General features: G+C 42.6%; 2 protein-coding genes across 3 annotated transcripts; one reads left to right on the forward strand and one right to left on the reverse strand.

Moving 5' to 3' along the window:
• Positions 1-33,616: 33,616 nt before the first annotated feature.
• Positions 33,617-77,219, reverse strand: LOC121575270 (myomesin-2). The gene is made up of 36 exons (XM_041888247.1): positions 77,116-77,219; positions 75,434-75,545; positions 74,276-74,333; positions 73,813-73,967; positions 72,995-73,081; positions 71,649-71,737; positions 69,808-69,858; positions 69,132-69,296; positions 68,847-69,008; positions 68,477-68,618; positions 67,968-68,167; positions 67,813-67,866; positions 67,092-67,219; positions 65,696-65,879; positions 65,166-65,340; positions 64,951-65,072; positions 63,940-64,127; positions 63,686-63,812; positions 63,181-63,362; positions 62,986-63,100; positions 62,233-62,395; positions 61,978-62,084; positions 61,535-61,579; positions 57,469-57,605; positions 56,885-57,029; positions 56,719-56,781; positions 56,311-56,378; positions 55,954-56,067; positions 40,693-40,780; positions 40,555-40,593; positions 39,955-40,060; positions 38,826-38,989; positions 37,437-37,473; positions 37,176-37,198; positions 37,024-37,079; positions 33,617-34,655 (listed from the first exon to the last, which is right to left on the reverse strand). The coding sequence occupies exons 2-36, from the start codon at positions 75,523-75,525 to the stop codon at positions 34,194-34,196; spliced, it is 4,293 nt and encodes a 1,430-aa protein (XP_041744181.1). The 5' UTR covers positions 75,526-75,545; positions 77,116-77,219; the 3' UTR covers positions 33,617-34,193.
• Positions 77,220-78,042: 823 nt separating this feature from the next.
• Positions 78,043-84,732, forward strand: LOC121575278 (ribonuclease T2). Of its 2 annotated transcripts, XM_041888261.2 has the most exons (10): positions 78,043-78,290; positions 78,786-78,869; positions 79,624-79,678; positions 79,844-79,893; positions 80,011-80,068; positions 80,227-80,291; positions 80,403-80,516; positions 80,642-80,687; positions 83,588-83,659; positions 83,896-84,732. In XM_041888261.2, exons 2-10 carry the CDS (start codon positions 78,793-78,795, stop codon positions 84,076-84,078), a joined length of 720 nt encoding a protein of 239 aa, XP_041744195.1. In that variant the 5' UTR covers positions 78,043-78,290; positions 78,786-78,792; the 3' UTR covers positions 84,079-84,732. The 2 variants fall into 2 exon arrangements, with proteins under 2 accessions (XP_041744195.1, XP_041744203.1); XM_041888269.1 differs by lacking the exons at positions 78,043-78,290; positions 78,786-78,869 and having other exon boundaries at positions 79,630-79,678; positions 79,844-79,927.
• Positions 84,733-101,419: the final 16,687 nt, after the last annotated feature.

A 101,419-nucleotide genomic window follows, 5' to 3' on the forward strand; every position in this document is an offset into this window, starting at 1 on the left:
ATCTGATAAATGAATAGCACAGCTGCTTTCTTAGACATTACAATGCCGCAGATATTTATTTCCATGAAAGAAAATCATACAAATGCAACAAAATCATTTCTTAATACAAGATCATCATATTATCATATAATTCAATGGGCTTGTAACCTACAGTGTTCCTCAAGCTTTGCTACCAACCAACCAGGGACTAATCACATGATGAAAAATCTGTCAATGTGCCCTTGAGCAAGGCAATTAACCCTAACTTTCTCCATGGGCACCGTACTACCATAGCGGACCCTTTGAAACACACTTCACTGCACATATCCGGTGTATGTGACAATAAAAACATACATTTTGTTTTTTTGTTAGTACACATTACTGTTTCTGCTGTATTTCTAATAGAACTTCAAAGAATACATTCACTAATGGGTGGCAAACCTGCATCTTAAATTGTATCGATATAATAAGCAAATAAGCAAATCAACCGTAAACCTATTGGATGACTGCAGATATATCGCATTGCTTTAACAGGCCACGGAAATAAATTACAGATTTATTATTTCATATTTTGGGGGTTAAGATCTGCAAATACTACAATTTGTGAGCACAATGCTTCAGTGGTAAATCCCTTGATTCAGCAGCAAATTGTCAGTCAGTCTCTGAACCCGCATTCGATTTCTGGGGTCCCTGGCATTGTGATTATAATACTGTCCTATAAATTCCAAGGTGTGAAATCATATCCTTAATCTACACGCCAATGACCGAATTAACGTAAGCCGTACTACAACCCCCACATCCCACCCGAGTTACCGCAATGAATGTGTTATGTTGCTCTGTTGGTTCAATCATAATCAGATGGGTGGAAAAAGGGAGACATATTGGAGACCACCTATTGATGTCATCAATCGTCATTTGGCTGCAGTACAAATGTGTCACGCCCTGGCTCTGGGGACTCTAATATGTTGAGCCAGGGTGTGTAAAGTCTATGTGTTTTGTTCTAGGTTTCACTTTCTAGTATTGGTGTTCTATGTTGGCCAGTGTGGTTCTCAATCAGAGGCAACGTGATTCAGCTGTTGCTTGTTGTCTCTGATTGAGAACCATACTTTAGCAGCCTGTTTCCCCACAGAGTTTGTGGGATCTTGTTTCTAGTCGGTTGTGTTAGACCGTGAACTGTCACGTTTTCGTTTTGTTGGTTTTTGATCGTGTCTCTAATAAAGAGTATGTTTGCCTGCAACGCTGCGCCTTGGTCCTCATCTCTGTTCGACGATCGTGACAGAAGATCCCACCAAGACTGGACCAAGCAGCAAGTCCAGGAGCCAGCGCCTGAGAGATCTCTAGCGGATCTCCTTCGCCTCCTCGACTGGGTCAAGCCATGTGAGGAAGAGAGGGGCTTGACGTGGAGGCAGAAGGGCGAAAGGCTGGCGAGAAGCATGGAGACCTGGTCCACGGGTAGGAGTGAAGCCCATAAATTTTTTAGGGTGGGGCTAACGCCGTGGACGACGGGGCAGCAGGAGGCCGCCAGGTTACGGGAGTCACTGGTCACCAGGGGGAAGGAGGATGTAGAGGCACGGCGAGAGGTACTGGCGTGTGTTGCCAGTCCGGTCCGGCCTGTTCCTGATCCCCACGTAGGGCCAGTGGTGTGTGTTCCCAGTACGGTCCGGCCTGTTCCTGCCACTCGCACCAAGTCTACGGTGCGCGTCGCCAGCTCGGCCCGGCCTGTTCCTGCTCCCCGCACCAAGTCTGTGGTGCGCGTCGCCAGCCCAGTCCGGCCCATTCCTGCTCCCCGCACCAAGTCAGTGGTGCGTTTCGTCAGCCCTGTCCGGCCCATTCCTGCTCCCGCACCAAGTCAGTGGTGCGTTTCGTCAGCCCTGTCCGGCCCATTCCTGCTCCCCGCACCAAGTCAGTGGTGCGTTTGCGTCAGCCCTGTCCGGCCCGTTCCTGCTCCCCGCACCAAGTCAGTGGTGCGCTCGTCAACCGGCACGGCCCGTTCCTGCTCCCGCACCAAGTCAGTGGTGCGCCTCGTCAGCCCGGTCCGGCCCGCTCCTGCTCTCCACACCAAGTCAGTGGTGCGTTTCGTCAGCCCGGCTCGGCCCGCTCCTGCTCCCCACACCAAGCCAGTGGTGTGCGTCGTCAGTCCGGCACGGCCCGTGCCTGTTCCACCGGTGGCTGGTCCGGCACCGGTCAGATGCTTCACGCCGGAGCTAGAGCAATCCGCTCCACCAGTGTGCAGTCCAGCTCCGGCCAGCGGGGCCAGACCGGACCAGGGGTACTTTGGGGGGTTGGAGAGGGAGCGGGGTTCAGGCCCGGAGCCGGATCCGCCGCCTAAGCGGAGTGCCCACCCGGTCCCTCCCCTGTGGTATTTGGTGGGCGCGGTCGGAGTCTGCGCCTTTAGGGGGGGGTACTGTCACGCCCTGGCTCTGGGGACTCTAATATGTTGAGCCAGGGTGTGTAAAGTCTATGTGTTTTGTTCTAGGTTTCACTTTCTAGTATTGGTGTTCTATGTTGGCCAGTGTGGTTCTCAATCAGAGGCAACGTGATTCAGCTGTTGCTTGTTGTCTCTGATTGAGAACCATACTTTAGCAGCCTGTTTCCCCACAGAGTTTGTGGGATCTTGTTTCTAGTCGGTTGTGTTAGACCGTGAACTGTCACGTTTTCGTTTTGTTGGTTTTTGATCGTGTCTCTAATAAAGAGTATGTTTGCCTGCAACGCTGCGCCTTGGTCCTCATCTCTGTTCGACGATCGTGACAAAATGTTAAAACATAACCTGGGTCCATCCCAATACATTTTTTTTCTGGTAAATAAAGATACAAGGTTAACTCAGATAGTCCGTGTAGCTATTTTGTTAGCTATTGATATTTTATGCATGTTCTTGGGGACCTTCAATGCTGCAGAAATGTGTTGGTACCCTTCCCCAGATCTATGCCTCGACACAATCCTGTCTCTGAGCTCTACAGACAATTCCTTTGACCTCATGGCTTGGTTTTTTGCTCAATACTAAATCCATGTGTATGTGTGTGTATAGTGCCTTTCTTATCATGTGTCTGTGGCTGTGTGTGTCTCTTCACAATCCCCGCTGTTCCATAAGGTGTATTTTTATCAGTTTTTTTTATCTGATTCTACTGCTTGCATCAGTTACCTGATGTGGAATAGAGTTCCATGTAGCCATGGCTCTATGTAGTACTGTGCGCCTCCCATAGTCTGTTCTTGACTTGGGGATTGTGAAGAGACCTTTGGTGCCATGTCTTGTGGGGTAAGCATGGGTGTCCGAGCTGTGTGCTAGTAGTTTAAACAGACACCTCGGTGCATTCAGCATGTCAACCTTTTTATAAAAACAAGTAGTGATGAAGTCAATCTCTCCTCCACTTTGAGCCATAAGAGATGTTTTAATATTAGCTCTCCGTGTACATATAAGCGCCAGCCGTGCTGCCCTGCTCTGAGCAAATTGTAATTTTCTGAGGTCTCTTTTTGTGGCACCTGACAACATGACTGAACAGTAGTCCAGTTGACAAAACTAGAGCCTGTAGGACCTGCCTTGTTAATAGTGTTAAAAAGGCAGAGCAGCGCTTTGTTATGGACAGACTTCTCCCTATCTTAGCTACTGTTGTATCAACATGTTTTGACCATTACAGTTTACAATCCAGGGTTACTCCAAGCAGTTTAGTCACCTCAACTTGCTCACTTTCCACATTATTTATTACAAGATTTAGTTGAGGTTTAGGGTTTAGTGATTGATTTGTCCTAAATACAATGCTTTTAGTTTTTGAAATATTTAGGACTAACTTATTCCTTGCCACCCATTCTGAAACTAACTGCAGCTCTTTGTTAAGTGTTGCAGTGATTTCACTCGCTGTAGTAGCTGACGTGTACAGTGTTGAGTCATCCGCATACATAGACACAATGGCTTTACCCAAGGCCAGTGGCATGTCATTAGTAAAGATTGAAAAAAGTAAGAAGCCTAGACAGCTGCCCTGTGGAATTCTTGATTCTACCTGGATTATGTTGGAGAAGCTTCCATTAACGAACACACTCTGTGTTCTGTTAGACAGGTAACTCTTTCTCCACAATATAGCAGGGGGTGTAAAGCCATAACACATAGGTTTTCCATCAGCAGACTATGATCGATAACATCAAAAGCCGCACTGAAGTCAATATTTTTATCATAATTTTCTCTCAGCCAATCATCAGTCATTTGTGTAAGTGCTTGTTGAATTTCCTTCCTATAAGTGTGCTGAAAGTCTGTTATCAATTTGTTTACAGTAAAATAGCATTGTATCTGGTCAAACACCATTTTTTCAAAAAGTTTACTGAGGGTTGGTAACAGGCTGATTGGTCTGCAATTTAGCCAGTAAAGGGGGCTTTACTATTCTTGGGTAGCTGAATTACATTTGCTTCCCTCCAGGCCTGAGGGCACACACTTTCTAGTAGGCTTAGATTTAAGGTATGGCAAATATGAATGGCAATAATCGTCCGCTATTATCCTCAGTCATTTTCCATTCAAGTTGTCAGACCCCGTGGCTTGTCATTGTTGATAGACAACAACAATTTTTTCACCTCTTCCACACTGACTTTACGGAATTCAAAATGACAATGCTTGTCTTTCATAATTTGATCAGTTATACTTGCATGTGTAGTGTCAGCGTTTGTTGCTGACATGTCATGCCTAAATTTGCTAATCTTGCCAATGAAAAAATCTAAGTAAAGTAATTGACAATATTTGTGGGTTTTGTGATGAATGAGCCATCTGATTCAATTAATGATGGAGCTCAGTTTGCCTTTTTGCCCAAAATTTAATTTTAAGGCGCTCCAAAGGTTTTTACTATCATTCTTTATATAATTTATCATTGTTTCATTGTGTAGTTTCTTCTTTTTTTTATTCAGTTTAGTCAAATGATTTGCAGTATGTTTGCCAATCAGTTGTGCAGCCAGACTTATTTGCCATTCCTTTTGCCTCATCCCACTCAACCATGCAATTTTTCAATTCCTCATCAATCCATGGGGATTTAACCGTTTTTACAGTCATTTTCTTAATGGGTGCATGCTCATTAGTAACTGGAATATTATTGTTATTTATGTTAGCGCAGGGTGAGCTGCACACAGTGGACCTCCTACTAGGACACAACGCCTCAGTGCTAACAGTATAACTCTGGTTCGTAGGCACATGATTACTGCATGCAATAGCTGTAGGATCAGGTTACTTACATTGTGTCTTCCAATGCCCCTGGGATAATGTACATTTGCTGAAGCATTATGACAACTCAGTGACACAATGGTAGGGATTAACTGAGCTGGGCTTGGGTCATTGATAAGTCATTGTCTCAATGCAGCCTTATAATGCTGTGAAAGGATCCAGGAACCCAAATGATTTGGGTGGATCCCATCCTCCTTATAAAACTTGCTTTGTTTCTAGAAGGTATCAAAATTGTCAATAAATGTTACACCCACAGAGCTGCAATAGTCACTTAGCAAGTTATGGAGGGCTAAAGGTCTGCTGAAACGTTCAATGCCACGATTTAGGGAGGGCACAGGGCCAGACATTATGGGGCATTTGTTGGTGTCAAGCAGATACCCAATCAGTTCTTTAAAATCCATCTTCAGCGGTTCTGAGCTGCCCTTCATAATGTCATTGAATCCCACATAGACTCAATTTCCTGATGCAGGTTTAAAATGTTTGGGAGCAGCTTATTGATGTCCTGTACTCATGCTCCTGGATAGCACAACGTTTTTGCTTAGGGACTGAGACATTTCTCACCATTGAACTGCCCAAGACAACGGCAGGAGATCCGCCCATTCCTACACCTCACACAATTCGTGGAACCTTCCACGGACCCACGAGAAGCAAGATAGCATCTGCCCGCAGCTCCCGGCGATAGGTCCAGACCTCCCACAGCAGGCAGTGCCCCGTCAGATCCAGAGAGAGGGAAAGGAGCCAAACTCGACAACGAAGCCGCTGCTGGAGTTAGCATAGATGGAGTCAGCCCAGCCGTTATAGACACAGGCATTCCCAGCGATGAAGGCGCAGGTAGATCAGGCACCAGGGCGACGAAGCTATTCCTCATGTCAATCTGCTACGGACATCTCGCTTAGCACCATGCCACTGCCTTCGGTTTCCACGACTTGTGACATGGGACCAGCGCTGATTGGAACAATCCTCTTGCTGTTCTCTATCTATTCCACTACAAGACAGAGGAGGAGAAGCAGATGGAGACGACTTCCTTGGCAGGCAAGTTCCAGGTAGCACAGGCCATTCAGATAGGGACAGATGACAAGGCAGGGATACATCCATCAAGCCCGAGCGGCGTCCAGCCACAGGAGTTGAGAACGAGAAAGTTCCAATTTGCGTTTTCCCCATAAATTCGCGCAGATATGAAATTTGCTTTCTAAGGATAGCCACCTCATTCCTGCAATTCTCCGCAAGCAATCAATTGCAGCATTAAAACACGGGATTGTCAAAATTGTACCGGGCAAGAGCGTAATAAATACATCTTCTACAGCGCTGGAAACGTTTGTTAGCTATTCCAGGCAATGCGGGCTCCATTGCAACCTAGCTAGCTGGCTAGTTGGTAGCTGGTGTTGACATAAACTCTTATGAACAAAATACAAATAAAACAAAATACAACTTCGGAAACAACAGGCCAAAACAACAGGTCAAGGCACAGGAGGTATCCGAGTTCGTGACAGGAGTTCGTGACAGGATGTAAAGAAAACGGTTTGGCCTATAAACTAATATGACCACTCTATGGAAAGATGAGATTCAACTCCCAGATTGCTCTACAACCCCCACAAGTGTCACGGGACTCGTCTGAAGGTAACCCGTACCGGTTTAAAAAATGAATGGAAGTATGGATGTAGTTTTGTGCCAACAAAAGAAAAGTATCCAAAAATAGCCATAAAGGCCAAATTCAACATTTGATATCTAGAGTGGTCCTACAATTCAAAATCAAATAGCTAGATGATTCTTGGTATGACCATCTTAAAACAATTCCATATGTTAGCTTAGTAGAATTTCAATGGGTCTTCTGGGCAATTCTGGGACATGGAGTGCACTCCTTCAAGGAGTGAATGGGAGTGAATTGGGTGCTAGCTCAAAAACCCAACATTCGCATGAATTAGCCTACGTGAACAAGAAGCACAACATCACAAATAATTTCCAAGATGTGAAATAATTAACTTGTTCTCTGTAATATTGTATAGCTTTGAAATTATGACTTTAAGTACTTTGGGGGGGGTTCAGGTTTCTCGGCTCATATCTTGACTTTTAGACTTTTACTTTCTGTCCCTAACACTAAAACTGAGACTAATATAACAATTTAATTTAAATGTTTTTATAAAACTTAAACTAAATAAAAACTAGTAAACCAGGTCTGAAAACTAAACTGAATTTCAAGTAAAATTGAAAAACGAATATAAATAAAAACGAATATAAAAACACAAAACTATAAGAACCTTGCTGTTAAGTGCATGGCGTCAAATAGACCAGACTTCAAGACCTTTCATCAAACATCAGCCATGATTGCATTTAGAGTGATTAAGACCACCTAATTACCCTAATCGAATTCATGAAAGATGTCATTAGAATAGCTAATTGACATGGCCAGCACAATGGAAGATTTGTGAACCTTATTGTAACTTGGCTTTCCCACCTCTTTTCCATTGCCCACCTCAAAGACAGGCCGAAATATCGGTGCTAGCATTGTGAAGTGGATTGAAAGTGCAGAATGTTTTATTTAGACCTTTACAGTTCTGTATGCTATTGTGTAATGGAAGTGATAAAAACCTAATAGAACCAATTGACATCTTACATTTTGATAAAGGTAATTTATTGAATGACTTAACAAATAACACTATTAACAGCAAATATCATATTATATTAATACACATTTTCTACTTATTCTTTCTTAACTAGAATGCAGCACTTGTAAGTCACCTTGAGAGAGGGTGAGAGATATAAAACTCTATATTTCATACGGTAAAACTCTGTTTCCACATCACACTGACAGCTATTTTAAGGTAGTGCCCGTTGTTTATGTTTTTTCTGCCAACAGCTCCAGGCTCCAGTTTTTGAACTGTCTGTTGGTTGTGTTTTGGAGATGGGAAACAGGCCCATGGGCATGAGTGACTCTGGTAGTCTTCTTGGTCCCCCTTGTCCTAGACAGGGCCAAGCTGCTGCTCCAGCTAGCAATTACGCATAAACCTCAACATAGCCCAGAGATGTTTGCATGCTTGAAAAGGAGAGGCTTTAACAAAATCAAATGGATTCTACTCTGTGTGTCCTACCTTTCAAAGCCAAGTTGAACTACCAGTAATTTTAAGTGATCATAAATTGGAGGGTTTGTCTAAACAACTGTTTAACTGTCTGCAGTTTTGAAAATGAGCCAAGACAAGTGTTCAACAGTTGCATTGTTACGCCACCAGGATGAGCATAAATGTACCTCCAGAAGATGAGAAACTAGAGGGATTGGGAATGTGACTCTCAGTAGTGATATTTGTAGTGACGTTTTAGTGAAGGTGATGATGGTGGCCATCACCACCTATATATTGAAATATTTAAGGGATTCAAGGGGCATGTATGTTTATTGCCCTCGGAAAAGCACAGCTCCCAGTGAAGAATATTCCTGGAAATGTCAATGTTTAGTCCAAGGCCCTGAATGCTTTTCAGGAATTTAGAGACAAAGCACTCAACCATTAGATGGAGGTTAATGAGCATGTTGATGAGGAAGCCTGTACATTATAAAATGTCTGTAAAAGTGGATGATGCTGCTTTTAACCTGTCGACATGAGGCAAAATTATCAACACATAATGGCAGACATTTTTTTTCACCTCCTTGTTGAGGCACAAGACGGACACTGTCAATGAAAGCGGGAATGATGATGTGTACTCTACAGTACAAACAGCATGAGACCCGACACTGAAACAGTTACACTTTGACATGAATGGGAGCAGAAGGTAAATAATGTACTTACATTCAGTAATCTTGCTCTAATTTGTCATCCTAAGGGTCCCAGAGATAAAATGTAGCATAGTTTTGTTTGATAAAATCATTTTTTATATTCAAATGTAGGAACTGGGTTCTACAGTTTGAACCCCTGCTGTCTCTGGCTTCACACCCACCCCGCCCGGCCATCTCTGAAAGTTAGTGTATAAGCTAATGGTCCATCATGTATGACATTCCTGGGAGTGTGTAAACTTATATTTTGTATTCCCATATCATTTTTGTATGTTCTCTATAGTTATATACTTGAAAATGTATCAATTGACCAATTCGGCACATTTGGGCTGACTTGATACAAAATAGTCCAGTATTGCAATGCTTCACTGGATCAATCTGAAACTTTGTGCACACACTGCTGCCATCTAGTCGCCAACATCTAAATTGCGCATAAACTGCAATATTATATTGTGGCCTTTCTCTTGCATTTCAAAGATGATGGAACAAAAAAATAAATAGAAAACGCATGTTTTTTTGTTTGTATTATCTTTTACCAGATCTAATGTGTTATATTCTCCTACAGTAATTCCACATTTCCACAAACTTCAAAGTGTTTCCTTTCAAATGGTATCAAGAATATGCAGATCCTTGCATCAGGACCTGAGCTACATATAGTTAGATTTGGGTATGTCATTTTAGGTGAAAATTGAAAAAGGGTCCGATCCTTAAGAGGTTAACAATTGAGACGCAGGCCAGGCAAAAAATATCAATAGCTAACAAAATAGCTACACGGACTATCTGAGTTAACCTTGTATCTTAATTTACCTTTTATTTCAATTGTTGCACACTCACAGGGCCCTACACACTCACACACACACTCACTCCTACACACACACACAAACACTCACTCCATTTTTTTCTCACGCATAATATGCACATACATTTATACTGACTCTACACACACACACACCCACTCACATACAAGCTGCTGCTACTCTGTTTATCTTATATCCTGTTCCCTAGTCCCCTTACCCCTATACATACACTAAATGACCAAAGGTATGTGGACATCTCGTCGAGCATCTTATTCAAAAATCATGGGCATTAATATGGAGTTGATCCCCCGTTTGCTGCTATAACAGCCTCCACTCTTCTGGGAAGGCTTTCCACTAGATGTTGGAACATTGCTGCGGGGACTTGCTTCCGTTCAGCCACAAGAGCAATTAGTGTGGTCGGGCACTGATGTTGGGCGATTAGGCCTGGCTCGCAGTCGGCGTTCCAATTCATCCCAAAGGTGATCGATGGGGTTGAGGTCAGGGCTCTGTGCAGGCCAGTCAAGTTCTTCCACAACGATCTCGACAAACCATTTCTGTATGGACCTCGCTTTGTGCGTGGGGGCATTGTCATGCTGAAACAGGAAAGGGCCTTCCCCAAACTGTTGCCACAAAGTTGGAAACACAGAATCGTGTAGAATGTCATTGTATGCTGTAGCGTTAAGATTTCCCTTCACTGGAAGGGGCCCCAGACCATTACTCCTCCTCCACCAAACTTTACAGTTGGCACTATGCATTGGGGCAGGGAGCGTTCTCTGGGCATCCACCAAACCCAGATTCGTCTGTCAGACTGCCAGATGGTGAAGCATGATTCATCACTCCAGAGAACGTGTTTCCACTGCTCCAGAGTCCAATGGCAGTGAGCTTTACACCACTCCAGCCAACGCTTGGCATTGCGCATGGTGATCTTAGGCTTGTGTGTGGCTGCTCGGCCATGGAAACCCATTTCATGAAGCTCCCGACGAACAGTTATTGTGCTGACATTGCTTCCAGAGGCAGTTTGGAACTCGGTAGTGAGTGTTGCAACCGAGGACAGACGATTTTTACGCGCTATGTGCTTCAGCACTCGGCGGTCCCATTCTATGAGCTTGTGTGGCCTACCACTTCGGGCTGAGCCATTGTTGCTCCTAGACCTTTCCACTTCACAATAACAGCACTTACAGTTGACCGGAGCAGCTCTAGCAGGGCAGAAATTTGACAAACTGTTGGAAAGGTGGCATCCTATGATGGTGCCACGTTGAATGTCACTGAGCTCTTCAGTAAGGCCATTCTACTGCCAACGTTTGTCTATGTAGATTGCATGGCTGTGAGCTTGATTTTATACACCTGTCAGCAACGGGTGTAGCTGAAATAGCCAAATCCACTAATTTGAAGGGGTGTCCACATGCTTTTGTATATATAGTGTATCTACCTCCATCACTCCAGTATCCCTGCACATGTAAATATGGTATTGGAACTGACTTCCTAAATATTTCCTGTATGTAGTATGCTTACTTACTTACTTTATTGTGTATTTCATATATTGCCTATTCTTATTTATTGTGTGTTTTCTAGTAATGTATTGTTATTGATTATTGTATTTTGGGGTTTTAAGTTTGCAAGAAAGGCATTTCACTGTACTTGTGCATGTGACCTTAAAACTTGAATCTTGGAACTTGAAACTTGACATATCTCTAGCTTAAACTGACAGATTCTGATGGGGATTTTTTTATTATGTTATTTACATTGTGCGTCAATAGACTCTATTTTTTATGAAGTTGAACACGTGCTCTTTATGTCAGAATGTTAAAATTAGGTGAAATCCATGCTCTTTTTTTAACCAAGTTACACATCTCAAAAGGAACCGAATTGGTGGAACGACCCTGTTGTGTTATTGATCAAAGTGACAGTGTATCCAACTCAGGTCAGGCCATTGGAGAGCTGCATCTGCACAGTAGGCTACTGTATGTGCATGTATTTTCCACTACGATCTTTCTGATGTTTCTACTGGCAAAATTTGCGATTTGATTCATTCGTCAACTTTTACCATCACTAGCTAGTCTTACAGATGGGCATGATGTGTCTGAAGGCATGTAACAAACTTCAGCTAAACTCAAATGAATCATTAATTTTAAGGCTACAGTGTTTGCCTGTAAAATACAAGAGCTACAGCATGCTTGTACAGAGGAGGGAAAAAACTGAAAAACGGCAAAACAGGAATTTCAGTGTTCAAACTGTTGCAAAATGACTGGGAACAAGGGGGAGCACGGGGGAGCAGCATGCCACAGTGTGCCTGCCTGCCTCCTGATAAAGCCATTGTCTGTTTATCTTTTGGAATTAGTTCCAAAATGGGCCTGGCTGAGGTGACCAATACACAGTCACAATACAAACTTAACTCCGTGCCTGAGGGCTGCTGGGACAGGAAAGCCTCCAGCTGCCACCACACAAGAGTTTCCACTGAGTGTGTGCCAGCCATTACATGGATCCTAATGCTGGGAGTGCTCAGGGGGGATGGAGAAACAGTAGCATGCTAAAAACAACATAGGGAATGGCTTTGTGAGAGCTAAGGGTTCAGATCAACTGGGTGTGTGGATATTTCCCCTCATTATTTTGCAAATTTTCACACATTTTCTCCCTGCGTTTTTTTATATGTTCAATGCTTCATGGTGCACATCTGTAATATTCACAGTTTGATTAGATACAGCATGTTTATTTTTAATTTTTTTATGAAGCATTACAATTATTTGATTTACTAAAACCCCTCCCTCATTCAGCTGTGGTATTTATCCATAAACACATCGTTGGTTTAAATGTGGTGCTGCCATGCCAAATCATTATCATTTTTGGGGAGGCTCTGCTACCTTGTGGCAAACCTCTCTGTCCAACCTGTGAGTGATCATTATCATTCCTCTGTCAGTAATCCCACGTCAGAGGTCCTTCATCACCACGACAGACTGCCTAGTGAATTCTAGTGGATAATGGGAATCTACATTGTGACAAAAAAATTTGTCACTCACAAACCTCACACTAAATCTTAGCCCTCTGTTAGCCCTCTGAGCAAATGCAAAATAATTAGCATGGAAAGCCACCTCACACATGACAGCTAAGCATAGCCATTCACAAACCTAACACCTATTCATCATATCACATTGCACCGTGCCTCTTCGCTCTCTGTGATGCTGTTTCACTTGAATCCTATAGCACAAGAGAGACTGCTGTCCAACCATTACTTTACGTTCAATGCACAAAGTGTTCCCCGGATGGTTTCTGGGCCACCGACAGCAGTGAAAAGCCTGCTAATAAACGCATCTGCTTAGTGTCTCCAGAGTGACTCCATGCCAGCCGTGCTCAGGTACAGCCACAGCTGTTCTGCTCAGCTGAAGCGGCAAGTTTACACCACCCAACCAAACGTTATGTAACCAGAAGCACAAACACACATGCCTGTGTATCCTACCATGGTGGAGGGAGGCTTTTGTTTTGGATGTGTAAGTAGGACAACTGTGAACAGATCATTTAAACACTGGTTTTACTGTCTTTTCCCCTCTGTGCTGCCTAGCTGATAGAGACGACGACCCACATTTTTTAATCCCCTGTATTGTGTAGCGGTGCTGGGAGAATTGGGAAGGAAAAGCGGCGGAGCAGAGGAAACAATGGCGCAGGACGTTCTCCATTTCTAGACTTGTCTTCTCTCCTGCGGCAGATTGTCTCCTCTCACTGCTTCAATGTCTGTTCCACATAATGTCACGTTATTTGCTGGGGATCAACATCTGCTTTTCTCATATAAGGGAGCGTAAACAATTGCAGAGGCTGAGGCTTTCAGACAGACTGAAGAACTTTATGATTCTCACATTACATCTTAGTAAAAGTACACATGCATTTATTACATTATACTACAAAGTTATTTTTCTTTATGATCCCTCAACTGGAGAAGGATTTCCATATTAACATTAGCAAATAATCATCCTATCCAAAGCCTATTACCACCACAAGGGAAATAACTCTAATAGGGGAAATCCAATTTGGTGCTACAATATTGTTTAATGCAATTACCATCACACTTGAAAACAAAGCATATTTGGTTTCTTTCATCAATCTATTGAACTGCAACAGTTTAATCAGTTGGCCTTAAAAAGTGCTGCAGTTGCTAATTCTTGAATTACGCATCTGAAATATGCATGCTCCTAAAAGCCTAACACACTGTCTGAACGTTGGCTTCATCAAATTCTATAAGGTTCTCTAATACAGGGTTAATATGACGGGCAAATTGAATGAGCAGATGATAATAAATAATAGAAGAAAACATAAACTATATATAAAAAAGCATGTGGACACTCCTTTAAATTAGTGGATTCGGTGATTTCAGCTACACCCGTTGCTGACAGGGATCTCCATAGACAAACATTGGCAGTAGAATGGCCTTACTGAAGAGCTCAGTGACATTCAAAGTGGCACCGTCATAGGATGCCACCTTTCCAACAAGTCAGTTCGTCAAATTTCTGCCCTGCTGGAGCTGCCCCGGTCAACTGTAAGTGCTGTTATTGTGAAGTGGAAATGTCTAGGAGCAACAACGGCTTAGCCATGAAGTGGTAGGCCACACAAGCTCACAGAACGGGACCGCCAAGTGCTGAAGCGCGTAGCGCGTAAAAATTATCTGTCCTCGGTTACAACACTCACTAGTTCCAAACTGCCTCTGGAAGCAACGTCAGCACAAGAACTGTTCGTAGAGAGCTTCATGAAATGGGTTTCCATGGCCGAGCAGCCGCACACAAACCTAAGATCACCATGCACAATGCCAAGCGTCGGCTGGAGTGGTGTAAAGCTCGCTGCCATTGGACTCTGGAGCAGTGGAAATGCGTTCTCTGGAGTAATGAATCACCCTTCACCATCTGGCAGTCCGACAGACAAATCTGGGTTTGGCGGATGCCAGAAGAACGCTACCTGCCTGAATGCATAGTGCCAACTGTAAAGTTTGGTGGAGTAGACATAATGGTCTGAGGCTGTTTTTCATGGTTCCCTTAGTTCTAGTGAAGGGAAATCTTAATGCTACAGCATACAATGATATTCTACACGATTCTGTGGTTCCAACTTTGTGGCAACAGTTTGGGGAAGGCCCTTTCAAGTTTCAGCATGACAATGCCCCCGTGCACAAAGCGAGGTCTATACAGAAATAGCTTGTCAAGATTGTTGTGGAAGAACTTGACTGGCCTGCACAGAGCCATGACCTCAACCCCATCGAACACCTTTGGGATGAATTGGAACGCCGACTGCGAGCCAGGCCTAATCGCCCAACATCAGTGCCTGACCTCACTAATGCTCTTGTGGCTGAATGGAAGCAACTCCCCACAGCAATGTTCCAACATCTAGTGGAAAGCCTTCCCAGAAGAGTGGAGGCTGTTACAGTAGCAAAGGGGGGACCAACTCCATATTAATGCCCATGATTTTGGAATGAGATGTTTGACAAGTAGGTGTCCACATACTTTTGGTCATGTAGTGTAACTTTCAGTATGACAATGACTTGTTTATATTCCACACGGGATTAATTTGATATCAGATTTAAATAACTACAGGGATATTAACGTCTTCAGCTGTAGCTATTGATTGTCTGGGCATCTCGTCTCACAGTGGATTCTCAGAGAGGATTGCTTTTGTTCCTGTCTTAAAATTGTCTTTTAGCGAGGTCCTCCTGTCGGAAGTTGAAGAACACATTTGTCACTGACTCGTGAATTGTTGATAGATTTTTCACAAGAGGGAATTTACCCTGCTGTGCTGTGTTCAACACTTTAATCGGTTGCCCCCGCTTCTCAAGTCTCACCTCTGGAGAACTTGGGTAGCCTACAAACGGGTCTATTACAATAAGGCTCTCAAGAATAAAATACAAAAAACTAAAGTGTTTAGCAATTTCTAAAGTCAAACAATTTCAAAGTCTTAGAGGAAAAAAATGTATTCTCATCTTTACATCAGAGTAGTAGTTGTACTGATTTGCAGTGCCTTCGGAAAGTATTAATACCCCTTGACTTATTCCACATTTTGTTGTGTTACTTCCTGAATTCAAAATGGATTAAATTGATATTTTTTCTCTCACCCATTTACACAATACCCCATAATACAAAGTGAAAACTTGTTTTTAGAATTTTTAGAAAATGTATTGAAATACAGAAATACCTCATTTACATAAGTATTCACATCCCTGAGTCAATACTTTGTAGAAGCACCTTTGGCAGCGATTACAGTTGTGAGTCTTTCTGGGTAAGTCTCAAATATGTTCTTTTATACATGCTTCTTTCTTTTCACTCTGTCAATTAGGTTAGTATTGTGTAGGAACTACAATGTTGTTGATCCATCCTCATATTTCTCTTATCACAGCCATTAAACTCTGCAATTGTTTTAAAGTCACCTTTGGCCTCATGGTGAAGTCCCTGAGTTTCCTTCCTCTCCGGCAACTGAGTTAGGAAGGACGCCTGTATCTTTGTAGTGAATGGGTGTATTGATACAGCATCCAAAGTGTAATTAATAACTCCACCATGCTCAAAGAAATATTCACTTTCAGTTTTTTTTATTTTTACCAATCTACCAATAGGTGCCTTTCTTTGCGAGGCATTTGAAAACCTCCCTGGTCTTTGTGGTTAAATCTGTGTTTGAAATTCACTGCTCGAGTGAAGGACCTTACAGATAATTGTATGTGTGGGGTACAGAGGTGAGGTAGTCATTCAAAAATCTAGTTAAACACTATTAATGCACACAGAGTGAGTCTATGCAACTTATTATGTGACTTGTTAAGAATTGTTTTACTCCTGAACGTATTTAGGCTTGCCATAACAAAGGGGTTGCATACTTATTGACTCAAGACATTTTCATTTTTAATTAATTTGTAAAAATGTTGATAATTCCACTTTGACATGATAGGGTATGGTGTGTAGGCAAGTGACCAAAAAATCTAAATTTAATCAATTTTAAATTCAGGCGATAACACAACAATATGTGAAAAAAGTCAAGGGGTGTGAATACTTTCTGAAGGCACTTTTGCTAGAAAGAATGAGTGTTAACTATGTTTTAACAATGTTTGAGCAAACCTTAAAAGTCTCAATACATGTTTTTTTGTGCATTTCATTTAACTGTAGCCTAGATTATCCCTATTGCAAAATTGAAAGATTCAGGCCGATTGTTTTTAATGTTTTAATTTTTGTATTTTTTTTACCAGCCAAGATAACAACCCAATGAAGCTCTCAGCAGGGACTGGCAGATGACTGTTAAAATAATAAATGGGCTTACTGTGGTGCCCCTTCTGTTCAGTGGCGGAGGAGTGAGGTTAACAGGGAGGATGCAGCACCTCAACAACTCTGAGCAACAAAATAACATCTGAGATAACTGCTCTCACTCCTGATACTGAACTCCATGTCACCAGTAAGGAAGTGCACTTCAGTCAGTGGACTGTAGTTTCAGTATAATTTTGTCCTGTCTTCCAATTTATCCTGTCTGGGGGTAAAGATTCGATCTATGGCATTTGGATTAACTGGCAGTGGCTGTACTGTTTGATAATTCATCGTCACCATCATCACACACCCCAACTACTGGAAGTTCAACTTTCGGGATAAACTCTCTACAGTAATTGAACCACAGAGAGTTTGATGGTGTGTTTGGACCTCATCTTCCTGTTATGAGCATATTTTGCCCCTGCTCCCTGTGTGCAGCATCTCATTTCTTGTTAAAGCCTTCATAACTGTCTTTGTGCTTTTCAGCTGGTGCTGAGATTGTTCACCCTGACTACTCAAGTTCTTGTTGCCTCAGTATATCAGTGGTAAAGCTGCAGTATTCGACAATGGTATTGAGAAATGGCTGGTCACGCCATAAATAGTGCTTTTCCCTCTTATAGACACCCTCAAACTGTCCTTTACTTGGAGGTCAAATGAAATAGATGCTGGGGTTGCTGTTATCGATACACTGCAAATAGATCTGCACATTAATAAGAGTCTATTGACGCAATCTAAGTACCGTAATAAAAAAATCTCCATCAAAATCCGTCGGTTTAAGCTAGAGATATCAGTTTTGCATGGGCTGCGTTTTAATCCACTGCATCCGCCTATGTCGGCCTTCCGCATCTACGGTGTTTGTCTGACCATGAGACGTCCCGAAAATCGGTCTTCTCATAAAAACGTCTGTAATGTCTGAACGGTTTTGCTCTACGACCCCCACAGGTGTCACAGGACTCGTCTGAAGTCGGTAATGCTGATGTGCCAACTTCTGTCTGTAGCGTCTGAACCGTTTGAGCAACAAACTAATGTGACACTATGGAAAGGGAAGACTCTCATGAACACGATGGTGTGCTCTACGACCCCCACTAGTATCACGGGACTCGTCTGAAGGTAACCCATACAAATGAATGGAAGTATGGAGGTACTTTTGTGCCAACAAAAATAAGGGGTTAAATATGTGTCCAAATCACATATGTGTCCCCCCCCCCACCCAATGGCTTAGACTTTAAATTATCAACAGAACTAAAAACCTGTCAATTAGGCGTGTCTTTGCACATAGTGAGTTCTGGGCACCTGGTGTGGGAGGCCTTTTTTCCTAAGGGGAGGCACAGCTAGATTGGAAGTGCAGTAACCGTGGGAGACCGCTCATAATGGGCTCTTTGCCAGGCCAGACATGAAGTCAGCACGTCTCTGGATGAGAGCACTGTTAGAAATCACTAGAGGTGGCCACTAAGAGCACAGGACTGGAGGATGTGTCAGGTTTGATTGGCTCTCCCCTGAAGGGCGATGGACATTTGTTGTTCCAGCAGGTGCCATTTGCACATAGAAAGTGTTCTGTTTGCCTCAGCATCGGGGGTCCACACAACAGCACTGCCCACGAATAACTAAGGATTAAAGCTTTATTTTGTGTTTATCTGTCCAGGAATCTTTACCCTTTCCCTCTTACAGTGCTGGGGAGTTAAAATTACTCTTTGTTGTCTAACTTTTGAGTAACATTTAAAGTACTGAATTAAGAGATTAATTTATGGAATGATTTACTGTGGACCATTAGAATCAGTATTTCTCCCAAGGTAAAAACAGCATAGGATCAATAGCTGCTAGCTGTAAATGTATTGTACTCATGATGATTATATGCCTCAGGCTGGTTAAATGCAGGAACATCGGCTACTATAGGTTTGGGTAACTGTGAACTCATCTGATGTCATCCTGAGACACAGTAACTACAACACCACATCTTTCTGAACAGGAGTCTCTCAGAGTTAATATATCACAGAGACAGAATATAAGGCATTCCCATATAACATAATTGGTCATCCCAGTAAATTATCTAAATTATCTCGTAGAGAGAAATCATTCTTGTTATGGTGACCAGATGGCCAATTAGTTATGAAATGCAGAGCATGTCTTAATGAGCTAAAACCTGGGCATTTCCTTGGGATATTCAAAAACTCCAGTACTTCAGATACAACATCTCAATAGTGTTAGTTTTATAATGTCACCCTCTCTTGAACATGCTGATTCTAATTTCCCTAAAGAATATCTTAATTGTCTCAACTATCCTCCTGTTATTGTGTGTGTGTGTGTGTGTGTGTGTGTGTGTGTGTGTGTGTGTGTGTGTGTGTGTGTGTGTGTGTGTGTGTGTGTGTGTGTGTGTGTGTGTGTGTGTGTGTGTGTGTGTTGCGTGTGCCATCCAAGGGGCCAGGGTTCCAGTCTAGAAGCATGGTTTCGACTGCTCCTACAGTCTTGCTTTGCTACTGCAGTTTAACTGACGCCCGGCTCAGAAAGACAATTTCCATAGACGGCCACATAGACAAGTCAGATTTGAAAATTCCTAATAAGACAATTTAATCACCTTTGTGCACCAACTATCCATTGTATTATTCAAATAATTATCGCTGAGGCCATTTTTTTATCACTCACAGCCAAATATATTAACATTTTATATTCATCCAATGTCTGCCATGTTTTTGGATGACGAGATGACGTTGTCGCTGCTCGCGCTGCTCCCGGTGCGCACTGAGTGCTAGTGCGCATGTGAAGTTGGGCCGTGTAAACTGGATGCATCCCGGCTATAGATGGTCCATGAATCGGCATATGCGAATGTGAGTAGATTACATTGAAAGCAACGGTCGGACATCTTGGACACAGACTCCAGTTCTTTTATACCTCAGTGGTGCATTCCCTAACTTGAAAGGGTTTAGATTCAACAGAAAATATTACTCTTCAAGATTTGCTACTAAACTTGTCAGTATGGTTCCTGCCCTGATCCTCTAGACAGGACCTGCATGGGTGTTTTAGGGTCCCTCTCTATTCGCAGTAGCTATAGCTAGAGACATAAGCATGTTGCTGCACCAGCAATAACATCTGCACATCTGTATACACGACCAATAAACTTTGATTTGATTAGGAAGAATCATCTATTTTTCCATAGCTCAAAGAACTAGAGCAATGTTACTGGACCTAGCTTGCTGGCATTATATCCAATAGCACGCAAGTTAGGGTTGTGCATTATTGAAGCACTGTTGAATCATTTAAATTGTTTTTGAAATGCAACAGGGAACTCGCCAGTGATTCACCTGAAAGAAAACTTTGGTGAGTTGAACCACGATGAGCACAAAAGGGTAGAATTGTTATCAAACCCCCCCCCAAAAATGCTAACCTCCACTGTTATTGTAATGGTGAGAGGAGAGTATGTCTTGGGGGTATGATACAGTATTTCTTCATCTGTAACTTTGTATCAATTCACTGATTGTTATAATACACTGCAAAATTCACCTGAGTGCCGTAGACTGGTCTTCCCTGGCTGTCTGACCCTGTTGGGACACCTGTCACCATCTTTTCCAGCTAAGACATGATGAGCATAGTGTTGTGTTCTAACTGTGCACCATGACAGTGAAGCCTGTAGAGCTGTTTATACCATGTCAGTGTAAAAAGTAGGGAATTAGCTAGGGAAACTGACAGATCAATAACGTTACATTGTAGAATAGTGAAAATTCACTTTGTCTGAGGATGACAGAGAATTAGTGTAGAGGGTCTATGACGCTAATATATGATGGACTATCTGACTCCATTATTATTTGAAGGCTATAGGCCCATAATCGTATCCAGTGGTATAGCCAAGGTTGCGAGCCTTGCGTCACCACTCGGAATACTATAAGATGCATGTGTCTAGGTTTACCGTTATGCAATTATTAAGAGGCTAAGGAACAAAGAGCTAATATCTTGCAATCAATGTCCTAGCATTAAATGATTGCGTTAACCTTAGCTCAGAGATGCACAGTTAGAGACAGAGCATATATGCTATGTATATTGTGAATAACATTTACCATTACACATTTCACCAAATAATAATTCAAGGAATATAACACAGAAATGTGACTACGGTTCGTATCCATTTAAATGTATCTGATTTATTACAGTTTCGCAATAAGAATACAATTAACAAATGGTACAAATCCCAAAATCTTCACAATGAAAAGAATACAAAATATCCTAAGTATTTCAACAGCATAGAAAATTCACCACTTTGACATACAAGCGTACGTATATCAGGAGATCGGTTTACCAATGACTCCATGATCAACGTTTAAACCCAGCTTTTATTCTTCCAAGAGCACCAAATCCCAGTATCTCCCATCGTCTAATTAACATCACTTTGCATGGCCCAAAACATTTAGAAAAGGTATGAACACAAACATTCTTGGATCTAATCATCACAACTCTTATCTAAATGATACGGGCGCACCACTGTGTCGCTCCTCTTTGAGCTATCCGCCGTCCGACGAACAGAATAACACAGTTTCTCTGTAACAATAAATCCATAGCACTTACAGTACAATTAGACATATCAAAAGTAATAGCTCTTTATGAACTCTTGAAACAATCCAAACATTACAATTTAATTCACACAGTGACATTCATTTAGTCGATTCAAGTTTCATCAATCTTCACCTCTCCTGGCTTCAGTGACCCTAGGACTTCTGTGGAAATGTATCTTCATCGAGATTGCCACAGATAAAGTGTGTTTGACCCCTGTGATAGCCCACAGATGGTCTGTCATGCAAACAATGCCATAAACCGTGATTGTGTCATCATGCTGGACCTCGGCGCAAGCAAGTCGCAACTTCATCACTGGCCTTCATCATCGTTCACATTTGTTCACTCTCTTTATTTTTCCACTACAACAATGCTATACTGACTCTAATAAAAACTCACATTGCACTGTCAAAAATCATTAGCTAACGTTAAGCAACTTTTGGATAGCTCTAATGGTACATCAACTGGAGAAAATGAGCCAAGTTAATTTACTTCTGTTGAAATGAGACAAAGCAAAGGCTACAAAACATTTCCATACACACAACAGCTGTTAGATACTGCTACCTGACAGATAGCTGGAAGCTAGAGCTGAACTGGCTGTGGTAGCTACTAGCTAGCTAGCTAGTTCATTCACTTCAGACAGAACTTCTTTTGAGAGGGGATGAAATATTAACTAACGTTACATGTCAGTTACACTACTAGCTCAGCACCGGGAATAAATCATTTTTTTCAGTTAAGGCAAACAGCATTTACCTTGCCAGCTACATCAGTCAAATAAAGAATAGCCAGTTTCTCCTCTGCTTGCTTTTACAACTCGGAGAAAAAGCACAACACAGACAGACAACAGCTGCCTCTGTTCGCACGCTCTGTGGTGTCCTAAATCCAGCCAGCTGAAACTTCAAAACAGCCTACCCGACCGCTCTGAGGCTTCTGCATGGTCCTAAAGCAAGATACCACTTTTTGTAGCACAGTGCAATGAAAAAACTGGAAGGGATAAAAATGCAATTTCAGAATGTGTGGGGGTCATGTCCCCCGCCCCCGTCCTCCCCGTCCCTAGTGAAAGTTGCGCCCCTGTTACTGATAAATAAATTACTTGAAGACAAAAAATTTGGACACTGGTGAAGCATTGAATGCAAAGCTGTGGTAAAAGTCTGTGTTCACCAAACTTGACTCATGGGGAGGTAACAGCATGGCCAGGTACGCAAAGCACACCTCAATTTCAGCTTTGGAAATAAGAAACAAAATAAAATATTCCAATGAAGTGGGTCTCTAAAATCAACATCAAGGACAATGTAATTTGTGGGCATGACCACCAAGCCATCAAGCAACAAGCGTTCCAGCACCCCTTGAAATCCCTTACATGTTGTTGACGAAAATCAAATTATAAAAGCATTTTAGTAATACCTCACTTGAAGTGGTCTGAAAGAAGGCATTTATAGCAACCTGACATGATCCTCTTATGTTAATTCAAAGCATCAAACGTTTATGTTTTCCTATGAGCTTTCACAATGGCTGATGTCATGTTCTGGCATGTTACAGTCCATTAAATCTATTATAACGGTGAGGCAATGTGCCACCTCAAGACTAAACAGAATCCCATTAGATGTACCTTCTTCTGCATCCCTTCATCAATATATTGTCTTGAACAGTAACTTTCAGCAAAGACAACAAACTGACTCGGCTCTGGTGCCACAAGGTGGCTAAAGGGGGCTTAGCCCCCTCAGTTCAAACTTCAGTTTTATTTTTATGTCCCTACAAATGAGTGACAGGTTGGCGCCAAATCAACCTGTATCTCCGCTGCACTGTGTCAGCACAATGGACAGGGCTGGCTGCCATGTGTGTAGGCAGCCTGGTCTCATAGACTAGACGTAGCATAGTAAATGTACATCCGGGACACTCAATAAGAAAGACAGGACTATGACTCAACTTTTCTATGAGAATTTGTTTGGTTCGCCCAAAATGTTACATATTGCAGCGTTAAGGCTAAAACATATTGTACATTTTGCAAATCGTAACATATCATACGACAACACCCTCAGCACCCCTACTTCCCACGGCTATGACTGCAGATGCTGTATCCACTGTAGAATATACTATATCCACTGGACTGTACAGTAGGCCAGCAGTACAGAGGAGAAGAGACTGAGTGTAAAAGACTGTTCTTCAGCATGTTGGATGCGGTCACTGGTGAAATGTCATAACGATTCAGCGAATGCAACAGCCAACTGGTGGAGGCCCTGTGTGCCCTTGACCCAGAGAGCCATTGCTTTCTAGATGTGAAAAAGGTGAAGCCACTGCTGGATCTAAGTAAAACAGATTTGGTGGAAGCTGAGTTTAGTGTCGCTCGCCAGTTTTTGCAGACTGAAATCGCCTGCTCTGGCTCCAATGAGGACAAATGGACCCCACTTGATATCCTGCAACAATTATCTGGGCCTCTCTCCACTATGCTGACTGTGCTTACTGCACTGAAACATGGACTGACTTTTGAGCATCCACAGCTACATGCGAGAACTCATTTTCCACTATGACAAACGTGTTCAGTCAGCACAGAAGAAGCATGCTACACCCGAGGAAAGCTCAACTAATCCAACTGGATCTTACAAGAAGATTTCAGGGGGAAATTGAATTATTGATTACTCAGGAAGTTCCACAGAGCATCAAGTAAGCTACAACTCTTTTGAAAAGGAAAGATTTAAACAATCTAGCTGGTTGGTTTTTATCAAAATCTTGCTTTAGCAAGATTTTGTGCAATTGAACCTGTCAATTCTTGGTCAAAAGCATTTTTTGAACTTTTATGTTTATTGTGGTATAGCGTGATATAAGCAGAATTCAATATAATTCCAATGCAAGATCCCAAATGACGCCCCTGGGTATAGCTGTATATCGGTATGTTTCATCATAGAAATAGATAGGCTACATTCTATTATGGTTTTCTTGGTAGCCTATTGGTTTTCATTGCTGTAAATAACTGTACGTATTGGAAACGTGTTTATGGTAGGCTAGCATTGCTTAATTGATTACGTGGGTCGAATTTGATTCACGGAAGTGTATTGTGCCATATCACAACGTGTTGCTGAACTCATGAGCGAGCGACATGATTTTCCATGTTTGAAGCGGGCCTGTATAGGCCTATTTATTTGGCAAGACAGCTGTGCATGGCTGCATCTCACTGTAGCAGGCTGTAGGTTATGTTTTGGTTATTTTGATCTCCATTCGCCTTTTGTTTACTGTGTTTGTTTACTTATAAGGTAACTAGCCTACATATAGATTGTGTCATGCATTTATTGATCTGATATTTTGTTTACTAGGCCATACTACTTGGAACTCCTGTTTTGTTCTGTTCGCATTCATTCGCATTCGCAGTTGAGTCGGTATTCTAAGCCAAACTGCTATTCAGTATTTCTGTTTGCATGCATGAATAACTAGGCTACTATTTTCAGCATTTAGTTTGCATTATTTTGGCAAGACAGCTGTGTGTACGGCTACATTCATATAGGCTGTTTGTAATAGGGTAATTGCCCATCTAAATGGCATTGCTATAGGGGGCTGTCCATTGTGCTGATACAGTGCAGCAGAGATAGGCTACCGAGTCTTGGCATTTGAACTGTATGTTTATTATGGTATAGCGTGATTATATAAGCAGAATTCAATATCATTCCAATGCAAGAACCCGAAAATGTTTTGCCCCCCTCTGCGATTTCAGCTGCCCCCTTAGTCACTTTATCCTGGCGCCAGGTCTGAACTGACTGTATGATAAACTGTCGAGTTAGCAGTCCATTTTTAGGTAGTGTGCCAGTGTCGATTGGAGTGCAGAGATGTCACGCTAGTCTCTCCAGACATCTGGGTTGCCTCCCACAATTTTCAAATGTTCTGGCTTCACACGTCTCTACCCACATGTACATATTACCTCAATTACCTCGACTAACCTGTGCCTCCGCACATTGACTCTGTACCGGTACCCCCTATATATAGCCTCCCTACTGTTATTTTATTTTACTGCTGCTCTTTAATTATTGTTCTTTTTATTTTTACTTATCTATTTTTTACTTAACACTTATTTTTCTTAAAACTGCATTGTTGGTTAAGGGCTTGTAAGTAAGCATTTCACTGTAAGGTCTACACCTGTTGTATTCGGCAAATATGGGAAATAACATTTGATTTGATTTGTAATGGAACGTCAGTTTGGCATAGAGGAACTACGCCACTGCTTACATCACTACCTTCTCCGCTTGAATAAAATGCAAAATAGTAGCTAGGAAGATGGAGATCACGGAGGTTATTTTGAATGAGTGCATTTTGGCTAGTTTGCACCTTCACTAAAACCACTGCAAAGGTTTTGTCTGCAAACTTTGGTTTCGAATCGCAACGTTCTGGCTTGTCTGCTTCGTGATTTGTTGAGTGAGTTGTCTGTCTGAAGAGGACCCACCCTGGAATATTTTTTTCCTCTTATATAAATCGCCAAAAGAGTTGGTTATTGAAACCAGCTGTTGCCTAGGTTCGGGTTTACAAGACTAGTGTCACGCGCCCATTGAAACTCAGGGGCACAGGACCTTCAACTTGATACATTTTAAGATAATAAAATAGAAATATACTGACTTTGGCTATCAGTGCCCCCTGAAACATTGACATGACACCACTGAGGAGAGGGGGGACAATGTAAGAACTAAATTATATACCTGTTATAGACTGTCAGACTTTGGTATGCAGAGGCACTGCCATGTAATTTCACGGTGCAGAGTGGACCGGCTTCAAAACGTTTAATGTGATTGCCATCCTCCCTGGACTATCATTAAAACCCCTTGGAAGTATATTGTCACGTTCGTTCATAGACGGGTCAGACCAAGGCGCAGCGTGATATGCATACATGTTTATTTGAACCGAATAAACAATGACAAAACAACAAACGAAACGAAACGTGAAGTCCAAGGTACACAAACAACATACCTCACACGGAACAAGATCCCACAACCCACTAGTGCCAATAGGCTGCCTAAGTATGGTCCCCAATCAGAGACAACGAGCGACAGCTGCCTCTGATTGGGAACCACACCGGCCAACATAGATCTAGACATACTAGATCCAAACATAGAAAATACAACATAGAAAATCACACCCTGACTCAACAAATAAGAGTCCCCAGTCAGGGCGTGACAGTTCCCCCCCCCCAAAGGTGCGGACTCCGACCGCACAACCTTTACTTAACAGGGTAGGGGCCGGGTGGGCATTCCGCCTCGGAGGCGGATCCGGCGTGACAACTACCTATTCTCCGCCTCCCTGTTGCGCCCCTGGTCTGGTCTGGACCTCGGCGCGCTGCTTCCCCTCTCCTTCCTCCCACTATACTCCAAGCCCTGTCTGGACCCTGGTGTGGGAGACCCCGAACCTGGAGAGGGGCTGACGTCTGGGTCTGGACTGGAGCCGCTGACCGGAGCTGGACCGGGCACCGGTGGAGCGGACTGCTCTGGCTCCAGAGTGGAGCCGCTGACCGGAACTGGATCAGGCACTGGCTTGGTGCGAGGAGCAGGAACAGGCCGGGCTGGCGATGCGCACCACTGGCTTGGTGCGAGGAGCAGGAACAGGCCGGGCTGGCGACACGCACCACTGGCTTGGTGCGAGGAGCAGGAACAGGCCGGGCCGGGCTGACGACGCGCACCACTGGCTTGGTGCGAGGAGCAGGAACAGGCCGGGCTGGCGACGCGCACCACTGGCTTGGTGCGGGGAGCAGGAACGGGCCAGACCGGACTGGCGACACGCACCACTTTCTTGGTGCGAGGAGCGGGACTGGGTTCCTTTATTAACCCCCACTCCCTCTGCTGCCTAACCAGCTCCTCTCGCCGTGCCTCTACACTTTCCTTCTCCCTTTTAGCCTCCTGTAGCACCTCCCTCTGACCGAATAACTCCTGCTCCCTCTGAACCAATAACCACCGTAACATGGTGGCCTCCTCTCCTAACCTGCAGACCCGCCCTTTAACGGCCTCCTGCTGCCTCGTCGTCCACACCGTGTGCCCCCCCCAAACATTTTCTTGGGGTTGCCTCTCGGGTCTCCGTCGTCGGCACTGTTGGCGCCGTTTCTCCTCTCTATACCGGGCCTCCACTGTCTCCTCCCAAGGACGGCGATCCATCCCAGCCTGAATCTCCTCCCAAGTCCAGGATCCCTTACCGTCCAGGATCTCCTCCCAGGTCCAGGCTGTCTGCTCCTGGACACGCTGATTGGTCCTCGTTTGGTGGGATCTTCTGTCACGTTCGTTCATAGACGGGTCAGACCAAGGCGCAGCGTGTTATGCATACATGTTTATTTGAACCGAATTAACAACGACAAACTAAACTAAACGTGAAGTCCAAGGTACACAAACAACATACCTCACAAGATCCCACAACCCACTAGTGCCAATAGGCTGCCTAAGTATGGGCCCCAATCAGAGACAACGAGCGACAGCTGCCTCTGATTGGGAACCACACCGGCCAACATAGATCTAGACATACTAGATCCAAACATAGAAAATACAACATAGAAAATTACACCCTGACTCAACAAATAAGAGTCCCCAGAGTCAGGGCGTGACATATATGCTAGAATGTTAACTGTAGCGAAAGCAAAACCCAAAAAAATTAAGACAGCACCTCACATTAAACACTGACTTTTTAAACATGACGCACCAAAAGACGCACCGAAACAAACACTCTTTGTTACCCTCATTCACAAAATGATATGTGGTAAATTGGCATGAATCATCTTGGGCTCCATCTTCATCTTGGTATGCCAATCCATCATGTACTAATCCTGCTGGTCTGGCCGGTGAATAAGTGACAAGTTAATTGGACGTTTAACCTGTAGATTGAAAGTCCACTTTCCAAGTTAATTTTGTATAACTTGTTTCTGGCCTGAATCGAATTCAAGGATGTTTATCAGTTGTTTATCAGAAACCCTGGTGATGACCCTGGCGAACACATTCGGAGCAGGAACTGAAATGTAGAAAGAGCTTAAAGCATTCAAAAGTAGACAATTTCTGTCTATTTTATCAAATGTCTGTGAAATTATGTACTTTACTATAACACACAACATGTTTAAGTAAAATTGCATGGCCTCAGAAAGTAACCTTTGTCTCAGACTTGTGCAGTATTACAAAATGAACACTGACATGATTTATCTTCTTTATAGAGTATCAGTTCTGTAAGCCTGTTACTATCAAATAACACTGATGTATTTCTTGGCATGTGCCAAGTCGAGGGTCTAAATCCTCCATTGCCTGGATCTATCCACCGCTATGGATATTAAAAAAGGTTCTGGGGCACTTATCGTAGGAGGTAAAGGTATTAACCCTCGTGTCCTGGCGATATTCCAAACCAGATTTAACTTACTGACCAGATAGTAATTCCCTGTGACGACTACACACAGTATAGCCAACTCCCCAGTGGCCAGATGAACAATACCTTGGATATTTCAGACTGGAGAAATACATTTCACGTTTACATACAATACATTGTGATATACAGCATAGCATAGAATTAGCTTTACCAGCAAAAATAGCTGGTAAAGTTCACAATATTACAAGGCTTATCATTCCAAAATGAATTTTTTGTCGTTCTGCTGTTGTATTTATGAGAGAGACTCAGAAATGTCTGTTGGCACCATTCCTTTGTTCTGTATAGAGAAAGCTAACATATCTTCAAAGGGATTTCACCCACACTCACTTTATCTGAAAGTGAAAAATGCCTTGTGCCTCCAATGATAACAATGGCAGTTTCTACTTCAAAGTAATCTAAAATCCTACTTTTTTAAACTCTCATATGCCGAGAACCAAGATACTTCTGTTCTAAAAGTAATTGTATCACAGACTCAGGGCTCTATTCAATCTGTATCGCTGAAGCGTTCCAGATTGCGCAATTAAAAAGTCAAAGGTAATTTCCCATTGAGCCAACCTATGGAGTGTTTATCCGTGAATGCAGTCTCTGCTAACACGGGAACATTGCGTTAAAATTTCGATCACGCTGTAACGCTGAACTTCCGCGAAAGGGATTGAATAGAGCCCTCAATATAAGTAACTACAGTAGTAGTGCTCTCTATGTTTTGGGTTTTAAGTCAATGAACACATACAGCTATTTTTAAATCACTGATAATGATCAGCAGAGGTGTCATGCCCATAGGGGGCACATGGGTACGTGCCCCTTCAGATTTTTTTTTTTTTTTTTTTATTGTCAGTTAAATTATTTACTAAACTTCATTTTAAGCCCACGTTTTATCATAATTCAGCTGTATTTTGCAGAGGGGGCACACTGACTGGACCAGGCAAAGAGTACCCCCTTCCTATTCTCCCTAGTAAGTGCTTCCTTCCAAGGTGCACCACAGAGCAAAGATATGCTAGGCAGGATGCTAGATACTCTAGTGCATGCAGACAGTATTGTCAGTGGAGGAGGAGAGAAGGTTTAGAGTGACACACAGCGTTTTATTTGATTTTAGCTGCCGGTGATGGGCAGGGCTCGCAGGAGGTATATTTGTAAATTAATTTGATCAAGCTATGTAGCCTATTGATTTGTTCTTGATTAATAGATCAAACAAAAATGTTTTGTTTTTTCTCTGTAATACTAGCCACATAGCAATTTTATGAAGTTGGCTTTAGCTAGACAGCTAGATAGGTTCCCTTTCTCCCAAACTCATAAATAGCTACCAAGCCATTTCAGGCTATCAAGTTAGAGTAGCTTGTCTAACTATCTTAGCTGGCATGGCTGTTGGTAAGGTTGCTAGACTTTAGAAAAGCACGCAATTACTAAATGTACTGAATAAGACTTACATTCCTTTCAATCTTTCCCCCAGATTTTAGCAGAGATGCAGAGAAGCATATTTAATTTCTTTATAAAAAGAACCACCAGTCAGGAAGATACAGACAGCTCAAGAGGTATGGATATGCAGAAAAATACTTGGTTTAAATGTAATGTGGCACTTTATGATAATATTATTATATTTGTGTATTTATTCTGATGCCATGATATGTGCCTGTATTGATGATGTGTGTTATGATCCCATGTACTGTGTTGTAATTTGGATGTAATAGCCAAGGCATGTTAGTGCAGTATATTGAGATGTGTGATTTACAACAGTCAGAATGACACCCTCATTAAAATGAAAATTGAACAGCTAAAGAGGAATGCTTAGATAACTTATGCAGAAAAATATACACTACATGACCAAAAGTATGTGGACACCTGCTTGTTGAACATCTCATTCCAGAATCATGGGCATTAATATGGAGTTGGTCCTCCCTTTGCTGCTATAAAAGCCTCCACTCTTCTGGGAAGGCTTTCCACTAGATGTTGAAACATTGCTGCGGGGACTTGCTTCCATTCAGCCACAAGAGCATTAGTGAGGTTGGGCACAGATGTTGGGCGATTAGGCCTGGCTCGCGGTCGGCATTCCAATTCATCCCAAAGGTGTTCGATGGGGTTGGAGTCAGGGCTCTGTGCAGGCCAGTCAAGTTCTTCCACACTGATCTTGACAAACCATTTATGTATGGACCTCACTTTGTGCATGGCGGCATTGCCCTGCTGAAACAGGAAATGGCCTTCCCCAAACTGTTGCCACAAAGTTGGAAGCACAGAATCGTCTAGAATGTCGTTGTACGCTGTAGCGTTAAGATTTCCCTTCACTGGAACTAAGGGGCCTTGCCCAAACCATGAAAAACAGCCCCAGACCATTATTCCTCCTACACCAAACATTACAGTTGGCACTATGCATTCGGGCAGGTAGCGTTCTCCTGGCATCCGCCAAACCCAGATTTGTCCGTCGGACTGCCAGATCGTGAAGCGTGATTCATCACTCCAGAGAACGCATTTCCACTGCTCCAGAGTCCAATGGCGGCGAGCTTTACACCACTCCAGCCGATGCCTGGCATTGCGCATGGTGATCTTAGGCTTGTGTGCGGCTGCTCAGCCTTGGAAACCCATTTCATGAATCTCCCAATGAACAGTTCTTGTGCTGACGTTGCTTCCAGAGGCAGTTTGGAACTCGGTAGTGAGTGTTGCAACAGAGGACAGAACATTTTTACACATTACATGCTTCTGCACTCGGCAGTCCCGCTCTCTGAGCTTGTGTTGCCTACCACTTCGTGGCTGAGCTGTTGTTGCTCCTAGACGTTTCCACTTCATAATTACAGTACATACAATTGACCGGGGCAGCTCTAGCAGGGCAGAAATTTGACGAACTGACTTGTTGGAAAGGTGGCATCCTATGACGGTGCCACGTTGAAAGTCACTAAGCTCTTCAGTAAGGCCATTCTACTCCCAATGTTTGTCTATGGAGATTGCATGGCGGTGTGCTCAATTTTATACACCTGTCAGCAACCGCTGTGGCTGAGATAGCCAAATCCACTCATTTGAAGGGGTGTCCACATACTTTTGTATATATAGTGTACATATTTTTTTACATCGCATTAGGCATAATGATTATGGCTCTAGATTGCAGGAAAAAGTTTCAGGTGTTTGAAAAATGCATCCTCACATACTTTGTGACCCCTCTAAAAATAATGGGTGCATGACGCCCCTGATGATCAATCATCAAAAAATGTAATAGCATCAAGTCTTATGGTACATTATACATTCATTATATGGAATATATACTTGTTTATTTGGGATTAATCCAGCATTGTTTGTTCCCAGTTACCAATTATGTTGTAAAAGTACCCAGAAACAACCCAGTGATAACATATACTTTCCTAGTAAACACTTGATAAATACCAATTTAAGCAGAACCATAAAGAATAAAGTGTGACCTACAATTATAATAGATCATTCCCATATTACAGTATTATTGGTCAGCAATCACTTGTGGTTGATGACTGTGTCTGTTGAATATATCTTGGAGATATTAGAACCATTCCAAATGTAGAAATGTATAATTTATTAGCACTGAATATATCCTCCTTTTTTCAGCCATGTTTTCTTCATATTTGTTGAATAGCCCCTTTGGGAGCAGTAATTAGATAAATCCCTTGCTTTTGTGTGCATTTGGGGTGGTATTTTGTCCACAATGTAGTTTTGTGATTCACCCTCCCACAGCAAATCAATGTGTAAAAGTAAGCCACGTGATTCAGTGACTGGTGGCTCCCATCGGTTTTAGTGGTTGTACATGGGATGTGTCTGTATGAAGCACCAGTGCCACCATGTGGTCATATGAAATGGAATACCTGTTCAAAACTGAATGGCTACAATATTATACTGTATTTGACTTCAAATGCACATTCAGGCTATTGATGGGCGGTTACAAATACAGTTCTACAGCTTTTCCATTTAGACCCTGTTTGCAAGTAGCAATAATTCATATGTATGAACATTTTTCAGGGGACTAGTGTTGAGAGATATGGGAACTAGGACCAATATTTACATAATTGATTGATATAAGTTACTATTGAAAACAATGATTTATATAAGGGGGGAAAATTAAGTGATTAAATATGTATGGTTTAATTACATTTACAATTACAATTATTTCAAAAGCTACATAAGACCATTTTCCTTAATTGTAATTATTCCAATCAAATCCCAACTCCAGTGTAATGATTACTAGAGACAGTTTATCAGTGAAATTAGGAAAAACTGTGATGTTGAAAATGTACTTCAAGGGCTAGGGCTTTCAAGTATATCAAGCTGAAACAGTTTATCAACTATGAATTCCGAAAAAGGACACAACCCAGAAAGTGGATGACGCAAATAGTTAATTGGCTTGTGGTTGACATGTCTCATATTTGGCTTTTTGAATTGAACACACTCAATTAGGTTAGGAGAATGCAATATAAATAAAGTGAATTCCTTTCCCGTCAAAAGTAGACATGATTGTGTATATTAACAATGTCCTTGTGGAGATACTTTACTAACAACTCCCAATGAATAGTGGGGAATCTGGTGGCAAGTTTGCATTGTGCAAACAGCAATACATGAAGTGATTTGTGGATTTGAAAATGAGAGTGGGCAAAGAGGTAGTGAAAAGTGCTGATGCGATTCAGATAGGCCTGTAGCCACTCTAATCGCTTACATATTTTACGCTGCGACTGCATTCAGACACCTTGGGTGAGTGTGCGCTGGAACCCAACAGTAAACAGCTCAGGGACGACACAGTGGGAAGTGATTTCTGCTCTTTTTTATTAACACAAAAGCAGGGGGAGACACGCATCGGCGAGGAGGGTAACATGATTTATTTGGGGCAGTGACTAGAATCACCACGCCCGCCACTGTGGGCAAAGTGGAGGTCCAGCACTTTGGGGTTATCCATCCGTAGGGAGAGCCAATACCTCAAGATTCTACCAGCTAATTGAAAGTGCAGCTTTTAAAACAGAGATTTAATAAACTAAACATCAAAGCTGGTCATTTTTCACCAAAGCGCCCCAAGGGAGACAGAGCCAAGTTCATTAGAAGGCTCATTCAGCTTTGTAAACCTTGGTGACAAACACTCACTGTTTTTGTGTGGCACAACTTCCAACGCACTAAATATCTCTTGGCTTTCCGCTTCCAACCCCCCTTTCTTTCTCTCCAAGACATTGGCTCTATCATATGAAGAAAAAGAGCAAAAGAGCTCGACTGCATCTTCAGTGAAAAATGACAGATATCTACTCTTAAATAACTTTCTATTTGATGACTCATGCTAACAGATTAATCACTTTTTATATTCCTTTCTCTCTTTGGAATTGAAATGCTTTTGTTGTTTACTTTCTCTTTGTTGGGGTAGGGGACTTCATGCCACGAGCTGGGGTGGGGGACTTGGGTCCCCTAGGAGGGGTGGGGGACTTGGCACCAGCTGGAGAAAAGACATGAGCAGGGGCTGGGGAAGAGGCAGGAGTGAAAACCTTGGAGCCTGGGATCTCAATAGGACGTTTAGGTGGGATGATCGACTTGGGTGTTAGAGTTGGTTTGGCCTGAGGAATCGTATCACCGTGCTTGTAGATGCTTACAATGATATCCACAGACTCTCCTCCATATTTGTTCTGCACCGTCATGGTGTACCTGCCAGAGTCTTCCAGGGACACACCTTTGATGGTGAGACTGGCGAACTTTCCGGACTCGAGGGACACCAAGTACTGGTCATCGGGATACACCTCTGCACCATTTTTGAACCAGTTGACTTGAGGTTTGGGGTCACCGCACACTGTGCAGGTCAAACTCAGGGTCTACCAAGGGGGGCAAAGGAATTGAAGGAATGGAAAGACCTTGGTTACCAACACAGATATAACAGAAGAACATGGAATGTTGCTTGTGTTGTTCTCACCTAAGCAGTGCTGGTGCTGTTTATTATTTAATCAGAGTTTACTATGTATAGCATGTCCTATTTCCCTAGTCTCTTGTCTTTGCCTTACTGAGATGAGCATGTTTTTCAATCCGCTGGAGAAATCCCCTCTTGTAGCATCAAGGTAAAAGAACCAATCACACTACAAACAAGTGTGTTTAGTCACTTTGGAGAGACGTGCTGGTTACAGTGACCTTTACAAGTAGCTCTATTCTGCCATTATGCAAACCATATACCTCTATGACAGATTATTCCTAGCACATACAGTTGAAGTCGGAAGTTTACATACACTTAGGTTGGAGTTATTCAAACTCGTTTTTCAACCACTCCACAAATTTCTTGTTAACAAACTATAGTTTTGGCAAGTCGTTTAGGACATCTACTTTGTGCATGACACAAGTAATTTTTCCAACAATTGTTTACAGACAGATTATTTCACTTATAATTCACTGTATCACAATTCCAGTGGGTCATAAGTGTACATACACTAAGTTGACTGTGTCTTTAAACAGCTTGGAAAATTCCAGAAAATTATGTCATGGCTTTAGAAACTTCTGGTAGGCTAATTGACATCATTTGAGTCAATTGGAAGTGTACCTGTGGATGTATTTCAAGGCCTACCTTCAAACGCAGTGCCTCTTTGCTTGACATCATGGGAAAATCAAAACAAATCAGCCAAGACCTCAGAAAAAAAATTGTAGACCTCCACAAGTCTGGTTCATCCTTGGGAGCAATTTCCAAATGCCTGAAGGTACCACGTTCATCTGTACAAACAATAGTACGCAAGTATAAACACCATGGGACCACGCAGACGTCATACCGCTCAGGAAGGAGAAACGTTCTGTCTCCTAGAGATGAACGTACTATGGTGCGAAAAGTGCAGATCAATCCCAGAACAACAGTAAAGGACCTTGTGAAGATGCTGGAGGAAACAGGTACAAAAGTATCTATATCCACAGTAAAACGAGTCATATATCGACATAACCTGAAAGGCCGCTCAGCAAGGAAGAAGCCACTGCTCCAAAACTGCCATAAAAAAAACAGACTATGGTTTGCAACTGCACATGGGGACAAAGATCGTACTTTTTGGAGAAATGTCCTCTTGTTTGATGAAACAAAAATAGAACTGTTTGGCCATAATGACCATCGATATGTTTGGAGGAAAAAGGGGAATGCTTGCAAGCCGAAGAACACCATCCCAACCGTGAAGCACTGGGGTGGCAGCATCATGCTGTGGGGGTGCTTTGCTGCAGGAGGGACTGGTGCACTTCACAAAATAGATGGCATCATGAGGAAGGAAAATTATGTGGATATATTGAAGCAACATCTCAAGACATCAGTCAGGAAGTTGAAGCTTGGTCGCAAATGGGTCTTTCAAATGGACAATGACCCCAAGCATACTTCCAAAGTTGTGGCAAAATGGCTTAAGGACAACAAAGTCAAGATATTCAAGTGGCCATCACAAAGCCCTGACCTTAATCCTATAGAAAATGTGTGGGCAGAACTGAAAAAGCGTGTGCGAGCAAGGAGGCCTACAAACCTGACTCAGTTACACCAGCTCTGTCAGGAGGAATGGGCCAAAATTCACCCAACTTATTGTGGGAAGCTTGTGGAAGGCTACCCAAAACATTTGACCCAAGTTAAACAATTTAAAGGCAATGCTACCAAATACTAATTGAGTGTATGTAAACTTCTGACCCACTGGGAATGTGATGAAAGAAATAAAAGCTGAAATAAATCATTCGCTCTACTATTATTCTGACATTTCACATTCTTAAAATAAAGTGGTGATCCTAACTGACCTAAGACAGGGAATTTTTATTAGGATTAAATGTCAGGAATTGTGGAAAAACTGAGTTTAAATGTATTTGGCTAAGGTGTATATAAACTTCAGACTTCAACTGTATATCACACTGTATTTGTTTCATAAGGACCTCAGTTTATGCTTTCCCCACAATATTTAATATGTTGTGTGAAACCAGACATGAGTTGCTGTAAAATGCAATATATCTACACAATCTTCGCCCTATGGGTGATTGTGGTGTATAGTGCAACTGTAGGCTACAGTGGACTCAATCAGAAGGCGCTCCAGATTGAATGGAAATTGGCAGCTTTGACATCAATTGCATCCATCTGGTTATGATAGTTGACACGCTGACCTTCCCAATGTGTTAAATCATTTCTGGTTACCTGTTCTAGTGTTAAATATATTCCCATAATTGCATTCAATCGCTAAATAAAATGTAAATTACCTTCTTCTCCATGATGGTAACAGCATCAGGCAGACCACCCAGCACTTTGCCACGGTCTAAAAATGGATATCTCATATAATCACAAAATTGTCTGAATCAAAAGATTTCCCACAGAGCCACGATCTAGCATTATGACAAGAGAATATACTCACTGGCTTCAGCATATGCTTCCTCTCTGGAAAACAATAGAAGAATGGCATTGTTAGTGAGTTCATTAGCACAGTGAGGCTTGTTATATTTCACCCCAAGACTGTGACTCCGTACACATGCTCTGCATTGCCAAATACGTTAACACTATGTAGGAATCCGAGCTGCGTTTTAGCTGTAGGAACGTGACATTTATACAGTATTGATGCCCTACATACATGTGCATGAAATGAACACTGAACAGAATTATGACGTGATTATCTTACTTTAGTGTCGTGAATTCCGCCAAGGCTTTATCGTAGGCTGTGAATGAGAAAGAACATTTGGGCTTTTCATAATGTTTCATTAATGTTACACCATACAAAACCGATTTTGAAGTGTACTGTAGATGGAATAACCTACTTTCTTTATTTTTGTTGCCGTACTTCAATCAATCAATCAATCAAATGTATTTATAAAGCCCTTTTTACATCAGCAGATGTCACAAAGTGCTATACAGAAACCCAGCCTAATACCCCAAACAGCAAGCAATGCAGATGTAGAAGCACGGTGGCTAGGAAAAACTCCCTAGAAAGGCAGAAACCTAGGAAGAAACCTAGAGAGGAACCAGGCTCTGAGGGGTGGCCAGTCCCCTTCTGGCTGTGCCGGGTGGAGATTATAACAGTACATGGCCATTAAAGCCAGATTTTTCTCCAAGATGTTCAAATGTTTATAGATGACCAGCAGGGTCAAATAATAACAAGATAATGTACTACTGCTACTTGTCTTGGAGACACATCGTACCCCAATATTGTAATGTTGTTCTGTTTTGCCTGAAATAGTTCATCCTCGCTCACTCATTACTGTTCCAGCCCACAAATCGCATGACCTGTCAGGGACCAGCCCTTGATTATGTTTGTCATCAAACAGTCTGTTGACTAACTGAAGTATGAGCCAGGATTGCACCTTTGATATTGTTGTTCCTGTTATTTCATCCCCGGATTTGCCTAAATATGCAGCTTGCTTCCGTGTACCCAGCTGCAGAGATGCCCTTTTAATTATAAATGTAGAAATCTGCAAAACAACAGTGTGAGACTGGGCACTGCATGGGTTAGTCTAAGACTGTGGCAGGACAACAGTCGAGTGGGCAACATTGTTTAGTAGTTGGTCATTTAAAATAAAGATGTGCAGTGATCTCATCACTGTGGCCCAACTGAAGACTCCACCTCATTGATATACTGCCAGAGAAATGGTAATGGTAACCTCTGCTTTTTCTACATTCAGATGTTATGCACACATACTAAGATGTTATGTACACATACTAAGATGTTATGTACACATACTAAGATGTTATGTACACATACTAAGATGTTATGTACACATACTGAGATGTTATGTACACATAATAAGATGTTATGTACACATAATGAAGACAACTGGAAAATGGCTGGGAATTCCAATGCATATATATTTTTTAAATAACTCCATTTATCAGGTTTATCATTTCCAGGTTACCATTATCCTGGTATTGTAATTGAGGTTCATACATGCTGAATGTGCTAATATCACTCTGTGCATTCATATATTATGCTATTTGCAAGACTGAAGGAGAAGTAGGTTGTTAAAGTACAAGTACAACAGCATACATACTGAATATCAGATGTCATCTGACTTACCATCTCCAGAAAGGTCAATAGTGCGAGTGTAGGTATTCTCCGTATCTATTATCTGGATGTGGTACAGACCCTTATCCTTTTCTGTGGGTTCAAGGATCTCCATAGTGGCCATGGCAGGGGTACCTCCAATATGCACCTTCTCAGAGTGAGATAGTTTACTGTCCCTGAAAGGGTTAAAGGGGAGGAACCGTTGGAGCATAATAAGTATTGTTTTTGGAATAAAACAAAAACAAAGGTAGGTATCCATTGTGTTGGATTGAGTAGGTCCCTACTGGTTTACTCAAAGAGCAGTCAATGAAACATGGTATCAACTCTAATTTATTAGGAGAACATCATAAAAACATCATATGAAATTGTGATTGATTCTAATGAAAATAGTCAAATGTCCAGATTTCTCACATAATGAGTGTAATTTTCTAGTCGTTTATCAGATAATGACCCGCTACAATTGCTGTGCTGGACCATTTGAGCATCATCATTATCTTATTTATGTGCCATTGCCCTCTTGGCAGTCAGGGAGGACCTGAAATTTGCCAAGCTCAAATTTGATGAGGAATCATGGGAAATGGTAGGCTTTGTTCATTCATTGTGTGTGAAATTGTTGCCATGCTGAAACATGCTCCCCCTGTCAGTGCCATGCACGCTGGAAGAAAGTAAAGACCTGAAGCAGCTACTTCAAAATGTTCATACAGGGATTAGAAGACCCACGCATGGTTTAGCTGAAACTGGTTTGCCTTACACAAGCTGCTGTAACCAATGACTTCCCACAGGCCTGAGGGAGTATTTTTTTTAAATATCCTGTAGCTATTCTGGTAGGTACAGTAGGCCTACTAAATATTTCCTTAGGACAGAGCATTAGGGAAAATTGTAAATTTCATAGATTTGTTTTGTATAGATAGTGTGTGAAGAGAGGCTGTCTCTAGTCTCGCTTTTGTGTCACTCTTTTTCAATAACCATATTTTTATGAGACATAATCTCAAATCATGTTTACATGCCTGGCTCCATGTTAAGCCTTGGGATAAAACCTTGTGCGGATTATATTTCCATAAACATTTCCATAATTTCTAATTCTCTGCATAAGTGAATAAAAGAAAAGCACCCCCCCAAAAAAAACTTAGCATATGCTTACGCGTGCAGCCAATGGATTTTCATCTCCTCTGTGTAGTATTTCATGTGGCAGTGGAGCTGGATGCCTGTTGCAGTGCAGTGAATTGCCAGCTCAGCTGCAGAGGATCCTGGCGAGCAAAAAGGAAAAACCATGCGTCCTTTAGTGTACATATGCTGACATTTATGTTCTATACCTCTCTTAAGCTAACAATATATCTTCTTAGATAGATACAACTTGGGTATTTTCTGTGGTTTACTAATTGGTTGGCCGGTGCTGGGAATCGGAATCAGCACAATAAATGCCATAATGGGGATACGACTTCTGGCTAGGATGACAGGTACAGATGTTACTTGCAGCCCAGTTCATGAGGGTGGAGTAACAGGACCCTTGATATGCCCAATGGCTGTGCAATCCTCCTCATTAGTTGTGCTGTACTGATTTAGCTGCACTGAGAAAAAACACAGAACTGCGTGAATAACAAATGATCTGCAATCTAACGATCAAGTAAGTCTAACTGATTTTTGCACTGGTTGAATAACAAGCAGAAGAAACTGATAACACGTTAGTTTAAGAAAGTATGCTAAAAAGAGAAGTGACAATCACGAAGATATTAGTACCTACCAGCAAGTTTAGAAAGCTTCTCAATAATTTCATCAAAGGCTGTAAGAGAGATGTTGATAAAACAACATTATGTTCAAAGTATGTTTACAGTAAGACAATATTTCACATACAACATAATATCGTTTTCATATTAATTACCATGGCCGGATATTTCAATTTGGGACTGATCCTTTCCTCTGTCATCACTGATGGTAGCTTTGTAAATGCCAGTGGAAGCCTTGGAGAACTAGGTTGGATAAAAAACAAAGCACTATTTCAGGGATCAAAATAGAATGCAGTAGATAGGCCTACCCTCTGTAATAGTAGCACAATAGTAAGCTACATTAGCTGCATTCCATTGAGATTTGTTTGGGGGGCTTAGTAATTTCCTGTTCATATCATTGAGAACAAATTGTCCCAATTTTATATACTTTTCTCAACTCTTCTAGGACTTACAGTGCCTTCAGAAAGTAATCACACCCCTTGGCTTGTTCCACATTTTGTTGTGTTACAGCCTAAATTTTTTATGGATTATATTGAGATTGTGTAATTTTTTATGATAAATGAAAAGCTGAATAAGTCAATAAGTATTCAACCCCTTTGTTATGGCAAGCCTAAATAAATTCAGGACTAAAAATTTGCTTAACAATTCATATAAGTTGCATGGACTCACTCTGTGACCAATAGTGTTTAACATGATTTTTGAATGACTACCTCATCTCTGTACCCCACACATACAATTATCTGTAAGGTCCCTCAGTCGAGTAGTGAATTTCAAACACAAAGACCAAGGAGATTTTCCAATGCCTCGCAAAGAATGGCACCTATTGGTAGATAAGTAAAAAATTTAAAAGCAGACATTGAATATCCCTTTGAGCATGGTGAAGTTATTAATTACACTTTGGATGGTGTATCAATACACCCAGTCACTACTAAGATACAGACGACCTTCCTAACTCAGTTGCCGGAGAGGAAGGAAACCACTCAGGGATTTCACCACAAGGCCAATGGTGACTTTAAAACACTTACAGAGTTTAATGACTGTGATAGGAGAAAACTGAGGATGGATCAACAACATTGTAGTTACTCCACAATACTAACCTAAATGACAGAGTGAAAAGAAGGAAGCTTGTACAGAATAAAAATATTCCAAAATATGAATCCTGTTTCCAATAAAGCACTAAAGTAAAACTGCAAAAAAAATTGGCAAAGAAATGAACTTTATGTCCTGAATATATTAGTCATTTAGCAGACGCTGTCACACTCTGGCTCCAAGGACTGTGTGTTAGAGCCAGGGTGTATTTCATTTGGTGGTGTTGGGTTGGGTGAGTTTCATTTGTTTGTGTTTTTGGTGATTGGTTAATGACTCCCAATCGGAGGTAACGAGTGTCAGCTGTCGGCTCGTTATCTCTGATTGGGAGCCATATATATTCTGTGTGTTTTCTCCTGTGTTTTGTGGGTTATTGTTCCAAGTTCAGTGTATTGTTACGTTAGGACTTCACTATCGTCTTTTGTTGTTTTTACGTGGTTGCTTTATAAATAAAGTCATCATGTTCACTCCACGCGCTGCGTATTGGTCCGCTCCTTCCGACGATCGTGACAGAATAACCCACCATAAAGGAACCAAGCAGCGCGTCCAGGAACAAAGGGTCTGGACATGGAAGGAACTGGTGGAAGGTAAAGGGTCCTGGACTTGGGAGGAGATCCTAGATGGTATGGATCGCCGACCATGGAACGAGACGGTGGAGAGGCGACGGCGAGAGGAGCAACGGCATCAGCAGGGCCATCATCGTCGGAAGGACGAGAGGCAACCCCAAGAAATTTTTTGGGGGGGGCACATGGCTTGGGCGACGGAGCAGCAGGGAGGCTGCCACAAGGCAGAGTCAGAGGGCTGCCAGGTTAAGGGGGCTGACGGAGGCAGAGAAGGGACGGATTCAGTGGGCTACCAGGTCAAGGGGGGCAACTGGGTAAAGCAGGGAAGGAAAGTGTTGAGGCACGGCGTGAGGTACTGGGGGTGTGTAACCAGTTCGGTCCGGCCCGTTCCTAGTCCCGTGGTGCAGCCAGTAGTGTGTGTTCCCCGTACGGGTACGGCCTGTTCCGGTCCCTCGCACTAAGTGTACGGTGCGCGTCGCCAGCCCAGCCCGGCCTGTTCCTACTCCTCGCACCAGGGATACGGTGCGCTTCGCCAACCCGGCCCGGCCTGTTCCGGCCACTCGCACCAGGGATACGGTGCGCTTCGCCAGCCCGGCCCGGCCTGTTCCGGCCACTCGCACCAGGGATACGGTGCGCGTCGCCAGCCCCGCCCGGCCTGTCCCTGCTCTCCGCACTAGGCGTGAGGTGAGTCCCCAGGGTCCAGCATGCCCTGTTCCGACTCCCCGCACTAGCCCTGAGATGCGTGTCCTCAGCCCGGTACCTCCAGTTCCGGCACCACGCATCAGGCCTACGGTGCGTCCCCAGGGCCAAGCATGCCCTGTTGCTGCTTCCCGCACTAGCCCTGAGATGCGTGTCCTCAGCCCGGTACCTCCAGTTCCGGCACCACGCATCAGGCCTACGGTGCGTCCCCAGGGTCCAGCATGCCCTGTTGCTTCTCCCCGCACTAGCCCTGAGATGCGTGTCCTCAGCCCGGTACCTCCTGTTCCGGCACCACGCACCAGGCCTACGATGCGCCTCAGACGGCCAGAGTCTGCCGTCTGCCCAACGGGGCCTGAACTGTCCGTCTGCCCAACGCCGTCTGAACTGCCCGTCTGCCCAACGCCGTCAGAGCCTTCCGCCAGACAGGATCAGCCAGAGCCGTCTGCCAGACAGGATCAGCCAGAGCCTTCCGCTCAGACAGGATCAGCCAGAGCCTTCCGCCAGACAGGATCAGCCAGAGCCTTCTGCCAGACAGGATCAGCCAGAGCCTTCTGCCAGACAGGATCAGCCAGAGCCTTCTGCCAGACAGGATCAGCCAGAGCCTTCTGCCAGACAGGATCAGCCAGAGCCTTCTGCCAGACAGGATCAGCCAGATCCGTCAGTCGGCCATGAGCAGCCAGATCCGTCAGCCAGCCATGAGCAGCCAGATCCGTCAGCCAGCCATGAGCAGCCAGATCCGTCAGCCAGCCATGAGCCAGCCAGCCAGGATCCGCCATTTAGTCAGGTGCTGCCCCTTAGCTCGGTGTTGCTCCTTATCCTGGTGCTGTCCCTTATCATGGTGCTGTCCCTTAGCCTGGTACTGCCCCTTAGTCCGGTACTGCCCCTTAGTCCGATGCTGCCCCTTAGTCCGGTGTTGCCCCTTAGTCCAGGTGGGGTTAGTTGGAGGGTGGTCTTGGGAGGAGGCTACCGAAGCAGGTTGTGACTGCGGTGGGGTGGGGATCACGACCGGGGCCAGAGCCGCCACCGGGGACAGACGCCCACCCAGACCCTCCCCTAGACCTGTATGCTGGTGCGCCCGGAGTGCGCACCTTTAGGGGGGGGTACTGTCACACTCTGGCTCCAAGGACTGTGTGTTAGAGCCAGGGTGTATTTCATTTGGTGGTGTTGGGTTGGGTGAGTTTCATTTGTTTGTGTTTTTGGTGATTGGTTAATGACTCCCAATCGGAGGTAACGAGTGTCAGCTGTCGGCTCGTTATCTCTGATTGGGAGCCATATATATTCTGTGTGTTTTCTCCTGTGTTTTGTGGGTTATTGTTCCAAGTTCAGTGTATTGTTACGTTAGGACTTCACTATCGTCTTTTGTTGTTTTTACGTGGTTGCTTTATAAATAAAGTCATCATGTTCACTCCACGCGCTGCGTATTGGTCCGCTCCTTCCGACGATCGTGACAGACGCTCTTATCCAGAGAGACTTGCAGTTAGTGAGTGCATACATTTTTTTTTTCATACTGGCCCCCCGTGGGAAACAAACCCACAACCCTGGCGCTGCAAGCGCCATGCTCTACCAACTGAGCTACAACTGAATACAAAGCTTTATGTTTGCGGCAAATCCAACACATCACATCACTGAGTACCACTCTTTATATTTTCAAGCATGGTGGTGGCTGCATCATGTTATGGGTATGCTTGTCATCGGCAAGGACTAGGGATTATTATATTTTGTTGATCAAAATAAACGTAATAGAGCCAAACACAGGGAAAATCAGAGAGGAAAACCTGGTTTGTATTTGTATTTGTATTTATTATGGATCCCCATTAGTTTCTGCGAAGGCAGCAGCTACTGTGCCTGGGGTCCGGCAAAATTAAGGCAGTTATACTATTTCAAAAACAACAGATTTCACAACACACTAACCCCTACTCCACTATCACATATCTACAACACAAAATCCATGTGTATGTACAGTGGGGGAAAAAAGTATTTAGTCAGCCACCAATTGTGCAAGTTCTCCCACTTGAAAAGATGAGAGAGGCCTGTAATTTTCATCATAGGTACACGTCAACTATGACAGACACATTGAGCTTTTTTTTTCCCAGAAAATCACATTGTAGGATTTTTAATGAATTTATTTGCAAATTATGGTGGAAAATAAATATTTGGTCACCTACAAACAAGCAAGATTTCTGGCTCTCACAGACCTGTAACTTCTTCTTTAAGAGGCTCCTCTGTCCTCCACTCGTTACCTGTATTAATGGCACCTGTTTGAACTTGTTATCAGTATAAAAGACACCTGTCCACAACCTCAAACAGTCACACTCCAAACTCCACTATGGCCAAGACCAAAGAGCTGTCAAAGGACACCAGAAACAAAATTGTAGACCTGCACCAGGCTGGGAAGACTGAATCTGCAATAGGTAAGCAGCTTGGTTTGAAGAAATCAACTGTGGGAGCAATTATTAGGAAATGGAAGACATACAAGACCACTGATAATCTCCCTCGATCTGGGGCTCCACGCAAGATCTCACCCCATGGGGTCAAAATGATCACAAGAACGGTGAGCAAAAATCCCAGAACCACACGGGGGACCTAGTGAATGACCTGCAGAGAGCTGGGACCAAAGTAACAAAGCCTACCATCAGTAACACACTACGCCGCCAGGGACTCAAATCCTGCAGTGCAAGACGTGTCCCCCCTGCTTAAGCCAGTACATGTCCAGGCCCGTCTGAAGATTGCTAGAGTGCATTTGGATGATCCAGAAGAGGATTGGGAGAATGTCATATGGTCAGATGAAACCAAAATAGAACTTTTTTGGTAAAAACTCAACTCGGTCGTGTTTGGAGGACAAAGAATGCTGAGTTGCATCCAAAGAACACCATACCTACTGTGAAGCATGGGGGTGGAAACATCATGCTTTGGGGCTGTTTTTCTGCAAAGGGACCAGGACGACTGATCCGTGTAAAGGAAAGAATGAATGGGGCCATGTATCGTGAGATTTTGAGTGAAAACCTCCTTCCATCAGCAAGGGCATTGAAGATGAAACGTGGCTGGGTCTTTCAACATGACAATGATCCCAAACACACCGCCCGGGCAACGAAGGAGTGGCTTCGTAAGAAGCATTTCAAGGTCCTGGAGTGGCCTAGCCAGTCTCCAGATCTCAACCCCATAGAAAATCTTTGGAGGGAGTTGAAAGTCCGTGTTGCCCAGCGACAGCCCCAAAACATCACTGCTCTAGAGGAGATCTGCATGGAGGAATGGGCCAAAATACCAGCAACAGTATGTGAAAACCTTGTGAAGACTTACAGAAAATGTTTGACCTGTGTCATTGCCAACAAAGGGTATATAACAAAGTATTGAGAAACTTTTGTTATTGACCAAATACTTATTTTCTACCATAATTTGCAAATAAATTCATTAAAAATCCTACAATGTGATTTTCTGGATTTTTTTTTCTAATTTTGTCTGTCATAGTTTAGGTGTACCTATGATGAAAATTACAGGCCTCTCTCATCTTTTTAAGTGGGAGAACTTGCACAATTGGTGGCTGACTAAATACTTTTTTTCCCCACTGTATGTGTATAGTGCATATGTTATCGTGTGTGTATGCATGTGGCGCTTAATCCAAGATGGCGTTGTAGTGCGGTTGTGTATTCTGTTATGTCCTCGTGTAAATAGCCAGTCTTTTTAGTTTTTTCGTATATATTTCTCTCTCACTTTCCATCCTTTAACTAAATATACTTTCCTGCAACCCACCTCACCCAATGTGGAACGGATTCTATTATTTCTTTATTTTTATCAAGAACCTACGGCTGAAACTAGCCATCTAACTAGCTACTTGCTATTAGCCACCGTTAGCGGTCTTCACCACTGTCCGTGGCCTGCACTACCTACCAGCCAGCTCTAGCCTGGACAATTATCAGCCAGTCTGCACAGCGTGCTATCGACCCAGAGCATATCGGATTTTCTGCCGGAATCACTGAATCACTGGACCTTAACACCGGACCATCGCAACTAGCTAGCTGCAACCGAATGGCTGTTGTTGGCTAATCACCACTGTCCCAACGTACCAGTTAGCCTAGAGCTAGCCTCGAGCCAGGCCCATCTCCCGGCTATCTACCTCTCTGTCAACCGGACGGGATCTCCTAGTGTCGACACGGAGCCCCGCCGATCCATCACGACTGGTCTGCTGATGTAATCGTCTGATGTGGTTTCAACAGGCTTCCCGTTGCGACGACCACGAAGATCCATCTGCTAGCCCCGGCTCGCTAGCACGTGCAATCAACAGCCGTGCCTCCTGCTCGCCTGTGCTGTAGCAGCCTACGAACTGCTCTAGGACTTACTTAGCGCTGTTCACTGGACCTTATGATCACTCAGCTACACAGCTAATGCCTGCTGGACTGTTCCTTTACACAGTACCCCATCCTGTTTATCTGTTTAGCCTCAGCCCAAACTTTCGGCGCCATTACCAGTTGTTGTCTTAGCCCTCTCGAATAACACCTGTGATTGCGTTATGCCTCTCTCCCATGTCAATATTTACATTTATGTCATTTAGCAGACGCTCTTATCCTGAGCGACTTACAGTTAGTGCATACATTATTCTTTTTTATTTTCATACTGGCCCCCCGTGGGAATCGAACCCACAACCCTGGCGTTGCAAACGCCATGCTCTACCAACTGAGCTACCTCCCTGCCGGCCATTCCCTCCCCTACCCTGGACGACGCTGGGCCAATTGTGCGCCGCCCCATTGTTCTCCCGGTTGCGGCCAATATGCCTAGCCTATTGCTGTTTGGGTTAGTTTTTATTATACAATTTCACTGTAGAGCCCCAAGTTCCGCTCAACCAGCCTCAGAGAGCTCCTTTGTCCCTGTCACGATCGTCTGACGAATGAGACCAAAGCGCAGCGCGTTGAGTGAACATGACTTTATTAAATTAAAGTACTCAATGCCAAAACAACAAACAATGACGATACGTGAAGTCCACAGTGACAAAGACTGAATACGGAACAAAAACCCACAACACTAAGGTGAACACTGACAGTTCAAATATGGCTCCCAATCAGAGACAACGAGCCGACAGCTGACACTCGTCACCACCGACTGGGAGTCACACGACCAAACAATGAAACACAACCAAATACAACACAACCAAATGAACACACCCTGGCTCAAAATACACAGTCCCGGAGCCAGAGCGTGACAGTACCCCCCCCCTAAAGGCGCGGACTCCGACCGCGCCTACACCCCAAATAGGGAAGGGCTGGGTGGGTATTGCTCCTCGGAGGCGGCTCCGGCTCCGGGCTTGACCACCACCCTACTACAATCCCCCCGTAGTGCCCCCAGTCCGATCTGACCCAGCTAGCTGGATCAGGACTGCCGACGCGCACCCCTGGCTTGGCGGCGTGAGGCAGGAATGGACCGGACCTGGCAGACGATACGCACCCCTTTGCATGGTGCGTGGAGCCGGAACAGGCCTCACCAGGCTGAAGACTCGCATCCCTGGCTTGGTGCGAGTAGCAGGAATGGGCTGAATCCGGCTGACGACTCGCACCCTTGGCTTGGTGCGAGTAGCAGGAATGGGCTGAATCAGGCTGACGACTCGCACCCTTGGCTTGGTGCGAGTAGCAGGAATGGGCTGAATCCGGCTGACGACTCGCACCCTTGGCTTGGTGCGAGTAGCAGGAATGGGCTGAATCGGCTGACGACTCGCACCCTTGGCTTGGTGCGAGTAGCAGGAATGGGCTGAATCCGGCTGACGACTCGCACCCTTGACTTGGTACGAGTGGCAGGAATGGGCCGGACTGGGCTGGCGACGTGCACCACAGACCTGGTGCGGAGAGCAGGAACGGGCAGAGCCGGGCTGACGAGACGCACCACAGGCTTGATGCGCGGAGAGCAGGCACGGGCCGTGCCGGACTGACGACGCACACCACTGGCTTGGTGCGGGAAGCTTGGATGGGCCGGACTGTACTGGGGACACACACCACTGGTCCTACACCGGGATCTGGAACGGGCCGGACCGGACTGGCAACACACGCCAGTACCTCTCGCCGTGCCTCCACTTCCTCCATCCCCTCTTCGACCAGTGGCCCCCGTAACCCGGCGGCCTTCTCCGGCAACCCACTGGGCCGCTCTATCGCGGCCTCCCGCTGGTCCGACGTCGTGAGCCCCCCCCCTAAAAATTTTCGGGGCGTCTCTCCTACCCGTGGACCAGGTCTCCATGTCCCTCGCCAGCCTCTCGCCCTTCTGCCATAATGTCAAGCCCTTCTCTTCCTCACTCGGCTTGACCCAGTCCAGGAGGCGAAGGAGATCTGTGAGGGATCTCCCTGGCGATGGCTCCTGGACACGCTGCTTGGTCCCATCTTGGTGGGTTTTTCTGTCACGATCGTCTGACGAATGAGACCAAAGCGCAGCGCGTTGAGTGAACATGACTTTATTAAATTAAAGTACTCAATGCCAAAACAACAAACAATGACGATACGTGAAGTCCACAGTGACAAAGACTGAATACGGAACAAAAACCCACAACACTAAGGTGAACACTGACAGTTCAAATATGGCTCCCAATCAGAGACAACGAGCCGACAGCTGACACTCGTCACCACCGACTGGGAGTCACACGACCAAACAATGAAACACAACCAAATACAACACAACCAAATGAACACACCCTGGCTCAAAATACACAGTCCCGGAGCCAGAGCGTGACAGTCCCACCCCCCATACACGCGGAGACCGGCTCAATCGGTACCTCCAGTGATGCTATCTCTTTCATAGTTACCCAATGCTTAGGTGTACCTCCACTGTACTCATATCCTTCCATATCCTTGTCTGTACATAATGCCCTGAATCTATTATACAACGCCTGGAAATCTGCCCCTTTTATTCTCTGTACCCAATGCACTAGAAGACCAGTTCTTAAAGCCTTTAGCCGTATCCTTATTCTATTCCTCCTCTGTTCCTCTGGTGATGTAGAGGTTAACCCAGGCCCTGTAGCCCCCAGTATCACTCCTACCCCCCAGGCGCTTTCATTTGTTGACTTCTGTAACCGTAAAAGCCTTGGTTTTTTGCATGTTAACATCAGAAGCCTCCTCCCCAAGTTTGAGTTATTCACTGCGTTAGCACACTCTGCCAACCCTGATGTTCTAGCAGTGTCTGAATCTTGGCTTAGGAAGGCCACCAAATATTCAGAAATTTTCATCCCAAACTACAACATTTTCTGTCTAGATAGAACTGCCAAAGGGGGCGGAGTTGCAATCTACTCTAGAGATAGCCTGCAGAGCTCTATCATACTATCCAGGTCTGTGCCCAAACAGTTTGAGCTTCTACTTCTAAAAATCCACCTTTCCAGAAATAAGTCTCTCACTGTTGCCGCTTGCTACAGACCCCCCTCAGCCCCCAGTTGTGCCCTGGACACCATATGTGAATTGCTTGCCCCCCATCTATCCTCAGAGTTCGTACTGCTTGGTGACCTAAACTGGGATATGCTTAACACCCCGGCCATCCTGCAATCTAAACTAGATGCCCTCAATCTCACACAAATTATCAAGGAACCTACCAGGTACAACCCCTAAATTCATAAACATGGGCACCCTCATAGATATCATCCTGACTAATTGACCCTCTAAATACACCTCGGCTGTCTTCAACCAGGATCTCAGCGATCACTGCCTCATTGCCTGAGTCCGTAATGGGTCCGTGGTCAAACGACCACCCCTCATCACTGTCAAACGCTCCCTAAAACACTTCAGCGAGCAGGCCTTTCTAATTGACCTGGCCCGGGTATCCTGGATGGATATTGACCTCATTCCGTCAGTAGAGGATGCCTGGATGTTCTTCAAAAGTGCTTTCCTCTCCATCTTAAATAAGCATGCCCCATTCAAAAAATTCTGAACTAAGAACAGATATAGCCCCTGGTTCACCCCAGACTTGACTGCCCTTGACCAGCACAAAAACATCCTGTGGCGTACTGCATTAGCATCGAACAGCCAGCGCGATATGCAACTTTTCAGGGAAGTCAGGAACCAATATACACAATCAGTTAGGAAAGCAAAGGCTAGCTTTTTCAAACAGAAATATGCATCCTGTAGCACTAAATCCAAAAAGTTTTGGGACACTGTAAAGTCCATCGAGAATAAGAGCACCTTCTCCCAGCTACCCACTGCACTGAGGCTAGGAAACACTGTCACCACCCATAAATCTACGATAATCGACAATTTCAATAAGCATTTTGCTACGGCTGGCCATGCTTTCCACCTGGCTACCACTACCCCGGCCACCAGCTCTGCACCCTCCGCTGCAACTTGCCCATGCCCCCCGCCCCCGCCCCCGCTTCTCCTCAAATAGATGATGGCCTGAAAGAGCTGCTAAATCTGGACCCCTACAAATCAGCTGGGCTAGACAATCTGGACCCTTTCTTTCTAAAATTAGCTGCCGAAATTGTCGCAACCCCTATTACTAGCCTGTTCAATCTCTCTTTCATATCGTCTGAGATCCCCAGAGATTGGAAAGCTGCCGCGGTCATCCCCCTCTTCAAAGGGGGTGACACTCTAGATCCAAACTGTTACAGACCTATATCCATCCTGCCCTGCCTTTCAAAAGTATTTGAAAGCCAAGTTAACAAACAGATCACCGACCATTTCGAATCCCACCGTAACTTCTCCGCTATGCAATCTGGTTTCCGAGCTGGTCATGGGTGCACCTCAGCCATGCTCAAGGTCCTAAACGATATAATAACCGCAATCGATAAAAGACAGTACTGTGCAGCCGTCTTCATCGAACTGGCCAAGGCTATTGACTCTGTCAATCACCGCATTCTTATTGGCAGACTAAATAGCCTTGGTTTCTCAAATGACTGCCTCGCCTGGTTCACCAACTACTTCTCAGATAGAGTTCAATGTGTCAAATCGGAGGGCCTGTTGTCTGGACCTCTGACAGTCTCTATGGGGGTGCCACAGGGTTCAATTCTCGGGCCGACTCTATTCTCTGTGTATATCAATGATGTCGCTCTTGCTGCTGGTGACTCTCAGATCCACTTCTATGCAGATGACACCATTTTGTATACATCTGGCCCTTCATTGGACACTGTGTTAACAAACCTCCAAACGAGCTTCAATGCCATACAACACTCCTTCCGTGGCCTCCAACTGCTCTTAAACGCTAGTAAAACTAAATGCATGCTCTTCAATCGAACGCTGCTTGCACCCGCCCGACTAGAATCACTACTCTCGGCGGGTCTGACTTAGAATATGTGGACAACTACAAATGCCTAGGTGTCTGGTTAGACCGTAAACTCTCCTTCCAGACTCACACTAAGCATCTCCAATCCAAAGTTAAATCTAGAATTGGCTTCCTATTTCACAACAAAGCCTCCTTCACTCATGCTGCTAAACATGCCCTCATAAAATCCTACCGATCCTTGACTTCAGCGATGTCATTTGCAAAATAGCTTCCAACACTACTCAGCAAATTGGATGTAGTCTATCACAGGCCATCAGTTTTGTCACCAAAGCCCCATATACTACCCCTATTGTGACCTGTACGCTCTTGTTGGCTGGCCCTCACTACATATTCGTTGCCAAACTCACTGACTCCAGGTCATCTATAAATCACTTCTAGGCAAATTCCTGCCTTATCTTAGATCATTGGTCACCATAGCAACACCCAGCCGTAGTATGCGTTCCAGCAGGTATATCTCACTGGTCATCCCCAAAGCCAATGCCTCTTTTGGCTGCCATTCCTTCCAGTTCTCTGCTGCAAATGATTGGAACGAACTGCAAAAATCTCTGAAGCTGGAGACACTTATCTCCCTCACTAACTTTAAGCATCAGTTGTCAGAGCAGCTTACCGATCACTGCACCTGTACACAGCCCATCTGTAATTAGCCCACCCAACTACCTCATCCCCATATTGTTATTAACATTGTTATTTATTTTGCTCATTTGCACCCCAGTATCTCTATTTGCACATCATCTTCTGCACATCTATCATTCCAGTGTTAATACTAAATTGTCATTATTTTGCACTATGGCCTATTTATTGCCTTACCTCCATAACTTACTACATTTGCACACACTGTATATAGATTTTCTATTGTGTTATTGACTCTACGTTTTGTTTATTCCATATGTAACTCTGTGTTGTTGTTTTTATCGCACTGCTTAGCTTTATCTTGGCCAGGTCGCAGTTGTAAATGAGAACTTGTTCTCAACTGGCTTACCTGGTTAAATAAAGGTGACATAAAAATAAATAGAAATGTGTCTGTGCCTATGTTTGTGTTGCTTCACAGTCCCTGCTGTTCCATAAGGTGTATTTTTATCTTTTTTTTTTATTATCTGATTCTACTGCTTGCATCAGTTACCTGATGTGGAATAGAGTTCCATGTAGTCATGGCTCTATGTAGTCCTGTGCGCCTCCCATAGTCTGTTCTGGACTTGGGGACTGTGAAGAGACCTCTGGTGGCATGTCTTGTGGGGTATGCATGGGTGTCTGAGCTGTGTGCTAGTCGTTTAAACAGACAGTTCAGTGCTTTCAACATGTCAATACCTCTCACAAATACAAGTAGTATTGAAGTCAATCTCTCCTCCACTTTGAGCAAGGAGAGATTGACATGCATATTATTAATGTTTCCTCTCTGTGTACATCCAAGGGCCAGCCGTGCTGCCCTGTTCTGAGCCAATTGCAATTTTCCTAAATCCCTCTTTGTGGCACCTGACCACACGACTGAACAGTAGTCCAGGTGCGATAAAACTAGAGCCTGTAGGACCTGCCTTGTTGATAGTGCTTTTAAGAAGGTAGAGCAGTGCTATATTATTGACATACTTCTCCCAATCTTAGCTACTGTTCTATTAAGTATGATTTGACCATGACAGTTTACAATCCAGTGTTACTCCAGGCAGTTTAGTCACCTCAACTTGCTCAATTTCCACATTATTTATTACAATAATTAGTTGAGGTTTAGGATTTAGTGAATGATTTGTCCCAAATACAATGCTTTTTGTTTTTGAAATATTTAGGACTAACCACCCATTCTGAAACTAACTGCAGCTCTTTGTTAAGTGTTGCAGTAATTTCAGTCGCTCTAGTAGCTGATGTGTATAGTGTTGAGTCATCCGCATACATAGACCGCTGTAGCTGCAGTCCTCTGTAGGTCAGCTGGTAGAGCACGGCGCTTGTAACGCCAAGGTAGTGGGTTCGATCCCCGGGACCACCCATACACAAAAAAATGTATGCACGCGTGACTGTAAGTCACTTTGGATAAAAGCGTCTGCTAAATGGCATATTATTATTATTATTAGACACACTGGGATTACTCAAAGCCAGTGGCATGTCGTTAGTAAAGATTGAAAGAAGTAAGGGGCCTAGACAGCTGCCCTGGGGAATTCCTGATTCTACCTGGATAATGTTGGAGAGGCTTCCATTAAAGAACACCCTCTGTGTTCTCTTTATCCACAATATAGCGGGAGGTGTAAAGCCATAACACAAACATTTTTCCAGCAGCAGACCATGATCGATAATGTCAAAAGCCGCACTGAAGTCTAACAAAACAGCCCCCACAATCTTTTTTTCATCAATTCCTCTCAGTCAATCATCAGTCATTTGTGTAAGTGATATGCAACAGCTGAAAGTCTGTTGTCAATTTGTTTACTGTAAAATAGCATTGTAGACACTGGGAGACAAATTCACACTGGAGTCCAAACATACACTGGAGTTGCTTACCAAGACGCCATTAAATGTTTCTGGGTGGGAACCGATTTAAGTTAGAGTTTTGACTTAAATCGGCTTGAAAATGGCTGTCTAGCAATGATCAACATCCAACTTGACAGAGCTTGAAGAATTTTAAACAGAATAATGTGCAAATACTGTACAATCCAGAGACTTACCCAGAAAGACTCACAGCTGTAATCGCTGCCAAAGGTGATTCTAACATGTATTGACTCAGGGCGGTGAATACTTATGTAAATTAGATATTTCTGTATTACATTTTCAATCCATTTGCTAAAATTTCGAAAAACATGTTTTCACTTTGTCATTTTGGGGTATTGTGTGTAGATGAGTGAGAAAGAAAATCAGTTTAATCAATTTTGACTTCAGGCTGTAACACAACAAAATGTGGAATAAGTCAAAGGGTATGAATACTTTCTGAAGGCACTGTACATGTGGCCACTTGATGAGCATAATCAAACATGCGACTGTATGTCAAGCACAGGATCAGAGTAACCTTTTACCATCTCATAGCTTTGTGAGGACAGAGTATGAGTGGCGAAGCAAGATTGCAGGGTGTGATTATTTATAATGACATCATTGGATGTGACTGGTTTCTATGACAGCGGTGCTCTACTGAGGAAAGAGGCATTCGTCTTCTTCCCCTCAGGGTTATTCCTCTTGTTTCCTATAAATGGCTGGTGCTCCTAGAGTCAAAACTCACCTTGACTGCATCAGTGTCCGCTTCTCTGACTTCTCTTACATGCTCACCAAATGTTTTGGTGGCTGTGTTTCTGTCTTGTCTTATTGTATAAAGCCAACAATTACCCTAGGAACTGACTGCATGAGCGTGTAGGCGGATAATACCCTCCTTCAACACAAACAAGGTCGATATATAGTAGTACTAGCGACAAAGACGTCTGTCTGACTCTTGCTTGGCCTGATTGTGTCTAGATGTTTGCTGATAAAATGGAAAGCCATAGACCTCTTCAGAATTGTATTCAACATCAATTCTGTTCTCAATGGCTGCCTTGAGATTTAGTCTGAATTTACATTTACATTTTAGTCATTTAGCAGACGCTCTTATCCAGAGCGACTTACAGTTAGTGAGTGCATACATTTTCATACTGCCCCCCGTGGGAAACGAACCCACAACCCTGGCGTTGCAAGTGCCATGCTCTACCAACTGAGCTACAGGGGACTACATGCACCTAACCCAGTTTAACTGGAATCCAGACGGCAAGGTCCTTCACTGTAGCCTATTATCAAAACTACAGGGTCTCAAGAACTCCATTGTGCTTCTGCCTATTGTTCACATAACAACTGCTATTATATGTAGTTTGTTCAATCTGTGTGTTTGTGTGATATCATTACCAGGGAAATAGGAAGCTTGCAGGCTCCAGATGCCAGATTGTCTGGCCCTTCAGGGGTAATCTCAACGTCATCCTTGAACCAGTGCAGCACTGTTTCCTTCTTCAGATTCTCCACCTGCATTATGAAACAATAGACCCCGTGACCCGCAGAGAGGTGGACCAGCCCAAACAAAGAGGCATGACTGCACTACAACAACACCATCTGTCATCAAGCCTCTCAACAGAGGGGAACAACGACTAAACTGAATCATGCTGACTGTGTTTGTCGTTTAGATTGGCATTAGCAATAACTCATGCCATGATTTCCATTTAATCTCTTGGCCTAATCTAATTGTACTTAAGGTGAATGTTTAATTACCTTGCAGACGAGTGCAACAGAGCAGTCATCCCCGACATGGACTGACAAAAACTCACTGAAGTGGGGGCCTGGAAATAGGGCAAGAGAGAGACAGAAGGCGCGAGAGGGAGGGTGTGAGGGAGAGAGGTGGTGGTGGGGGGGATTTTGGAGGGAGGGAGGGGGGGAGAGAGGTCATATGAAGGTCACATTTTAATGCATTGTTTTGCTAATAATATCCTTGTAACAATGGGTGGCTTATGGATTTGCTGGTGCGATAAATAATGTGAACCTTTTGTAAGGAATAAATAATTATGATACCTAATCATCATCTTAGTGTACTGGCTGTTTGAAATTCATATTTCATTTAAATATTACTCAAAAGAATTTCACAAACACTAGAGGATTGCATATATTTTTTTTAACTTTTACCCTCTTTCACTCTGATGTACTCGCTCCTTTGGTGTTCTGCGTCTGCAAGAGCTGCCTTGAAATCTAGAACCCAAACAAAGAGATACAGGGGATAAATCCTGGATACCTCATGGAGCCCACCCTGGATTAGAGTAATACAACTCCCCCACAGCAGACATGCACTCACCATCTCCGATAAGCACCAGAGAGGACTGGCCTCTGGCTTTTCCATCCTCGATCTGAACAGTAAAGGTACCCTCGCTATCCTCTGTGAAATGATCCAGCACAAACTCAATGATGCCGGTCTCCACGTTGTGACTCGCATGATTTGGCTGAGGACACAGAGAAGAAGACACCAAGAAAGTTTACAGGAGAGGACTTTACTGAGTGAATGTTGCGAATCCAATAATGTGGTTATGTTGTGTGATCTACTCTAGTCTTGGCTTAAAAAGGCTATTCATGCCATACATAGTGATGAGAGAGTAGAATGTCTAGTACAAAGAGAAAACAAATAGTCTGTGCATGTTGTGTCTGAAACAACACTCTTTTCCTGTATGGTGCACTACTTTTGACCTGAGCCCCATAGGGTTAGTCTCCTAGGGCACTGGTCAGAAGTTGTGCACTTTATCAGAAAAGGGTTTCTAAAGAAGTGCACTAAATAAGGAATGGGTGTCAAAAGTGCACTAGGGAATAGGGTACCATTTTGGACAGATTTTGGACAAAGACAATGTGTCACTTTAGTGTTGACAGGAATAAGGAAGTGAATCGTACATCAGTTGCTGAGAGCTCCTTGTTGTTTGCAAAGAACTTGTAGGTGACAGCAGAAGAGATGTGCTCAGCCTGCAGCCAGAAGCACATGCGACCGCGCTCCAGAATCTTGTAGGCCAGCTGAGTCTTTAGAGGGATCACTGTGGAAGCAGAACAAAGGGAGGAACAAGGTGATGCAAATAGAGGCAAGTTTTGTGATAGAAATTACATTTGCTCATGAAAGAAATGTCATTTGTTCAACACAAGACATTTTCCTCCTCAGAAAATGAGAATAGGCTGTAATGAACCACATGCTAAAAAGTTGCTAGAATAAAATGTATATAGTACGTATAAGCTGGAAGTAGAGGCCTATGCATTGTTGTTCACTAGTTTACTCCAATTAGGGAAGGGGTGGTGGGGTTGGAAAGTAATAAAGGGAAATATAGTTTAAAAAAGGATATGTATCTATATATGTATGTATATGTATTTAAATGTATGTATGTGTACAGTTGAAGTTTACATACACCTTAGCCAAATACATTTAAACTCAGTTTCACACTTCCTGACATTTAATCCTAGTCAAAATTCCCTGTTTTAGGTCACCACTTTACTTTAAGAATGTGAAATGGCAGAATAATAGTAGAGAGAATGATTTATTTCAGCTTTTATTTCTTTCATCACATTTCCAGTGGGTCAGAAGTTTACATACACTCAATTAGCATTTGGTAGTATTGCCTTTCAATTGTTTAACTTGGGTCAAACGTTTCAGGTAGCCTTCCACAAGCTTCCCACAATAAGTTGAGTGAATTTTGGCCCACTCCTCCTGACAGAGCTGGTGTAACTGAGTCAGGTTTGTAGGCCTCCTTGCTCGCACACGCTTTTTCAGTTCTGCCCACACATTTTCTATAGGATTGAGGTCAGGGCTTTGTGATGGCCACTCCAATACCTTGACTTTGTTGTCCTTAAGCCATTTTGCCACAACTTTGGAAGTATGCTTGGGGTCATTGTCCATTTGGAAGACCCATTTGCGACTAAGCTTTAACTTCCTGACTGATGTCTTGAGATGTTGCTTCAATATATCCACATAATTTTCCTTCCTCATGATGCCATCTATTTTGTGAAGTGCACCAGTCCCTCCTGCACCCCCACAGCATGATGTTGCCACCCCCTGTTCTTCACGGTTGGGATGGTGTTCTTCGGCTTGCAAGCCTTCCCCCTTTTCCTCCAAACATAACGATGGTCATTATGGCCAAACAGTTCTATTTTTGTTTCATCAGACCAGAGGACATTTCTCCAAAAAGTACGATCTTTGTCCCCATGTGCAGTTGCAAACCGTAGTCTGGCTTTTTTATGGCGGTTTTGGAGCAGTGGCTTCTTCCTTGCTGAGCGACCTTTCAGGTTATGTCGATATAGGACTCGTTTTACTGTGGATATACAGTCGTGGTCAAAAGTTGAGAATGACACAAATATTAATTTTCACAAAGTCTGCTGCCTCAGTATTTATGATGGCAATTTGCATATACTCAACAATGTTATGAAAAGTGATCAGATTAATTGCGATGAATTGCAAAGTCCCTCTTTGCAATGAAAATGAACTTAATCCCAAAAAAACATTTCCACTGCATTTCAGCCCTGCCACAAAAGGACCAGATGACATAATGTCAGTGATTCTCTCGTTAACACAGGTGAGAGTGTTGACGAAGGCTGGAGATCACTCTGTCATGCTGATTGAGTTAGAATAACAGACTGGAAGCTTTAAAAGGAGGCTGGTGCTTGAAATCATTGTTCTTCCTCTGTTAACAATGGTTACCTGCAAGGAAACACGTGCCGTCATCATTGCTTTGCACAAAAAGGGCTTCACAGGCAAGGACATTGCTGCTAGTAAGATTGCACCTAAATCAACCATTTATCGGATCATCAAGAACTTCAAGGAGAGAGGTTCAATTGTTGTGAAGAAGGCTTCAGGGTGCCCAAGAAAGTCCAGCAAGCACCAGGACCGTCTCCTAAAGTTGATTCAGCTGCGGGATCGGGGCACCACCAGTGCAGAGCTTGCTCAGGAATGGCAGCAGGCAGGTGTGAGTGCATCTGCACGCACAGTGAGGCGAAGACTTTTGGAGGATGGCCTGGTGTCAAGAAGGGCAGCGAGGAAGCCACTTCTCTCCAGGAAAAACATCAGGGACATACTGATATTCTGCAAAAGGTACAGGGATTGGACTGCTGAGGACTGGGGTAAAGTCATTTTCTCTGATGAATCCCCTTTCCGATTGTTTGGGGCATCTGGAAAAAAGCTTGTCCGGAGAAGACAAGGTGAGCGCTACCATCAGGCCTGTGTCATGCCAACAGTAAAGCATCCTGAGACCATTCATGTGTGGGGTTGCTTCTCAGCCAAGGGAGTGGGCTCACTCACAATTTTGCCTAAGAATACAACCATGAATAAATAATGGTACCAACACATCCTCCGAGAGCAACTTCTCCAAACCATCCAAGAACAGTTTGGTGACAAACAATGCCTTTTCCAGCATGATGGAGCAACTTGCCATAAGGCAAAAGTGATAACTAAGTGGCTCGTTGAACAAAACATCAAAATGTTGGGTCCATGGCCAGGAAACTCCCCAGACCTTCATCCCATTGAGAACTTGTGGTCAATCATCAAGAGGCAGGTGGACAAACAAAAACCCACAAATTCTGACAAACTCCAAGCATTGATTATGCAAGAATGGGCTGCCATCAGTCAGGATGTGGCCCAGAAGTTAATTGACAGCATGCCAGGGCAGATTGCAGAGGTCTTTAAAAAGAAGGGTCAACACTGCAAATATTGACTCTTTGCATAAACTTAATGTAATTGTCAATAAAAGCCTTTGACACTTATGGAATGCTTGTAATTATACTTCAGTATACCATAGTAACATCTGACAAAAATATATAAAAACACTGAAGCAGCAAACTTTGTGAAGACCAATACTTGTGTCATTCTCAAAACTTTTGACCATGACTGTAGATACTTTTGTACCTGTTTCCTCCAGCATCTTCACAAGGTCCTTTGCTATTGTTCTGGGATTGATTTGCACTTTTCGCACCAAAGTACGTTCATCTCTAGGAGACAGAATGCGTCTCCTTCCTGAGCGGTATGATGGCTGCGTGGTCCCATGGTGTTTATACTTGCGTACTATTGTTTGTACAGATGAACGTAGTACCTACAGGCGTTTGGAAATTGCTCCCAAGGTGGAACCAGACTTGTGGAGGTCTACAATTTTTGGCTGACTTGGCTGATTTGTTTTGATTTTCCCATGATGTCAAGCAAAGAGGCACTGAGTTTGAAGGTAGGCCTTGAAATACATCCACAGGTACACCTCCAATTGACTCAAATGATGTCAATTACCCTATCAGAAGCTTCTAAAGCCATGACATAATTCTATGGAATTTTCCAAGCTGTTTAAAGGCGCAGTCAACTTAATGTATGTAAACTTCTGACCCACTGGAATTGTGATACAGTGAATTATAAGTGAAATAATCTGTCTGTGAACAATTGTTGGAAAAATTACTTGTGTCATGCACAAAGTAGATGTCCTAACCGACTTGCCAAAACTTTAGTTTGTTAACAAGAAATTTGTGGAGTGGTTGAAAAACGAGTTTTAATGACTCCAACCTAAGTGTATGTAAACTTCCGACTTCAACTGTATATGTATGTGTATGTATGTATATATATATTTGTGAGAAAAAAAACATATGGGGGATTGGAAGTGATGCAGACAATTACATTGATGGAAGTTACAATCTATCTGTAATTTTAAAGCTGATCTACCCCTAAAAAAATTAAAAGTTAAAGTTGATGGAGCAAGGGCTGACAAATACTATTTTCTGGGATTAACAGTTGTCTCCTTTATGTGGTTTACACAGATCTTACCTCATCACCAGTCTACAACAGCACACACGCCCATACAGTATATGCAGATTATTCAAGCCAAAAGCCAAAAAATTTAATCGTCCATTTACCCTGAGCTGTGTTTTCCAAAAGAACATTTGATGGGGACCAGAACTAAGGAGAGTGAAAATAGAAAATCCATATTGAATAATTCAGAACAAAACCTACCCGGGTGTCTGATACCATAGCTCTTTGCCAGCAATTTCTCCAGCTCTGTAATAGAGGTAAACAAGGGGAAGTGCATTTCAGTACTCCAATGATCCAATATCTGTTTCGCAAATTGATTTCAGGAAACAGCCAAACAGCTTCCTCCACAGCAAAGCCTTTTTACATGAAACATTATCGTATACTTCCACGGTAACAGTTGTCTGCACTGCACAAGACCAGACATGCATGTACTGTATCACTACATCATATAATATTCATGAATGACTGTGAAAGGTGCCACTATTGTCTGCCGTATAATGAAGTGCTGTTGTGTTGACTTAGATGTACTAGTACAGTATGCATGCATGTATGTGCAAAATCTATTTTATACCATGATACGTCCATAATGAGGGTTATAAATAAGTAACCTCTTATTTACGATCCACTCCCCACCCAGGGCCTACCTTCAGCATGGATTTCATGGCTGGCAGAAACACCATCAGTGTTAGTTACAGCAACGGAGAAGCAACCCACATCCCCCTGGTCGAGGTGCTTGAAAATAAGCTTGGAGCTAGAAAGAAATGAAAGAAAGAGACATCATTTAATATAGGGTCCAGGAAATATTGAGCACACCAATAGAAGTATATTACACATTTCTGAATCAGTTTTATTTTGCTAAAATATATTTGATCTGTTGACAAGTTTTGTGCATAGCTTACGTGCTGCCCTCTGTTTTGATGACAATTTCTTTGGAGAAGTCAGTGATTTCCTTGTAGAATTTCTTCCACACAAAGTGGGAGCTCTCCGTAATTTGACAGCTTTCAAATGACAGGATGATGTCTCCCGACTCTTTGTCCACTGTGCAGGTCATCTCCTGGGCACCTTTTGGAGTGACAAAGCAAAGGGTGAAGTTGACAGGCAACAGAAATAGAAATCTGGGATTGCAAGCACAGCATGTCCTAGAGATTGGTGTTTAGGTGCAGTCATCCTATGGTAGTATGTTCATTATATGTCCACAGTGTATTTGTGTCTGTATGTTCTGCATCCTCTGTTGAATTAATATCTAGAGAATTGTGAGAATGACTTTTCCCTGATCTCACCCAGCCTTGCGCTTGAGTTGCTGAGGTCCCTGCAGAATACAACACTGCTCTCTGCTGGTTGCCTGATGCTCTCATTCCAACCACTTTACAGAGCTCAATATGAGTCATCTATTTTTCTCTCCTCCCACGTCCTCCCAATGTCTTATCGACAGAAGAACAGACTACCCCTCCCTAAGCCCCTCCTCAACATCCCTGTTTAGTGTACCCCACACTCCGTGGTGTTACTCTCCTACCTTTCAGCCAATCTAACTCCCATTTTAATGGGAATCCTGACCCAAATAAACATTCTCTGTGGAACGCACTGAATGAATGTTGCTCTGTACTAAGCCACATTGAAGCTCAGCATTGGGAATTGTGTCTGTCCAACAGTACCTTCCACTGCTTTGGCAACCACAGGGTTAGAAGCCAAGGAAGGCTTGCCGGCACCTTCAGAGTTTGCCGCCCGCACTCTGAACACATAGGACACTCCAGCTTCCAGCCCAGTCACCTGAAAACAACAAGGACTGTAAAATGTGCCAGACAGGGTACATTGTCATAACTCATAGGTATTCTAGGAATACTCTGTACCTTGTGGTAGCGGTGACTGACAGCATGGCTCTCATTGGAACAGTGCCATTCATCTGAGCCTTTCTTGGCAAAGTCCACAAAGTAGCCTGTGATTGGGCTGGCGCCGGTGTAGACTGGAGCCTTCCACTCCACCACCACAGAGTCATCGCGGATCTCGCAGAAGGTCATGTCATAAGCTGGACCTGAAATTCAGAGTTCAGTAAATGTAGAAAATTACAGCCAAACAGTTCTTTATGTCAGACATGTAACTCTGAGCACAGAGGTCAGACTGTGTAATGTGTACGTGCTGCTATCTTAACGATTGATGTTGGAAGTGGCACTGGCGATAAGCTTGAATGCACCTCTTCCAGAATTCATCATCACATAAAAAGGATGAGATATGCATTAACGGTTTAAATATGCAACGGTATTTGCATGTAAAATGACGTTCACTTCTTTGAACTATGCACACTTCGTTTCATCTTTAAAATATCAACTTGTTTCAGAGAGGTTTTCGGTACTGTACCTGGCTCGGGCATGGTCCAGGCATCACATTGGAATGCCTTGCTAGGGGCAGAGGGGGCACCAAGACCAGCAAGACTTCCACCATAAACCATGAACTCATAAACTGCACCTGCACTCAAATGTTCAACCTATAGTTGTGAGGGAAAGTGCTAAAATTGTTAAAACTGTTTGAATCACTGCATAATAGATTCCATATGATCCAATGATCCTAACTGTAACATATTTTTAAATGACTAAGGTCAATCAGATTTGTACCTTGAACAGCCTCTCTTTGATGGGTGGGATGTTGACCTCTCTCCATGTATGTTCTCCGTGCCTGCGTTTGTTGATGTAGTATTCAGCCACCGGAGAGCCACCAGAGTGGACGGGCCGCTTCCAGTTCAGAACCATGGACTCGCCATCACAAGCGAGCAGAGCAATGTCATATGGAGCAGAGGGAATCGCTGCAAACAGAGTTTATAAGTGTCTTAAACATGCATCATGGTGGATATATAGCAGGGGTCCCTAACTCCTGGAGAAATACTGGTTGTGCATGCTTTCAGTAGCATGTATATAATACATGAATCTTAGTTCATCATGGAGTCAACTAGCATGTTAAATATGATCATTGTTTGTTACAAACACAAAATACTGCAAGCCACATAGCTTGGAGTATCACCAATTAATGAGTAAAAAAATGGATGGTGAAACAATCTGCAGTTGTTGGTTGAATGTCCCAAAGGAACTCTATCAGCCAATGGTTTGTTTTCTACTCATATTGCCTAAATTATTCACATTATTTGGACAAGGAGAAAAATGAATGACGATAGACCAAATCCAATAGGCTCCCAGTCTGTCCTGCTGAAAGCATAATGGTCCTTTTCATTTATTGGAGACATTGTTTTGAGATATTCGGCCAACTTTGTTTGTCATACTTCTGGAGAGCTACCAACAGTCTTGATAACCTTGTTACAATTTAATCACTATGATCATTCACAGAGAAAAGAGTCTCCAGCTAAGCACAGTGGGTCGCTAAAATCGTGTATTTGCAATTTTCTTCTGCTGTTACTTTTGCTACTGCCAGATTGAACCCAGCACTTTTTACGCCTGGTTGGAACCTCGACTAATGACAAGTATATCCTGTGTGTGTGTGGTGTGTGGTGTGTGGTGTGTGGTGTGTGTGTGTGTGTGTGTGTGTGTGTGTGTGTGTGTGTGTGTGTGTGTGTGTGTGTGTGTGTGTGTGTGTGTGTGTGTGTGTCTGCATGCGTGTGCATAGTGCATACTCACTGAGGGCAGCTTTGACAGAGAGGGGCGAGGACTCCTGTGATTCATCACTAAGACCCAGCTCATTGATGGCTTGCACACGGAAAACATACGTCTCACCAGTGGTCAAGCCTTGAACCACAAACCTAATCAAAAATAGTAGATTAAGTAAAATGTCAACACATTATGATGAATGAAATCACACTCTTCAAATAATAAGTCTATGACTGAATACATACTTGTTGCTCTTGTGAGGCTTGTGGTTAGCTGAAGCCCAGTCATTTGAGCCTTTTACACCCACATCAATGTAGTAGCCAATAAGGTTATTAGGCTCCTTGGGTTCAGCCCATTGGATAACAAGAGACGTGTCAGTCTCCCTTGTGGCAACCACTTGACCAGGAGCGGAGGGGACACCTACAGTAGATTAACAGAGCATGGTTAGGCTCCTTGAGTTCAGCCCATTGGATAACAAGAGACGTGTCAGTCTCCCTTGTGGCAACCACCTAACCAGGAGTGGAGGGGACACCTACAGTAGATGAACAGGGTTAATGTCAAGGGGAAAATGTAAACTATCTACTTACTTTAATTGAAGGACTATTATGTCTTAGCAAAATCTATTATATTAATAACTTTTTGAAATGTTTCAAATTCCACCATTGACTATTGCTGTGCTTTGCAGGGAGTTTGACTTTTAGAGAGAATACTTGAGCCCAACCTTGGGGAGGACTCTAAGAGATAGCTATAAAGCCATTGAAGAGGAACCTCTTACCGCGCAGCTCTTGAGTCTGAATGGGCTCAGTAGGCTCAGAGGCTTCACTGCTGCCGTACATGTTTGCAGCCAGGACACGGAACAAGTACTGTTTTCCCTCAGCCAAGTCAAACACGGCATAGCGAGGAGATCTCACAGGCACCTGAGTGTTCACTCTCTGCCACGCACCGGTCTCAGCCAGGCACTGTGAGGGAAGAGCCCAAAAAACAACATTTACACACTGTTACAACATCCACAGATACAGTCAAATGAAATGGAGAGAAAGATAGAACCCCAATTCATTTTGCTGACTTTAGCTATTAATTCGGATGGTGACCTGATTGTTATTGCCCTCGATTATACTATTGAACGCATCTTAAGAAAGATTCCATCTGTTTTAGAGCAGAGGTTCTCAAACTTGTTGGGGCCGGGGACCTCATAATCAGAACACAACTTGAGTGAGATAAAAAACATTTTGCATACAAGGAATTTTACTATGACTTCCGCAGTGCATGGCCGGACGAACCAAGTCTCGGGCCCTAGGAAGGAACATTTTAAAGACCCGCCTCTTGTGCAGTTTTCAAGCTAATTTCCTGCAATTCTACACATTTTTCCATGAGGCAGAGAGAAAACTTTGCAGTTTTAATACATGAAGTATTCCAATGGTGTAACAAGCTTCCCCTTAAAGTCAGGACAGCGGAGTCCCTGCTCAAAAAAACGTCTGATACCAAACCTCTTTGAAGAGTATCTTAAATAACTCTGACGGCCTCCCCTACTAGCACTGACTTTGTTGATAAATATTTTTTTAAGGAGAATTTACTTGATACGATTGTGATGTGTCGTTGTCTAACCTAGCTATCTTAAGATGAATGCGTTAATTGTAAGAGCATCTGCTAAATGACTAATATTTGAAATTTAAAAAACATAAGTATTGAGTTGAAAACATTGATAATTGATGGAGTACTGTGGATATCAATGTCTCTGTGAGCCTTCCAGGCACATGTTTTTTATTTGATTTTTATTTGATTTATTAGGATCCCCATTAGCCGACGCCAATAGCGACAGCTAGTCTTAATGGGGTCCAACACATAACGAAAAAGACATTAAAGACAAAAGACTTTACAATTTACAAACAAATGTTACCCATGTTTAAGAACATAAATTGTAGATTAATAGTATTACTGTATTGTATTATCCCTGTATGTATTCCACAGATCCCTTGGCCAAAATTCATTTAATCTGTTCTTGTTAGTAATAATCTTTTTTATTTTTTTTTTTTTTTTTTAGATCTGGCCGCGGACAACCTAGAGTGCCTCGGGCACCGCAGACCCCACGTTGAGAACCCCTGTTTTAGAGGACACAAATCTAGCAATTCCATGTTGAAAATAAACCTGGGGAAGAACAGAGAGAGACCAACCTTCTCAATATAGTACCACACTGGGGCCCGGCCGTGATAGGGGGCAGGTTTCCAGCTGAGGACAACATATGTTCGGTCGGTTTCTGGGGCGTGCAACTTTGAGGGGGATCCTGGCACCTTCTTCTCATCTACGGACACAAGACATCACAGAGATTTACTGTATTTTGCCCAAGTGGGAGCATTCACCCGAGTTGACAAAAATATTGCCACAATAACAAATGTTTTCAAGGTTATGAAATTGTAGTACTGAAGGCTTTTTCTCTAGCTGTCTATGCACATCGATCTGTTGCTAGTATAGATGTGTTGCGTTCAGTCTGAAGAAGGTGCCACAGATGGTTGGATCTTAGCATCCTGATGGAATTCTCATCAAAAACTAATCAGCAGCTCTCTGATGAGCCCCAATTTAGGCTGTATAATTATTGCAAATTATTGAGATTGGAGAATCGTGAAAAGAAAAATGTGAAATGTGACAGTTGTTATTGGTGTTTTATTATACAGATGGAAGGCATGGTACAATGTGAGGGGCTAATGATATCTCAATATTCTAAACGGGTAGTTTACCCTCATTATTCTTATTAGTGCTACTGACTCTGATGAAGTGTAAAGAAATAAGCCTAAAAAAGTAATAGCATGACTGCTTAGAAGAACATCAAATATTTTTGTATCAAACTAGTTATCGAGTTTCAAGGACCCCCATATATCATAGAAAACCATTGAGTACCTTCAACGTCATCGTGGTAAGTTACAACGTCAAGTTTACCACCCAACTTGATGGCTGTCAAACAAAAATAAAAACAGAAAATTATATACATTAATTTGAGTCTAGAGTATACATGACCTCACAAGGTAACGTTTACGATGTCATCATCATATTACCATGGAGTCTTTCAAATTCGGTGGGATCCAGTGCGGCGATGGGGTCAGACATTCTGGAGGGCTTGCTGATGCCTTTTGAGTTTATCGCCCGCACACGGAAGTAATAGGAGTGGCCCTCGAAAAGGCCAGGCACAGGGTATTTACAGATCTTAATGGGGGAGTCGTTGCACTGCACCCAATTTTCAGTTCCAGTTTCGCATCTGCAAAAAATGTAGGAAAATTGGTACATCTTCAAAAACCCACCTCTATTAAAGTTATTTTGGCTGATATAGCTACATTATTCTGTCACCAGCTACACATAGTGGTGGGAGATTATAGCTTGTAATTGACAGATTTGCCTCCCATTTTTGGCCTAGAATGATATGTGATTTTAAGAATAAAAATACCAGAATGTATATAATGAGGGCCTGGAGTTTTTCCTGGTCAGGTAAAGGCATCGGGGAAATAGTAGCTGGAAAAAGTAGCTGGATATATTCACATTTGATTCCCATTTTAACACCTTCCGTTACCTATCTACAAAGTATCCAATGATGGGGCCTTCAGTGGTGGTGTTGGGAGGCTTCCAGGACACGATGACATAATCTCTGTTGGCGTCATGAATCTTGATGTCCATAGGGGCACCTGGAGACCCAGGTATTGGGGGTGGACCATCTGGTATAGGGACACAAAGCAAGTCACATCATCACACTCTGTCAAAGTATATCACGCTATACCTGAAACACCCTGTGAACAGAATTGATTTGATTTGATCATTCAAGGACCAAAGTAGCTTTTTTGAAAGATATAAGAATATGGCTGATACTGCAGTTTTCAAAGTAGATGCATTGCTGGTACACACAGAGGTGGTATACAATTCTCAAAGTTAGCAGATTTTTTTACCTGCACAGGAGACGAATGCACTGTGCACAGCATCTCCCCTCTTTGTCACCATACGGAGAGTGTAGACGCCCTCATCATCCTTGTTCAGATGAGGCAGAGTCAGTTTGGTCTCGCCTCTACCGGAATCTATCTTCACCCACTTGGAGTCTGACAGACGATGATCTAAAACAAAACAAAAACGGCAACATTAAAAGTGAAGAACTGTCAGTGGCTGAAGTTACAAAAATGGTCTTGTAAATCGGCTGTTATTGAAAGCAGTTATGATTGTAAGAGAAAATGTGTTACCATCTCTGAACCATTGAGCTTCAGGCTGTAGATTGGCTAGGTTGGGGCTAATGTTCATTGTGGCTGCCAAGGTGACCGTGTCTCCTTCTGTTCCAAAGACCGAGCCAAAAGTCTCCAGGAAGGTGATGTTGATCTTGGTGTATTTGATCTCTGGCAACATGGGAACTGCAGAAGATAGTAAAAGAGGATAGACTTTATTATGACTCTATTTTAGTAATATAATTATAGATGACCATGATCAGAAGTATATTCTGCAATGATGTATATAATTACAAACACTTTAAAGGAGAGAGAGCACTGAATTATTCTGAATACTTTGTGGTTCTCTTTTTAAAAAATACTACAAAGACGCAATTCATGTTGTGATTAGTATAGAAGTTTCATCAGATAATGTTTCTGTCGATTCTTACAGGGATAAATAAAAAATAACATTGTTCTCATACGTTGAGAAAGCATGTTTGAGTTGATATACCATCTACAATAGTTTATGTTTGTCTCTCACTATAGTATAAACATTGTTGATATGTAGGATACTTCCTTGCAACGCAAGACGAATGACGCCCTATTCAAACAATCCCCAGTTACTGGATTTTACTCAACAGTGGTCAAGATCTACTCAGAGGATAAATGAAGTATCAGGAAGAATACACAGGACAGTTGTGTTGGGTGGACTTACTTGTGTAAGGAAGCCATGCATAGGAAGATGAATGCCCCTCTTCTCTGAATCCTGTGAAACAGACATATTATACACACACAATCACTATACAACAACAAAATACATTACACCATAATATTGTATTATGGTATAAATCAAGTATTTACGCATACCCTTATCATTTAAATAAGCCATATCATGAAAAGCAATGCATTAACTAAACGTACAGTGGGGAAAAAAAGTATTTAGTCAGCCACCAATTGTGCAAGTTCTCCCACTTAAAAAGATGAGAGAGGCCTGTAATTTTCATCATAGGTACACGTCAACTATGACAGACAAAATGAGGGAAAAAAATCCATAAAATCACATTGTAGGATTTTTTATGAATTTATTTGCAAATTATGGTGGAAAATAAGTATTTGGTCAATAACAAAAGTTTCTCAATACTTTGTTATATACCCTTTGTTGGCAATGACACAGGTCAAACGTTTTCTGTAAGTCTTCACAAGGTTTTCACACGCTGTTGCTGGTATTTTGGCCCATTCCTCCATGCAGATCTCCTCTAGAGCAGTGATGTTTTGGGGCTGTCGCTGGGCAACACAGACTTTCAACTCCCCTCCAAAGATTTTCTATGGGGTTGAGATCTGGAGACTGGCTAGGCCACTCCAGGACCTTGAAATGCTTCTTACGAAGCCACTCCTTCGTTGCCCGGGTGGTGTGTTTGGGATCATTGTCATGCTGAAAGACCCAGCCACGTTTCATCTTCAATGCCCTTGCTGATGGAAGGAGGTTTTTCACTCAAAATCTCACGATACATGGCCCCATTCATTCTTTCCTTTACACGGATCAGTCGTCCTGGTCCCTTTGCAGAAAAACAGCCCCAAAGCATGATGTTTCCACCCCCATGCTTCACAGTAGGTATGGTGTTCTTTGGATGCAACTCAGAATTCTTTGTCCTCCAAACACGACGAGTTGAGTTTTTACCAAAAAGTTATATTTTGGTTTCATCTGACCATTTGACATTCTCCCAATCCTCTTCTGGATCATCCAAATGTACTCTAGCAAACTTCAGACGGGCCTGGACATGTACTGGCTTAAGCAGGGGGACACGTCTGGCACTGCAGGATATGAGTCCCTGGCGGCGTAGTGTGTTACTGATGGTAGGCTTTGTTACTTTGGTCCCAGCTCTCTGCAGGTCATTCACTAGGTCCCCCCGTGTGGTTTTGGGATTTTTGCTCACCGTTCTTGTGATCATTTTGACCCCACGGGGTGAGATCTTGCGTGGAGCCCCAGATCGAGGGAGATTATCAGTGGTCTTGTATGTCTTCCATTTCCTAATAATTGCTCCCACAGTTGATTTCTTCAAACCAAGCTGCTTACCTATTGCAGATTCAGTCTTCCCAGCCTGGTGCAGGTCTACAATTTTGTTTCTGGTGTCCTTTGACAGCTCTTTGGTCTTGGCCATAGTGGAGTTTGGAGTGTGACTGTTTGAGGTTGTGGACAGGTGTCTTTTATACTGATAACAAGTTCAAACAGGTGCCATTAATACAGGTAACGAGTGGAGGACAGAGGAGCCTCTTAAAGAAGAAGTTACAGGTCTGTGAGAGCCAGAAATCTTGCTTGTTTGTAGGTGACCAAATACTTATTTTCCACCATAATTTGCAAATAAATTCATAAAAAATCCTACAATGTGATTTTCTGGATTTTTTTTCTCAATTTATCTGTCATAGTTGACGTGTACCTATGATGAAAATTACAGGCCTCTCTCATCTTTATAAGTGGGAGAACTTGAACAATTGGTGGCTGACTAAATACTTTTTTCCCCCACTGTATATACTGTCTGTTTGCCTTGCCAAACTTACTCTTGACAATGACAGAGGCCTGAGTAGAGACCTGTCCATGAATGTTACCAGCCACAGCAGTGTACTGCGCTGTGTCATCGGTTTCACACCTATAGGGAATACCGGAAGAATACATTGTTGATAATGTCCATGAACACACAAAAACATCTCAGCAATACCTAAGGCTTAGACTTTTTCTCTATCTATAGTTTGTGTGGGTTTAGTTTTGTATGTAGGACTGATTAATTGACTAACCACCTAACATAATTTCCTGAGTTGAATTTACAGGATGGTAAACTTTCAAAGGATAACAAATTATGCAGATTATGCAAATTGCTGTTGACAAAATGATTACTGGGAAATATCAAGCCATGATCCTCATTTGAAACGGTGCTATGACTTTATGAATGCACAGTAAATGAATACAGCAAATGTAAATACTTTTCTAGCTTGTAAGGGCCTCTTATCTTGACCTCTACAGTATAACCACACACTCAAGGTCAGATATTATCAAATGTTTTGAGCTCAAGAGGAGATATAATGCAATGCAGGAAAAAAACAACCCATGAATTATTCAGGAGATATTCATGAGCGGCTCTAAGACATGAATGGCAAACATCTGAAGCTGCAAGGGGAGAGTAGGTCGAGAATAGTGACAGATATAAGACCTTGACCCTGCACACACTATTTTAAAGCTGTCCATGCTCACTTTCCCTCTCTGTCTCCAAACCACGGTTGTTTTCTTTGAGTGTGAAAGAGTTTGAACCCAGGGAGAATACAGAGTGGCATTTCTTTATTGAGACCCTTCACTTTGATTTGGAGAGGCAAAAAGGGCTTTGAGACTTAAGGTGCGATCTAGAGTTGGTGCCCCTGACACTGACAGCGAGCAGATACAGCGCTCTTTAAGGATCTCCAGGATCAAATGACATAGAGCTCAGCACTTCGCTATGAACAGCTGATGAGTCCTCAAGACGAGGGCGGTGCCCGGGGGGCTTTGGTCTAAATTGGAAAAGCTCTACCACTACGGCTCCACCATTCACAAGGCTCCCTTTTGTGGACACTTGAGTGTTAATTAAGTTAACAGTAAACACTGTGATTGTGAGTGAAATGCAGGGAGGCCACAATGAAAATCTCAGATGGTCCAGGAGCAAAGTCATGATATTGTATGAGACTTTTTAAATGGGGGCGATAAGCTACCATGAGAGGATCATGTTTTCCGGACAAATGGATCTTAATAATCAAAAACCTGTGATTTCCCTCATTGTTTTACCACTGACGGTGTGTATCCACTGTGCAGCCTAAGGTATGAAATACATAGACTAGCTGTAGCTATTAATAATTTTTTCCCTCCTGTGAGAATAACTTACTTGGCGATCTCCAGGTTATGAATTCCAACATTGTCCTGCACATTGTATTTCATTGACGATAAGTCAATGCTGACACCATCTTTATACCTGGAGAGAAATCAAGTAAAAGTGGTTAAGGTGAAGTCTTTCAAGTGGCTGTGGTAACACAGGAAAAAAGTAATGACAGTGCGCAGAATATTATGATGTGACTGTGTATAAGCAGTCTGCACTTTGTCATAACGAGTACCTTTAGTGTAAAACTATAAGACGCAATTCTCAAGAATGGGAAAAAGCATTGCTACAGAGACAGTGAAAGGTCAAGATTAGCTATGCTGACCTTTTAACCTCAGCTGAAATCTGACACCATCAATCATCCGTAAAACTTTGACCACTATTTCACTCTCACAGAGGGTATGAAAGAAAAACACTAGCATTAAGCAGTTCTCCCTTTGTGCTATACTAGTACAATAACATTCTGCACCCATAGATAAGCCGCTAAATGCTGTTGTTGAACTTGCTGAATGACTGTTTTGGACACAGATGTAGGATCTTAATTTCATCACTCTTTTGTAACTGAGAATTTTCCTGCACAGCAGGAAATGCAAACTTGTAGTGTATTCAAGGTTTAAAAAGGCTTCTGAAATTTGTATTTTCCACTTTAAAATATCATACTTGATTTACCATAACGAATGTATCAATGTATCAACCCCTACCAAAAATGTCCATTAATTATCATCCACATAATAATTCACATTTCTTGTTGCTGCAGGATTATTTTACTGCTGTAGCAAACTGGCTCAAATGACGATCCTACATCTTTATTTAGACTGAATCCTCACCATTTCACAAAAGGGGTTGGGTAACCCTCGACCGTGCAGTACAGCTTCACGGGAGCGTGCTCCCAAACGGTATGGGATCGGAGTGTGGTCAGGAACTTAGGGCCCCTGATCATAGACTCCTCACGAACGTACTTCTCAACCATCTTCTTCCGCACCTGAAGGTAATATGGACATGTGACATTTCTCTTCAATACCCTTTTCACACTACTAAGCCAAGCCAAGCTGAGGCGACCTGTACTGCGCTGGCCCGGTAATGCATCCACCATAGTTACAGGAACCGTGCTAGACAGGATAATGCAAAAAGTCAATATCAGAGCCTGCACAGTACGGTTTGGCTTGGCTCAATCGTGTGAAAAGGGTACAAGGCTTGTGATACTCAATATTTTCGCTCGTCTTTTTCAAATGACATCGTTAATTATGGTGACATGCTGAAATCTCCCAACATGACAGATGAGGACCTTACCACTCCCTGGATTCTTGTTTCTTGTTTGTGATGATAATCGTCCTCCACCACCTCAGAGCTATATCAACAAAACAAACTTAGTTAAAGGATAATTTTAAAAAGGTCAACATAAAACAGTGTAATTATGTTTAAGTAAACAAATATAAGAAAAGCCCAACACAGTGAAAAACTCTAAGCACCACAAAAAACATATACTGTATGTTAAGTCTAACCATAACAATTATTATTTGCTATACATACAGTAAGCATCTTATTTGCATTTTAATCATTGGCTTATTGCTGAGTAAATGTAGTTATAGAGCTACAGAGCACTTCGTTAGCATCAAAAGACCTCTAATAGCACCATGTTGACAGTGTTCTCATGCCCTTTTTATCAGATTACCTAATGTACTATTTCTTGAGGATGAATCATCAGTCTGTACATACCAGACAGAATGATCATAGAAGTGTGTACAGGTAATATAGATTACGTGATCTGAGATGACACAGATAAAACTGGGTACAATCCATAGACTGTATGGTGCAAACTAATGCGAGTGTCCTGTCTCTACTCCTGACGTCAACAAATACAAGTAAACACACCCTTCTTTAAAGGCAAATCAGTCCAAGGTGTATTACAGAGGAAAATGTTAATGGTATTATAATCATACCCAAACAAATTTGACAGTTAGTCACCATACAAGACAGTGAAGCATTTGTGTCCCCAGTTTATAGAAGATAATGTGATCCAGTGGTGTAGTGGCAACAGGATGGCTGCATAGTTACATGAGATTAGACAATTAGCAGGGAACCAACCTCTTAGTGGGTTACAAGTGCTCTCTCTAGGTGTAAACTTACCCACTGTTAAATACCCAGCTGAATACACTAACTACCATTTGAAACTGTACACCCAGGGCCAGATTTACTTTATGTATTTACACCAGTGCTTTATTCTCAGATGGGAATAAAGACCAGAAAAAATGTGTTAACTGTCTTAATTTACATTTCATTTAACTATGCTAAATAAGCTCTATACCATTTAAATGTTTGATTCACTCTGGTAAATATCAGGTGCAATTTATACTCCTATGCAAACATTTGTAAATCTGGTCCCCAGTTTCCAAACCACTAGTATGTTTCAAATGAAGCATAGGATTCCTGTGGGCCCATCTGCCTTACCTTGTGTACTGCTTTGCTACAACCTTAGACTGTGCACTGTGGTAGTCATGACTGACGTGCACGTGCTTGTGTCTGGCAACTGTCGCAGCCATAGTTGATAACTTTTAATGACCTGTGATTCAAATGAGGAAAACACATACTGTATTCTATTGGCTAACAGTAATATAATGGCAACCATTGAGATACAGTATATTCGTTGTATCTCGATGATGGCAACAAACCATGTTAATGTAGATTTACTAAAATGCAATGCAACGGATCCATGGCTCTTCGGGCTCTTTGATCCATTGATGCATTTCAGGGCACAAAATGCAGTACGGTACAGTATGTCCTTCAACATCAAATTATATGGCTTAGGTATTAGTGCCTGTGAGGTTACAGACACTGAGGGTAGAATTCCATCAAACCTGCACTGCGGGAGAAAGATTGGGCCTGTTCTTATGTAATGGAAGAGTCTGAGTTATGGGCAGAAGAGATGGAAAGCAAATTCATTGGAGGTTTAAAATTAGAGGGTGGGGGTTGAGGCTTAGAGCTAGTTAATGGCTCAAGTATTCATCTATGAAGGTTTAGTTATTACCAGTTATTCTTACAATACAGCAATCTAAATGTCATTCAGACACCTATTAAATATGAAGGAGTTGAATGTAACCTATATTCACCGGTGATATGGTGATAAATAAGAACATACAAAACCATATAGCCTTTAACAGATTGAGTATTAACAGACACAAGAACAGTCTGAGCACCTGCAAGTTATCTGAATTACAGTAAATAATATTGGGATAAGGTCAAAACTTAGTTTAAAGTAAGTGTCCAGTGTTTGCAGATTTCTATGAAATAGTTTTCCTTCCAAAAAAGGTTTAATTATGTATGTTAATTAAAAAGCAGCTTTTCTGTGTTGGAATGGTGTAGGCTAACCCCAACCACAGAATGGTGTGGGCGTAAACCGGTCATTAAAAATATTGATTTCAGCACACAGCTGATTGGCCAGCTCAGCCAATCAGTTAACAGAATATTAACTTTTAAAAGTGAGATTTTCACTGGACAGTTACTTTAGAACTTAGCTTTGAATATGTTCTCTGAATATGGAAATAGTTTAAATATTCTACAGGCCTATGTCAGCCTTAAATTCCCACAGTCCTACACAGTTGCATATTGCCTCTCACTGTGTATTAGAATAGATTTACAACCAAATAACAGAGCGTCTGCTAAATGACTCAAATGTAAAATGTAAATTTACCAGTCAGGCTAATTTATAGGTACTTCTCAAGTGCAGCAAAAGTGCTTAACATCTGAGATTTAGGCACCAGAAATATCAACCCCTTGACACTTGAACTCCTGAGCCACATTTCTCTGCATATAGAAGACACAAGTAAGCTGTCTTTTTATAGAATTGATTTTAAAAGTCTATATAAGCTGATGCATCCATTTATCAACATGCCATCAGAGCAATATTCTTATATCGATCAAATATGTGTCCAAAAACTATTTCAATGAATATTGATAGATAATATCCTTATTATGTCAAGGTCTAGGCAGTAGCCTAGGCCCTAATTAGGTAACTAGACTAATCAATCTCCACATTCCGATATAACCAAGTACCAAGCACACATCTCTCAATTCAACACCTTTCTGAAAAATCCAATAATCTGAAAAGCAAGGAAATAATAGGCCTGACTTACCCCAAGAGATTACACGAGCGCAAAGCAGAGGTAGGTCAGCCTAAACCCGCTTGGAAGTCACTGGCTGATGAAAACCAAAGATTACCCACACAGAGTGCAGCAACTCTTGCATCCCATTTATGGATAGGCATATGACTATATTTAGCTTTTACATCAACCCTTAACATAATTTCTTAGTAGGCTAGGCACATATCACGTAGTGTTCGTTCTTATTTGCTCACTGAATAGGTCATAAAAAAATATATCCAGTTTCCAATATTTACACAGTTTGGCCTAAGCACAATGTGTTCAGTTTCCTTCATTTAAATAATGCCATACTTTTTTTTTCAACTCTATCCATGAAGTTGAGGAACATTTTTATATAGCCTATATTTGTTTTTATATGTATTAGCTTTAGGCTATGTTCATTTAATATTGCTTAGCTCTATGCTCAAATCAAGGAACCTTAAGACAGAATCTTAAGATGACCCCCTGAAACCTGAACTGTAGCCAAGCACTATTTTTAACGGGAGATTGGGTTAACAGACACCACAGTGGGATATGCCTAGGCTATTCCTGCCAATAGCCCCAGAGGCAATGTCACACAGTTAGTTAGCTTAATGCAAACATAATTCATCTATTAGTTAGCTACAAGACCTAAATGAAAACAAAAACGGCTCATTCATAGCATACTGTCTAAAATAACATTGTAAAACATTTAGCAAAGCCTGACCATTTTTTATATAAATATTACAGAGATAAATGCAATTGCAATAAAGATTCAACACATATTTGTCTGTTTATTTAATTTTATTAAACTGTATGGCCAGTGGAATATCATCATGTAAATCTGTGTTCAATACTCGCGGTGAGTGTGCGCGGCAGTGCGGTATAGCTGCCTACACTTTTCACATGATCTCACGTGACTTACATTTTCTGAGCATGTGACGCTCAGTTCAGCTGTTGCAGGAAAACAATTTCACGGTATTGTTGTTGTAGGCTTCTACCAGACGTAGAAGCGGTCTCATTTTAAACCATAATAAGTGATACTAGTGGAACCATCATATTGCTAATCTGTCAAACGACATCTCTGTTTCCTCATCTAAATGGCCCTTCCAAACGTATAGTTGTGTATACGCCAGGTTACTGTAGTAGAGTTTTATTTCGAACCACAGGAACAAAAGAACAAAAAACGGGTAAGAACTTATTTTTTTCACCTCGTAGGTTACATTTCAATCTTACCCACACAGTATACGTTTAGCCAGGTGGCAGGCCCAGGTGATACTGGAGACCTTGTGTTAGTGAAATAATGTAAGAAAGTAGCCTTTTGTGCAAACGGAAAGTTGCGCTCCCCTACACTCACGTCAGGTTTGGTGGTTGGTTACAAATTTGCGAAACGCGTTCCATTTTTTGACTGCGGAGCTGATGGGTGCAAATATAAGCTCAATAGTATTTGTCAAGCACCAAAATAACAATGACGCCATGTCAACCATTGTATAACTGTTTATTGCATAAGTTATCTATTAACTAAAATTGAACTAATGTATATTAGGCTAATCTTTTAAGTTGCCTATAATAGGCCTTATAATTGTAAGAGTTAGCCTACCAACACATATTAGACCTACAGCTAAAATCAGTTCAACTGTGGCCCAAAATCTACCTATCCTAATTGTATGTTTTCTTTGTTTCAGTGTAAATATGAAATCATTGGCACTTGTTGTCCTGCTGTGCCTTGGCAGCGGTCTGATGACTTCCTCATTCATACTCGAACCGCCGTAAGTACTGGTTATATCTGTTTGGTTAATGCCAGTTGCCAACCATGGCCTCTGCATCAAGCCCTTAACTGTGTCTGTGTCATTCCTAAGTAAGTAATTAGCCTTTTTCGAGTCACAATGGCCCATAGGGCAGCGTGAGGCAGCTTGATGTACAAATACACATCCTGGACAGGACGGTTACCACCAATCCATCTCCTTAATGTTGAGTGGCAAGTAGAGAGGAATCAGGTCCCAGTTTTAGAGCGTTTGGTTTGACCTGGGGAACCTTCCAATCTCGGGGACACTCTAACCACAAGGCCACAGAGCTTGTGTCATTCCATAGTTGGCCTCTATGCGAATTGAAGGCCATTAAACCTCCTGAGTGGCGCAGTGGTCTAAGGCACTGCATCGCAGTGCTAGCTGTGCCACTAGAAATCCTGGTTCGAATCCAGTCTCTGCTGTAGCCGGCTGCAACCGGGAGACCCATGGGGCGGCGCACAATTGGCCTAGCGTCGTCCAGGGTAGAGGAGGGAATGGCCGGCAGGGAGGTAGCTCAGTTGGTAGAGCATGGCGTTTGCAACGCCAGGGTTGTGGGTTCGTTTCCCACGGGGGGCCAGTATGAAAAAAATAAATAATAATAATAAAAAAGAATAATGTATGCACTAACTGTAAGTCGCTCTGGATAAGAGCGTCTGCTAAAAAATTTAAGTGTAAATGAATGAGGCACTTTTGATTGTGCTAATGTTACATTTTATTGAACTCTGCTTTATTTCAGGCATATGTGGAGTAAGCTGATCCTGACTCACCACTGGCCGAGCACATTTTGCAGTGTAAGTTACTTTAATATATAGTTTCATGGCATAATAAACTCTACGTATCATGTGATGATTTGATCATGTGATTGATAAGGTGGCCCTAAATTGCCAGATTTTCAAATCAAATCAAATCACATGATTTTCCACCTTGTATGACAAAATTAACATTTCGATTTGCAGATGGAACACTGTCATTCCAAATTTGACTACTGGACTTTGCATGGACTGTGGTAAGGAAGGACATTCAACAAATTCAGTAGGAAAGTGAGTTTTTTGACTGACCAGATAACATAAACTGTTTTGCATTCTATGTTTGTACACATTTGACCAATGTCTTTGTCTTACAGGCCAGATAAAGGCCAGGAATGCAATTCATCTTTGCACTTCAATGAAACTCTAATCCAGGTATGTTCTGCTGGGGAAAAAACATTTAAAATACAAACATTCAGAAAAAGCATAGAGCTCATTCGTGACAAAAATATATAATTTTGACGGTAAAAGTAAACATGTTAATTTATTATTTTAAATTAAGAGAAATATTTGATAATGACTATGTTTTACAGGACCTACTTCCAGAGATGCAGAAGTGGTGGCCGGATCTTAAAATTCCAGAATCCTCTAGATTCTGGTCTGTTCCAGTTTTCTATTTTGTATAAATACTTTACTCCAGGTAATTGTTATATTTTCAGGTAACAATATTTTTCTAAACAAATGTTAGTGTTTGATCTTCTATTTACAGGAAATATGAATGGCAAAAACATGGAACATGTGCTGCAAAAGCTGAGTCCCTAAACAGTCAACACAAATACTTTGGTAAAGCCCTGGAGCTGTATCACAAGTTAGACCTTGATGGGTAAGTGTACTGAATTAACAATAAAGTACCCTCATGAAACATATGGGATAATGTATGGTTTCAATACCCTGAACCCTAATTTATGTTTTCTACTAGTTATTTATACATTCTTTGTATGTTTTCAGGGTGATGAAGAAATGGAACATTGTGCCCTCTGAGACTTACTACACAGTAAGTACATTACCAAGGACAATGTAATTTTGCACTGAGTAAATAGCTGCATGTTTAAAGTTAAACTTCAAGCATTTCTGCATCAAATCAAGCAACACACTATACTGTGTTTTGGGAAACCTGACAATTTTAAATGTGTGAGCATGTGAAGTCAGCAGTGACTAATTTACTGCAAGTCATTTGATTTACTGTTCCTGTTTACTTAGCTACTGGCAGTAAAATGACCCAGATGTGTGCATGCATTCAATACCATGTTATCAGCCGGTATTGGCCCATTACCACCGATAACCGATATTCAATAAATAGGATGAAAAAAGGGAATCTCATGCTTATCTGAATATTTGCAGCCATTCCCCTCAATGTTTCGTTATTGTCACAATGTAAGGAATCAACATTTGAAGCAAATTTCTTGGACAATTGGTCTTTGGGATGGCAATTTATGAGAACTCAGTGTGGAGAAATTACACTTTTTAATTTCCCCTCTTTAAAACAGTATATCGGCAGATACAGTGCCTTCAGAAAGGATTCATACCCCCGACTTATTCCACATTTTGTTGTTACAGCCTGAATTAAAAATGGATTAAATATATTTGTTTCTCACCCATCTATACACAATACCCCATAATGACAAAGTGAAAACATGTTTTTGGCGAATGTATTGAAAATGAAATACAGAAATACCCTGAGTCAATACTTTGTAGAAGCAGCGATTACAGCTGTGATTCTTTCTGGGTAAGTCTCTAAGACAAGGATGGGCTATTTTGATGGGGGTGGGGGCCACAAAACATCTGAGCACATGAGGGGTTGCAGTTGCTTGTGGGTCTGCGTACCCACATGTGCATAGCTGTTTTACAGCTAATTTCCTGCAATGTTACACATTTTGTCATGGGGTGGAGATACGATTTTGTAATTTTATATCTAATTTTATGCAATTCAACTAATTTTGCCATGGGGCTAAGAGGAAAATGAGCTATTATCAGTTACATAAAATTAAAACTGCTGATGCACAACCAAATTTTGAAATTGCACCTTGTGTATTGCAACAGTAAGTTGAGACCCTAACTCTTTTTTAAATGATTTTTTATCTGACTGCCGGCCCACGGGCCGCCAGTTGCTCATCCCTGCTCTAAGAGCTTTCCACACTTGCCCATTTATTATTTTCAAAATTCTTCAAGCTCTGTCAAATTGGTTGTTGATCATTGCTAGACAACCATTTTAAGGTCTTGCTATATATGTTCAAGTATATTTAAGTCAAAACTGTAACTGGGCCACTCAGGAACATTCACTGTCATCTTGGTAAGCAACTCCAGTATAGATTGGGCCTTGTGTTTTAAGTCATTGTCCTGCTGAAAGGTGAATTAATCTCCCAGTGTCTGGTGGAAACAGACTGAACCAGGTTTTCCTCTAGGATTTTGCCTGTGCTTCATTTTTATCCTGAAAAACTCCCCAGTCCTTAACGATTACAAGCATACCCACAACATGATGCCGCCACCACTATGCTTGAAAATATGGAGTGTGGTACTCTGTAATGTGTTGGATTGGATTTGCCCCAAACAACACTTTGCATTCAAATTTTATTTGTCACATGCGCCGAATACAACAGTGTAGACCTTACCGTGAAATGCTTACTTACAAGCCCTAACCAACAATGCAGTTCAAGAAATGGAGTTAAGAAAATATTTACTAAATAAACTAAAGTAAAACAAATAAATAATAATAATAACAAAAACGAGGCTATATACAGGGGGGTGTAGGTACAGAGTCAATGTGCGGGGGTACAGGTTAGTCTAGGTAATTTGTACATGTAGTTATGGGTATAGTGACTATGCATAGATAATAAACAGTGAGTAGCAGCAGTGTAAAAACAAAGGGGGGGGATCAATGTAAATAGTCCTGGTGGCCGAAGCGTAAAAGGCTAAACGTGAGGCAGAGGTCCAAGTAGACTGCCTGTCTCATGGTCTGACAAACACCGCTCTAGCTCTGCCACCTTTCACTGCAGATGCGGAATGGCGACATCGGCGGATTGAGACACAGCCCATGCAAATAAATAAATAATAATCTCTAGTTTAAACTGACAGATTTTGTTGGGGATTTTTTACATTATTAGAATTAGATTTCCACAGGGGCGTGGACATCAACTCTAGGGGGTTTTAAACTCTAACTGTTTTAAAGTCACCATTGGCCTCATGGTGAAATCCCTGAGCGGTTTCCTTCCTCTCCGGCAACTGAGTTAGGAAGGACGCCTTGTAGTCAGTGGGTGTATTGATACACCATCCAGTGTAATTAATAACTTCACCATGCTCAAAGGGATATTCATTGTCTGCTTTATTTTATTTTATACCCATCTACCAATGGGTGCACTTCTTTGCGAGCCATTGGAAAACCTCCCTGGTGTTTGTGGTTGAATCTGTGTTTGAAATTCACTGCTCGACTGAGGGACCTTAAAGATAATTGTATGTGTGGGGTACAGAGATGAGATAGCCATTCAAAAATCATGCTACACACTATTATTGCACACAGTGAGTCCATGAAACTTATTATTTGACTTGTTAAGCACATTTTTACTCCTGAACTTAAGGCTTGCCATTACAAAGGGGTTGAATACTTATTGACTAAATATATTTCAGCTTTTCATTTTTAATTCAAAAAAATAAAAGGGGAAGAAATGAAAAACATAATTCCACTTTGACATTATGGGGTATTGTGTGTTCACCAGTGACACAAAATCTCAATTTAATCACTTTTAAATTCAGGCTGTAACACAACAAAATGTGGAAAAAGTCAAGGGGTGTGAATACTTTCTGGTATTGGTTGTGTGCCCCCCAAAAACCCATATCGGTCAGGTGCTAATAGCATGTGATGAGTACTCATGGTAAAATGGATTACTTCTGTGTTTTTAGTTTGACCTCATCGAACGAAACATTTTCAACTTCTACAACGTGAAACCAAAGATTCAGTGTATTCATCCAAAGGTATGTTTTTTTTATATTTTGTCTTTTGGTAAAATGCTAACTCAAGCACAACTAGTTATTGGATTTGCCTACAGGTTTTATTTGAAGAGTAGAGGATAACACGAATGACGTACCATTTTGTAGTTGGAATACATTTCTCTAATCATTCTACATGAAGAATAGTTGTTACACACAACTAAAAGAAAATCATGAATCCTAAATCTAGAATGTATCATTAAGTTATTTATTGTTTACAGGAAGGGAATGTGCAAATCTTGGGGCAGATCGAGATCTGCTTCAACTCAGACTTTCAACTGGAAGACTGTGAGCATTCTGAGACAGACACAGTGAACCTCAATGTTAAGGGTGCAGGGTTTAGTGTGTGTGACAACGCCACACCGGTCTACTACCCTTCCCTGAAGGGGAAATCGTTAATGTAGTGGCTAGTGAGGTATGGTCATGCATCCATTTATAATCAGTGTCATATCTCACATGGAACATAGATACAGGAAGATTCCACTTCGTGTGAGTTCGCACAGAAATACTCTATCTGAAAAACACTAACAGTTTTTAATTGAGTGTCTACTACTATTTGGATCTGTTTGCTGGCATTCAAACTTAAAATTGTAGTGCTTGATTCTTGGAAACAGGGTGGTCATGTTGTAACTCAGGGAACAAATCAGCTTTTTTTCTATATAGTACTTTACAAATCATAATAAAATTAATGTAAATAAGATACGTTTCCCACAGAGCTTCTTAGATGCTGCAGAGAAAGGGGAGGGTGATGTATGACACTAGGTATCGTAGACTAGTGGTTGGATGCTACGTGTGATGGTCAGTCAAGTAGTATGCAGTGCATTATATCCTGTAGAGGGGAGGGGCGTCCATGTTTGAGCCTGTCGATGTGGAATGTAACCCTAATGCCACCTGTAATATAGTATGACATTTGCTTTTAAGTGATTTGCGAGACATTTAAATCAAATCAAATTGTATTGATGATCACGTACACGTGTTTATTAGATGTTATTGCAGGTGTAGCGAAATGCTTGTGCTTCTAGCTCCGACAGTGCAGTAATATCTAACAATTTCACAACATATACCCAATACACACAAATCTAAGGAATGAATTAAGAATATATACATATTTTAGACGAGCGATGTCAGAGGGGCATGGACTAAGATACAGTAGAATAGTATAGAATACAGTATATACATATGAGATGAGTAATACAAGATATAGAAACATTATTAAAGTGGCTTTTGTTCCATTTCTTAAATAGGCCTTAGTTTGGTCCTACATTTTGTTAAACATAACATTTAAAGTTAAATGCACAGTTTATGAAGAGTATGATCACTGCATTCATTACTTTTGTCTTGCAATATGTTTTTTTATTTTATTTTGTTATAAACAGTGTTGAGTAATTATGGTAAGAATGTGCATGGTGGTGGTTAAAATGCATTGGTTAAAATTAGCAATGCCATCTCCAAAACTTAAGTCAAACTTTTCTGCGCACAGATTAACAAGGGTATGATGATGATGATGATTTAACCAGATATAGGTATTATATCTGTAACTAAATGACATTTCTGCTGATAAGTTAGTTCGATTTCATTGAATTGTGGGATAAGCTTTGGTTTTTAAATGGTGGCCTTATTTGTAGGTTCCAATCCTCTGTAATGTTTACGCACAATTCATTAAAGTAATTTCTCTATTGCAGCAGTTTGTATGTACTATTTACCCTGCAATTTGCTTTTTAGTGAATCCAGTTAACAAGTGTAATGTATAAGTATGCACATTCAACTATATGCCACAAGAGGTCAGAAAACCTCTACACAACACCAATGGCCAACAGAGGCAGTATCCCTGTCTAACACTGTGTGGCATTGTTCAGTCTAACAATAAATTGCACATTTAAATAAATGTTATATCCATGCTGATGAGTTTGATTTCAAATCTTGTATTTGTATTGTAACCCTCTCTTCATTTAAACATAATCTCAACTCCAGGTGTATATTAGAACAAAGGTGATGATTACTATGGTCTCCTGAGCAATTTTTAAGATAAAAATAAATAAAAAGTTCAGCTATTTACTATAGTGTTCACAAGAGTGGTTGAATAGCAATGCTGGTGGTGTATAGGCTAGTTGTACATGGAACATTGTGCTTTTAATACCTGGGCCTAATACAAGGCATGTCAGCACACTGAAGAGATTAATCTGTTAGTGACCGGTGGTAAGTAAAGCTTATTTTTACAATAAGTATTTTACATTTTATATAAAAGGGTTTTATCAAAAACTATGACAAATGTATCTGTCCTGGGAATGTTGAAATATTAAGTTGCACAATAACTTGTCTACTTATGTGTCCGCATAGTTTAGTATTCCCCTTGCAAATGTGAACTGCATTTGAATCGCTGTTCCCAAAATAAGAGTTAAAATGTATTATGGGCCTTGGCTGTCGGGTATAATGGATATTATGTGTGGCACAATCAGTTTTATGTAAGCTGTCGTCGTAGGATAAGAGGAAAGAGGTTATAGTGTCAATGTGTGTTGACACGGAGCCCCGCCGATCCTACACGACTGGTCTGCCGACGAAATCGTCTGATGTGGTTACGACGTTAACCACGAAGATTCCATCCATCTGCTAGCCCCGGCCCGCTAGCACACGCTAGCCGTGGCCTCTTACTCACTAGTCCTTTACCACCGGACCTTATGATAACTCAGCTATACAGCTGATGTCTGCTGGACTGTTCCTTTTTACGGTACTACATCCTGTTTATGTTTAGCCTCAGCCCAAACATGGTTAGTTTATTGTTGTTTCGGTTATTTCTAATTGTACTATATCACTGTAGACCCCCCCAGCCTAGCTAAACCTGCCTTAGATAGCTCCTTTTGCCCCTCCCCCTATACACGCGGAGACCGACTCAATTGATGCCTCCAGCGATGCTATCTCTTTCATTGTTACCCAACGCTTAGGTTTACCTCCACTTTACTCATATCCTTCCATATCCTTGTCTGTACATAATGCCCTGAATCTTTTCTATAACACCCGGAAATCTGCCCCCTTTATTCTATGTACCCAACGCACTAGAAGACCAGTTCTTAAAGCCTTTAGCCGTATCCTTATTCTAGTCCTCCTCTGTTCCTCTGGTGATGTAGAGGCTAACCCAGGCCCTGCAGCCCTCAGTATCACTCCTACTCCCCAGGCGCTATCATTTGATGACTTCTGTAATCGCAAAAGTCTTGGTTTCTTGCACATAAATATCAGAAGTCTACTTCCTAAGTTTGAGTTATTCACTGCGTTAGCACACTCTGCCAACCCTGATGTTCTAGCAGTGTCTGAATCCTGGCTCAGGAAGGCCACCAAAAATTCTGAAATTTCCATCCCCAACTATAACATTTTCCGTCTAGATAGAACTGCCAAAGGGGGGTGGAGTTGCAATCTACTGTAGAGATAGCCTGCAGAGCTCTATCATACTATCCAGGTCTGTGCCCAAACAGTTTGAGCTTCTACTTCTAAAAATCCACCTTTCCAGAAATAAGTCTCTCACTGTTGCCGCTTGCTACAGACCCCCCGCAGCCACCAGCTGTGCCCTGGACACCATATGTGAATTGATTGCCCCCCATTTATCCTCAGAGTTTGTACTGCTTGGTGACCTAAATTGGGATATGCTTAATACCCCAGCCATCCTACAATCCAAGCTAGATGCCCTCAACCTCACGCAAATTATCAACGAACCTACCAGGTACAACCCTAAATCCGTAAACATGGGTACCCTCATAGATATCATCCTGACTAACATACCCTCTAAATACACCTCAGCTGTCTTCAACCAGGATCTCAGCGATCACTGCCTTATTGCCTGCGTCCGTAACGGGTCCGCGGTCAAACGACCACCCCTCATCACTGTCAAACGCTCCCTAAAACACTTTGCGAGCAGGCCTTCCTAATTGACCTGGCCCAGGTATCCTGGATGGATATAGATCTCATTCCGTCAGTAGAGGATGCCTGGTTGTTCCTTAAAAAGTAATTTCCTCTCAATCTTAAATAAACATGCCCCATTCAAAAATACAGAACTAAGAACCGATATAGCCCCTGGTTCTCCTCAGACTTGACTGCCCTTGACCAGCACAAAAACATCCTGTGGCGTACAGCATTAGCATCAAATAGCCCCCGCGATATGCAACTTTTCAGGGAAGTTAGGAACCAATATGCACAAGCAGTCAGGAAAGCAAAGGCTACACTTTTTCAAACAGAAATTTGCATCCTGTAGCACTAACTCCAAAAAGTTTTGGGACACTGTAAAGTCCATGGAGAATAAGAGCACTTCCTCCCAGCTGCCCACTGCACTGAGGCTAGGAAACACTATCACCACCGATAAATCTACAATAATCGAGAATTTCAACAAGCATTTTGCTACAGCTGGCCATGCTTTCCATCTGGCTACCACTAACCCGGCCACCAACTCTGCACCCTCTGCTGCAACTTGCCCATGCCCCCCGCTTCTCCTTCACACAAATTCAGACAGCTGATGTTTTGAAAGCGCTGCAAAATCTGGACCCCTACAAATCAGCTGGGCTAGACAATCTAGACCCTTTCTTTCTAAAACTAGCCGCCGAAATTGTCGCAACCCCTATTACTAGTCTGTTCAACCTCTCTTTCATAACGTCTGAGATCCCCAGAGATTGGAAAGCTGCCGCGGTCATCCCCCCTCTTCAAAGGGGGTGACACTCTAGATCCAAACTGCTACAGACCTATATCCATCCTGCCCCTGCCTTTCGAAAGTATTTGAAAGCCAAGTTAACAAACAGATCACCGACCATTTCGAATACCACCGTACCTTCTCCGCTATGCAATCCGGTTTCCGAGCTGGTCACGGGTGCACTTCAGCCACGCTCAAGGTCCTAAACGATATTATAACCGCGATTGATAATAGACAGTACTGTGCAGCCGTCTTCATCGACCTGGCCAAGGCTTTCGACTCTGTCAACCACCGCATTCTTATTGGCAGACTAAATAGCCTTGGTTTCTCAAATGACTGCCTCGCCTGGTTCACCAACTACTTCTCAGATAGAGTTCAGTGTGTCAAATCGGGAGGGCCTGTTGTCTGGACCTATGGCAGTCTCTATGGGGGTGCCACAGGGTTCAATTCTTGGGCCGACACTTTTCTCCGTGTATATCAATGATGTCGCTCTTGCTGCTGGTGACTCTCAGATCCACCTCTACGCAGACGACACCATTTTTGTATACATCTGGCCCTTCATTGGACACTGTGTTAACAAACCTCCAAACAAGCTTCAATGCCATACAACAATCCTTCAGTAGCCTCCAACTGCTCTTAAACACTAGTAAAACTAAATGCATGCTTTTCAATCGAACGCTGCTGGCACCCGCCCACCCGACTAGAATCACCACTCTCGATGGGTCTGACCTAGAGTATGTGGACAACTACAAATACCTAGGTGTCTGGTTAGACTGTAAACTCAACTTCCAGACTCGCATAAAGAATCTCCAATCCAAAGTTAAATCTAGAATCGGCTTCCTATTTCGCAACAAAGCCTCCTTCACTCATGCTGCCAAACATGCCCTCGTAAAACTGACTATCCTACCGATCCTTGACTTCGGCGATGTCATTTACAAAATAGCCTCCAACACTCTACTCAGCAAATTGGATGTAGTCTATCACAGTGCCATCCGTTTTGTCTCCAAAGCCCCATACACTACCCACCACTGTGACCTGTACGCTCTTGTTGGCTGGTCCTCACTACATGTTCGGTCGTCAAACCCACTGGCTCCAGGCCATCTATAAATCACTGCTAGGCAAATCCCCCTTATCTTAGCTCATTGGTCACCATAGCAGCACCCACCCGTAGTCTGCGCTCCAGCAGGTATATCTCACTGGTCATTCCCAAAGCCAACACCTCCTTTGGCCGCCATTCCTTCCAGTTCTCTGCTGCCAATGACTGGAACGAATTGCAAAAATCTCTGAAGCTGGAGACTCTTATCTCCCTCAATAACTTTAAGCATCAGTTGTCAGAGCACCTTACCGATCACTGCACCTGTACACAGCCCATCTGAAATTAGCCCACCCAACTACCTCATCCCCATATTGTTATTTATTTTGCTCTTTTGCACCCCAGTATCTCTATTTGCACATAATCTCTTGCACATCTAGCATTCCAGTGTTAATACTATTGTAATTATTCTGCACTATAGCCTATTTATTGCCTTACCTCCATAACTTGCTACATTTGCACACACTGTATATATATTTTATGTTGTATTTTTGACTTTATGTTTTTTACCCCATATGTAACTCTGTGTTGTTTTTATTGCACTGCTTTGCTTTATCTTGGCCAGGTCGCAGTTGTAAATGAGAACCTGTTCTCAACTGGCTTACCTGGTTAAATAAAGGTGAAATAAAAATAAAAAATAATAAAAAATGTGAAATCTCATTTCCCAAGAACAGGCAGAACCAAATAGTTGTAGGGGGACAATGACTGCCTCAGTGGCTATTAGACACACAGTGAGATCAATGAACTACTCCTAATGTGGTTATTGAAGCTCATCAGTGAGTGGAGTAATCAGGTTGACTCTTCCTGACTAAAAACTCTCTGGCTCGCAGCCATTCCGAGGGCTGAACAATGGCTCGGCTACATCACTGCTTCCTGATTGTTGACAAGGCCCATTAGAAATGCATTTCACTATTCTTCCCTCCCTCATCTCCTTTTGAAGCGAGTTAAGTGTCTTATGTCCTCAAGTCAAAAGAGACAGCATGGGATAGTCACTGCACACAAGAGCACTCGTGGCCTTATTCCTCAGCTCCTCTATAGCAAGGGTGGTTTCCTCTTGGTGGAGGTCGTAAGTCAGATCCAGCCAACTGGCTTTTAAGCAGTGTGAATTAAGCAACCATTTTGTCATTCACTCATATCTGTGGTAGAGGAGAGCAGAGATCCTGTGTTGTTTCTGCCCTTCTTCCTGTAAGGGCGACTGGGCCGAAAAGGAAGTAACTTCACCATGAGTCATCGCCAGTTCTCCCAAACTGGAGTGAGCGGGAATGTAAGGCTGAGTTTGGATTTGGCATGTGTAGACATGGAGACATTGTCTATCGACAGTGCCTTCGCCTCGTTGACCGAAGACGAGGGTCCTTATGAAGAGCTCCTGAATACAGCACAGGTTAGTATACTAGAACAGTATCTGTGTTTTACATGTTCGGTATCTGATGTCCTTCATTATAACTTCCTGTAGTATGGCAGTATGAATAGCCAGTGGATACAGAGAGGACACATACTGTAAAGGGAAAGGGGGATACCTAGTCATTTGTACAACTGAATACATTCAACTGAAATGTGTCTTCCGCATTTAACCAAACCCCTCTTAATCAGAGAGGTGTGTTGTAGTGAGAGCATCCAGCTCCCTTATGTATTGACCTCTAAAATGCATCAATAGAAGGGAGGAGTTTGGAAGACGTACAAATAACTATGATATACTGGCTAACTGATGAATACAGGACCGATATCAGTTGTAGTAGTTAGTAGTACAACAAAGGCGATGCATGCAGAGTTCCTATTTTTCCATTCAGCGCCTCAGTAGTCCTCAAAATCACAGAGCCTAGAAATACATTCATTATCGATGCTCAGTCTGTCCTCCAAAATGTAGTTAAAGGCGGGTAATCATTCAGTGATACACCAGTCAGGGACAATAAGAGAGATCTGCAGATTTTCAAACAAATGAATTTTATGGTAGTGAATTGGTTAAATCCATCATTGCTACTCACCTATGCTGCGATTAGAATTGTGTAGTTATATGTTAGGCCACTTTTTGGGGACCTTCAATGCTGCAGAAATGTGTTGGTACCCTTCCCCAGATCTGTGCCTCGACACAATCCTGTCTCGGAGCTCTACGGACAATTCCTTTGACCTCATGGCTTGGTTTTTGCTCTGACATGCACTGTCAACTGTGGGACCTTATTTAGACAGGTTTGTGCCTTTCCAAATCATGTCCATTCAATTGAATTTACCATCCTATCAAGTTGTAGAAACATCTCAAGGATGATCAATGGAAACAGGCTGCACCTGAGCTCAATTTCGAGTATCATAGTAAAGGGTCTGAATACTTATGTAAATAAGGTATTTACATGTCTTATTTTTTATAAATTTGCAAAAATGTCTAAACCTGTTTTCACTTTGTCATTATGGGGTATTGTGTGTAGGCTGATGAGGATTTTTATTTGTTTTATACATTTTAGAATAAGCCTGTAACATAACAAAATGTGGAAAAGTTCAAGGGGTCTGAATACTTTCTGAATGCACTGTATGTTATCATCAGTCATCTAAGGAATCACAACTTTTCAAGGAAATTAATAAATCCACAATAAGATCTTACCTCGTTTTGGGGGTTATCTAAGCCTATCCAGGTGCTAGATGCTGTATTGAACGTGTGCATCTGCACAGGTGAGATGAAAGCAGACAAGGAGGCCTATCTTTTCACAGCAGACCTATAAACACCACCAGGGTTAACACTCTGCCCTGTGACTCACTCTCCAAAGAGCTGAGAGAGGAGACCGACATGAAGACCATACAGACATGTGTGGCTGACAGTCTGGGTCCTAATGGATTGCTCTCTATATGAATCACAACACCCCTGGCTTTGGGCAAGATAACTCTAATTAGCCACAGGTCAGACCTGGCTGCAGGTCAGATACTTCTCCACTTCGGTATCTCTGCCTTCAAGCCGTCTATAGCTTGTATGTTCCTGCCTAACTATAGTTCTTCCAGCCATTTACACACAACGAAGCAAAGCAGTCCCTACCTAAGCAAGGGTTTGGACTGCACTGACAACCATGCCATTTCTCATTAATGTACGTTATGATATTTGAGGGGTAATGTGGAATGGACAGTTTTTCAGGAGGATGTTTTGTTGACGTGAAATACATTACTTTTTCACATGATTGAGCATGAACGATGGCTCAAATTATGTGCTCAGTGAATCTATTCAGGTACCTTCTTAAAAAAGATAAATGTTATCCATGCTGTGTCTCGATTTCATTAAGCAAGACACATTTATTTTAGTTAATGTCTACCTCTAGCAAGGAACAGTATTATGATCTGGTGTTTTAATACAACTTAGGTAAGTGTAAAAACCTCTGTAGGGATATTTAAAATCCCTTTCCTGCAGTTGAATAACCAAAGCGCCCTCTAGTGGCCTCATGGATGGAATATTAATATTTTTCATAATTTCAAATATATATTTTTTTAACTGTTAACCTCCGAAAATCCAGTGTTTCTATGTCAAACGGTTTGTGATGTGTATATAAAGTGTAATATTGGGACGCAAACTCAAAACAGAATACATTTCAACTCTATATCTGACATGGTACAGGTGTCTTCTTTTTTTTAACCCATAACCATGTGTGTGAGGTGTATATTATGGTTTCAAAATAGATTTATTTAAGACTACCAATAAACACTATGTGTGACCCTGATTTAGCCCACTGCAGTAAAAGGTTGTTAAGGAGTCCAGTAATATGCATACGCTACTGCAAGCCTCGCTTTTCATAGAAGTTCATTTATTGTATGACTTGAACATAAATGTAAGGTTCTGATATACTGTATGAAATATCTGCATTAGACATATCATAAGCTTATATCTGCAGGCTAAGGTTCAGATCTACTACTGTATTCAGACAGTTATTATTCTTCAGCTCCATGGGGACCAGTGCTGTGTGAGAGGTTTACATAATCTGCTTGAAAGATCACTCGATTTCTTTCTGCTAATTTCATTGTGCTAATTGGCTTTGTATTGTTCTGTAATATAGATATGTTCCTTTCAGTTTAAGATGATGGAGGACGATAATGTTTTTTTATAAGCATGGCCTTATTTCTATTACAGCATATTGGATGCCTGTCATTCAAATCCATTCACTCAGTTCAATGTAATTATCGATAGGTTTAGGCTACTACATGATACTCTAATTTGCCCTATTCCCATCATGATGTTGCTTCAACCTAGCCTATATATTAAAGTTTATAACATAGGTGCCCACAGGTCGAGATAAATAATTGGTGACAGTGACACATGGGCAGACAGTGACACATTCAATACCGCCTTGCCCACTCTTGCCTGCATCTAGCTGATCTAGGGTGTAATCATTAGTCCAACAGTTGCAAACAAGAGTTTCTATTGGGCAAATTCAGGTATGTTTATTCCCGTTTCATTCTGTTTGCTTCCGTTTAAGAAACGTTTTTCAACAGAATCGGCGGAATGAATACACCCCTGATCACAAGCAAACAGTTCACTTTCATAGCCACATAGAAACAGATTGCTGTGTTCCTTCTCGCATCTACGCTCTCTCCTCCTCACCTTTTCCCATCGCTTGTGGACTTCAATGTTCAACACATCAGCTGTCTGTGACCAGGTCAAAAAACTTTTCCAAGCCAAACCTTTATACCATTACCGCTACACACAACCTACATCGTTGTCAACTTATTAGCTAAAGTAACGTCATAGTCAAGATAGCTAATAGAACTAACGCGTTAGTAAACCTGCAACAATCATGCAGTACAGTGTAGTAAGCACTTTAGCAGTTACACCGCAAGAAATTAGTAAAACCAAAAGCTTACCTTGACTTGGAAGAATTCCAGTGTTGGATAGTCATAGCCAACTAGTTAACATAGCATCCCTCTGTTTGAGCCAAGTGTTTGAGTAGGCTAAACTAGCTAGCTGCATTTGCTAGCTGTGAAAGTGAAACACTTTTGAAGAAATGAATTTGTTCAAAACTGTTCTGCTATGATCTTTCTCTCTGAGTCAACTACTCACCACATTTTATGCACTGCAGTGCTATCTAGCTGTAGCTTATTCTTTCAGTACTAGATTAATTCTCTGATCCTTTGATGGGTGGACAACATGTCAGTTCATGCTGCAAGAGCTCTGATAGGTTGGAGGATATCCTCCAGAAGTTGTCATAATTACTGTGTAAGTCTAGGGGGTGAGAACCATGAGCCTCCTAGGTTTTGTATTGAAGTCAATGTACCCAGAGGAGGATGGAAGCTAGCTGTCCTCCAGTTACACAATAGTGCTACCCTACAGAGTGCTGCTGAGGCTACAGTAGACCTTCATTGCAAAACAGTGTGTTTTAATCAATTACACCTCTCCGCACAGGCTATACAAACGCCTCACACCGCGTGGCTGCTGCCCCTCTAACCTGGTGGTCCCTGCACGCACCACCCACGTGGAGTTCCAGGTCTCAGGCAGCCTCTGGAACTGCCGTTCTGCTGCCAACAAGGCAGAGTTCTGGGTGACTTCAACCTTCCTACGTCTACCTTTGACTCATTTCTCTTTGCCTCCTTTCCACTCCTCTCCTCTTTTGACCTCACCCTCTCACCGTCCCCCCCTACTCACAAGGCAGGCAATACGCTTGACCTCATCTTTACTAGATGCTGTTCTTCTACTAATCTCACTGCAACTCCCCTCCATGTCTCCGACCACTACTTTGTATCCTTTTCCCTCTCGGTCTCCTCCAACACTACTCACTCTGCCCCTACACAGATGGTAATGTGCCGTCGCAACCTTCGCTCTCTCTCTCTCCCGCTACTCTCTCCTCTTCCATCCTATCATCTCTTCCCTCAGCTCAATCCTTCTCCCTCCAATCTCCTGATTCTGCCTCCTCAACCCTCCTCTCCTCCCTTTCTGCATCCTTTGACTCTATGTCCCCTATCCTCCCGGCCGGCTCGGTCCTCCCCTCCTGCTCCGTGGCTTGATGACTCATTGCGAGCTCACAGAACAGGGCTCCGGGCAGCCGAGCGGAAATGGAGGAAAACTAGACTCCCTGCGGACCTGGCATCTTTTCACTCCCTCCTCTCTACATTTTCTTCATCTGTTTCTGCTGCTAAAGCCACTTTCTACCACTCTAAATTCCAAGCATCTGCCTCTAACCCTAGGAAGCTCTTTGCCACCTTCTCCTCCCTGCTGAATCCTCCTCCCCCCTCGTCCTCCCTCTCTGTGGATGACTTCGTCAACCATTTTGAAAAGAAGGTTGACGACATCCGATCCTCGTTTGTTAAGTCAAATGACACTGCTGGTCCTGCTCACACTGCCCTACCCTATGCTTTGACTTCTTTCTCCCCTCTCTCTCCAGATAAAATCTTGCGACTTGTGACGGCTGGCCGCCCAACAACCTGCCCGCTTGATCCTATCCCCTCCTCTCTTCTCCAGACCATCTCCGGTGACCTTCTCCCTTACCTCACCTCGCTCATCAACTCATCCTTGACCACTGGCTATGTCCCTTCCGTCTTCAAGAGAGCGAGAGTTGCACCCCTTCTCAAAAAACCAACACTCGATCCCTCTGATGTCAACAACTACAAACCAGTATCCCTTCTTTCTTTTCTCTCCAAAACTCTTGAGCGTGCCGTCTTTAGCCAACTCTCTTGCTATCTCTCTCAGAATTACCTTCTTGATCCAAACCAGTCAGGTTTCAAGACTGGTCATTCAACTGAGACTGCTCTTCTCTGTGTCACGGAGGCTCTACGCACTGCTAAAGCTAACTCTCCTTCCTCTGCTCTTGTCCTTCTAGACCTGTCTGCTGCCTTTGATACTGTGAACCATCAGATCCTCCTCTCCACCCTCTCCGAGCTGGGCATCTCCGGCGCGGCTCACTCTTGGATTGCGTCCTACCTGATCGGTCGCTCCTACCAAGTGGCGTGGCAAGAATCTGTCTCCGCACCACGTGCTCTCACCACTGGTGTCCCCCAGGGCTCAGTTCTAGGCCCTCTCCTATTCTCGCTATACACCAAGTCACTTGGCTCTGTCATATCCTCACATGGCCTCTCCTATCATTGCTACGCAGACGACACACAACTAATCTTCTCCTTTCCCCCTTCTGATAACCAGGTGCCGAATCGCATCTCTGCATGTCTGGCAGAAATATCAGTGTGGATGACGGATCACCACCTCAAGCTGAACCTCGGCAAGACGGAGCTGCTCTTCCTCCCGGGGAAGGACTGTCCGTTCCATGATCTCGCCATCACGGTTGACAACTCCGTTGTGTCCTCCTCCCAGAGTGCGAAGAGCCTTGGCGTGACCCTGGACAACACCCTGTCGTTCTCCGCTAACATTAAGGCGGTGACCCGATCCTGTAGGTTCATGCTTACACAGGAAGCGGCACAGGTCCTAATCCAGGCACTTGTCATCTCCCGTCTGGATTACTGCAACTCGCTGTTGGCTGGGCTCCCTGCCTGTGCCATTAAACCCCTACAACTCATCCAGAATGCCGCAGCCCGTCTGGTGTTCAACCTTCCCAAGTTCTCTCACGTCACCCCGCTCCTCCGCACACTCCACTGGCTTCCAGTTGAAGCTCGCATCTGCTACAAGACCATGGTGCTTGCCTACGGAGCTGTGAGGGGAACGGCACCTCCGTACCTTCAGGCTCTGATCAGTCCCTACACCCAAACGAGGGCATTGCGTTCATCCACCTCTGGCCTGCTGGCCCCCCTACCTCTGCGGAAGCACAGTTCCCGCTCAGCCCAGTCAAAGCTATTCGCTGCTCTGGCACCCCAATGGTGGAACAAGCTCCCTCACGACGCCAGGACAGCGGAGTCACTCACCACCTTCCGGAGACACTTGAAACCCCACCTCTTTAAGGAATACCTGGGATAGGATAAAGTAATCATTCTACCCCCCCTTACCCCACCCCCCAAAAAATAAATAAAAAAATACATATTGTAAAGTGGTTATCCCACTGGCTATAAGGTGAATGCACAAATTTGTAAGTCGCTCTGGATAAGAGCGTCTGCTAAATGACGTAAATGTGAATGACGTAAATGTACACTGAACAAAAATATAAATGCAACATGTAAAGTGTTGGTACCATGTTTCATGAGCTGAAATAAAATATCCCAGAAATGGTCCATATGCTAATGTGGATCCGAATAAATCAATAAACCGAAAGGTTGCTAGTTCGAATCCCCGAGCCGACAAGGTGAAACATCTGTCTGTGCCCTTGAGCAAGGCACTCAACCCTAATTGTGCCAGGGTCGCCGTTGATGATACCAGGCCCTGTCCTTGACCCCACTCTGAGGGGTTCTCAGGAAAAGTGGGATGTGCAAAAAAACACATTTCCAATTCACACGTGTATTAATACACACTTGTACATGTGAAATAGGAAAAATATAAGCACACACCAAATTATTATTATGGACTGTACTCGCCTTATGTGATGTGCTCAATATGTCAATGTAAGTAGTTAATTCTGCACAACACCAGTAGGTTCTATGTGGAATTGTTTGCATGATTACTCCCACCTTCCATCTGTGTTCTCAGTGGGATCATGTCCAGTACAATTATGTTCAGTCCATATGACTGCTGTACAAACTGAAGTGATGACTGAATTGTTTTTCACAGCCTGTGAATCTAAAATAAAGAAATTGCACAGACATGTCTTATACATCTTGAACAGATTCTAAGGACATTATTACTACTAGGATAATTTACTTTAATGGGGGAACAGCTCTGTATCATGAATCCCAGTCAGATAGAAGAAACCAAGATGGTTCAATCCCTTCCAGGTAAATTACTGTATTGAAAGTGTGTATGGCAAGAAAGACAAGGTAAAGCTTCTTGAATGATATCCTCTCTGATGTTTGTTTTGGGAAACAGACAGCAACACTTTTGCTGTACGGTTGCACCAAAGGGGAACATTTTAGGTGCATATATTTATTTATTTATTTATTTAATTTCACCTTTATTTAACCAGGTAAGCAAGTTGAGAACAAGTATACACTAAAGCATGTACTTTGAAGTATTGACATTGTCATTGCAAAGTAGGGTGTCAAATGCTGACATTCTTTTGAAGTCTCACCGACACACAATATATCCACAGCAGTGACTCTCCATAGATATGAAAGATTGGGTTTGAGACCTTTATTATCTTTGTCAGACAGTACTCCATGAAATTCTAATCTAAAGTGTGTCTTTGGCTTTTTCTAGGTATGATATTTTGTGCCATTGCCACATTTGTGGATGACTCATTATCTCGTTATTTTTAGCATTTCACATATATTAAACATATGAACAGATTCTCGCAGGATCACTCAGATGTTTCTGTCTGTATTTGCAAATATAAAACCCACCAGGGTGTAATAAATCTAATCAAATTGTATTTGTCACAGGCTTCGTAGACAACAGGTGTAGACTAACAGTGAAATGCTTCTTACGGGTCCTTTTCCAACAATGCAGAGTCAAAGATAAGATAATAAATACAATTAAAAATAGAAATAGTGACACAGTGAATAACGAACAAAAATAACATGGCCATATATAGGGGGAGTAGAAAATAACATGCTATATACAGGGAGTACCAGTACCGAGTTGATGTGCAGGGGTACGAGGTAATTGAGGTAGCTATGTACTGAACGTGTAGGTAGGGGTAAAGTGACTATCGGCAGTGTGTGTTGGGGTGTCAGTGTAAGAATATGTGGGTAGAGTCCAGTGTGTGTGCATAGTCAGTGCAAGAGAGTTAGTTTTAAAAAATGGTAAATGTAGGTAGTCCGGGTAGCCAGTTGATTAGCTATTTAGCAGTCTTGTTTAGGAATATAAAACCCACCAGGGTGTAATAAATTGCAGTCAGTCCTACAGATGGCCAGAGCCAGAGATAAATCATGCATTGTGTTGTCCAAAGGAATTAGGTATTATGGAAATGTTCACATTTACTGAAGATGGACCACCTACAGTGTACGCAAGCCTTTTTGGCTATAAAAGTATGGCTCTGCTTTAAACAAACAACTGTAGAGGCTTATAGAAAATAGTGCCACATTTGCCCCAATGATTTTTTCACAATAAGATTGTGAAAATATCATTATCCTTAACTTACAGGTGTATGAAAAGTTGTTTATGCCCCCTGACTATGTCTGGTCTGGTGTCCTGTCCTCCCATAGCCTCTGGATCAGGCTTAGATCAGACGGTGGCCTGGTGAGTCTGGGACTGGGTCATTGCTAATTATAAGCTTGTTATTCTTAGAGGCATTGTCCCCTTTGTGAGAACAGAAGCAAGCGTCCCTATAGGGCCGGTAACAACTGTTACCGCTGTTTGATTGTACTGGTACAAGTGCAATCTATTCCCAACAGTCCCTGACATAAGCTATGTCTGGATGTTCATATACTGGAAGCAAGCTCTGATGAATGTGGAACATCTGAGTGTGAAAGAAATCAGATCCACTGTGCAATTGGTATTTCTCACCTCACTACCTCTAAGCTGCAGAAGGAGAAAATATGTTATATCTGAAGGTTTCAGTGTGGCTCTGTATGCATCATCTGATTTGTACATTTGTACAAAGCATTGGCTTAGGTACCACTTTAACCAGTTACAAAGATACTCTCACTGTATTGTAGGCCTAATGCATCATTGCATAAACTAGCTAAGTGTCTCTACACAGTAAACCTATTCAAAGTTGTTTATGTATTTGTAGCTGTGACGACCCTCTATGGTATAGACAGACACAGGTCATGGGGTTAGGTGGTAGGCCTAATGGAGTACTCCTCATAATGGCTCCCATATTGATCAACTAATGTACATTATATAATGAGCTAGTCCTCAGAGGTCAATTAGGATTCTCAATGCACACTATTAAGATTGATCTTTACGCAATGGGTTATACATTTCAATTGAGGGATTTACCAAGTTATATTATAGGCATTCTAATTTTGCAAAGGTGGTTTGCCTTTTCTTATCTTAATCATCTTACGGACAGTTCGAAATTCACTGGGGTGGGGGGGTGGTACAAAATTGGGGAGGGTTGTCTAACTTTTTTTATTTCTTTATTTTTGCTTTGGGGAGGGTTGTGTTTTTTTATTATTGGGCACAGTGGAGGGTTGTGCGTTTTTTCCCTGGTTAACATTCGCTCTTTTGCAGGTTTTAATATATCATTTCTTCCATCCTAGCCAAATGTCCTCATCTGCCTGGTACTTCCCTTATGCACTACACTTTTCCAATAACTAACTTTTACTATACCACAGGTCAATATAGTCTACCAGTCTGTCTATCCTGCCCTCTATCCACCATTCATATTGACACTAGTGGTAGGTGGATCATTTATCCAGATATGCAATAGGCTAACTAGCAATAATACCACACATACAAGCATTCAAAGCTGCATCAATTTTCAATATGAATCCACAATAACAAATAGGAATAGCTGATAGGCAGCGGGGAGGCCAGGTGCATCATTGGCATGAAAGAACAGTGAATACATGAGACTTGCAGCTCAAAAAGCTCCCCTATTGATCTTGTTTAGGGACAATACAATTATCCTACCTAGACTAGCCTACAACACCACAATGCAATGAATAATTGCATTATTGTTTTCAAGTGAGTACAATTTTTTACTTTAGGCTGCAGTGAAAATGTCATTTGAATAACGGCGCAAAAGCTCTGTGATTCTAATGTTTAATTCCATTTGGATCAGTTGTGGGTCTACTCTCGACAGTTTACAAGGGTTAGAAGTGCACAGTAGCAGGCCAGTCTAGCTGTATTTTTTCTTCTGATACTGAGATGTGCTGCCTCCTACAATAATGTGGCCACATATGTTCCCGGCAGGCCCAGTTATTCAGGAAAGCTTAACGTGCGCTCTGCCTCCTCTCCAATCCGGGCGGCTATTCCTCGCACACCTAGAACCTAACGCTTCAATATAGCCTAAATATTTGTCATTTAACTTTTAAATGTATTACCTTTTTATATGTAGCATAAACACAACCAGCCACAAAGTTTTAATCTGATTAGGCTAGTGCAAAA

The sequence above is a fragment of the Coregonus clupeaformis genome, chromosome 1 (assembly GCF_020615455.1).
Source record: "Coregonus clupeaformis isolate EN_2021a chromosome 1, ASM2061545v1, whole genome shotgun sequence".
Classification (NCBI taxonomy): domain Eukaryota; kingdom Metazoa; phylum Chordata; class Actinopteri; order Salmoniformes; family Salmonidae; genus Coregonus; species Coregonus clupeaformis.

What these genes read in the sequence shown, in the direction of transcription:
- LOC121575270 (XM_041888247.1), bottom strand. Translation starts at nt 75,525, where the DNA reads ATGGCTGCGACAGTTGCCAGACACAAGCACGTGCACGTCAGTCATGAC. An exon ending in TGCATTCGTCTCCTGTGCAG is followed by an intron (nt 68,619 to 68,846) that starts GTAAAAAAATCT and finishes TCCCTATACCAG; the next exon opens with ATGGTCCACCCCCAATACCT. An exon ending in TTACCACGATGACGTTGAAG is followed by an intron (nt 67,220 to 67,812) that starts GTACTCAATGGT and finishes TTGTGTCCGTAG; the next exon opens with ATGAGAAGAAGGTGCCAGGA.
- LOC121575278 (XM_041888261.2), top strand. Translation starts at nt 78,793, where the DNA reads ATGAAATCATTGGCACTTGTTGTCCTGCTGTGCCTTGGCAGCGGTCTG. An exon ending in GGCCGAGCACATTTTGCAGT is followed by an intron (nt 79,679 to 79,843) that starts GTAAGTTACTTT and finishes TTCGATTTGCAG; the next exon opens with ATGGAACACTGTCATTCCAA. An exon ending in CCAGAATCCTCTAGATTCTG is followed by an intron (nt 80,292 to 80,402) that starts GTCTGTTCCAGT and finishes TTCTATTTACAG; the next exon opens with GAAATATGAATGGCAAAAAC.